The sequence below is a fragment of the Ceratotherium simum genome, chromosome 6 (assembly GCF_057802395.1).
Source record: "Ceratotherium simum simum isolate JZ-2026a chromosome 6, ASM5780239v1, whole genome shotgun sequence".
Taxonomy (NCBI): domain Eukaryota; kingdom Metazoa; phylum Chordata; class Mammalia; order Perissodactyla; family Rhinocerotidae; genus Ceratotherium; species Ceratotherium simum.
The window spans coordinates 76,375,255-76,519,433 of NC_141905.1; the positions used below are offsets into that span (position 1 = coordinate 76,375,255).

General features: G+C 38.5%; 1 protein-coding gene across 5 annotated transcripts; it reads right to left on the reverse strand.

The window, feature by feature from the left end:
- Positions 1-34,278: 34,278 nt before the first annotated feature.
- Positions 34,279-77,480, reverse strand: RAB11FIP2 (RAB11 family interacting protein 2). Of its 5 annotated transcripts, none has more exons than XM_004428118.3 (5): positions 76,797-77,480; positions 71,018-71,460; positions 69,816-70,284; positions 44,929-44,974; positions 34,279-38,822 (listed from the first exon to the last, which is right to left on the reverse strand). In XM_004428118.3, the coding sequence occupies exons 1-5, from the start codon at positions 77,147-77,149 to the stop codon at positions 38,595-38,597; spliced, it is 1,539 nt and encodes a 512-aa protein (XP_004428175.1). In that variant the 5' UTR covers positions 77,150-77,480; the 3' UTR covers positions 34,279-38,594. The 5 variants fall into 5 exon arrangements, with proteins under 5 accessions (XP_004428175.1, XP_087288812.1, XP_087288808.1 ...); XM_087432686.1 differs by lacking the exon at positions 76,797-77,480 and adding an exon at positions 73,833-75,627; XM_087432682.1 differs by lacking the exon at positions 34,279-38,822 and adding an exon at positions 42,109-42,257.
- Between the last annotated feature and the right edge of the window lie 66,699 nt (positions 77,481-144,179).

Consider the following 144,179-nt stretch of genomic DNA (forward strand, 5'->3'; position numbering starts at 1 on the left):
AATTATCCAATCCAGTATAGACCCATTTGGTATTGAGACATTAAATGACATCTTAGGATTATCTTTAAAATAATTATTTAGGCATTTGAACATCATTTTTAATTCCATCATTTATTTGCATATAAAATTTAAGAGAGACATTTTCTTTCAGCAAATGTCTCTTAAAATTTTGAATTTACTTTTGGGAACTTAAATGTATTGCTGGTTAAAACTGTTTAATTGAAAACATCTTTTCCCTTCTATTTTTGGGCTGAATGTAAATCCAGTCTTGTCAATAACATTCCAGCTTTGACTAACAATGAAAATTATTTTCTATCTGAGAAATGAATTCACACCTGTGATGCTCAATAGTTTCCAAATTTAAAGTTTTCATACTTAATCAGTAAATCTCTATTCAGGTGATCCTCTTGTTTATCTGAAAAGAAGAGAAACTCAACAAATAGATTAAATGGAGTCACTCAGGACGATGTTTCCTACGGGTTTTAAGAAACGCTAACCCTGCAGGATGTTAATAGGTATTATGCAAAAAAAAAAGTAAAATTGTTTTGATTTAACCCATTATTATAAACATTTAAAACTATACGGGAAATTTGAAAGAGTAAACAGCTTTAAAAAAATTCTCCAGGTAAACAAAGTTAAGCAGCTTCCTTCACTGAAGGACTTCTCAGGGCCTTTAATGTTCCCATAGGCCCAGTTTCCAAGAGGAGAACAGCAAATGCATCATGTTCCACGTTGATTTGCAGCATCTTGCACATTCAGTGTCCCCTCTGCTGTACTTGAGAAATGCTGGTTTCTGGCAACTTTAGAGCTTCTATGCTTTCCATTTAGAACTCTACCCGAAAAAGCAGGAAACCTGGTGCCAAACAAGTTTATAAGAAGAAGATGCTTCGGAAAATCATGGTTTGAAAAATCCATCAGCATTTGAAAGGTTCACAGGGTCACGTTTACAAAAGAGTTTGGAAGCAGATAATCTAGCAGTTAATTTAAATAAACTACCTTGTTCTAATTTGCTAAACTCTCCTTTCTCAAATGGATTCAGGTTGTTCTAAAAACCAGGGAAGGATCTGAAACTGGCCATAAAACAATCAAATGAATAAAGGCCCTGTTTCTCTTTAATCCTACCATTACCTTATAAAGTCCCTAAAAAAGGTGAAATGTGGCAAGTTAGATTTTTTTTCAATTTAATGTGAACACTGAAAGTAGGATTGCTGGTGGTGAGTCAGCTAGAGGCTTGAGCAAAAATTATTCTGAAATTCTCCTTTGATTCTTGCTCCGGAGTATAGAATCCAATCAATGCAAAATGTCAAGTCCTGTGTTGCATTCCCCTGCTTCCTTTTCATGTTAAGAATTAGATTTCAGAATGCGTGGGTTTTTACATGTTAATGTTGAAATTGAATTCATTTGTGAGCATATTGTAAGACACAATAAGAAAACTAAAGGCAGTAGTAAAGTTTAAAAAAATTTTTTTTGGCATTACTTTGTTTCACTTCTTGCTATAATCCTAACAAGCACAAACTCAACCCCCTTGACCAGCCTTGTAAAGAAATTACTAATATCTAAAAAACCAAATCTTATCTTTCACTCCTATTTCCATACCAAAATAGTTCATTATTTCTTTTTCCAGAGTCTTCTTTTACCACCTAGGGAACAAAATCCCAACTCTGGATTCAAAATGACAGATTTTGTGGGCTTTACTTTTCAGAGATGATGTCATTTGTGGGGAATTGTTGGGTAAACCATACACTCTTTTCAGAAACCTGCAATTACCTCTTTGAATAAAGAGATCAATGTCATGTTTCTAGAAATAATGGCTAATGATATGTCTCCAGAAAGGAAGTGGCGTTATTAATTACCTCACTGTGAACACACAGTTTATAGACAGCTATGAGGGCCACTCGCCCAATTAAGTATAATGACTAAAGCTTCAGTTAGCCCATCTGTACAGCCTTCTAGATTAACAAGCCTACAGCTTTACAAGACTTGCAAGGCTGCTATGCAGTGAAGAGAGCTCAGAGGCTGTACCTGGGCTCTCTGGGAGACTGGGTATTATTGCACAGCAGGAGGGGGAACCCACACTTCTTAGTTTTTAATCACCCAGCTTTGTTTCCATGTGAGCTGCGTTGATATTGATAGCCCCTCCCCTCAATTTCCATGCCAAGGTGCATTATTCATATTATGCATTTAAATATATATTTAAATATGTATAAACACATTTAAAATTTTAATATTATATTTATATACTTATATATAAATTATGTAAATAAAATATATAAAATTTAAAATATATTCATATACTTATATGTAGACTATTAAAGTATATATGGTGTATAGAAACATATAATTATATCATAAATTTATATATAAATTATAATTATATGACTATATATTTATATATTTATATAAAAGTATAGTACCTAAAAATATATTAATACCTATTCACATATCATGTGACAAGAAAAACACTTTATAACCCAAGGCAGCCAAGGTTAGAAGCTGGAATTAACCTCTGTCAAGAATAAAGGCCTGAAAATTTTTAAATAGTAAATTACAAAAAATATATATACACATTTATTTATTATTATTTATATTTATTAATATTATATAATATAATATATATACACATTTATTTATATTATTTATTAAAAGCTCTTGTTCTTTCAAGCAATAATGTAGGCTGATTATGGAGCCCCTGCCATAAATCCATGTTTTAAAATTAGTTTAAGTCTTTTAAAGGACATGCTGTCTCTTTCCACAACAGCATCAGTATAATTTATCACAACGGTCCTAGTTTGTTTGCTTCCTTGTTTTTTCCTAATTAACTGCAGGGGCTGCGTGTTGAGCTCTGAGGAATGACATGTGACCCTTAGGGAAGGGTTTTCAGGTACCCAAAGGGTGAGGACACCTGGGCCTGGAACCCGGGCTTCATTCCCAGGCTTCCAATGACCTAGGCGAGTCCAGAATCACGCTCTGACAAGGGCTGCAGGTGAACCCTGGGCCCACATTTTGGCTCTCAAGTACTGAGGGTTTCTCAGCTGCCCTGGGCTACCCAGCCCTCTGATTTACGACTTCCACAATGAATCAGCCCCTCCCCACTGCAACCTGGAGATAATACCACCTCCCCCCAGGGCTTGGGTGGATTAGGGATTCCTCTTTATAAGTCTCTTTGAAATCCTGCAGTGAAAAACAGGGGGCTGGCCTAATGTCTGGGGGCTTCCTGAGCAAGCACAGAATGGCCAGTGCCATGTCCCTACCGGTGGGGGAACATCTGCCCTGCCAGCTGTTGCTTTACTTTAGGTCATTTTGAAGGTCAGAAAATGTGATGATTCACCCAAGACAGTGATCAGGTGGCCATGCAGAGCCCCGGTCATTACCTGCAGGAAAGACACCTTGGCAGTTGCCAACCTGCTCTTCAGCTCTGCTACAAGGATCAGGTCCGGGGTGCAGGGAACAATCGCAGCTATCAGCTAATTAAAACTAGACACGTGAGCCTGCTAGAGTTTTGATTTTGTTTTGTTTTGTTTTTAAGCACAGTGACCCACTCCATGTCTTTCTTCCTCCATTCATTCACAAATATTTGCAGAGCCAGGCATTATTACCTATGAGAAGAAATGATGAGGCAAGATTGGAATCCCACCTTCACCACCTGCTGACAGTGACCTTGAACAAATTTCTCAACCTCCCTGAGCCTCAATTTGCCCATCTGCAAAATGGGGACAATACTTTCTATGTCAAAGTATAGCTGTAGAGATTAAATGAGATAACAAAATACTATATGTGACGTGCCTGATATTTGCTTAAAACAGTTGAGGAACCCAGTAAATGCGTGTTCCTTTAGTCCTACTCCCACAGGTTGGTGAAAGCATTGTGCCTATTTGTCACTAAGTAAGGACATGTCACACTCCACAGCTCAGGAAATGCTGGACTCTCCATGGCTCCTGTCTGGGCCCAAAGTGACTCTTTGCTCATTGGTGTGTAGGCAGCCGGTGTCACAGAGGAGGAATTAGAGATACTGGATGTCTGTGTGTCAAATGTTTTATTCACTCCAACTTGGATGTCGAGAAACTCCTGAAATTTTCGCTTGGCTACTTGAAAAATGCCTATGCTTTCATTATAGAACACATAGATTAAATTATGTTCTACTGTGTTTGAACATGTATAGCATGAACATGACCCAAATTTCACTCCTAGAGAAACACTTGCATGTGTGCACCAGGAGACATGGACAAAACATTCATGGCAGCATTGTGCAGCAAAAATTAGAATCAACTGAAATTCCAAGAAGAGTAAAATTGATAAATAGTGACATAGTTATTCAATGGAATATTATACAGCAATGAAAAGTAATGGCATGTATTCATATGCATCAATCCTAGAAATATAATATTGAATAAATAAAAGCATGTTATGGAAGAATATATGGGGTCTGGCTACATTTACATACAGGTTAAAACATGCAAAAAATATATACATGTATGTATATTTTAGACAATGCATACATGCATGGTTAAACTATAAGTAAAGTAAAGGGTAGCCAATCACAAAATTCAGGAGAGGGATTATCTCTAGAGGGAGAGACCAGGACAAGATCAGTAGTCAGGGAGGGAGTTCATTTGGGGCTAAGGGAGAGCTTCACGTATGCTGGTAACATCCTAGTTCCTGAGTCAGGTGGTAGATGCACAGGTGTTCATTTCATAATTATTCTTTAATCCATACATATGTGTTATATATATTCGTGTATGCTGTATTTCATAATAAAATATTTAAATGTTTCCTAATATATTTGATTCTTGGGAACCAAGAATTTCCTAGGAGAACAAATATGTATACAAAGACAAACATACAAAGATGTTCATTACAACATAATTTATAGAAGCAAAAGTGGAAGCAACCAGAATATTCCGATATGAAAATAGTTGAATAAATTATGGCACAATAATTTTTTAAGAGTCCTTGACTACCTGTTTATAAGATTGAAAAGCTAGAAAGCTAATAAAGCTGCGACCTTCCAAAATACCACTGGCATGTTGGATAAACTGAGTGAAGCCCAATCGGGTGGAGGGGAGTGAGTGAGGGCCAAAGTGGGTAGGTAGACACGGGACGGACCACCTGGTCTCTCTTCCGTATTGCGCAAGACCTGCTCACCCAGCACATGGGTCTGAGGATCATGTCAGCCTCTTCCTCCTGTTCTTTCCAGGTGACATGGGCCAATGTCAGAGGCCAGTTCTCTGTTCAGACTCAGAGGGGACTCGCTTACCAGTCCTTTCCCGGCTCTGCTGCAGAAGGTGCATGCCCAGGGACTCGCTGACCTCCAATCTGATGGAGACAGCGTCCTCTGGGGCCCTGTCAGCACACTCCCAGGCTGAGGGCACCCTATAACGTTCCAGAAATGTTATTTGGGGAGGTGATGTTCAGGGAATGTGGGTAGATTGGCTAATCCCCATAGTCAACAGTCCCCCAAGCTCCTAATGGCTCCCCATAAATTCCCCCTTACAGGAACTGAGTCATCAGAGAGCATTCAATAATCTCAGGCCATTCATATAGCCTTGCTCTTCATAAAACTCAGAGGAGGCCCAGTCCGACTGTTGATTCATCCGGCCAGTTGAGGATTAGACGATCCTGAGGTTGCAGAGCTGTGAACTCTGGGAAGTGAAGGGGTCTGTCTGGCTCAAAGGGCAGATGGAGAAAGCAATGCTTCTCCAGTTATACACAGACTCTTCTGCTTTCTGGGCCTGCGGCTAAAATCCAACAGTCAACTATGGATGAAGGGCACCCAAAGCTAAAAGTTCTTGGTGAGAAGCTAATAAATGCTTAACGGCAGCTTCGACTTCTCTATCATAATTTTCATTGTGAAAAAATAAATATCATGCCATGAAACCAAATGTAGGAGACGTTTTAAACCACCTGTAATTTCACTACCCCAACATAAATATTTTCTTCTTTATATAGTTACTTCTAGTCTTTGCCCTTAAATTTTTTTACATAGTTGCAGTCATATATGCACATAGTTGTGTTTTTAAATTTTATATTATATCGTAAACACTTTTCCATATTCCTCCCAGCCTTTATAGCTAACATTTTAATAACTGCATTATTATATTAGCAAGTAAATGTACTGTAATTTGTTTATGCAATACCTTTCCTTTAGACATTTATATGATTTTAGGGTTTCACTATTATGGATAACCTGCGATTGTTATTTTCATGTATATAACTTTCTCCTTTCAAATTTTGTTGTAAATTCGCTATTATTAAATTTTTTAATACATTTGTTCATGCATATGTCACCATCTCTCCCTTTCAACTGTCCATTATTTTTCCAAGAGACTTCTAAATGCAAGCAATGCGGTGTGAAGCTGCCTTTTGCTGAAAATTTGTCTCTCGTAATGACTTGTGATGCTAAGGATACAGATGTTGTTGTGGCAGACTTCCCCTTCAGACTCGTCTGGGATGCCCTTTTTTTTTTTTTTTTTTTTGTGGAAGAGATTTTGGGACAGAAGATCTTCTCCATTTTCAGTTCTTGCAATAACTTTTCCTGTCTTAAAATCCACCTTCTGTCTTCATGGAGCTTCACAGAATGAAGAACTTGCCCTCCCTTGGGAGGAGGGAGATTAGGAAGAGGTCTGTCCTTAGACAACAATGGCCTGTCACCTGAGAAGGAGCTCTAACCCAGGGAAGAGTGACGCACCATGAAAGTCGGAAGTTCCTCCAGCCGGCGTGGTGCAGCCTGGGGTTCCGCCTTCCTCGGAGCATCCTACACTCACATCTTCTTTTTTTTTTTTTGGTGAGGAAGATTAGCCCTGAGCTAACATCTGTTGCCAATTCTTCTCTTTCTGCTGAAGAAGATTGGCCCTGGGCTAACATCTGTTCGCATCTTCCTCTACTTTTTATGTGGGACGCCTGCCACAGCATGGCTTGATAAGTGGTGCGTAGGTCCACCTCCAGGATCTGAACCTGTGAACCCCCCACCTAAGCAGAGCGTGTGAACCTAAGCACTACGCCACTGGGCAGGCCTCTACACTCACACCTTCTTAATCTGCTGAGTAGGGGCGTTTACACCTTAGAGGGCTTCATACAATGATGAGCAAACTTCCCAACTTTTAAATCTGTGTTTTACTAATCCTTAGCATTTGCAAATAAGTGCACCAAAACCAGAAGTATTCTGTTAAAGGGGTTGCTTAGAGAGGATTTTTCCTAAAGATTTTTTCTTCTTTTGAAAGAAAGTTTTAAAAAGGAGGTGAGGAGGAGGTTAAGAGGCAAAAATTTTCCCCTTTGACAATTCTGTTAAGATTACCTAATCCTATTTCCAGCTCTCCTCAACGGACAGGGCAAGAAGTTACAGCTGTGGCAACTCTGATAAATCTAAGGAATGACATTTCTGAGAATGACTTTTATCAATCTATCCATAACTATTAATGGAGAATTCATGTTACTATAAAATAAAAAATGCCCAAGAATTCACTCCTTTATTGTCAAATTGAGATTTGATGGAAGAAACAGCCAGGCAATTAATTATATTTAGGAACCATGCATCTTGGCTTTGAAGTTAAATGCATTTCCCTGTGGCTTTATATTGAGAACAGCTTTTATTAAATTCAATTACTTTTCCCTCTGGTCTGCTCCATAAAGGTGCACTCATAGAGAAGGATGGCTCTTAACGGAATTATTTCCACTGGAAAAGATGATGATCGAGTGGGGTTGGTGACTAAGAAGTGTTGGTCCTTTATAAGCAAAATAACAGATGATTGGGTGTGTTTCTGGTGGTCTTCAAGTTTCACCACTTTCCCATCAGCCAGCAAAACAAATAAAGAAGAGGGAAAATGGAAGGGTCTCCTTATTTTCTATATTACCTCCTTCTTGCCTATATCACCACCTAACACCTTACCCTTTCACAGAAAGGATCAACTCAACTCACCTACGAACCCTTGACCATAAGACTCCTCTCAAGATGCTCCCAGCATTAGAGCTTATTGGCACTGGAAAAAGCCCAGAACAAGTGGTCTGGAAAGATGTTTGGAATGAAAGTCATCAATTCTAGACCCACCTCTGTCTCTAGCCATATGAGACCTGATCACTTCTGTCCCATGAACCTTATTTTCTTGTCTGACCAGCAAGCATAATGACTCTTGCCCTCCCCATCCCATATGGCTGTTACGAGGATCAAACAAGGTGGTGAGATAACCAACAAGTGATCATTGTAAAGCATTGACACAATTAACCTATGAACTAGCAAATTTCTGTTTTAATACCATTTAAAATAAACCATGGCTTTGTTGAACAATTTTCTCGTCCATGTGTGCTCAGTTGCATCTTCCTAGATGTGAAGAATGATTTTCTCTCCGGAAGCCACACAAGCAAAGATGTTTTATAAACCTGGGATCTTACTTGGTTAGAAAGTGACTGCAAAAGTTGACTGCATCGTCAGCCAATCAGGTGGCAGCTCCCAATGAGGGCATTTTCTAACCAAGAGTACAATGTATTTCTGTAATAAAATGACCAATTTTACAAGTCCCAAGCATTGCTTAAAGAATGATTGTATTAGGATCAAAAGCTTCAGTGCCACCTGGGACCAATAAATGGTCTGTTTGCTTCAGAAACATCACCTCCTTTAGCCCCATTCCTCTAGTTCTGGTTTAGTGAAATTAAGAAGCATGAAAAACACCAGGCAAGCCCAAAGAGCTCGTAGAAGAATTATGCAGGTAAAATTCAATATTACGGGTAGGTAATTTTCCTCCAAGTGTGTCACAGAAAGGAGCGAAGGTTGCAGCTCCAATCAGCGTGCCTTCCACCAGCAACACACTTCCAAAGCTGGATTCAAAACTCAGCAGCAAAATCTACAAGAAGTGGCCTGCCTCTGTGGCCTGGCTAAATGCCACTGAAGTGGGTTGTTCAGAGTCATGCTGTCCTCTCTCATTTGTCGTCGTTGACACTGTTGGGGACATGAGTTCCAAGCAATGTCAGTTTCATCAGGCATATCACTACCACCACTTAGGGAAAACCTCCTTAACGAAAGAAGATCATTAAATCGTCACATCAGGACCTCAAGTGGATGGAATATATCTTCTGGCACTTTCTTTGGGTACACTGGGCTCAGCTATTCAGTTGGCTTGAAAAGAAATGAAAAACTAGACATCCAGGTGTCTTGACAACACAGCACAGAGATTCAATCCCTGAAAAGTTCTATGTGCAGTTTAGACAATGGGATAAGGTGGGGCATAGGAGATGGTTCTGAGCTTAATGTGCTTGGAACATAGTATGACCAACATGGAAGGACAGCAGCAGCACAAGATGCTATATCATCGTTATCAAACGATTATGTTGATTGCCTGCCGTGTGCAATGAGTTTATCTAGGAGCGTGGAGAAAGACATAAGAAATCTGCGGGCTTGCGAGCTGCATTAGGCAAAGACCATATCTGTCTTGCTAACTTATTTATCCAAATGTGGTGGACAGAGTTGAATGTGGTGACGGATACAGTTGGTCTTTGTTTTCCTGTGTGACCTTTCTACTCTTTGTTCTTTTATTCCTCCATTCCTGGTTTCTTCTAGATTAACAAGGTTTATTTTATTATTATTATTCCATAATCTCTCCTCTACTAGCATTTTATTTTATTATTTATTATGAAAAATTTAAAACATACAGAGAAATTGAAAGAATTATGCAGTGAACACACAAATGCCCAGGACCTAGATTCTACATTAACATTTTATTGTATTTGTTTTCTCATAACTGTCTATCTATCCAGCCCTCTATCAGTTCATCAATTCACCTTATTTTTAAACGGATTTAAAGTTGCAAACATCAATACACTTCACCCTTAATCACTTAAGGATGTACAAAACTATGAGAATTTAACATTTGTTTATAGATTTTTTTAGATAAAATGTATATACCGTGAAATGAGCAAATCTTGAATGTGCCATTCAATGAGTTTTGACAAAGGCATGCAGCTATATAACCCAAACCCCTAATAAGAAAAAAAGCATTATCATCTAGAATATTCCCTCATGACTCTTACCCTTCTCAGCCAATCCTGACTCTAACCTCCCCAGAGACAAACACTATTCTAATTTTGTTTCTACCATAGATTAGTTTTGTCTATTCTAGAATTTAATATAAATGGGATTATGCAATATGTACTCTTTTGTTTCAGTCTTCTTTCACTCATTATAATGATTTCCAGATTCAACTATGTCATTGCTTATATAAGTAGTTTGTTACTTTTCATTGCTTAGTAGTATTTCATTGTATGAATATACCCTGTAATAGCTCTGTAATATATACAATTTATTACATATATAATATAATATTTATATATTACATAATGTATATTTTATATATACCATTAAAATAATAATAGTATATGTATTATACATTATATAACATAATTATTTTAATGGTTACTCTAGACATTTTTAAAAATTAACTTATTTATTTTGAGATAATTATAGATTCACTTGCAGTTTTGAGAAATAATATGGAAAGATATGTCTACCTTTTACCCAGTTTCCCCAGTTATAACATCTTGTAGACCTATGTTTCACTATAGTTAATATTACAACCAGGATATTTCCATTGATACAGTCAAGACACAGCACATTTCCATCATCACGAGGATCCCTCATGTTGCACTTTGGTAGTCACATCCACTTCTCTCCTGCTTCATACCTCCTCCTTAACTTCAAGCAGCCACTAATTTGTTCTCTAATTTCTATAATTCTGTCATTGCAAGAACATTCTATAAATGCACTTATACTGTGTGTAACCTTTTGAGATTGGCTTTTTTCACTCAGCATAATTATCTGGAGATTTGTCCAGGTGGTTGTATCAATAATCTATTCTTTTTTATTGCTGAGTAGTGTTCCATAGTCTGGATATACCACCATTTGTTTAACAATTCACCTGTTAAAGGACATCAGGGTTGTTTCCAGTTTGGGAAATTACAGATAAAGCTGCTATAAACATTTATGTACAAGTTTTTGTGTGAAAATAAATTTTATTTCTCTTATTTATTTATCCCAGAAGCATAAACCAAAGACTTGAGATTAACTCATTGAACCAGCTTGGGTCAATGTCTTCCTCAGAACCAGTCACTGGGGGAAGAGCAGAGTATGAACGTGGATTCTGATTACTTACGTCATTGGCTTAACTTACCACCTTGGGATAGGAGACTGGGTCATCTTCTCTGGAATCACAGAAATCCCCAAACAGAAATATGGACTGTCAGGAAGGCTGGAACCTGGAGAATTTACCAAGGTAATATCACTCAGTGAGAATTCCACGCCGTGAGTAGCTCTCTCTCCTGGTGAAGGTCTGACATCAACTTAAGTCTTTCCTCCAGACTTCTGCACACGAATTTTGAGACCATATGGCAACCAGTCCCTCCTTTTTCTCCCCCATGACTACCTCCCTCAGCACATACTAAATGGTTCTTGATCCTTGGTTCCTGTTCCATGACTTGTGTTCAATGGTCCATTGGGGTGAACCTGCTTCCTGCCCCTGTCTCCTCCTGCTTCCCACCCCAGACATTTTATTCTTTTTTACTCGGCATGACTGCACATTCCATCATCTGCAGGGTCAGATTATTCCAGAGGGCTGACAGCTTTTCCTCATGGATCTCTAGGTAAATTTCACTTTTTGTAATTTTAGAATTTTAGAGAAAGAAGGAGCGGGAAGGAATGGGGAAAACCAGACCACCACCATTCAAAACTCGATCGAATTCCCTGGCACTGGGGAATAGGATCTTCTTGAGGGCAACAGCCCAACCTCACCTTACTTCTTAGTCTCCATTCCTCCTGCCTCCCATCAGCCACGTCTCTTCCATAGTAGTAGCTAACATTCTCAAAGGCTTCCTACATATCATGCACTCTTCTAAGTGTTTCTCATATGTTAACTCATTTAATTCTTGAAACAACCAATTACTCCATTTTAAAGATGAGGGAACTGAAGATCTAACAAATTCAGTGACTGCTCAAGGCCACACAGCTGGTAAGAATCGGGGTCAGGATTCAAATCCAAGGAGTCTGGCTCCAGAGTCCGTGTTCTTAACCACTATGCTCACGTCTCCTTCATTCAGAATTATTATGACTCATCACTTTCACTCAAATTTTGAGGGCTAACCAATTCAATAACTTCCCTCAATAGTGTAATTAATGATAAAAAAGATAACAAAGGCCAACAGTCATGGGACACTAACTCTCTGCTAGGCTCTATGCTAAGCACATTAAATATCAAGTTGCTCATGTCATACAGAAGTACTGTGGGGAAAATGAGGCTTAGAGAGCTTAAGTAATGAGTTCAAGGTCACTCAACCTGTTAGTGGGGAAGCCTGGACTTGAACCTAGGTCTCCTGATGCCAGATCTCGTAACCTTGGCCAATGGCCTGTGGAATGGTTGCATTTTAGTCCCTTGGTCAGGGAAAGGTCAAGGGGGCCTCGGAGTTTCTCTCTCAGGAAGCTTTTCATTATCCGCAAACCCAGGAACTCATGACACCAGGGCAGGGGTGCTGGGAGCTCAACATTTTCCAAAACTGACACATCAAATAGCTGGTTTCTTTGAGGTCCAATGGGCAGATGGTACCACCAGACAGGAGGACTGGCTCGATTCTGATCTATGTAATAGAAAACCATGAGAAACTGGCTTTACAGAAGAAAGAAAACATCCGTGTTATATACAGTTTGAAACCAAGACGTCACGCATCACTCAGCGCACAAATAAGTGGGGACAAAGCAAGATGCCAAGCGAGGAACTTTTTGGGTTCAGGTATAATGTTGCCATCTTAGGGCTATAGGAATTAAATAACACTAGAATTAAGGAACTGCCATGTCAAATAAGATAACGTACGTGTGAGACATTTCTGGACCACAAAGTTCCGTGCGTGTTTCAGGGGTGGTAGACCCTGAATGTCTTGATTGTTAACCCTTCTGATTCTGAACTCTTGGTCATCTCACCCCTTCCCCCTCACCATTCCTCCCTGGTCTTACCCATCTCAGAAATGGCTCTACTGTCTACCCAGGTCCTCCATTTAAAAATCATTCATTCTTGATGTATTCCCCTTCTCCCTCACTGCTTTCTAGATCCAATACGTGAGTAAGTAAGGTCAAGTCTACCTACAAAATGCATCTCAGCTCTACCTACCTCATCTGACCTTCATCCAAACAGCTGTCATCTCTCCCTGGATGACGGTAACATCCATCTCACTTTTCTCCTCACTTCCCCTCTGGTCCCCTCCAATCTTTTCTCCATGCTGCAGCCAGGATAATAATTTTAATACCTGAATTTGATCTATCACTCCCGTTCTTATGTTTAAAATGCCTCAAAGTCTTGGCAAATAAAATTCACCCTCCTTACCAGGGCCTAGAGAGCCCTGTATGATCTGCTCTCTGCCCACATCTCCAACCCGATCAGGGGCCCCCTCCCCAGTCCGCTCCTCAAACCAGCCCAGCTCTCATGCTTGGGGACTTCAACTCGATGTTCTCTTCTTGGATCTCTCTTCATCCTTCAGTTCTCAGTTCAAATATCACCTCTTCAGAGAAGCCTTCCCCGACCACCCAGGTTGCCAGATAAAATACAGGACACCTAGTTAAATTTGAATTTCAGATAAATAACAAATAATATTTTAGTATGTCCGTCCCAAGTATTGCATGGAATGTACTTATACCAAAAATTGATTCATTGTTTACCCGAAATCTAAATTTAATTGGACATCCTGTATTTTTATTTGCTAAATCTGTCAACTCTATGGACCACCCAACTAGTTCCCCAAGTTATTCTCAACCATAGCATTTGTTTCCTTCATTCATTCACCACAATTTTAAAGTATATATTGATATGTTTGCCTGTTAACATCTGCATCCCAACCTAGACTCTAAGCTCCTTAAGGGCAGGACCTATGTTTATTTTATTCATCGGTTTATACTCAATAATTAGCACAGTGCCTAGCATCTAATAGAAGCTCAATAAATATTCAACAAATGAATAAGTGAGTATTATTTTAGCTGAAGAGTTAGCATCCTCTCTTTTTTAACTTCTTCCCAAGTAATGTGGCAAGTTTTCACCTTACTGAAAATACACTTCACAGGCCAAAGCAATAGAGTATGTAATCATAATCCATTTAGCTCAGTAATTAGACCTTAATGTGACTAAATTCAGCTGATGGTGCATTGAAGAGACTAGGTGTTGAGTAATGCTAACACTACTTTGACACCTTTCTGAATAATGAAACCACTGGGAAAAATAAAATAGGAGGAAAGCAAGGATAAAGAGATGCATAAAGGAGAACCCACAAGAGCAGAAAGTTCAGGTCAGAAGTTCAGGAGGAAAGAAAAGTAAGGACCGATGCCAGTAAAATAGAAAATACAGAGTAATCCCGGGCAAGGGGGGATCAGGAAAAAGCTTAAAACTAGGGCCAAAGCAAAGATTTCAGAGAAACTTTGGAAAAGCAAAAGGTCATTAAAAAAAGCAAAAGTCAAATAAATAATAAAACCTGCACTGGGGTCCTGATAAATGTAACTTGTCACATCCACAGGAAAGGTCAGCAAATGAGGATGCTAAGATGGAAAGATAATCTAGGTGAAGAGTTTCGCTTTCAGAATTTGATTTGCTTGCTTATTTTAAAAAGGAAGGTGAGCACAGATGTTCAGTGACATCAATTTCCCAGGAGTGGCTGGTGCTGTTTGCATACCCAAAAATAAAAATAAAGAAAACTCGCTAAATTCCTGGCCTACTTTACTGTGGCTTTTAAGACAGGGAAAAGATATGCTCTCATATAGCAATGACATAGAATTTACCATGAAATACTTTGAGGTTTGTTTTGGAAATGTTCTTAGCATTCGCCAATGGATGTGGGGTTGCTAGGGTTGTTTCTGTCGTCTAGAGATGGATCCCTTGACACCCATGCAGGGGTCTAGCTAAGGCGCGTTTATAACAACTTACCTCTAGGAAGGAATCTACCCCAAGCCCCCTGGAAGGAAGGGGTCATTGTGAAATGTGGTGCAATCTTTCTCCCCCTCCCCTGTGCAGGTGGGCACAATCAAACCTCATATCTTCGCTGCCTTTGAAGAGGCTTTTGGGTTACTTGGCTTCATCGAAAAGCAACCAACAACATTGTTTTGTGGTGCCATCTGGAAAAAGAGTCTGTCATTTTTAGAGTGATTTTTCAAAGTAGGGTGCTCTCTAGGAAGGTGTGGGGCCAAGTCAAACTCCACTCTCAGTTCAAAACACACCTTTCCCCTCTCTCCACTGGGATTACCCTGTGAGATCCAGCTACTAGAAGATCAAGAATGACTTTGAGTAATAAATGCCATTACCAAGGGCAGCCTAGAGAAGAAAGATGGGGATGTGATCTTCTCCTCTCCAAATGGCTGCCTTTATGAGTCTCTACCAAATATTATGACTTTCCCATAACCCCACTCAAAGCATTAGGTGAAGAGATTTGTCTAACTCTTTTCTGCCCTGGAGTCTTTGCACATGCTGTTCCATCTACCCTTCCCCCATCACTGGGCTAAATCTTTTTGTCTTCAGAACTCCATGTAGAGGTCACCACGTTAGGGAGGCCCTTCTTGACTCCTAGTCTCAAGTTGATTCCCTGACTTTACTGACTCAAAGAGGTCCACTCTTTTCCTTCTCAGACTTACTACAACTTGTAATCATGTTGTCTGACTGTGTGTTCAATGTCAGCTGCTGTGTCTCCGGGACTGTAAATCCCACGAGAACAACGACTTTGTTCTCATCGTCACCACTGGATCCTCAGAGTCCAGCAGCATGTCTGGTGCACACAGTGGGCCTAGAGATATTTGCTTCACAAATAACTGCAAAATCCTAGAAATGGCTCTACTCACAGATGTATGGGTGACTCAATAAAGCATTAATAAGGCTGAAAAAGTAAAGTAGCTTTTAATTAAGACAATCTTAAGATTAAAAATATAATAAATTTAATTACAAATTCACTCTAAAGAGCAAATTCATCAAGGACTTACTATCAGGGATCCATGACAGCTCTTAGTTTGCTGAGAATGAAACAAAGATGAAAATTTTATTATGTGTTATATTCATCATGATTCTCCAGAGAAACAGAACCAATAGGATTTACTTAACCTACTTACTTACTTATTTATTTTCGGGAATTGGCTCAAGTGACTATGGAGGCTGACAAGACCCCCGATCTGCTGTCTGCAAGCTGGAGACCCAGCCGAGCTGGCAGTGTCGTTCCAGTCCATGTCTGAAGTCCTGGGAACCGGGAGAGCTAATAGTGTTAAGTTCCAATCTGAGGGCAGGACCAGTGTTCCAGATCCAACAGTCAGGCAAGAGAAGTTCCCTCTTACTCAGCTTTTTTGTTCTATCTAGGCCTTCAATGGATTGGATGATGTCCACCTACATTAGGGAAGGCAATCTGCTTTACTCAGTCTACTGATTCAAGTGTTAATCTCATCCAGAAACACTCTCACCCACACACCCAGAATAACATTTGACCAAAGACCTGGGCTCTCCATGGCCCAGTCAAGTTGGCACATAAAATTAACCATCCCACCTGCTATTAAGAGTTTACATATATTTAATGCACAAATTTCTCTATTCAAACTACTCTAGAGATTTCCAATATTCCCAACTACATCTGAATTTTCACTAAAATTGCTCATTATCATAACTATTGAAAATCTTTTGAAAAAATAATAAAAAGAGAACATTACAAATCGCTGCTGTCCTATTGTTCCCTCCTGAGCCCCATTCCCCTCTGCCCCTCTCAAGAGGCTATGCCTTCAATAATCATGAAAAATACATTGTTTTGTTTTGCATATTCTTTTCAATAATCATAAATATTCTTGTCAATAGTCATAAATGCTACCATACTACACACGCCATTCTGCAGCATGCTTTTTGCACTCAGAGTTGTATTTTTGAGATTTACCCAATCGACTGTTGCTCTAGAAAAAATGCTTCCTGGGAATTCTCGTAAATTTTCATGTTTCATTCACATTCCCCTTCTCAACAGAGATTATTTCACACCTCCTCTTTTTTTAATCCTCCTCTTCTTCTCTACTTCTGCACTTTCCTTGGATGATCTCATCCAGTCCCATAACTTTAAGTACCACGTTTATGTTGATGATGCCCAATTGGCTATCCTTCAACCTTGACCTCTTCCTCAACTCCACACTCACATAACCACTGTTTATTTAACTTCACCACTTGGATGTCTGAAGGGCACCTGGAACATCACATGGTAAAAAGGAAAGGCTCTTGAATTTTCCCCAGGCCTGACCCTGCCCTGGTCTCCTCCATTTCAGCAAAAGGCCCAAACCTGCTCGGGTGTTTTAATCAAAATTTTAGGAGTTATCCCTCTTCCTCCCTTTCCTTCACTTGGTTGTGTTTAACCAAACCCCTGAGAGGATGTGGCAGAGGAGAGGACGGGCAGGGCAGCTGACATCCGTGTCTAGCAGCACCAGATCGAGGCCCAGGTGGGAAATAGAACAAAGCAGTCTGGTTTAGCACATGAAGCCAAGGTAAGTGGGAGCTGATCCCCATCCTCTGTCAGGGATGGAGTGTGGACTGTGGTGTCTGGGAGTCAGCCTGCTTGTTTTAGACGAGGCAGCTGCCAGGCACACCCAAGAATTGACGCCTTCAGCCCAAGCTTGCTAGAAATTCTAAGAGTAGCTGAAGACCTGGATTTTAAAAGTTGGCAACTAATTTAAACCATTTTTATGTCTTGCATGAGACAAACAAAACATATCTGAGGGCCTGATTTGTCCCATACGTCACCACCTTTCAATGCCATGTGTGTGCGCAAGAGTACATATATGTGTGTTATATATTTGGGGAGGGAACAGTATTTGAAATGCAGAGAATTGAGTTAATCACACTCAGTATGATGAACTGGGTTATTCCATACACTATTATTCCATACACTATTGTTCTATGCATGGCCCTCTTTTTTGTATTTTTTAATTACGTTGTTTATTTATTCCTCATTCCTTACTCCCACCACCCACCCCCACCCTACGCAATCACTCCAGTTGACTGGTGTCTTTTGTTTGTATGTGTTCTTGCAAAATGCATACTGTCTTGCAAGTATTGTTAATTTACATAAATGGTGCTGTTATATAGATCTTATTTGGTTTCTTGCTTTTTTGGTCAGGACTATTTTTTTTCCAGTCAATCCATCTTGCTCTGTAAATATCTATTCTGTTACTTCCAATTGCTGCATAGCATCTCTGGTATGCCCCTACCGTGTTTTACCTGCCCACTCTCTTCAGTTGCTTCCAAGTCCCACTATGTAAAGCAATACTGCAATGAACATCTTTGTACCAGTCCTTTAGGAACCTGCATGCGTATCTGCTTGGGATACACCTTGAAGGGCAGAATTGCTGAGTCGTAAGGCACGCATGCTTACTGTGTCCAGAGCACTGCCTTCCAGTCTCACTGGCAGTGCTGGAAGATGCCAATATTCCTACATTCCCAGCAACACTTGGCATCGTCCAACTTTCTTCTTCCCAGCCTAATGGAAAGTGATACTTCATCGCTCTATGAATCCAATGAGTACTTCCAGAATTAACATCATCATTTTTCTTGGATACTTTAACAGACCTTAAAAACTGTTTGTGTTCATCCTCAGACCTGGAAGGTAGGTGATTCTCCTCATTTTATAGTTGACTCACTATACACCAAAAGGCAAAGCCAAAATCTTTGAGACTTCTACCTCTGAAATTCTGACTTCTACCTACTGGCAAGGAGGGAGGAGAGATGGATGAGGACTGCCTTTCTAGCCATTGTATTCCTCCATCTATTCAGCTTGCTATTCCAATCACTGGAATGTACTTCTTGGTTGGGAATAATAAGACATACTTTCTACTATGATGTTTTGTCAATTTACAAAAAAATAAAGAAAGTTACATAAATAGAAGTCCAAAGCATAGTCTATAAAGTGAACCTTTTCAAGTGACTTTTAAAAAAAGAAAATGTCACAGTCCCAATTTGAGATGAAATACACTCTGGACATAGCATATAAAATTACCTACTGTAATAAGAGAATAATATGATGATTTGGTCCAGTCTGGACTGATGTCAACTTGTCATTATAGAAGTTATTTTCTTCCTTTTTAATATGGCATAATGTAATCCCCCAATACTTAGGTACTTAAAAAAATTTTTCCCTACAGCGGCAGGAGTAATTATCATGAATGATAAGTAAATTTGTCAGCATTAGTGCACCAAAGTAACTTCCATCAATCTACATAGAGACTTGCCTGATGGCTGGAAGGGTGTTGCTGACACCCAGGCTGTGGGCCCCAGAGAGGGACTGTTCGGTGTGTGGTGTGTTTTGTTTTCCAGTCTGACATCGCCAGAATATTATGGGTAATTTAACATTTGCTAAAATATTGAAAATCCTTTTAATTGAATAAATTTACTGAAAAGCTTCATAGATTTAAATGGTCTTATGAGTCATTTACTAGAGAAGATTGATTTCTTTAAGAAGTTCCAGCTGTAACTTGCCTTGAGCATTTTACAAATTCTTTAGGGGAACTGATGACTTTTTTCTTGTCAGTCTAGTTGAAAATGATACTCAATAGTTCTATTTATCAGTGGGGAAAACTTGTTTAAACACATTCAGAAGGCCGCTCCTGTTTTTATTGAATCTAATCCTTCTGTTTCCCTTGTTAAGAAGGTTTAAATATAAACACAATCAAATTTGTTCTATGTGAGCTGTTAAAGCTCTACAATAATACAAAGAGGACCAAAATAGCTCTGCCAGCATTCATATTAGAAACGCAACGTTATTCATTTATAGGACAGAATGATAACACCCAAAGAGATCAAAGGGTGAGGGAGAACACTGTCCATAATTAAAACTAATAAAATTAAATTTCATAATCCTAGACTGCAGGTTTCTCAGGATAGGGACCAAGTCTTAACCTTCTTTATTATAAACTCAGTTCCTGGGACTGAGCCTGGCTTCCCATAGCTAGATATTGATTGATTGACTGGAATTGCAGTGGCCACAATAAATAACACCCCTTTCTTCCCAACCCAAGACACACAGGGGAGTCAGGCAACTGGAAATAAAACTATCAGCTTTATTAAAGATAAAGCTAAATTATAGGGCATGGCTACATAATGTATCCAAAGTAGGCTTCTTAATCCTCCATCCTGAGTTAGATGGAGTTGGTCTCTCAGTCAATGGCAGCTCTGGCCAACTAGAGGTCCCCCTTCAGATGTGGGACCTGTCTGTGAGCTCACTGCATGACCGAGATGCCCCAGAATGCGTGCATCCTGTGGACAGGCTGCCTTGAAGCTAAGATGTTCAGCCCCCATCCCAAACCTGCCAATCAACTAAGCCACGCCTCCTCCTGGTTGGGGAGGGGACAGAGAGAAGCTGGAAGTGTTCCAAATGCTTTTCCCTTCTGGAAGCAGAGTGGGAATTGTTGCCTCTCTGTGGAGACAAACAACTATGGAAGTGAATGTCTAGTAAAATGAGGGGAAAATGTGGTTTTAAAATGATATGTTTTATTATTATCCTATATGGGCTTTGCTAGGGCTAGAATTCTCAACTCTATTCTTATTGTGGTAACCAGAGGACAACTGTTGGCAAATACTCCTCCAACTTTAAAATTCATGTCATTGCTTAGATCATGTTTTAAATCTGCCTTCTATTTAGATTAAGTTACTTTATTGTCAAAGGAATTACTTGGTCATACTTTTATTTAAATTTGCATTTTCCTTCTGTTCTCCGTCATGATTTGGTATATTCTTTTTGTAACCGGTTACTGGGGAAACTCAGTAATTCTAAGCTTAAGCAACTATTTGAATCTGGACACTGTTCCTTAATGACCTTAATTGGCTGGAAAGAAAAATCCTTGTTATGGGGCTTTCTATTCTGTTTTGGGTTTTAGAATTTCCGGATATGTGACAAATATTTAACAAACGATCACTTTGATTTGGAGTTTCGGGCTCAGATCAAAGTTACCATCATTAAACACTTAGGGAGAGGTGATGAAACCAGGCCTGGCTGTTTGGTGTAGAGTGCAGACGCACAGGCATGAGCATCCAAGGGTGTTCGCAGAGTGGCTCCTCCGAGTTTCAGATCGGTGAGGAAGATACCTTGGTGTTGATGCCCTGCAGGTGTCTCCCCCACGCTCCGGTCTTTGATTTCCACACAGTTCGTTTTATATCATCCTAGCCCTGGGTTCAGATCAGGTTTGATTCCTCAAACCTGAGCTACTAGAATTACGAAAAACACAAAGGACCCCTCTCAGTGTTTAAAAGGTATTTTCTAAAAAATATAGGGTCAGAATGTAAAACCCCAGACCATTGTATTTTATAGTCATGGAGTTTTAGGCCCGGGGGAGACTTGAGAGATCATCAAATCTATCAGCCCCCTAACCCACTTCCTCATTTCACAAAATGGGGAAACAGAAGGAAACATGTTTAGTAACTTGAACAAAATTACAAAACTCTTCAGGACTAGGTCGGGGCTAGAACTCAGTTTTTCAGATCCTCCATCTATCTTGATTAATCTCTGCTTGTCAAATGTTGGAAACTTTAAGGAGGAATACCCCAACGTCAAGAGAAGAAGGCAGTGTGAGTGCTACCTGGTTGCCTGTGTTCTGTGTATCGCACCCATTGGTTGAAGTATTTACCCAGGGTCAGCAATAAGCCATAGATAGCAGGTTCTAGCCCAAAGCATGACTGCCCCTTGGTTTCCACAATTTTCCAGCTTTCATTTCTCTTCTCAGGACATTTTCTATTATTGTCACTGAACTAATAGTCCAACTCCATTGGACAGATTACAGCTCAAATCTGGGAAATCCAGGTAAGAACTGATCCGTGAGTTTGCTTCCTTGCTTGAGTGGACTCAGAACGTAAATCATTAAGTTGGCCTCAACTGTTTAAGATTTATTTGTTTTGGGTGTTGTTTGGGGGGTCCTGGGGATTCCGGTGGAATGATAGGAAAGGTTTGGCATTAAATTTCAAAGGGTGAAAGTGAAAAGGTCAAAACAAGGGTGAGAGGGGGCAGGAGGGCCCCCAGGAATGGGGAGGCGAAGGCACCCCTCCTGCCACACAGGCCCCTGAGAGGTGATGAGCCCGGACCCGAGGCGCCCCAGCAGAGAAAACAGACGCTACGCGGATGATTGAAGACACCTCCAGGGCACCTGTGTTTGGAACCTGCGTCTGGAAAGGCGTGGAGCAGTCTCAACTGGGCCTTCCTGGTTTCTGAAAAGGCCATCAGCAATTTACATCCCAACTAACAACTGGACACCCGGGAAGCCACAGACCCAGCTCAGGGGAAAGAGGGCAGTAAAGGCCAAGGATGCTGACAAGAAACTCCTGACAGCCCCAGAGGGGAAAAAGAGGGAAAAACCACCCAAAGAGGCCCAGGAAGGAAGACTTTGCCAGGTGGCACCACTTCAGTTTAATTAGACAAAGGCTTGGGGGCTGGGGTGAGCTCTGAAAGCAGAGACACCTGGGAGCGAGGGAGAAGGGGGGCCAGGGCCAAAGGTTGAAAAAGACAAGCCACCTGGGACCCTGATGGAAACACTCCCCGCAGGGGGAAGGTGTAAAGGAGGCTGGCAGAGACCAGAGCGCAGAAACGGAGGCCGCGGAGGGGGCAGGTGCGGGGGGTGGGCGCTGCCCATTGGGTGGCCTGCTGTTAGTCAAAACGGGCCACATGAACCAGGAATGACAGGGACGCTACCAAGAGCGTGTCCTCACCTGGGATAATAAGGGATAAACGTCAAATTAGGAGGGAAGGCAGAAAGTAAAGGAGCCTAAGCTAAAAAGTCCTTTTTCTTCTTTTTTATTTTTTTATTTTTTGCTGTATCTGTTTATTAACAGTATGATTTAGTGTCAAATCAGATTTTTCTTTTTTCTATTTTTTCGTTTGAAATTTCACACTTAAAGAAAAGTTGAAAGAACAATATACTCTACACCCATATATCCTTCACCTAGATTTACAAATTGGTATCATTTTGCTACATTTGCTTTAGTTTTCTATCTAGATGCTTTTTCCTGAGCCATTTTAAAATGAGTTGCAAACACCATAATGCTTCACTCCTAAATACTGGAATATGCACTTCCTAATCATAAGGCCATTCTATTACATAACAATCAACATATCGGAAAATTAACATTAATTTTATTTAATATATAGTTCATATTCAGTTTTCTCAATCGTTCCCCAAATCTTTTGTTTTTTTTGCCTTTTTTCTCCTAGTCCAGAATCCAATATTTGTACCATACATTTGGTTATGTCTCATGAGATTATTTTAATTTGGAGCAATCCTTTTTTGCCTACTGTTTGTTTTTTTACGGTTGACGTTTTTGAAGACAGGTGACTAGAATGTAGCATATTCTGGATTTGTCTGATTGCTTTCTCATGATTAGATTCAAATTAGGTATCTTGGGCAAGAATACTACATCGGAGATACTGTCTTTCTGAAAAGGAAGGCGTACCTTAAAGGTTTATGTCTCACCTACGTTGACAGAAAAGGTTCTTGTCAGAGTGGCATTAAGCCCACTCATTTCTTTACAACTTACTTTGATGTCATAGTTTGTTCCACAAAAGATTTTCAGTAAGTGTCTAGGTCACAACCGGATCATTAAAATAGTTATTAAACACCTACTTATGTACTGAACACTGAATTTGGTGCTAAGATTCCAGGCAAAGAAAGCAATCTGGTAAAGATTCTAGAACTTCACTGTCCAACTTGTATAGAAAATTAGAAAAGAAATTCCTGGACTGAATTCTACCGAAAATTTATCACCAGAAACACGATGGGCAGCACCTTCCACTGCGGTTCTCCAGCAGAGGCAGCATCAATCTTCACGGAGAGCATGGGTCACAGAGACTCTGTGCTCTAAGGGGAAGGGCCCCCCATGTTCTGGATGCCAGATGTGAGAGTGGGAAAGCTGACAGTTTGGAAAATGGAGGGGCCTGACTCCTATTCTTGGCCAGATGGTGAACCCCTCACCTCAGCAGGGCAGTGGTTTACTTGAGGCTCTCTATTATTTTCCAAGTATTTTCCAAGTACAGACCCCAAAATTATCTAAAGAGTGGCTAAAGTCTAAAATCAGATAATAGTCAAGTACTCCTAAAATTGATCAAAAGATGTACCTTATTTAGTTTTGAAATGGCACATGCATATGATGAAAAATTAAAACAGACCAAAAGGGGTTTATGAAAAGTTAATCTGTCTCCTAAGCAAATACCCAGTTGTATTCTTCAGAAATAATCACCATCTACAGGAATGTTCCTGCAAATGCATACATACCCATCTATATTTTAATTTGCAAATTACTAGAGCACTCTATCTATACTTTTCTGTTGCCTTTCCCTCCCCCCTTAACAGTGTATCTTAGATGCTTTGACATATCAGCTTATATACAGATCTTGTGCTTTTTACTTGCTACATAGTATTCCATTAGATACCAAAAATTGTTTTACTAGTGCCAATTTCCAGTTTTTTGTTAGTATCAACAATGCTGCAGTCAATATCCTGGCAAGTGCATGTTTACATACATTCCAGAATATTTCTAAAATAAAATCCTAGAATAAAATTGCTGGATCAAAATGCATATGTATTTAAGATATTAATAGATATTGTGAACTTGCCCTCCAAAGAGCTTGTCTCCAGTTACACTCCAAATGACCTAGGAGAGTCCCTATGTCCCCTTCTTCTGGCAAGCTGAGCACTAACGCCACTGAGCAATGTGATAGATGAAATATGGCATCTTTGTTTTTTCTAATTTGTTGGTATTTGTAAGGCTATTTGGATTTCTTCTTCTGCCTGTTTGTCTTCTGAATATTTCCCTGTTTCATCTTTTTCTATGGGTATAGGAGGGCTCTTTATATAATAGAAAAATTAGCCCTTGTTTGTCGTATGTGTTGCAATCTTTCCCTCATTTCCTTATTTGCCTTTTGACTTTATATTATTTTTTTGTTGTTCAAATGTTTTAAAAGTTTTATGTAGTCAAATGTATCTACCTTTTCCTTTATAGCAGTTAGGTTTTATGACTTGAATAAAGAGGCCTTTTCTACTCTGAGATTATTAAGAAACAGAACAAAATTCCCAAATTTTCTTGGTACTTCTCATATTTTATGTTTAAATAGTCAATCCATGTAGAATTTATTTTGGTATAAAGCGTAAGGTATGGATTTGACTTTGTATTTTTTTCCAGGTGGCATTCAGTTGCCTTAAGTGTACTTATTGATCGACCCATCATTTTCCCATGGCTTTGATGTTTGTTTTTCATTTTTTTTTTTTTATTGTGAGGAAGATCAGCCCTGAGCTAACATCCATGCCAATCCTCCTCTTTTTGTTGAAGAAGACTGGCCCTGAGCTAACATCTATTGCCAATCCTCCTCCTTTTGTTTTTCCCCTTTTTTCTCCCCAAAGCCCCAGTAGATAGTTGAATGTCATAGTTGCACATCCTTCTAGATGCTGTATGTGGGACGCCACCTCAGCATGGCCGGACAAGCAGTGCGTGGGTGCGCGCCCGGGGTTCCGCACCCGGGCCGCTAGTAGCGGAGTGCGTGCACTTAACCGCTAAGCCATGAGGCCGGCCCCTGTTTTTCATCTTTTGAAGGTAATTCTTCTCAATAAAAAGGCTAAATCAGACATCACTAGATCCTGGATATGAAAATTTTCAAGTTAGTTTATTCAATTTAGAAGCTACTGAAAAAAATTATTTTATATACAACTTTTAATCCATTCAGCAGTTTGGTACTTATTTTTCTCCAAACCAAAGAACTCGTGTGTCATAAATGTTGATGAAGCTTTCTTAAATAAAATTTACTTTCATTCTTCTTTCATTTCTAAATGATAAGTTTAGAATTCCAAGTGGAGAATGACAATGAGTTCTCTGCAATGCAGAAAAGGATAAAAACAGTCCATTTGCATTGTTACCTTTAATTATTCAAGAATTGTCCCTATACTAGAGATAACTCAGTGGATTTTTCAACCTTGCTTGCAAACATCTCCCAAGTTTCAATTACTTGTTTTCAAAATTAAACTCATGGGTTAATCAAGAGAGTCATGGAAAAATTGCATATGAGCTTATCATTAGTTCTTTATGCTACCTGATACATCTATCATTAACTCATTGTCTAGAGTCAGTACTGGTCAGAGGATATGAAGTTCTACCCTCACAAGAAGATACCACTCAAGTGCCAGCAGCTGATGCTGCTATGATTGACTCAAGAGGACTTAACTAGTTACTTCAACTTGAGTGGGCCTTAAAGATTCAAAAATGCTCCTTTAAAAATGTCGGGGGGAGGAGGGACTTCACGAGCCCTTGGAAGACATCACTGATTGATCGTGGCACTATTTCCGTTTATCCATCTTGTTCAACTCTGTAATGTTAGTGTTTAGAGCAGTGCTTTGCACACATCAAGTATTCAATTTGTTGAGTGGAAGGAAGGAAGGATGGTTGGATGTTGATTGGATCAATGGATGGATGAGAGAGTCCAAATGAGCCTTCACCAACTTCCTCGTCACAGCAGCAACTGTTGATTGATCAATTAACACTCAAGATGAAATCTATTTACCACGCTGCACTGAGGTTTTATTCTGGACTCATTCTTGCTGATTTTTCAACGAAAGACATTAAATAAAGCACTTCAGTCAGAAAAGCCTATCTTGCTTAGTGTTCTCATCAAAATGATTTATTTTTACATCATGATATAATTAAGAAAACTTGTTCTATGTCTATAGTTTCCACAACTCCTAAACCAAAGTGGATCGATGTACTCCCTGCTTCAATTAGGGACCACTCAAGGTTTCCTTCTTTCTCATTAATTACAAATATAAGTCAAATTAGAATGGGAGCTCCTCCCTTCATCAAGGACAATGGAAAGTGTTTTTATAATAACCATGGTTGCAATATTTTAAAGAGCAGATAATTAAAATCTCAGCATGCTGCCATCCAAATCACGTACAACAAAAAAGTAAAACCTTCTTACACCGTATTTCAAAGAACCAGCCACTAAACTCCTCCCTCCCCTCCTTGCTCTAACATGCGTTTACTGAGGAGCTGGAATGTGACATGTGACCTGTAAGTGGTAGGGAAGCAAAGGGGAGCTGCTAGTTTGTTCTGTTCAGTATGCTACAGATGAACAGGGCAGGTAGACAAGTTACCCAATATCCACAGTGGGGTGTGACAACTCCTCACTAAAATAAAGGAATGAATGAAGACATTGAGTAAGCAAGCTTATTAAATTTTAGTAGACTAACTATAATTTAAGATAAATGTTTATTTCTGCCTGTTCCCACTTTTCCCTGGCAATGTTTTGATAGCAATCATTTCTCCTCTAGATCCAACTCCCACTGCCTGTTAAAAACCCTTCTTTTTATTCATTTCAAAGGGGGCTCCCTTATAAGATAACATCACTGTTTATAATAGATATTCATAACAACCATAGGGATCTTAATATAGTTGATATTCATAACAAGCATATGGATCTTAATAAAAATAATTTGATCACTCATTCAACAAATATGTATTGAGTACCAACCATATACCAAGCACTGTGCTAGGTGTCAATATCAGGGTTACGATGATTAGAGGCTCAAACTCTTTGCCAGGAATTCTCTGTATATTTTTATAAAATAACTATTAGACCCCAAAACAAGGACAAATAAATGTACAAGGTGGGGGTTTCCTGGAGGTCAGCAAAGATCAGTTGGGGCACGTTGCATGGAGTGGAATGAGCAGGATTAGAAGAAATGCCAGATAAAAAAATTGATTCATATGATGCCCCATCCCAATAAAGATTGGAGGTGATTTACAAAGATACATACAATTCAAAGAGATGAAATAAATGAGTCAGGACAGAGAGAAATATGGATATAAAAATAATAAAGGTAGAAGTAAATTTACCATTTAGAAATGCATACTGAAATGCACTTCATTACTAGGGATGCAAACACCTGTGATGGCCAAACGGAACAGTAACTTCGGCAAAGCCTGTTCAACACATCGAGTCACAATGCAAATAGGAAGAACTCAGTGCAGAGACAACTGAAAGGCATTTATAAAATTATTGGCCCATCTGTGTAAATCAACAGAAGGCACAGTCCCAAATTATTGCAGGTGGATAATAATAAATACCTAGGGAGTCTGTAATAATGTTGAAAGAAGGATCAGACAAAAGGTTGAAGTAATACACTAATATTCTCAAATAGTGAGAGAGATGCAATAGCCAATCAGAAGTCAAGATGTAGTACCTTACTGTGGTCTTAGTGTGACTTTTGACAGGAGATGTGCTTTGGGAGTTTGAGGGACACCCAGGAGTGGGGTCCCTCCTGCTACTGTGAGACCAATAAGTAATAGGCACTAAAGAAGTAGGTTTAACTCCAAGGAAGTTTGGTTTAGGCATCAACACAAAAGTTGAAAGCAGTTAGAGAAGGCACCGCTAAAGAGCGAACACCAGGATTAAGACTTACAATCGGCCAGACATTCCCTGGGTCTGGTGGGAACTAAATTTTGTCGCATGAATATGCCATCTGGCACATTCTTAGAGGAGGCATCATGGTAGGTGTCCAGGCTACAGCTCATCAAGTGGTGTGACCCTGAAGTAACAACGCACCTCCCTGGAGTGACGAGCCTCCTTAGAGTCACTCCTGGCTATAAGGTGGGTGGCCTGAGAATCCAGGTGTCTACACGCAGCTGAGTGACTTAGGGAACCTCAGTTTTCAGTCTTTCACAACAAAGTCCTTTTCTCTGGGGGACCCACACATGGTGCCAAGCTGTCCCCATCCTCCACCAGTTCAGAGGAAAGAAAGAAACAAAGGGCGTCAACCTCTTGCAGGATTGAAGTATCCTTCAAGGACTAGGATTCCAGTCGAGTCACTGCACCCAGCTCAGTGTTTCCAAGACTACCACATTAAACCTGATGCTCCAGCCAAACCCTCCTCCAGGGATGACCCAAGACACCCAGCTTGCCCTAGTCAAGCCTGCCTTTTGGCTGCTTCACAAAACAGTACGCTTATCATGGTTTGCATGCAACTGCTGCGGTTACTCTGCAGTAACTTCTCACACTTAATGAAGAGCTCTTATAAGCACAATTCTAATTAGTAATAATTCCAATATTTTTATTTAAAATCTATTCACTTAAAGTCAAAATGACATCTTAATGCCACTCAGCACATCAATTTGCCCAGAATAAGGAGAGTTTCATTTTTGGAAAGATTTACTGCTAGATTTCAGACATTTTTTTAATTAAAATACATGGATTGTCTCCATAAACTCTTCCTGAATATTTCATGTGTTTTGTGCTTTATTTGCTGTACATATCTTCACAGTGTGCATATTATTCAAATATTCCTAACAGATGGTCTCAAGTGCTACACATTATATAGCATTAAGTGAATAGCTTGGTAAACAAGTGAGTCAAGGATTAAAATATTTTACAGCTTATAAATCATGAAAGATGTTCAATAACAGTACATTAATAAAAAAATCTCTAAATGTAAACATGAAAACATTAAGCGCCACTATTGGATCAGTCAACTGTTTATGACGAATGAATTATTCCTTAAAAGAGGTGCTCATCCTGTATGGTCTGATTATAACCTACATTACTCTAAGGTTGACAACTAGTTGACCTGGGAGCCTGGCCTACTGTTGCCTTCTCCACCCAACTCCCGTGGCTTTCTCTGCCATTTTCCCCTTTATTAACGCCTCCTTCGTAACAAGGAAAGGAAATGAAATTCATAAGCCAATTTTGTTACCATCTTTAGCAAAATTTTGCTGAAAGAGGTTGAAAGTACAGGTTCAAGGTGAAGATTCTGAAGCAGGTGTGGTTTTAGTGACCTGTGCTCTCTGGCTCCCTTTCTGCGACAGGGAACATTCTAATCTCATGTTTGACATGGGCTTTTCCCTTGAGGGTTTGAATGATGATTACAACAACCAAAACCAAAAACAAAAAACCCCAAGCCCAACAGCTTTTGCCAGTGTTGAGAGGTCTTTGAACCCACCTGGCACTGTGAACGATGCAGGCACTATTCCAGAGGAACAAAACCCAAGAAAATACCTATTCTATGTTCTCCCTCATACCACCCTTACTTTAAGTTATGTTCTCTGACCTAACGCATACTAGCCTTTTCCTAATCATTTAGTGTTTCCAATATTCGATGCAAGATCTAACAAGATTGCTAAATTTCATTCTAGATTTCCCTAAGAAATGAGAACTTGCTCTGGTTTTGATTGTGAAAATAATGTAAGCTTTTTATGAACTATTTGACAAAACGATTGTTAACTAGCAAAGTTAACAAAGTGCTTGTTAAATAAAACCTCTCACCTAAAGTCACAAGTTGGCTTCATTTGTTATACTGAGGTTCATTACCCAATTTCACACATATATTCAAAACTTTATTCTACCACATTCCATATGTGGCTACATTCTCTCTTTCCTTTTCTACACTAATACCTTTTACCTCAGGTAAAGGCCTCTGTGAGGCTAAGATGCCCTCCTTAATAAAACTTGGCATAGCCACATCAGAACAGTAAAGCCCATGTGCATTTTACAGTAAAGCCCACGTGCATTTTTGCCTTCTCAGTCACAATACCAAATCTTACTGCACAAAGCATATCGTTGTCAATGAACCAACAGTATTTATTATGTATCCACCCTGCTCAACGAATTGTGTGTATTTTATGAACATTCTGCCTACACGAAGTTCCATCATACTTGGAGTTTCTTTAAAATACAAAATATTCATTTTACCAAAAAACTAAAAATAAATAGGTTCATAAATAAATTCAAGATGGCAAGGAAAGTTACATTAAGTCAAAAAAAGGATTCTCTAAACCACATTCAGCTAAGAAAAAAAGCAGGCGGCCTGTATCCCAATGTTTCTCAAATTTGAATGTGCATTTGAAGCACCTGGAAGTCTTGTTAACAGAGCTCTTTGGGTCCACGCCCTGAGTTTCTGATTCAGTAGGTCTGGAACAGGGCCTGAGAATTGGCATTCTATCAAGTTCCCCGGTGATGCTGACGTCGCTGCTCTGGGGACAACACTTTGAGAACCAGTGATCTAAACCAACCACCTTTCCTGATCTGCTGGAGTAAAAACGTAGGGTAGAGTTTTAAATGGCTGATATGCAAAATCAAACAAACTATGAAATCAATGGCCATTATATTTTAATTGAAATATGTATTTTACACCCTAAAAAAATCACATGAAAACACACTGACTTTACGTTCCTGGAAATTGTCATACACCATATGTGATTTGACTTGAACACAGCACAGTATTATGTGCTAAAGTGATCTTTGGGACACTAATAGCTTTTATACAATTTTTACCAAAAAGCAAGACCATCACAGATAAGATTGAAAAATCATAATTATCAAAAAAAGGGTATGTAACAGATCCCAGGATAACATTCTCAAATACTCTAAGCACTAGAGCAACGGCCCTCAGGCTGTAACTTGGGTTACCTGCACCGTGTCCCCTCTTAGAACACCTGCATAGTGAGGCTCAGGGAGAGGCAGGCAGGAGAAAGCTTATTTTATTGAGGTCATATTGGCTTATAACACTGTGTAAATTTCAGGGGTACATTATATTTCACTTTCTGTAGAGACTGCATGGTGTTTACCACCGAGAGTTTAGTTTTTATCCATCACCATACATAGGTGCCCCTTTATCCCTTTTGCCTTCTGCCCACCCCTTCTCCTCTGGTAACCACTAATCTGTTCTTCTTAGCTATGTGTTTACCTTCTACATGAGTGAAATCATACAGTGTTTGTCTTTCTCTGTCTGACTTATTTCGCTTAACATAATACCCTCAAGGTCCATCCGTGTTGTTGCAAATGGCACTATTTTGTCTTTTTTATGGCTTAGTAGTATTCCATTGTGTGTGTGTGTGTGTGTGTGTGTGTGTGTGTGTGTATACACCACATCTTTATTCATTCATCTGTTGATGGGCACTTGGGTTGCCTCCATGTCTAGGCTACTGTGACTAATGCTGCCATGAACGTAGGGATGCACAAATCTCTTTGAATTGTTGATTTCATGTTCTTTGGATAAATACCCAATAGTGGGATAGCTGGATCATATGGAATTTCTATTTTTAATTTTTTGAGAAACTTCCATACTGTTTTCCATAGCGGCTGCATCAGTTTGGAAAAGTCTTTTCTTTATTGTAGTAAGAACATTTAACATGAGATCTACCCTGTTAACAAATTTTTAAGTGTACAAAACAGTATTGTTATCTAGAGGCAAAATGTTGTACAGCAGATCTCCAGAACTTATTCATCTTGAACAAGTGAAACTTGATACCCATTGAATAGTTACTCCCTATCCTTTCTGCCTCCCCAAAAATCTTGAGCTGTGGTTCTGTCTTACATATCATACACAATCCACATGCCCCTTGGCCAACCCATTTTCTGATTCAACACAAAATCATCTGTGGGGGAAGTAAACCACAACCACACTCTGAACTGTTCTCATGACAATGACAATGACTGATGGTACATCAGAAAGCATCTAAGGAAGAGACTGCACACTGGTTGCCCTCAGTTTTTTTGTTTAAAAAACATGAATTAGTTGTTAACACTTGGAAATCATATTTCACATAAAAATCTGTATTTTCAGTTTCTCTAGAAAGATCCGGTTTAGCAACCCCTGCCTCGCATGCATTCATTTCCATATGGCCACAATGAGCTGGAGCTGAACAGCTGTTAGTCGGGGAAACAGGCTCTCCAAGATTGCCACTGTCCCCAGTAATCCCTACTCTTCTACACCTGGCCTGCCTTATTATCCACTGTACCTACCTGGCTCTGTAAACATTTGAGTTCACAATCCCCGCACCTAGGTTGCAGGCATAACCTGCAGTCTCAGCTTCATACACTTTTCTGTCATTCACCAGAGCATAAAAGAATGTAAGTAACGTTATAACAGCGATAATCTTTACTCTGTTCTAATTTATTAAAAAAATAAATCATTTGCAAACTTTGGTACTAATATTAGTAACAAACTGGACCATATCTTACATTTGACCACAACACACAATAATTGAAAACCTCTGACAGAGAAATTTGATTTCGTGCTTCCCAGCATAAATTCTGGCATTTGAGTTTGCCTAATAAATGATGAAACCATTGAAAATTTAAGAATCAAATTTTAGGGTGCAAGGAATTTAAGAATGGAATCAAGCTCTTCTAGTTCATGTAATTACAGGCATATAAAAATGTTACTTATAAGTATTAACTCTGGACAATCATAAAAATGTGAAAGCATGACATTTGTGTTATCATGTAAACTTATTCGGGGAAAAATGTAGACTGCTGGGCATTCAGGTCACAAGCCCATTACTTTGAAAAACTGAACAGAAACGTTTCTGAGACAGGCACTGCATTAAAACAAAACCTATGGCCACTTTAATAACTCTCTACTTCCAAATTACCCCAAAAACCTTTGTCTCAGTAGACTAAGGAAAACTAAACGTGTGTGCTGGAGAGAGGCAGAAAGGGAAACAATCTAGAGATATTCTGGGGGAAGTGAAGGGACACATTAAATGGGCCTTCCAAAACGGAGAGCAATTAGAGGCTAGGAAGGGCTTCTGGCTGGCAGAGAAAGCTCTTGTTCCAAATGCGTATGATTTATGTCCAAGACTACTACATATGCATCATGTCCCCTAATCTAGAATCACACCACTGCCTAACGCCCCGCCATATACATATCTCACCCACCCCATCAGCCCGGGCCCTTAGATTCCAGCTTCCCTCAGAGGCGTCTCGGATGGACAGGTGTATACCTGGACTTGTAGGATGAGAAGGCTGCAAGTGGTGATCAGTTAGTGATTTCTGCTATAAGCTGGATAAGAAGTGGTGAGAAATGCTATGGGTTTACTAAGTTCCACAAATAGATTTTCACTAGTTGTCTTAAATCTCTGAGGCTTGTACAGCCCTGACCTTACAGCGCTGTTGTGAGGAATAAGTGAAATAGCGCATAAATAGAAAGCACCTGGCATAGGCCTTAGCCTCTATAAAAATACTCGAATGTCACTTTCTACCAAACCATAAACGCTCCCCCTACGAGGGGATGTCTTATACATAGTGGGCATTCACGCAGTTGTTGAAGAATGTCCACCCTAAGGCCCTTAGAAACCACTCTCCAAACAACTTTTCAAAACTATTTTCATAGCGAAGTGATTTTGTAGGTCTTAAAGAAGACTTGCTGCAATATATCAAATAAGAGGCATCCTAAGCATTTCTAAAAGACAAGGAGGACTTGGACAAATGCGCGTCATGCTGTTTCATCTGCAATAAGAAACTGTGACAACTGAATTAAGATTAAACACTTTAATCGACTATAATAAATCAATATCATATATAAAAATTCTGATTCATGCATCAGATTACATAAATTATACAACTGTCACATTATGCAATGCTTACACACTTTTGAGTTTGTACCTGCAAAAAAGTATACAAGTTACTAGAACATTTTACTTAACGAGTGTAATACTATTCAGTTATCAATAACGCCTATATCTTTCAAATACCTGCTCAATACATACATTTCTAGATCTGCAGCATTTTTTTGTACCTCAACAGACAAACCACCTGGACGCTTTGAAGATTAATAGGCCCAATGTATCATTTGTTACAGACTTCAATTCCCTTGTAAGAGTGGATTTTTCGACATAGAAAATAAATGAAATAAAACGTCAACTCTAGTTTAATGCTTGAAGAGCTTCTACACTTCTTATTAAATACATCAGAAAACCCTTCATATGCAAATTAATTAGTTAAGGTGCTACTTACTGCATATTAAATACTTCCAATGATTGCATCTGGATTATTGAAGTTATAAATCTGTGGAAATGGGGGCTTTCACTGTGTGCTGACAGACCCTTACATCCACCATCGTGAACCTGCAGCACTGCGATCCTTTACTCTTACTTCAGAGAGATCAAGTGAATGAGCATGCATCACACTTCACTTACACACACATAGGGACCTTCCATATCTACAGGACACATGAGTACACGGACACCAAAAAGTTTCAGCTTGATTTACAAATACAAGGTAGGCTGCTTTTCCTAAAAAGCTACAGAGGAAAATAAAAGCTCTAGTGTAACAATTACTAGATATACTAAAAACAGGGTTTTTTTTCGTTTTTTTAAGATTCTCCTTGCTAAAGAATAAGCACCCTTACGGGGATGATGAGCAGGGGGTCGTGAGGCCGCAGGAGCTGGTGAAGGAAGGATGTGAGGAAAGCAAGTCTGTCACTAATGAGCTGTGTTTTACTTAGGTTTCCATTCATGAAACCCTTTTAAATACAAGGAAACATTTTCACAGCTGGAAAATTACAACTAAATCTTTATTTACTGCCAAAAGCAACAGATGTAGTTATGCATAACCTATGGATAATACTACATTCATGGGAGGATGGCAAAACTGGGCTCAAGGCAGAATATAGCAGCAAAAAGCAATACTTGAACATTTTTCATGAATGAGTGACACGTCATTTTATATACAATTCTAAGATACGACCCTAGTATTCAACAAATGAAACTTGAAGCCTAAGTGGCAGGACAGTATGTTCGATACTTTCAAAGCTGAATTTCAGAACTGGGAGAGGAACTGGCTGTAAAACAACACTGTTTTAAATATCATAGCAGAAACATTTTAATCATGTAACAGAAGTATGTTAGCTTAAGATAGGTTTGACATAAATGTCGATCCTGTGATTTAAAAAAACCTCTTATTAGTGGAAATATTTTTGAGCATGCATTTTTTAAGCATGAAAGCAAAAGTAAAATCTGTTCATAAGTCTACTGTGCTGTGCATTGTTTAATGAGTACATATATTTTATTTCCATTTCTAAGCTACTAACAAAATATACCATTAAAAACACTTAAAAGTTACATTTTCGAAAAATAAACTAAGGTGATCTTTCGGCCTTTTTCTACAATGCTAGAAATTAAAACTACTCTGTTTTCACTTTGCCAATACACAGGCAACACTGATATATTTACTTGGGGCTCATTTTTACTTTTTTGGTTTTAGTTTATTACATTGACCAATACGAAAATATAGACTAAGTTTTACTCTAGGTCATGAGTGGAAGTTCATCAACACTGAAACAGGACATTCTCAGGCAGTGATAAATGCAGATTCAGTTTTCAATACAACTCTTGTCTCAGATTTAAAGATAAAAATATTGATTCCGTTATAACCAAATCACTTAAGTATGCATAAGTCTAATCTTTAAGTTTTTTTTACAGGCAAAGAATCTCTCCTTAAAAATGAATTTTGTCATAAAAAGAATAGCAGTACCTGAACTACACTTTTTAATGAGCTCTATTTACATAAAACACGTGCCCTAATACAAAACTTACATCTTGGTTCATTCTATAAACAGCAAATTTGGCCTAAGCATATTAAAATATCTGCAGCTAGGGCCGGCCCCGTGGCTTGGTGGTTAAGTGAGCGCGCTCCGCTGCTGGCGACCCGGGTTCGGATCCCGGGCTCGCACCGACGCACTGCTTCTCCGGCCATGCTGAGGCCGTCCCCACATACAGCAACAAGAAGGATGTGCAGCTATGACACCCAGCTATCTCCTGGGCCTTTGGGGGGAAAAAATAAATAAATAAAATCTTTAAAAAAAAAAAAAAAAAAAAAAAAAATATCTGCAGCTAATCTGTCATAATACTGAAAACACATGGATTTTAGTATTTTAAAAAGTGTAAGAAGAGCTTAATTATACTAACAGAAAAAACAAATGCTAAGAATTTTGTACTATTTAATAAATGTTAACTAAAAAGGGCACCATATTAAAACACAATAATTACCAAGACCTCAGACGGGAGAATAAAATTCCACACCAGATTTTCAGATTTATTACAGAAATTTATAGATGGAGGAAAAAGTTGGTAAAAGCTACTTTTGCTTCTCCATTTCTTCATTTTAAAAAATTATTTTTTATATTTGGGAAAAATTTCCAGAATTTCAAAACGTATGCTCTCAAAGGAAAACTAAAGAAACTCAGAAAACACAAATAACGAGGAATTTTAGCTTATGAATATAAGCTTAGCCAATGATTATCTGATTGAAAATATTAAAATGAACAAAACTATTACTATATCTGCTTTGCATTTAACTTTCAATGAAGTCTTAGTAGAGATAAATAGACTAAAATGCAGTTCATTAAAAGATTGGGGAATGTATGTCTCCATATACAGGTGAATTTTTCATTTTAAATTCAGAAGACACAGATTCAATGTGTTACAGTATGTATTTTAGATTTATAAGGTAAAACATAAGCAGTAGACGGTTAGTAATATTTTCATATCATTATTTTCACTTTAAATTTCAGACTAATTTTGTACATATAGAGATAATTCATGGAAGTAATCAACATTTTGGAGGAGCAGACAAAAAAAAGCCAACATACAATCTTGTGATAAATCAATTCTTAAAGAGCTGATGTAAATACTGTATAATGTCATGCTAGGAAAGATCTGTTCTAAAAACTCACTCCTTTAGTAATTCTTATTTTGGTTCAAGACCCAAATGCAACCATCTGTTCTATTATTGATGTAACGTGAAACCAAGCCTAATTCTCCACTCCTAGGATTTGCCCACTGCTTTGGGTTGTCAGGCATCAGATCCTCACCTACATTTTTCCCCCCAAATTATCTTCAGACACAACTTCTTAATATTTTCGTTGCTAGTGATTTAAAGGCATTCAGAATCTCAACAAAACAAATTATGTTAGCTTATCTTCTGCTTATAGCTTAAACAGAACTCAAATGTTAAGATAAAAAATTAATTCAAGAAATTCATGCTGTTGTGAAGTTAATGAAGTTTCCTAAAATATGTCATTCTTTGGATCATTACTTTTGGAAAAAGAGCAAAACCTTGATGCTGGAATAATATGTAGCAGCAGCTTGTTTTGAAACCAAGGTTCACATAGTCAAGAGTGATTTGAAGCAGCTTCTCTGTTATACAAACCATAACAGTAGCAACGATGATCTGTTTTGCACCCATAGAGCACACATACATTTTCAAATTAAGAAATTGGTACCCTAATTTTAGAGGCAACCAGTTGCTTTTAAATGTTCTAAAAACACATATATATATGAGGTATACGCATGTATTTTATATACAAAGATACATGAACATATATTCATGTATATATGCATATAAAATATGAACTTTGTTTAGTAGTGCTTATAACGAGCAGTATTCCTGCAGCTAAATATGTCCACAAATTGACTTCTGAGAAACCAACCACAGTATCGATTCTGCTTTATGAGAAATCTATTCCTGAGGAATAAGTCATATACTTTTGAAGATATTTCTAGGCTTCTGGCAGATTAGCAGGCCAGCACCAGCACCTAAGTGAATCCTAAGGAACTGCTTATTCATTGAGAATCTGGCCCATTTTCACTTTAAAAGTTTAAATTATTTAGCTCACTTCAAAGGTCACTCTTGATAGTCCTTGCTAATATTTACAGGTACAACAATTTTTCACAATGAAGAAGAATATGCAATGAAACCTGTTAGTGTAGTCTCCTTCAGTAACAGTTTTCCTTTTTTCTCTCTCTTCCTTTCTTTTTTTCCCCAATTATAAATGCAGCACAGTCGGCTTATTAACTATTGGAGAATTTGCCAGCTTTCCTGGATGGTTCGTAGGGCACTCTGAGAATACTGGGCGTTTCCTCCATGACCCTCACGAGGAGGTTGTCGATGTAGTCCTCCAGTTCCCGGATGTGGGTGTCTTTCCTCCTAAGGAGCTCCTTGTGTTTCACCAGCTCCTGGAGAACCTCCTCGTAGGTCAGACCACGGTACCCTGCAGTGGCATCAAAAGGGTTGCTGTCCTAGGGCAGGATAAAGACATGTGACTCACTTCAGGAGATATAATACCAGGGGCAAATTAAGAATTATTTTCAACTTCAAATTTTGGTTTTTCAAACCCTGATCAAGTTTTTCTCTATCCTTGGCTAGAACCAATGAGACAGCTCACCGAATGGCTAGCCAGTTCTAGGGCAGATGCCCCAAAGCCTTGATTATGATGCTCAATTCTTCTAAAATCCTTTTTTACATTGTGGACAATGTCCTACGATAAGAAACTGACCACATAATTTAAGATTAAATTAAGAGATAAAATGTTCTATAATAAACATAACTAAAATAGATCAAAACTAAAGGTCCCTAAGAATTAACTTGGAGGAACTGTAAGAAGCCACTTAAAACTATGCATTTGGACATTAGTTTAGGCCTCATGAAATTGCTTCCATTGAACTGTGGTTTAATGTCATGCCTTTGGCTTTTTATTGAAGACGGTTACAAGAAGCAGCAAAATCAGATCTGCTTCTCCAATTTGCTATGAAATGTTGAAGGCATTCAGAATTAAATCAATGAGCATCCTTATAAGAAGCCCCATGGCAGTAACTTCTGTTTTAATTTAGAGGCAAACAGAGTTTTTTCTCCCCCGAGTAACTAGTCTATTTCTTCCTCCTAGTACTAATACTTATATATTTTATCTTATTTCCCTTTTTGCCCTGGTTATCAGGAAACTCAAAGTTCAACTACAATCACGTTAATACTTGGGATTAGTATATCTGCATTCTCTCCCATTTCACTATGTACTTATTTTGTTAACTTTATTCTATTGATGAAAATTCTTTTTACACAGAAGTATAAATATAAACAAAGAAGGAAAAAAAGGCATTGATTTAATTCATTTTTATTACAAAGCATTGTAATATTAAAAGAAAAATATTTCTCAGGAATTTAATCAAAAGGCACTGTAACATCATCTTCTATTTATAGTGTATAGTATTTAGATTTTTCATTAAGTAAAATATAATGCCCAAATATAAAGTGCAATCTTTACGCCTTTTTATATATACTTCTATCACAAAACTCAACAACTTAAAATGGTTTTCATCACTTTCTTTCGAAACATTTCCATTTGGCTTTAAGGAAAATAAACTAAAATATTGAGGAAATTGGTCTTGCTCTTACAGACTAATAGTATTTAATCTATTCAGTGGAGAATGGAGAATGGGGACTGGTGAATGGAGAGAGGCCTTTTTTTCTTAGAAATTAAATTTGTCTTGACTCATTTTCAGGATCTACTTTAATTTGCTCTGTGTCTAGGAGTTTTCATCAGTAAAACCAGAGTGTAACTTTGTATCCCGTCCTCCCCCAGGCACCAGGACTCTGTCACAGCAGAGAAACAAGCTCCATTTCAGACAGCAATTTGATGCTTGTGTTAACCGAGGCACACTCCCTTCACCAAGATAAAGGAAAAAACTCAGGACTAGAAACTTCTCCAATCTCATAGAATCTCTCAGGTTTCGTGAAGAAGATATAGCTTGCACTAGGTCTTCAAAGATTTTACGAGGCAGAAGTGTGTAACGGGCATCTCAAGCAGTGGGCTCTGCTTGTTCAGAGGAGGAAACAGGGTTCAAGGCACAGTGTCACTGATAGGTAATCAGCGGGGTTCAGCTGGAAAATAAGGCTCAGGATGGGGAGCAGCGAGGCTGAAACGGCAGTTCCAAATAGACCCTCAGGGATGTTGAATACTATTATTAAGTTGAATATTATTATTTTAGACTTATTGCTAAATAAGGGAAATAGGGAGCCACTGAAGGTTTCTACACAGAGGAAAGATAGGATTAAAGCTCAATTCTAGGAAAATGAAAATGGCCACAGTGGGTCAGATCATTTGGAGGGGCTGAGATTAGTTAGAAAGTTATTGAAATATTAAAGACAAGAGTTAATAAGAGCCTCTACTGGATTAAGAGAATGAATCGAGAGGATGCTAAAGGGAAGTGAGTTTTAATTCTGCGAGATATATTTAAAACAACTTACTTTAGCATTAGAAACTGGAACAAATGCACGTTCATGAGTTGTATTACCTTTGTCCCTAAAAACATTTCAGAGTATTGCTCTGCAAATGTTAAAGGACAATTCTGGAGACAAGCGTTGATTTACTTTTTATTCTCTTCTCTCTCAGACCAATTCATCTTTCTAAGATTAAATCTACACACATACTCTCTCATGTATTTACTAGTTTATTTAACTGGTCATGAGTACTTTAGAGAGAGAAAACATAATTTCCTAACATATTCTTATTAAACAATTATTATATTAAGCAGGTTTCTATAGAAAAGATAAGATATACTATAGAAGTAAGTATATTTTTAAAATTTATTAAAAATAAGCTGAGGGGGCCGGCCCCGTGGCTTAGCGGTTAAGTGCGTGCTCTCCGCTGCCGGCGGCCCGGGTTCGGATCCCGGGTGCGCACCGAGGCACCACTCCTCCAGCCATGCTGAGGCCGCATCCCACATACAGCAACTAGAAGGATGTGCAGCTATGACAGACAACTATGTACTGGGGCTTTGGGGGAAAAATAAATAAATAAAATCTTTAAAAAAAAAAAAAAAAATAAGCTGAAGTTCCTTACTTTAACCTAAGTAATTCTGTACAGATTTGAGACAGAAACCAACCTAGGTCTCACTTTCCTTATCTGATAAATGAGATGCTCTCCAAGGCCCCTTTCAACTCTAAAACGTCCTGGTCCACAAAGTGATTTTTTCTGAACTGAATTTTAAAAAAGTAATAACATCCTACTAAGGTGATTTCACTTTCCTAATAAAATATTTACTGAAAAATAGGAGTTCTTGTGAGAATTGCAGGGATTAATGAAATTAAAACTAAATGGGATTCATTACTGATGAGCTTTTATGTTTTCTTCTTAATTTAACATAAGAATAGCATCAGTTGAGTCTCTCTAACCTTAATCAAATTATACATATATAAACTGACTTCTCCAAACTAATTAAGTGATGATATACAGTTAGAAAAATCACTTATATTGTTATATTTTACACTACACCAGTACTACCAGATAATGCAGTTAAAAAAATTTTTTTAAACATTTCTCTAAAGACAATGAAGATGAAAGACATGTCAAAAAAATCTTATTTTGATCTAAGTAGTATAAATTAATGCCATGATATAAACCAATCTAAAAGTTTAGCCTCAAAATAATTGATTATTATCCTGGAATATTGTTCAACATTTTACAGCCATAATCTAGAATATACAGATCTATTATTTGGCTTATTTTTCTATCACAACCATCTAATACTTATGCAGAGACAGATTTCCTGGAAATACATTTCTGACCTTTTCAATAAATTTTCCATTTGTCCTTTCATGTGAAAATTTTACCCCAAATTTCTGCATCACGTTTCTAGGCAGGAAAACATCTTAGAAACACATGTACTATAAACTGTATTCTGGAAAAGAATATAAAATAATTAAAAACAGTTTTATGCCTAGTTCCAGATTTTATCCCATATTTAAAAATCATGTAAACTTTCTAATTTTAGGCATAAGATTCTTAAATTGACATAATCTCTCTCTATATATATATCCTTCTGTTTGTTGATACACTTCCAAATAAAATAACAAAGGTTAATATTAAGTAATATATACAATAGGAAATTAAAATACTTTCTGGTTGCAAAAATTATTTTGCTTAAAGAGGAAAACTCTCAGGCAAATATAAAAATTAGTTTTTCAAAAAATACTTTTAACACTATTTTTGGAAAAACTTTTAAAATTGAGAAATCTCCAAACTGGTAAAGACTCAAATAACCTACTCAAATAACCTAAGTACTCAATATTTTTTCCTCCAGCACTCCATATAGATAGCACATATGTTTTTAAGATGTCTTCTTATATTGAAATTTAATGTAAATTTTTCTTGTCTCTTTTCTTTTCACAACTAATCCTTTTGCATCCCTACCCAACCTCTCTTAAAAATTTCCATATGCAGATATAAGAAAATAGGCATTGGGTGAGAGAATAACAGAATTATTACATAGAGTTTTCTAATGGGAATTTTAAATAATATGGCTATGCAAAAGACTTTGAGAATTACTAATGATCTATTTTTACTTTACACATAGTCTAGCCTTTTAAACTAGGAAATGTATATTTTTTTTACAATATTTAAATTTAAACAAAAGCAAATTAAGAGGACTCAAAATAACTGAAGATTAAAGAAAGGTTGTCCTGGTAACCAAATATTGGTGGGGTACTAACCGACGTCCAAGGCGACTGGAGGGGAGAGCACGAGATAAGATGACGGCTTGGCACTCTCTGATCATCTCATTATTGTTCTAATGAGGAACTGTGCTCTGGGAATATCATCTCAGCTACTTTCACATCTTTTGTCCTACTCCCTTCATCTCCCTTTCAGTTCTTAATTAGGCCTTAAAGAGCTCACACTGCCCTTTCAACTGGCTACTGCTCCTGTTTAAACACTGCGCTTTCACAGACAGGTGTTGGCACTAGCGTATAAGACATACAAACTTAATTACAAAATACTATGTCCAGAAGGGGAAAAAATAACTTGGTGGATGGCTATTATTGGAGAACTTAATGTAAATTACTTCAAACATCTTATAATCTTCAACATAAAAATTGTTCAAATACTTTTCCTCAATAATGATCAGTATGAGGATGAGCTTTCTCCTCTTAATTGTATCTTGCAGTAAATTAACAACACCTACTAATCCTTTAACTGTCATTTAGAATAGTTAGTATTCCAGAGAAAAACAATCACACATCAAGCATTCTTTTATCACCTTTAAATCCTTTAACTAAAACAATTTTCACATTTTATTTCTTTAAAGAATTCTAAGGATGCTTTTACAGCAATAAATTACAAGATTTGGAAAAGTACATTTACAAGCACATAGAAATTGTAATTAATGTTACTTAATAAACAATAGCTACACATTAAATCAATTTTTTGATGTTGCATTTTGTTTGAGATTAAGTCACTGCCTGATAGAATTCATTTTACTATCTGATCAAAGGCTGACTTCATATATTCTGACATTTCTCGCCAGACAGCCATATTATAAAGACTTGAGTATTTATGAAACATCAAAACTTATACATCATTTACATAAAACAGCAAAAACACAGTACAAAGGCCTCTGCTTCTATGTTTTCTACAATTTTAAAGACAAATAACTGCATTTAGAACGTGTTATACACCACCATGGTTTTTTCGAGGCATATCACATCATAGAAAATTGTGATATGTTATTGCTTTAAAAAATTCTTATTATACATCTGGATCACACACATTAAGGACAGATGGTTCAAACACTAACCACCAGCCCCTTGGAATAATGGCTCTATTTCTGTAATTCAGTGAGAATTTAGTTTTCTACCAAGAACATGTGCCCATATTTTTGTAAAGCAACTTATTCTCCAGATTTAATATATTTAGAATTGACTGAAGATGCAATGGAACTCGAACAGAGATCCAAAACTAGACTTCAAATAACAGTAAAATGAAGTTAAGATATCTAAATAATCCTTACAAAATATGTGAGTTAATTTAGCTGGTCGCTACCAAGCCTGTTACTATATTTGGTTTTGTTCTGACTAGGAAGGTAAGTGTCCTAAAGGTTCCTTCAAATACTTTCCTGGCTAACCGATCTCTTGCCAGGATGCTTTTCCTATTGTTGAATGTTAACAAGCAGTTTTATTCTTTCTTCATTCTTTGTCAAAACAACAAGAAATGTTAGTTTTCTCCGCATGCTCTTCTTTCATAACTATAATGTTGACCTTGACATACAGCTTTTATAGTAATTTTAAAACAGTCTGCAAACAAAATATGTATATTCTAAATTGGCCTCAGTTATAACTATAATGTTCGTTTGAACTTCCACAGATGGTACAGAAGTCACACCATATTGTCTATTAAAGACAAAGTATGAATTTTGCTTTTCTTCTTTCTCCCCACATCACCACACTAAGCTATAATATAATTCGTAGGTAACTGAGGGATTCAAGGAGACGGAGGCTTTTCTAGAAATGTGTGCCAGACAGAAGGCCGGCATGTGGCTGGTTATTTGGTAATTCTCTAACCCCATAGCAACTTACCAGGATTTTCCTGAGGTCTTCATTGCTTGTCGGATTCATATGAAAACTGAGTAATAAAAGACAAACATAAATGTTAAAAAAAAAGTGTATCATAGTCCACGTGGGAGGAAACATAAAAACAGAACATTTTTAACCAACATTTCCACAACAATTTCTAAAGTTCTAAATTACACAGACAAGTGAAATTTAATCCACGATGTAGAAGAAAAACAATATTTGCTCAACATTCTAAAGCATCTACAATTTTAAACTTCGAAGGAAAATCCCTCAGTTATTATCAGAACTGAAGAACTGTACCTTTAAATATGTAGTTACTAAACATCTTTAAACTTAAGCGATTTTACCCAGCGAGATATTTATAAAACTAAATTTTATAATGTATTATTCATTTTATATGTACACATTCACTCACCTTATGCCTTCTGATATAAAACTATGGATAATTAAATTTACTTTAGAAAGTAGAATAAAAGAGTTAAAGCAATCTTTTAAAAAAATTCTACAGGTATTAGAAAAATTAACTTTTAAACACCATCCTGTCAATAAGAACAAATTCACAGTTGTATGAACCATTTCTGTCATTAATGTGATTTCTAAGTAGCCGTTCTTCACAATTTAAATACCCAAATGGACCAAAACAAAATGGATTTCTTCCACGCAGAGTAAGAACACATCCCAGCTGAATGCTATAATCATTTTCTTCTTTGAAACACATCCATTAGGACGGGGACTGCAACCAAAAAGAAGCTCAACTTCAAAGCCATCTGATGAGTAAATATTTCATCGTTGCTATTCAAGTTTAATTTCTACCCAGGCCTTAAGAGTATTAGCCATTAGAACCTCTACAAAGCATTACTGTCCTAGGAACCTTTTTATCCCCCCCAGCCCCCCGTAAAGACAAAATATATTTTTTTCATTATCTGTGCTTTATCAGCTAAATAATTGGAATCCTTTGAAGAAATTCACTTTTAAAACTTTTTATAGTGTGCACAGAAAGTCTGGACACTGGATATAATGTCTGGAAAATATCTATTATTACACGTACCTATCCCAAGCTGTAAATCCACATGCATGTACAACCACCTCAAGAGAATTTCTCACACATGCAAGGTTTCATTTGTTATGACTAAGATCTGTAGTACTAGCTTCCAGAACTGGTTGCTGACCTTTTCAAGCTAGAACTACTGTGGATAAATTTAGTATTTCAGTAGAGCTGGGTGATGTGGTAGAGAAGACTGAAACACATTTTAAATACCCACCATGCACCCTTTACAGGCCCACGCGGTGGATGCATTTTCTCCTTCCCTGTATCTCACTGTCTTTATGGTGTTCTGTATGGTCCCAGACTAGAGTCACTGCACCAGCAAAGCCTCAAGAGACTGACAAAAGAGTGGCTTAAAAGAAAACAACAAAAACAAAATCTGCAAAGACATCATCCTATAGTACACCCAGGTCTAGAGTGCCGTGGTAGCAGATGCCAACACGTGTGGTTCCCACCCTCTCTGACTTTCAATCCGAGGCGGTCAACACGGGGTCCGGCGGGACCACTCTCTCCCTGCCCCATGATCTCACAGCATGCTGTTTTCTAAAAGGTCAACAAACGAATTTTGTGCATCCCTCTCCATCTGACTTCGATCTTCTCAAGGACAAAACGATTTACGTTCAGGTTGACAGTAGTCCACAGTGGTTACAGGAAGAGAAGGGGTTGAGGGCCCTGGAGCCAGGTGGTGTGAATTCAAATCCTGCTTCTGCCCTCTACTTGCCGTCTGACCTTGAGCAAGCTATTTAACTTTGATTGTCTGGGCTCCCTCATCTGTAAAATGGGGATGGCAACAGTATCCACCACATAAGACTACTGTGAAGGTTAAATGAGCTAACAACATGCAAAACGCTTAGCAAAGTGACAAGCAGAAAGAACATGTTCAATAAATTATTTTATTTAATAAACATTTACATAGTCTGTGCCAGACACTGTTCTAAGCACTTTACCAACATTAACTCCTTTAGTCTTCATAACCCTTAAGGTAGGTATGATTTTCATTGTGAAAATAAGGAAACGAGTCACAGAGAGGTTAGGTAACTTGCATGTGGTCATACGTTGCTAAGTGGTGGAGGTGTCTGGCCCTAGAATGTCCTGTGACACACAGCCCGAGCCCCACTCTCTGCACACAGATCCACTTAGTGAGCACTGGTTGCACTACTGAAGCCCTGAAGATACAGGACCCATAATTTAACTAGACAGCAAACACCACCTCCTTTTGAGGAGGCACAGGCTAGAGCAGCACTCGTGGCAGGGAGAAGAGCATTTTGAGAGTTAAATTTTCAGACCACACAGAAGAAAGAAATGCTCTATCACAGCAATTAGTCAAGGAAGGCCTAAGTCAAGGAAAAAGTAGGATTTAAAATCACATGAAGGATAGATCTGCTGGCCAGAGAAAGAGGACCCTGAAGACAGCAGCGCCATTATGAACACGGAAGAGACTGGAACACAAGGCAGCAGCGTGGGAAGGAGCCCTTGAAGGGTTTTGATGCAAAAGATGAGGCTCGTAGACCTGATCCACAGAGCAACAGGCAATTTTTTGACAATTTTCATCTTCTTTCATAACTGTTATTTAAACGTTTCATGTTCGGTAGCATAATCCATTCCATTACATCCTTGAAGAATAAACAATATTGTGACTGTATAAATTTCACTATATGTCTCAGGAAGAAATTACTGAACTAAGAAATAGAAACAATCATATTCTATTTATTGTAATAAGGGTTTTTAAGGAAGAGACATTTAGGACAAAGATTTTATCAAAATCACAAAACTAACAATATGTAATATCCAAAGGCTTTAGCTTACAGAACTAAAGCGAAACTCAGTGACAACCTGAAAAATGTCTGAGAATTCTTAAAAATAATTAAACGGAAAAGGTCACAACCGGAAGAGAAAGGGTGTGGAGCGCAGCAAGCCCCAGCCATTTCCCATGATACCTGAGTGCGATCTGAGAGCCCTGACACCCTCTCCAGCAGTCCCCAGGGCAGATCAAGGGAGAGGGCTCTTGTATGGGGCATTGTCTGAAATCTAAAGGCAGACCCCTCCCTTGTGGTCGGCTTTATATTCACACACTGACGTGTCAAACACATGACAAGCCCAGTCATTCATGGCTGCCTTTTTCGATCTGTCCTTAACAGGGAAAATGAGTTAACTGAACTGGATTGAATTAGCTTGCTGAAAAATAAAATGTCTCTATTTATGGAAGTGTGGCACCAATTTGTGCTATCTTTCTCTTCGGACTGCTGTCCTCACGTCAGACAAGATACTGAATAATACAGTCTGACTGCTCAACTGAGCTGTTGACAGGTTAAGGAAAATGGTGTTTTTAACCAGGTATCGAATAAACTTAGACATGCTCACACTGAAAAAGTCTATACAGATTTAAACTTCAGAATTTAAAAAAATTCACTTTAGAAATCAGAACTGAAGGAGTTTGGGGGGTGGCAGAAGATTTTAAATTAACTTTTAAACTGATAAAAATATTGTAAAGTCATATTTTTAAAAATATTTTAAACTAATAAAATTTTTTACCTTAACATTCTAAAGTTTTTAGGTAAAAGTTTATTTTTTACTTCGTGATATTTCCAAATTTTAGAATTTTTCCAAATAAACGCTAATTTTGAATTTTGAAATTAATAGTACTCAAATATATTTAAAGAATCATTAGCATCTCTTCTATAACATCACTTATTAATTTATTTTGAAGTTAGAATAAATACTGAGTAAAGAAATAAGTAAATTAGTGAGAACTTGAAACTGTCCTTCAATTTCTGCTATGGACTAGTCTTCCATAGATAGCCAGAAAAGCAAACCAATCTTTATAGAGTGATAAAACTGACCACTGCAGAAATCACTAAGGCATTTAGCAGTGATCAGAGTTTTTCCCTTTGTCCTTCCTTTTCTCTTTTTAAAACATAAATACATTCTTTTGGAGCAAGAATATATAAGAAAGGGATGAGATTATTTAGAGTGAAAAGTATAAAGTGCTTGTCAAGACAATCTCCACAGAAGAACAAAGATCTATTAAAACTGATTAACTAGCTGTCTTGTTACTATATCATAACGCACACTGTGTAAACTCCTGGCTCTAGGATTTTAAATCTTTCAATGAGAAGGCATATAACACCACTTGAAACTCTTCTGAAGGCATTTAAAAACAAGTATTATTACATCTTTCATAGTATCTCTTTCCAAGCCCCATTACTGCTGAAATTATAAAGCTAAGTCTATTTTGGCCTATAACTTGACCCATTTTGTATTTAATAAGTGAATTCAAGTTAGCTGCAAAACCTAGGAGGTGTCTCACCTGGCTGGGAGGGGGCAAACAGGGGAAGGGGGGTAGAAGAGGAGCAACTCAAACACCGTTCGGTTCCTTCTCGAGTGTGGGAAATAAGCATAACTTTAAACTATCACAGAAGAACTTGTGACATTATTTTCAAAGGACAGTACCCTATTGATCTTATTTAACTGAGAGAGTGGGCTCCAGAGACCTGAGGCTTCACTTTGGTGACAGATATAGTTAAGGAGGAGGGGTATAAACAGAGAACTGTAACATAACATAAAATCTTTAATGAAAAATAACAAAACGTTGGAGAGGATGTGGAGAAAAGGAAACCCTCATACAGTGCTGGTGGGAACACAAACTGGTGCAGCCACTATAGACGAGTATGGAGATATCTCAAAAAATTAAAAATAGAAATACCATACGATCCAGCTATCCCACTACTGGGTATTTACCCAAAGAACTTGAAATCAACAATTCAAAGAGATTTATGCTCCCCTATGTTCACTGCGGCATTATTCACTATAGCCAAGACGTAGAAGCAACCCAGTGTCCACCAACTGAGGAATGGATAAAGAAGATGTGGTGTATATATATAATGGAACACTACTCAGCCATAAAAACAAAGTCGTCTTATTTGCAACAACATGGATGGACCTTGAGGGTATGATGTTAAGCGAAATAAGCCAGACAGAGAAAGAAAAACACCACATGATTTCATTCATATGTGGAAGATAAACAAACACATGGATAAAGAGAACAGATTAGTGGTTACCAGAGGGAAAGGGGGTGGGGAGTGGGCGAAAGGGGTAAATGGGGACATATGTACGGCGACAGATAAAAATCAGAATACTGGTGGTGAGCATGATGCAGTCTATACAGAAACTGATATACAATAATGTACACCTGAAATTACACAATGTTATAAATCATACGACCTCAATAAAATTAAAAAAAAAATCTTTAACGAGTCCGAAAAGAGGAAAAGAAAAACGCCCCATTTACAGTGAAGTGGGGGCAAAGAAGAACCACCCCCGGCCCAACAAGCCGCTGATGCTTGTTCGACTTGAACCGAGCTACAGGCACCTTTCTGAGCACTTCACATGTTCACTCAGCCTCCCTAACAATCCTATGAGGTGAGCGCTATTTTTATTTCCACTTACAGAAGAGGAAACAGGCACAGAGAAGTTAAGAAGCTTTCCCAAGGTAACACAGTTATTGAGAGGCAGAGTCAGGATACAAAGAAAGGCAGCCGAACTCCACAGTGTAAGATCTTTAGCCATACACTGTACTCCTTCCACACAGTGCTCCAAACTCTTCAGTCCCACTGTGAGCTCAGAGACGGTCGGTGTCAGGGAGTCCAAAACACTCCTGAGAAGTCTTCCAACCAGAAACGACCGAGAAAAGTCTAAGACTTAGACAGTCTTAAAGAGACAGAACAAAGGCTGAAAAGCTGTAGGTTTTGAACCAACTGTGCCCATTATTTTCTGTTTGCCTCCCCTGCTCCATTCTGCCCCTTCCTGCACCCCAGGAGGCTGACCTCTGGAGAGCACACCACCTGGGCCCCCCGCCCACGGGCTTCCAGTTACACTCTGCCACTGGGAGGCACCTGCGTGAGACTGCAGGGCAGAAAGAAGGGGAGGCAGGGGACGGATCCCCGCCCCAGCCCCCTCACAGCACCTCCTCAGTCCCTCCCGCTGCAGGGCAGTTGCGGCAGCAGCAGCTCCTCTACAAACAACCACAGCTGCTCCCTCACACCCGAGCATGGCAGTCCCTCCTAGACACTGCCGGTCCCTGGGGCTGTGCTGTCCCTCCTCGGTGTCCTTAACCCTACAGCCCTCTGTTACCATTCTCTTCACTAAACTTTCTTCAGTTATCCATGTGAGTGTGTCCTTTGTTTCCTGCTAGGACTCTAACTGATAGAAGAATATCCCATAAATGCCTATGGTATTCACTTAGTAACTTAAAATGGTTAGGGACAAAGGTTTGTTCTATTGATCTACTAGAAAGAAAGAGAGAAGAACCAAAGAAAAACAATATATCATGATTATTCACATGCATTATCTACACTTCCCTTTTCCCTTCAATTTCTGGCTTATGCTCCATAATTTATGCTCCATAAATTTAATGCTATTTTTTTCTTCTCAAAATATACATAGTCTCCTACTTTGTAAATAATTCACTGCTAGCCATAAAAAAAAATTCCTGGCCTTTACTTAATAACACTTTTCACATTACCAGAGTGTGAGAGAGCTAGAGTACTTTATGTTCAAAATTAGTTTCAATTTAGGATTACATTATTAAAGATTGATTGCTCCTGCAGTTTTGCAATGGTATAACTGCTTTGAGTTGGATTTGAATAATATCACCTCATATTTATATACTGCCTTATAATTTATAACACATTTTCACAAACAGAATTTCTCTAAACATGTTTCCAAAGGAACAGTAATCCCTAAGGTGGGATACGGTTGCTCAGGGTAAGTAAGATCTTACACAATCAAAATCCCACCTGATCCTCTCACCTTCCGACGGTCTCATGCCCTCCACCTACGGGACCCGCTTTGTGGACCTCCTCTATCACCCTCATCGTCCCCTCATCCATTTGTATCGACTCATCTCTCTCCCCAGAGCACAGCTGCAGCCCACTGCCCCCCAGACATCCCACCATGTTTATCTGGCCAGTCTCTCATCCCTCCCAAGTGACCCCTGCTGACTTGGTTCCTTTACTCACTCACCTTCTGCAATCTGAAACACAGCCCCCACCACCAATACTCATCGCTTCTGTTTTTTTTCGTGAGGAAGATCGGCCCTGAGCTGACATCCATGCCAATCCTCCTCTTTTTGCTGAGGAAGACTGGCTCTGGGCTAACATCTGTGCCCATCTTCCTCCACTTTATATGGGACACCACCACAGCATGGCCTGACAAGCGGTGCGTCGGTGCGTGCCCCGGATCCGAACCCGGGCCGCCAGCAGCGGAGCGCGCGCACTTAACCACTATGCCACGGGGCCAGCCCCGTGATCGCTTCTTTTACAAAGATCACCAACAAACTATTTTTACCTAAGGCAACAGCCTCATTCTCTTTAACCTCTCAGCTCCATTTGGCACCAATGACTGTTCTTGTTTCTTGTCATCTTCCTCTTTTCACTCCTGGATGGGAAACTGGATGTTTCTTAAGGTTCTGTTTTCAGACCTCTTTTTCTTCTCTACCTTGGTGATTTCATATTCTCCCACTACCACCACAAGATTGATGACTGCTAAATCTTTTATCTTCAACCACAATCACTTTATCCTTTGTAATACCACCTTCACAAATGTCTACTTAAAGTCAATGACTGGACATCCTACCTGTACCTCAAATTTAACGTGTCCCAAACCAATCATCATCTTGTCTTTTATATTAGCTCTGTCTGATTTTCCTCCTTCTGGTACAACCAGTCTCCTGGTCACCAAAGGTAAAGCCTCAGAGACACCCTAAACTCTAGCCTTCAGCTTGCACGCCTCATAAAAGCTGCCAGATTCTCCCCATTCAGCTTCCAGACATGGATCTCTCATTGTTTCCTCACTACTCATTTTCACTGCTACCTTTCTGATCACAAGACCACATTACCTCCAGCCTAGACTATTCAACAGCCTCTTAACAGTCTACCAGTCCTCCCTTGTCCAACCCAGCCTAGGCAACATGGCTGGGTAGGGAGTTTCAAAGCTCAAGTCTAACCTCATTACTCATCTGTCAAAAAACTGGCCTCCAACTTCCTCCTGAATAATAACAAAATCCCTTAGCCTGGCTTTCAAAGCCTATTGGATTTGACTCCATTTGTCCTTCCAAACGTATTGCCTACCACCTAGTATACAGGTACAACCTATTGAACTGCTCTAAATTTCATATTTTATTTTTAGTTAAGAAATAGAAATACCACCACCTATTCCAAAGAATTAAGATTAAAAGGTTAAAAGAAATGAATATAAAATTTTTTGTATGACAAAGTGCTATCCAAATATGAACCTAGACACAGACCTCACATCCTTTATAAAAATTAACTCTAAACTGACCACAGACCTAAATGTAAAACACAAAACCATAAAACTCCTAGATGATAACATAGAAGAAAATCTAGATGACCTTGGGTATGGGAATAACTTTTTAGATCCAATACCAAAGGCATGATCCATGAAAGAAAGAATTGATAAGCTGGACTTCATTAAAATTAAACATTTCTGCTCAGTAAAAGACACTGTTAAGAGAATGAAAAGATAAGCCACAGACTGGGAGAAAATACATGCCAAAGATATATCTGATAAAGAACTGTTATCCCAAGTATACAAAGAACGCTCAAAACACAACAAGAAGAAAACAAAAAATACAATTTAAAAATGGGCCAAAGATCTCAATAGACACCTCGCCAAGGAAGATATACAGATGGCAATAAGTATACAAAAAGATGCTCCACATCACATCACCAGGGAAATACAAATTAAAACAACAACAAGATACCACTATGCACCTATTAGAATGGCCAAAATCCAGAACACTGACAACACCAAATGCTGGCAACGACGTGGAGCATCAGGAACTCTCCTTCATTGCTGGTGGGAATGCAAATTGGTACAGCCACTTTGGAAGACAGTTTGGCAGTTTCTTACAAAACTACACATATTCTTACCATATGATCCAGCAACTGCACTCCACGATATTTACCCAAAGGAGTTGAAAATTATGTCCACACAAAAACCTGCAAGCAAATGTTTATAGAAGCTTTATTCATAACTGCCAAAACTTGGAAGTAACCCAGATGTTCTTCAGTAGGTAAACTGATAAAAAAACTGTGATACATCCAGACATTATTCAGCACTAAAAAAGAAATGAGCTGTCAAACCACGAAAACACATGGAGGAAACTTAAATGCATATTACTAAGTAAAGAAGCCAACCTGAAAAGGCTATAGACTGTATGATTCTAGGAGAGGGAGAATACTCTGTATGATACTATAAAGGTGGACACACGTCATGATACATCTAAACCCACAGAATATACAACACCAACAGTGAACTCTAATGTAAATTATGGACTTTGTATAATTGTCATGCGTCAATCAATGTAGGTCCATCAAGTGTAACAATGTATCACCCTGGTCGGGGATGTTGATAATGGGAGAGGCTATGCTTGTGTGGAGGTAGGGACGATATGGGAAATGTCTGTACCTTCCGCTCAATTCTGCTGTGACTGAAAACTGCTCTAAAAAATAAATTATTTTTTTTAAAGTTTGCCTTTTGTTTATCTATCAAATTCCCCACTCCTTTCAACTATAAACTACTTGAAGGGAGGAATGGTATCTCAATTTTTTCAGTCCTAGCACCTGACACAGTCCCTAGGGCACGGCAGATGCTTAACAAATGTATGTTGAATAAATGAATGTGCTTAATAAAAGTGCTGAATAAAAATTTGTAAAAACTGGGTTAACAGTTGACTGAGTAAATCAATGGTAAGTCAATACAAGTTTCAACAACAAGGTATCAAGTCCCCAAAGAGCAGAGGAAATTGTTTTCCTAAATAACAAACATTACTTACATCTAGACCTGACAGTGTATCAATGGAATGTTTTTCAGTTCTTTTTAAGATATGAAGAATTATTCCGACCAACTGCCAACATGAATTGAAATAAGTTTCAAATTGGTGACTTTCAACAAAATCAATTCAACCAGCCAGTTTCTCCAGCTTACCAACCAGGTCTACCAGTTTAGGTATCTGACCACAGTACAGATTAATTTGAGATTTTTCTGGTAAATCCTGAAAACAGTTATTTATTCCATAAAGGTTCAATGTTAAACAAGTTTAAGCAAATGTTCTTTAATGATCCTCTTTACAAAAACCCAAAAAAATGAAGTGTCCAAAGAGAGATTCCACTAGTAAACACAACCTTTAGTGTATTTCAATTATGTTTATTACACACGCAAATAGAACTTAAGAGGCAAGGTGCAACTCAATATTGTTTTCTTTCTTTTTAGAAAAAAAAAAAGAACTCAGTACCAAATCAAATTAATGATACTATAGATTAAAATACTATATTATCTCTCCTGGGACTGGGCATGAACACTAAATACCCGGATGGCAAAACAGAACCGAATACATAAACGTCTATGGGGATTAACGGTAATTTACTTATTACTAGTCTCACAGGACATCTGCTGAGATCTCACAGGCGAGACAATTAAAAACTGTGGTCAGTGACAAAGATCAGGCACAGCAAATTCAGACCTAGTTGCTTTCCTGTCATGACTAGTAATGAAAATGTTGAAGAGGTCTTAAAACTTCAGGATTTAAAGATATCTATGAAATTAAGGCATGTTTCATCAAGAATATAATATTCCATCAAGTTTAACCTACTATTTTCTTCTGTTGAAGACAAGAAATAATTATTTTAAACATAATCAGACAATTAACAAATTTCCAAACATCAGCCCTATGGACTCCAAAAGTTCTCCATTCCTTCAAAGCTACGCTTCTCAAAATTTTTCTCTTTATTTCCCCTAATACATGAGAATAAATCCAGTAACAAGCATAAAATTTCCTTGACATCTCAAATTTAATAAAAATTCAGGTGGATTTTTCTACTTTACTCATACTATAATCATGTTTCTCTTGATACAAAAAGAACCTTTTCTCTCTCAATCTTTAGGAAAACTGTCACTCTGGCTATTGTGCTGTGTTTATCCTGTTGCTCTGAGTAGGCCCTGGTCCACTGCCTGCCATACAGCCACTGGAGTCTACTTAGGGAATGGGGGGAGGATCAAGTTCTGTTTATTTTAGAAGCAAAACAGTGCAAGTGGGAAGGAGTGACGAGAACAGGGCACCAGGCCCCTCTACAGGGCCAGATCCAGCACAGGCTCTGTCTGCCTGTGTGATCAAGGCCGACCCAGCACCCTCGATCACCTTTTTCCTGTGAGGAGAGGCTGAGGACCACCTGGGCAGAAGTAACTCTTCCACAAGGGTGGGGACGAGACAAGCTGGCCCTGGGTCCCCCTGGACTAGGCAAAAAGGCCAGAGGGCCAACAACACCCTTGGCCAAGAGTACCCCAGCTGGCTCTGTCTGTGCCTAGGACAAAGCCACGTTCTGGAGAGGAGGCCATGGTGCCCTCTGGTCACCAGGAAGGCCTCAGGTATTTAAGAACACCATGTAATAAGGCCCCTGGCCAGAAAGCACCTGATTCTCCAACCTAAGTCATCACTGAAGAGGCTTCAAGGAGGGGCACATAAGGCAGCCAGACTTCCCGGGGCCCTTCCATTGGGTGACACAAGCCCCAGACTTCCGCACATGCTCTTTGGAAGCAGAGGTGTTGGGGCGACTGGGGGATTTCTGGCCACTCCACACCCCAGGGTAGGAAGCCTTAAAACTTCCTTGGCTATCAAGAACTTGTTTCACAGGGCTACGAAATTACAAAATTTTGCTGGAAAAGAATATACTCTTTTGTATAAAAATAAACTCTCCAGCGCTCCCCCAAAAATTGACGAATATAATGATCTTATTGGAAATTGTGTATTATACTATCTCTCAGCCAGCCTTTTCTAAACAGTTCTGCGTTAAAAAAAAAATTATTCAAGAACATTTAAAACACGGGTATCCGTTGATTTAAAAAGTGTACCTTATAATATTTGCAAATTTCTGATGCCACAATAATTTCCCCATTGTCCTGTTCTTATAAGCTATACATATAATTAAAATGACTTTTCACTGTAAAATGTTTTTCTTCTGAATCTAAAATCACACTTAGAAATGTGGTCTCACTGGCATCTTTCTTTGATTTCATGCGTGTGTATTCCCCTTCAGGTCCATATCATATATGCAAGAGCAAGTCACTGTGCTCTGAGTTTTCCTAAAGTTGTATTTCCATCACATCACTCATATGCTGAAAAACCTTTATACTTACTATAGAATTAGGTGCATATTCTTCATTTTGGTATGCTAAGTTCCTAGTAATAAGGTCCCATCTCCACTACTACCTCCAACCTTAACAGTTCTAGGTAGGCTGGGTCCATGAGAGCCACTTAAAACACTCATTTTTACCTCATTGCCTTTTCTCATTTTAATCTCCATTTATAAAAGCCCCTTCCTCTTTCTTTTCATAGATCCATCCTTTAAAGACTCTTAATTCTACTCTTTCCATGATGCCTGGACTGCCTACCCTTACCCATATAATCTCCTGTAATTTTATCAGCACTTACTAACTATACCACCAATTAGGACAACTAATTACATATTTTGTACTTACCTGCCTATGATCTTAAAGACAAAGATGTTGCCTTATGTATCCTTTGTATCAAAATACTAACAGAATACTTGCATAAGAAAGGCAAGCAATATATAACCAAGTAAGGGCAAAAACATCCATCCCTTATTATCGAGTTCTAACACAAACATCTTTATTTTAGAACGTCACCCTAATATATACTGCCTAGTACTCTAAAGATGGAAAGCACAAGGGGAAGACACTATAAGACCGTACCCATCCCTGTAAGTGCAAGAGATATTATGCCATAAAATAAATTGATGACAATCTAAAAATATCTTACATTCAAATTTTGGTTATTTTTTTCTATTAAATGAGGAATATTTATTTTTTAAAATTAGAATGAGAGAACATTAAAATTACAACTAATATTATTTCCAGCATATTAAAGAACCTTGAGTCCAGAGACTACTTGAGTAGAATCTTATACTCTTGGTGAAAAACAAAGAGAAAAGTGGGCAGTTTCACCGACAAAGAAATGAAAGAGCCAGCCGCCAGATCTTGGTTAGAAGGGATACACTAGTGCCTGTGTGAGTTTTCTAAGGCAGGGACTCTTCTCCCAAAGAGGACTCTGAACTCTTCTGGAGGTTTCCGTAAGCAGCATTTAGCCTTCCTACTATACTAGTTTGAACTGCCTTCTTTAACAATTCAATCTGAGCTCAGCCATTTGAGTTTAGGAAATATTTATCGTGGTTTAAGGCAAAGCCAAAGCTTACATGTCTACCCTGCACTGTCATTACTAGTGCTATGCAAGAATTTCTGAACATTGGATTTTATAGCAATATTAATACTTTTGCCTTGTAATAAAATAAATTTTCTACCTAATACTTGGAATATAGTTTTACTTAATTTCAATGTGGTTTAGTTTATTTCATCAAAGATTATTATTGAACATACGGCTTAAAAGAAACTTGAAAAACTATCAAGTTTATTGTCTTCTGCCACATGTATGTTCTTTTTTGGTCAGTGAGCTCCTAAATTGTACTTTTATTTAAGATTTTTTAAGTCGAGAATATATTATAACTTGGAACAATTTCATTTAACTTACTTAAAGCAATTGTTATATATTCTGTAGATGCTGTGTAATAAGAGCACAGCAAGAGCTCTCATTTCCAGGTCCACTACGTGGCAAATGCTCCCCTCAGCACTTTATGTGCATTACATTATTTAACGTCTTCCACAACACCAAAGTTGTTATCCCCATTTCACAGCTAGAAAAAATGAGGCTTAGAAAGGTTAAATAAGGTCACACGGCTATTCAACAGACTCAAATCCAGATCTGAGTCCTAAACCTGAACTCTTAATACGTATCCTATACTCCCTTCAGAATATTCTATTACTATATTTATATTTTCATGTTACATTGTAAAAGCTTTGGTTGGAAGAAGCTAATCAAATATACCTTCTGAATCAAATATTAAATTATGTCCAGTATGATTTTCATTTTTAACTAATTTGGGGCATTTAATTTCTTTGAGAACAAAAAAATCTATATGAAACAAATACATTGTACACCTCAAGTAAGCAAAATATGTGATTAACCTGAACACCCCATTCCCACACCAGGCTCCATAACAAAGAGGTCACATTAACACAGAGCTGCTGCAGGCGCTCACTAATTGGCTCCCTGGTAGCCTAACGTAGCAAATGCACTTCCTCAGGAAACTACCCGGCAGGGAATGACAGACATAGAGTATAGCTCCATGACTCCAACTAGAAAAGAAACAGTAAAATTACTAGGTAGTTAGTAAAGAGCTAATGACATAATAGTATACAGTCACTATTTATAAAATATTCCTTCAAAAAGCACTTCACAAATTTTTTAATGAGCTTTCTTGCTATTTACTAAAACAACTGTCTATCTGCTCATTCCCCACCTTATGAAATCATGTTCAATAGTCAAGAACAAGCTCAAAGGCCTCTTCCATGAAGAAGCATTTCCCAACTTCCAGCTGACTATTCCTCTAGCTTTCCACAGCAAACTCCGTGTTCAACACAGCTCACTCTGCTTGGATGACAGGTCATCGATTACACATCCCTCTCCCCAGCTCTTGTGGCAGCTAGGACTTGAGTCCTCTGTGAATCAACCCCCACCCCTAGCTCTAAGAGAGCTTTACATACATGTTTGTTAAAACAATTTTAAAAATTGGCAATTTGAATTAAGTTTTACTCTAAGAAGTCCAAGCTGATTCATGTATTCGCTGTTTTAAGTGGTAACAGCACTTTTGTCAGAAAGATTTCTAAGCTTAAAATAAATATATAAAATACATAAAAAAATTTTATTTGATGTATAATATTACATTTAATAAATATTTATATATTTTAATATTTATTTCTATATTTATATTATAATTATATGTTATAAAATATAACACTATATTCTATTTAATGCATTAAATCAAAGAGCAATAGTTTATCCTTAAAAATATAAGTTCAAGGAGATATTTTACATGTCTGGATCCTAACATTCTTAGAAACTAAATGCATATAAGGAAAATAATTTCATAATCAAATTAACTGCCTTATTTTCTATTGTCAGCAGCTATAAAACACCCTGGCCACGGGTAATGCTATCACCATATATTAAATACATAGAAATAGCACCCATATTTCAAAAGTTAAAGCTTTATTGTTATGAAAAAAGTAACCACAGGTGATGCGGTCATAGTGGCCCAACTGGAAATGTTCTCAACACAGAATCAGGAGGCCTGGAAGAAATGTGTACACAGAAGTGAAGGCCAAGTATACAAGACACAGAAGTTATTCTCTCAGTGAAAAACTAACAAAAGGGGTCTAACAGGGACAAGATTTAGTAAAGCCAAAACCACCGGAGAGAAATACATGTAGTAATTACAATGCTAAAGCGAACACACTTTAAATGCATAAACCCATAAGCAGTTACAGAAATTTGGCCTCTTGTGTTCAAAGAAGTTTCAGTGTTCAAAAACAAACTCTCAAGAACTGTTACTGTTTTGATACTAACTTGCTGGTCTCCAACAACTTAACACCTAATTCCTATTTTCTAAAACAAAAATCTAAAATAAACAAGATACCACTTCATTGCAAACAGAAACAAAAAACTCAAAAACTCTCCATCAAGACTAAAATGCCAAGATTCAAAAACTACAGATGACACTGTTGTAATACGTAGTTTTTACAATGCTGTGTTTCATCAAATTTAAGATACCCATTAAAGACACAGCATTGGAATAACCCTCATTGTTTCTTCTCTGTTACCAATCGCCCAACATACCCCCTCCACATACACACAAGCAGAATGCCACTCTTGTCCCCAGCAGATCCCCAATGCCACACAGCTGTCTAAGACATTACTTTGATCATATCACAGACCAACTTAAAAATCTTTCTTGTTTCCCCAATGCCTACACAATGTCCAGTCTTCAGCATGGAATTCAGACCTAATATTTATATGTCTGTTTCTATGAGCTCTAAGAGCAGGATTTATATCTTAATAATCTCGGATTTCATTGTACATAGTAAATATTCCAAAAATAATGAAAATACCATTTGATTATCAGATCTGAAATTTGGAAAAAATCAATTGATGGACTGGAGTAGCCAGGAGACAATGGAATGAATCAGCAGACTGGGAAGGGCCTTCCTTATACTCTTAATCTTTAGAGTATAACATGTTTATGACAAAGATTTGCTAACTGTGAGAGTTTTCAGAACCAAAACTTGATTCATACCTCAACAATTTCAAATTTACATAAGAAATAGCTGGACCAAATATTTGAAGGTGGGAACGTCAAGTCTCAGACTTGAAGGTAGCATAGGAGCATGACCGGAGGGACCCGTGGATATTATGTAAAGTTCAAACTGGTGAAGGAGAGTCTCCTCTCCGGCCTAGATCCTGACCATTTTAAAGTGGATCAGGAGAGTAAGGTCAACCAGGAATAGACAATTTTAGCCAACAGTCCACAGGCGAAAAATAAACAGAACAATAAATCTCTAAAACATTTTAGAAACAAATAAATTATGTGTTTCCAATGTATTTTTCTCAAAATATACATGTTCGTTAATGGCAATTAACAAAGATTATTAATCTACATGTAACAAGCTTCGCTGCTTCTTGGTTTTACAGAGAAATAATCCTCTCAAATTCTATCTTAAAAGTTAAACCAGGGGCTGGCCCGGTGGTGCAAGCGGTTGGGTGCGTGCGCTCCGCTGCGGCGGCCCGGGGGTTCGCTGGTTCGGATCCCGGGCGCGCACCGACGCACTGCTTGTCAGGCCATGCTGTGGCGGCGTCCCATATAAAGTGGAGGAGGATGGGCACGGATGTTAGCCCAGGGCCGTCTTCCTCGGCAAAAAAAGAGGAGGATTGGCGGATGTTAGCACAGGGCTGATCTCCTCACAAAAAAAAAAAAAAAGTTAAACCAAAAAATTTACATATTGATTTACAAAAATGAGTGCACTGGGGTCAATGGAATATAATCTTAATACTTTTCTATCAGAAACCTCAAGAGGACTTACCTACTATATCTTGTATTTGATCATATCATAACAACCTGTTCTCTTTAACTACTGGACTCGTTATGTGTTACCCCATGTCCAGTGCCTAAGAGCTCGTTAATTACCTAAACTATATCTCCATAGGTCTGTTAATTACCCGTCTCCTGTCTCTGAGGACCTTGTTAATAACTTGTACAGTCTCTCTAAAGAGGTCCTAACAACACATTAAAATTAAAGATGCTTTTCTTTTAGCACCTGTCAAGCGCTGTAAATTGAGAAATTTTCACATCAGTTTATTAGCCTACAGTAGTTTTTGTGGATTTTTTTGACTTGTTTTCTTCTCTCTCACAGAATCTCTCTCTACCTCAATCTCTCACCTTAAAATTAATAATAATAATAACTTAGCAAAGTTTGTCTTTTTTTGTTACAGAGCCTTTTTTATTTTCAATATTGAAGTCTATAAATATCAATTCACATTAGTGAGTTAGCAAAAGGATGGCATGGTTGGTATCTGCAAATTAACCCACTGGGAGACGTACCAATTAATGAAAGCTATTATAATGAGTATTAGGATGACAAAGGGTAAAAAAGTTTCAACTAGTATCTGGGGAGTTAAGCATAAAAGTTCTAGTTAGTGTTAAGGGAACTAATCACATCACATATTTCATGTTCCCAGTCATTGTTTCATTGGATACATTCTGTAATTCCCTGGGCACTAATGGATTATGGCTCTAAAAATCATCTCCAAAGTTTTTTGTTTTCTGTGTCATAAATGAGGCTACATATTTTCAGCTGTGTAAAAGATTTAGAGTCTGCCAAAATAAGAGGCAAATTATCTTTAATATTAGACAAATATGAACAAAAAATAAATGTTGCTTTTAAAATAAACCTTATGCATGTTAAGATTTATTAAGCCAAAGAGTGAGCTTTAAACTTAAACAGGAAAAATGTCCATAAGGAGTATTATAAAATAATGGTTTTAAAACTACGAATATGATCTTTTCTTCAGGATCATTTGTTTACTATAACTTTATAAAATCAAAACATAAGCCTACTGTAAGCAGTCTATCATTTTTTATGATATGTTATATAACTTCATAATAATGGTTACATGTTTAATAGCCTGCGGTGATTTTTGATTTGTGAAAATTAGAAACATGTTTAATAGACATTCTAGGTAACCAATTTTTTGTAGCTTCTAAGAAAGGCGATACAAACATAGACAGGAATTGACTAGTTAAGGAAGAAAAGAAAAGAGGGAGAGACGGAGGGAAGGAAAGAGGAAAGTAGGTCAACCTGATTCCAAAAGTAAAAGGCGTACAGTCATGCAAAATTATAAAATATTAGTCATAAATACGAGGTCTTGACCTTAGACACTATTTCCATACTGCCCTAAAAAATAACTATTTGGCCTAAGTTCATCAGCTAAGAACTAGACAGGTTCTTCCACAGTAAATACTGCAAAGGGCAATATACGCATATATGTGCCAATAAAATCAGTAATGCTAGGCATAACATTATAAAACATACCATTAACTTATCACAGCAACTAAGAGTTTGCTAAAGGGTATTCACAACTACAGGAAAGCAGAAAGTAAAAAAAGGAAAAGCAATTTCTTTGTACAACTCACAAATAGAAGATGTTCCCAAAGCAAACTTCTCCGGTAAAGACATCTCCCATGAGTTCTTGCTCTCCCATGAGTTGCCTGCCCCGCTAACATCAAACACCTTGAGCTCATCATACAGAGTATGCTTATATTATCGACTACATTTTTTTAAATTTCAGAATAAGACATACACAACCAATTTCCTCCTTATATTAATGAATTCCCTTAAGCAGGTGGAGTTCTTCAGTCCTGAATTTTTTCATGGAGCCTTAGAAGAACATACATTACGAACACAGTTTCTCTTCAATTTACTATAGGTAGTATACAAATATAAGTATATTTTAAAAGTGTCATTCATCAGTACCGATGCCTAGATTTCACCTGAATCCTGAGAAACAATTCATCCACAGAGGCCATAAATATGTACTAGGCAGACAATTCTGCCTGCTCTTCAACACCCACTATGCTTCACGTGTTCCTCACCTATTCTGCCAAATCTCACTCTCCTCTCCACATCCCTGGGTTAGTCAAGCCGATCTCCTTACTGTGCCCTCCACCTTAGTCGGGGCCCTGCAAGCAAAGCTAATGTGACTAAGTTGTCTCTTCAACTATGGGTTTACCTAGTAAGCCTTGCCATCTCCATTCCTTGGCTCCATCATGGAATGCACAGTTAATTCATCTCTGAGGGTCCTAAGCCTAGCTATCCTTGATGCTAAAAACTCTTTAATTCTTTTTTTTAAAAGAATTAAACACACATAACTCCTGATTCCTATTCATAAACAAGTACTCACCGAACTCTTATGAAATAGATGATATAATTTAGATCAACGATTTTTAAACCTGACTGAGAATCAGCGGGAAGTTTTAAGAATGTTGATTTTTATTTCAGGGCCCACTCACTAAAGATTCTAATTCAGTCTGAGATAGGACCTAACAAACTGCAGTTAAAAAAAAAATCCCCAGGAACCCTTGATGATCAGCACTGAGGACACGCACTGATCTAGGTGCTGTGGGGCACCACGAAAGAAGATTCAGCACAACTGTGAAGAAGCCTAAACAGCTTAGTTGGAAGACTAAAACCTAGAAGAACCTTATGTTCTTCTAGATCAGCAGAAATCCAAAGAAGGGAACACCACATTATCAACCAAAAAAGAATTAAAGAGTTTTTAGCATCAAGGATAACTAGGCTTAGGACCCTCAGAGATGAATTAACTGCGCATTCCACGATGGAGCCAAGGAATGGAGATGGCAAGGCTTACGAAGACCGCAGGGTGGAGAAGTGCAGAAAGGAAATTAACTTACCCGGAAGAGAGAGGTGAGGAATAGCAAGAGAAAAATTGCAAAGTTAAAAAAAAAAAAAAAGCCTAAAATGATATCATTTGGTTTTTTCAATCGGTTATTCTTGGTTAGGTGGCCTTCCACATGCATTCAGGAACTCAAAATGCATGAGCTTCTATCTTATGGCTCTGCCCTTCTCAAAGATCTCCATTCAGCTAGTGCAAGGCTTAGCAAACTATTTCTGTAAAAGGCCAAATAATAAATATTTTTGGCTTTGTAGGCCATATAGTCTCTGTCATAACTACTCAACTCTACCATTGTAGCACAAAAGCAGCCATAAACAAATGGGCAGGCTGTGTTCCAATAACACGTTATTTACAAAAACAGGCAATAGCCAGATATGGCCCACAAGCCCAGTTTGCCAACCCTTGGTGTACGGTATGGACAAAGAGAGGTAATACGGGGGATGCCTAGGTGGTTTTCACGGACCAGACCTGAAAGTGGTATACATCTCTTCCACTAACTCTTCAGTAAGCCAGAACTTGGTCACATGCCCCACCTAAGTGAATGGTCTAGCTGCATCTCTGTAAAAAAAGGAAATCTGGTATGAGGAATATACCCCACCTATTTCCACTTTCTAGTGGAAAAAGGGCCCAGTGTTAAAGATGAACTGGTTGTGAACACATTATTGAAAACGATATAACAAACATCTAGGTATATTTGTTTTTGGAAAATTATATACTGCTGATGCAAAAAAGAATTACTTCACAAATTGTGGGGTTAAGCACACAACAAATTACTAGATACTGATGATGCTAACCTACCTGTGATTTATAATTAAAAAGCAAGAGTAACAGCAACATTAAAACACAAACAACTCAAAACCAATAATAAAGTGATCAAATATTTTCCTGAAAATTACAAGAATTCCAACTACACTTTCATGTACATGTGTAGGAGTTTTGCAGCATGCCAAGTGTTAGACAGCATCCAAACGTCTCAGAACTGGCATGGACAGCACACACAGCACTGTGTATTCACCACACCCAATTCAGTTTCCTCTGGGTCCACAGCTAAACCATATTTCTCAACTGGCTGCACTGAGGTTGGGACATGACTGAACTCCGGCCTACCGCACATATGTGGATGTAACACACACCACTGCCAGGTCCGGCACATGTGATCCCTCCACTCTCTTTCCCTGCTGCATGACCCTGGATGCCATGTTAAATGGTGGATCACAAAAAGGAAGGAGCCTGGTTCCTGAGTGACTGTGTGGAGCTGAATGACAGCTTGGAGCAAAGCACCCCCTTCTCCCATCCCCATCTCAGTGAACTACGTTGTGACAAGAACGAGCAATCACCTTTTACTGCGACAAGCCACTGAGATCTGGGGTGTTTACTACAGTTGATAACCTATCCAAACGAATACAGATTCTTTAATAAACTCCAGAAATGTGTTATTTAGGGTATGAATATCAAATTTTACTAGTCCTTTAAAACTCACTTAGATTTCTAATGTTTAGTTGTACATAAAAATGCATATATTTGCCTTCATGGATCTGTTTTCAGTCTATGAGAAAGACTTTCACAGCCTACACTGGGCTGGAAGCATGCGACTAAGGGAATGAAAATAGCATTTTAGGAAACCGATCTGCTATACTGTGTCGATTTATTCAAAAAATGCTTTTCTAACACCTACTACCTACCAAGCAGATTAAGGGCTGAAAAATGAATGAAATGCAGGCTCTGCCCTCAAGTTGTTCATGGTGGTGGGAGGGGAAAAAAGTTACTGGTCTATTAGTGAACAATGTGATACCCATATAAATAAGACTTAGGTAAGAAAACGCTGCAGCACAGGAACAACTACCTCTCCCTACAGGAGTAGGAAAGGCTTCAGAGAAGAGGGGGCATGGAAGAGGAAAGAGACGGAGATTTAGTAACTGCGGGGAAAAGTGTTTCAAAGAGCTCTGCTCTTTGTTGAAATAACCCAACAAAAAGCCTAACTCATTTCCTCTATCAGTTTTATGTAAGACTATGGGATCTATGCCAAGAACAGAAGCAAAATGCACTATTTTTTGTGATTTACAAGGTGATTTCTTCAGGTGGGCTGACTTACAGTAAGAAATAAAAACTCGAACTTCTAAGAAAGCGTTCCTTAGTACTTTAAAATTTTTGGCATAAAGAAAATTCTCCAGTTTTAATCATCCACATTATTCACCTGGAGGGTAATAATACGGTTCCCACGCACCTGCAACCACGGTGAGCCAGTTCACTCACAAAGAACAAAATCCAGTTCCACAGTTACATATTTTACCCTTAACTTCATTCAGCATTTTCACAAACATTGGTCAAGAGTCCAGGAGACTCAGGGCCGGGCCCGTGGCTTAGCGGTTAAGTGCGCGTGCTCCGCTGCTGGTGGCCCGGGTTCGGATCCCGGGCGCGCACCGACGCACCGCTTCTCCAGCCATGCTGAGGCCGCATCCCACATACAGCAACTAGAAGGATGTGCAGCTATGACACACAACTACCTACTGGGGCTTTGGGGGAAAAAATAAATAAATAAAATTAAAAAAAATTAAAAAAAAAAACAAAAAAGAGTCCAGGAGACTCTGCAAATAGATTTAGCACGACTTGAAAAAAAATAATTCATAGCATGTGTCTTAGTGGATGTGAGTCTACAGCTTCAAAAGTGCACTTGGTTTAGATGTTAACGTGAGAAATCTAAAATGTCCCATACAACGGAGGGATGATATTGGGAGGATAAATAGGAATATATGGTTACGTCAAGACAAAACCACCTCGACTACATCCTCCCAAATCCCACTCAAGACAAAGCTGCTTTCCAAAAATTTAAACTGCACTCTTTTCCTAGATCTATTTATAGTCAATCCTTTTTTATGTTATTAATTAAAGAGCTACTCCGTTATTACAAATATTTTACATTTACCACAAAGATGGTTTGTGACACCAAAAGGAAGAGTAACTGCGGCGTTTCTGTCCTCACATCTGGCACCTCAGAGAATATCAAGATGAAAGAACATGAAGAAGAGAAAGTCTTAACATGTAAAAATCTATTGTTTTTAACGTTTGCACTCATTTTATACGTATATCATGAAACAGCACTAATTTTGATAGAAGCAGCATTAATACTGAAGTAACCCAAAACAAAGCCTAAACCTGGCAAAATGCCACAGTCACTTCGGAAACTCCTGGCCGTCCACGTAAATAGCCCAAGCACAGGGCAATCAAAGATTTGATGGCATTTATTTTTCCATATGCTCCCAAAATTTAAAACATTATTTCTTACCATTTCCCATGTTGCTTGCTTTTCTTTTACTCTAAAATTACATAAATGATCCAACCTCTAAGTTACCTCAGACAGTCGTTTTCAACAATCTTCTTCAAAAAAAGTTCAGCACCAGGGGAAAAAAGCAAATATATTTATATTTACCCCTGTAATTTAGGACTTAATGCAATATGTGGAGTACATTATGTAAAATAACAAAATAAAATATGTGAGAATAGCATATCAAAACTGTGGACTCTTCAATAAAATATTAATACCATATGATAAAAATGCATTTCTTTGGAGTATAGTCTATAAAGAAAACTGAACAATACTTTCTAAAGCCACAGCAAATACCCATCTATTGCTAAAAGAAAACAAAAGAAATACACACTTCCCTTTGAGAATTTTAGATGCGTGTTGTAACAGTCATTAGAAGATTAGAGAGGCGGAAGAGCACAGCCTAAAAGGCTGACTGTTAATACCAGATTTTCTGTGCATAGTGGGACAAAACAAAGCATTGTTTTTGAATAAAATATAACATGACAATATATAAAATATAATAGCAGCTACCATTTACGAATTCCTTATTTGGGGCCTGGCATTGTACCATGTACTTTATCATTATTGTCACCCAATCCTACCAAGTAGGTATAATTTTCCTTGTTTCAAAGATGGAGATGCTGAGGTTTATAGAGGTCACAGAGATTCTAAGCCAGGATCCCCACTCAGGTCTCTATATTATACACCATTGCCCTGAGGAAAAACTTCTACGTCACATGGCAAACATTCTACCATGCTCTGCTGTGATAACTGTTTAATATTCCAATAAATTCATCTTATTCTTTGCTTGAGGTTTCCTTAATCAGCTATTCCACCATTCACTTCTGCAAAATCCATAATCTTATTTAAATGCATATATTTCCAACTTGTATTAAGGAATAAGAAAAGTACCACTAATACACAATTGAGATCTCAGACTTTGAAAAATCTAATCTTTATCATGATAGTGATTATTTCTACGACTATGAATCATCATATAGATACTCTTTGATATATCTACAGTACCCACAAGGGTCACTGAATTCCAATAAACATTCACAAATAAAAACTACCTCTAATTAGCCATTTAACGAGGATAGTTAACACCTATGAAAACCAATAATACTTAACTTAAGCCAGTATTACTTAAAGAATAGCCCATGGGCTGCTATTGGTCCACTAATCCTCTCCAGATAACCCATGAACTAATCCCTCGAAAACAATATGTAGAAACATGACACATCACCTAAATTTCTGGCTTGAATTAACACTCACTGGTGATTCACGCTCACCATGTCTCATCAAAAGCTATGCCACTCTCTCCATAAATTTCGGTGAGTTTCTGGCTTACACAAGTAGAAATCCACTAGGGTATGGATTAAGAATCTTTTATCCTTCTAAGATAAAAAGTTTAATCCCAAAGATATATGTGATGTTGCCTGGCTCCATAATTAATTATAAAAATAAGAATTTTTTTCAAGTAAAAGAAAAGGAATTTAAAATATTCAAGTATTTAAAAGGGATATTTCATACTTTCAAGTACAATATTTTTCAAAATAGCACAACTTCCCCCATGTTAAGCTTACCTTGTAGATGGCATTATATTTGAAGCCCTGAATTTTGTTGTAAACGGATTAGTTGACTCATAATCAAAATAGTCCTGACGATTTTCACTAAATGCATTAGGTGATTTCAAGTCACAAGGGCTATCGGATCCCCCATTGTTAAGTTTATCAGATCTTCTGCTATCCTTTTTTCCAGTCACTCTTTCAAATAGGCTAACTTTCTCCCTTTTCTCTCTTTTATTTTCTTTTCTTACTTCAACTGATTTTGAAAATAAATTCATGCTGCTGTCCCATGACTCATTGCTTTCTTCAAATGGATTTTTCTTCCTTGGCAGTGTTGCAAATTTTTGGGGTAATGAAGCAGTCACATTTGTAAATGGGTCATTTTGTCTTCCGAAAGACGATTCACCTTCATCCACACTGCTGTCAGGTTGGTTCATTTTAGAAGTATCAAAGCTTAATGTTCTTCTGTGTGGAGATTTGAGACTTCCTGCAAACAATTTCGTAGTTAGAACATAATCAGTGACACATTACATCACACTATTTGACACATTCTCTGTGCACACTGCTGCTTTTAGAATGAGAGCAATTAGCTATTTCAAGATATTAACCTTTAAAATAATCAAGGAAAACAATCTTAAAACGCTAAGGTATGGCAGTTTAAAGTATGTGGGGTAATAACAATTAGTATATGACTAGATGATCAGGAATTTACTCAGCTCAGAAAGGAACAACCACATACACAAACTATAATGTCAAAACCAGAGGTTCTACTTGGCATGATAGTGCTATAAATTCTCAAAGACTTTTATTCATCACTAGCATTAAATTTACTTTCTTACTTCTGAACATAAAAGGTTTTTTTCTAGGAACTTTCTGATTAAATGGAATATTCATTTATGCTTTAGGCTTTCAAGACAGGAAGATACAGCAGTAAAAACAGAAATCAGGCCAGGAAAAGCAACTGGGACTCGTTTTTATTATCATCTAATAATATAAATACAATACGGAATACAGATAAGTTCTCTCTTTAATAAAACTATCAATTTTGAGTATAGTATCAATTTTGAATATAGTATCATCAATAAATATTTGATGACTAAATTTAGAAATACTACTAAGAAACTGCAATTTTTATTTTCTAATTTTAGAAGTTAAACTTTAAAACTTAAAAGGGTAGTTCAGACCGCTGAGCATACAATCAGAAAGAATGTGTCACTTACCACTTTCCGGAACTGCTCCAAAGGACTCTATCTGGCGTCCGAGAAGATGTGTTTGACCAACAGTGCCAGACTTCAGTTTCTCAGAAGACATGTGGGCCCCAGTTAAATCAGACATTGAGTGTGCTGAAGAGAGTCGCTGAGGACCCAAAAGGAAAGGCTTTTTTGGTTTGGATTTCATCTGTGTTTCACCACTTGAAAATTCAGTATTGGCATCAGGCATGTGAGAACTTGGAATGATTGCAGAAGACGTATCAGAAAATGTCCCATCACTTTTTCTACCTTTCATCTTATCTTTTAATTTTGCAAAAGGAGATCTTGTTTTGTCCTTCATTGATAAGTCAAACATACTTGCTGTCATATTGTTCCTCATGAATTGAATATTGACCTTTATCTCACCCCTCTTTTTGGCTCTTTTTCCTTGTTTGGATTCTAATCTAAACCACCTTAAAGAGAAGGAAAAACTGGGTTGTAACACGTAATGAAGAGAGGAAACGGAGCTTTGTTACATACAAATAGTTTTTCAGGTAAAGTTGCTACCCATCAAGGCACTCCAAGCACTGGACGAGAATCTGTCAGCCAGAGTGCTTCTGGTTTTACTCGTCGCTCAATTTTAAAAAAACTGATCCCTGGCTCTGTGATGTGACATGTACTGAAGGAACAGGTCTTCAGTAAGTTTGAAAAGGTTTTTAGATAACATTTTCTTTCATGATTCAAAAACATTCATCATCAAAAATTCTTACCAACATTAGCTATTATGTTTCCATCTGGGCTAAGTGTTGCTAACGGCCTAAGAACATTTCTTAACTTTAAAAGTCACTGAGGTAGACTGAAAGAGACTGAAAGAATTCATCAATACAAACTATTTTTGAGCACTATAAAATGATAAATAATGACCACATTTTTAATAAAATATTTAGTTCCTATACCAAAATATTTCTTCTGTAAAAACTACTAAACGAATTTTGTTAATATTGGAGACTATTACACATAGTGGGCTAATCATGAAAATTGCATATGATGTAATTTAGATTCATATAAAATGGGTCAAAGCCTTTTCATGAGTAAAATATGCAAAATGAGTAAAATACAGGAAGTGACAAACAGTAATAAATCTTGTAAAGAGTTTTTGAAGAAAACAGAAAGCTTAAATGCTTCCTGTTAGAATCTATTTGCTTCATTTACTATTTCTACTGTGATCATACCGAATAAAAATTATTTTAACTGTAGCCAAATCTTATGCTTTTAGTCACTACAATGAATTACAATGCCCGTTTTTAAATGATATATAAGAAGCAAAGTTTATTTTGGTTTTGTTTATAGTATTTTTATCCATGAGAAATTCTCCAGTTGTAGGAGTCACAAAAGTGGTCATTCTACAGGGCAAACAGCCAAAAAACTAACCTAGAAGAGAGTTTCTACAATGTTTTCACATTACTTAACAATGAAGCATAATATCCATTCCTGTGGACAGGTTATTACTTAAATACAGCTCTAATCAAGTGTAACAAATATTCTTAGCTACAAAAGAACTCTGATCTAATTTTACATTAGTTCTTTCTCTCATTGTTACCAACAGAGTAACGCTGGAAGAGCTTACATTCACTATATACATCAAGTGGAAAACTGGTTCACAGGTCTTTCCAGGCAGGAGAGAAAACTAGCACATAATATATCTACCAGCTACATCTTAGCAAGTAATACACAAGAGAAATATTTTCTTGACTAATTTGGAGCAATTCAATCAATTAAGATCTAATTGCATCAAAATAAGCAATTTTTAAAAAATAAAATATTTTATAATAGAAAGCATTAACCTGAGACCCTAAATGAGAAAAGTTCTTATCTGAGGCAAATGGTGAAAGCTGAAGACAGAGGCACTAGCAATAAGATGATGACAGCAATAAACTCTGTGCAAGAGAGAAGCTTGAACAAAAAATTAAGCATTCAAACAGCCTGGAAATAAAACAAGGTTATATACCCAGTTATTAACAGTTTTGGAAAAGAGAATCACTTTCAATGGGGGAGAAATACTTCTGATGGATGGTACGTGAGAAACTCGGCAACATCTCAGGCTTACAGAACACAGGTGAATACACTTTCCAAGAAATGTGCCAAAAACGAAACAAAAAACCCAAGCATGTAGGATTTCCAGGTATACAATAAATCAAAGCAAATCTGATAAAAAAATAAACCAATAACCCAATAAATGGACGGGGGTAAGGGTAATCAAAACTCACAGAATTTTACAAATAAGACCAAATAAATCATCTATTTTAACATCCTTATTTCATAGATGAGGAAACCGAGGCACAGAGAATAAGTAACTTCCCAATGTCAGATTAAAGTCAATAAGGAAAATATCCAAAGTTAATGAATAATATCTGCAAGAAAACAGAAGTTCTTTCGTATTTGATGAACCACATGTTAATAAGGTTAACCGTACAGCTGGTCCTACATTACAGGACACTGTATTTCATTGAGACATGACAGTAAAAGAGGAAGGCAATGTAGGCTTTCCCCTGCTGGAGTGTAAGCTCCTTGAAGGTTTGCCTTGCACTAAATAAACGTTTATTGAATTTTTATTTCTAAAACTATATTCTTAAAACCACCAAGCTACAACTCTGGGTGTGCTGCGTTGTTTTGGTTTTTGGTAGGGAATGCTAAGGACTTAGGTAAGCTTTAAAGAATAAAGCAAGTCAGTGTTTAAATGCAAACTGTAAATACAGTATATTTTCCATCCTCCCCCCTCCAAAAAAAAAAAACTGCAAAGAACTTTAACAAATATACTAATTTAAAATTTGGACATGACAAATACCTTAGCTGCTTTAACAGAAAGCGATATAATAGGGAAGTCTTAACGAGACCTTCAAGAATCATTCCAGAGATAGAACTTGTTTTCCCAGGCTTCGAAAAGATAAAATGAAGACATAGCATTTAGGGCTTAGTGGATTAATGCCTACTTTTTTCACCTCTTGAGTGCTGGATTTAAACTGTATATGGCCTCTGTTCAACTTTTCGTGGGCACAGGTCCATGTTCAAAACCACCACACATGTGGGAACTATTCCCAAGCAATTGGTGCTGTGTGGTCAGAAATGGGACAAGATTGGCAGCGAGGGTGCCAGAGGCCAGGACGCAGGTGTACTGCAGAGACGCACACAAAAGTCCTAAAACCTGCATGTGTGTGAGTCATACCTAACTCTAGGGACTCTGGTATTACTTTTCATGAGCATTAAAAAAAAAATCAACATCACCCACTTCTGTTGTAAAAAAAATCAATAGATATTACCTAACAGCATGAACGATTTTACCATTCTATTATTAAACATTGTATTATTTCCTTAAATCTCCTGCCAGAACCAACCCAGACACCCATTCAAGAGAGATACAGAAGTTCTCTTTCTGGCCCCACTCAAAGCGTTCTGGCTCAGGCCCTTTTTCCTCTCTCCTTAAAAGGAAAAAAAAAAAAGGGAATTAATTTCAACATATAAAAATAAGTAAAATAATAGCTTTAGCCGTCACACGTCTTTGCCTATCATGACACAGCTGGAAGACAAGCCGTAAATACTTGTCTTCAGTGTCAAGAGTAAAAAGTGTCACTCCCAGCAGTTTCATGGGACTTCTCAATCAGCTGGTAGCCTTCATCACTCATACCAGTTTCTAAAAAGCACTTGGGAATATGCTGACAAGGTTCAGCTATGTGGAGAATATTAAATATCTTTCTTGCAATACACCGGCGGCTCAAGTCTGTCTCTTACTGTGCCACATGTACAGCTGTGCTGGAAAAGGAAGCTATTAAATATATTAAAAAACTAGGAATATTACCAATAAAGATATCTCATCAAATACGTGGTCCCCATTTATCCACAAAGAAAGAAAATGTTAGGGATTTAATAACATATGAAAACCACTTTGAATGCAATAAAAGCTCTGTTGATAACATTTAAAAGCATTTTCCCCCCAAAAGTTCTAACCAATTTTATATAGGAGCCCATAGAGAATTTCTGTAGGGAGACTACGATATTAGAGCATTGCTTACAGCCAAATTTATTGTAATTGTGATGCTACCAAAGATAAGGAGTAAAACAAGAAGAAACATTAAAAACTTATTTATTTCATCAGAATCTTTGGGTTCGCAGTTGGGCCTACTTTCACTTGGAAAATTTATATTTCAGAGAAGTCTTGTAATACATCATTCATTAACATGAAAAGTACTGTGAATGCAGTGTGAAATCTGAAGTTACAATATAAAGTTTACATTCAAAACACTTTATTATATAGGAAGTGTCATCTAACATTGGCAATTTGAAACAAATTATTTGGTAATTATCCATTTTTCATTTTAAAGTTGATGAAGAACTCCTCAGAGGAAACTGAATGCCACTTTGTAGGTACCAGTTTTATTAAAATCATCGATACATAGTTGACTTTATGTTTTTAAAAACTTTTCCTCTCCTTTTTTAAAAAATATTTTCATCTGCTCAATTACCTTAAATATTTATCATTTTTCCTCTTGCATTCCTACTATTTCTTATTTTTCTACCCAACTATCGTATATATATTAAGCCTTAGGTAAAGATCTGATTTAAAAAAATTTTTTAATAAAAATAAAAACTCCAATCAAGAGAAGCTTGCTGGAAGCTATGTGGAGAAAAGAACAAGAGATGGTTGTTTTAAAATAAAAGACATTAAGATGAACTTCAAGAAAGTTATCATTATGAACAAGTTTTTAAAAGGTTACATAAATTTTAGTTATGACTGAAATACCAAAGCTATTTTGGAAATTTCAAGTCCTCTTATAAATTCAACCCGTATTTTTCTCTCTCATTAATTCCATCAATCTTAATGATCTCTCAGACTAGAAAAATTATAAGTTTAAGGAAGTTGCAAGTATACCCATCTCTGAAAACACACTATTTTTCAATTTAAGATATAATATTCTAGTGTTCATTTATATTATAGTTTTTTAAAATTAGCATATATCTATCCTAAGCTTAAAGTCATATTTAAAAAGCCATGTTTTCATTGAAGATGTTATTAAATCATTTCATCACAAATTAACCAGTCTCCAATCTGACAGCATTTAATATGGTCTAAACACACTAGAACTAATTCTGAAGTCACATAGTAGCTCCAATATATTGTAAATTCAAAGGAAAATGTTAGTGTGTTCAAGGCTAAGGATGTTTGTACATACTTTTAAAACTTACTTTCTTTTAACAGCTTTGGACTCCATCAAGAGGTACTGCCCCTGAAAAATGGCTGAGCTAAAATAAAACCCAAGTGTGTTTACAAGGATGAAATGGAACACAGAGTTCCAAATTTGGTAATTTATCTTTCGACAGCTTCAGAGTTCCACATATATATATGATGTTATATTGGCAGATTTAATTTTCTGATGTTCCATTTCCCGGAAAACTGTATGTTTAAAGATGATAATTTACATGTATGTTGTTTTCGTTGGTCAACACTGTGATCCAGTCCCCTTATAAGTAGTGAAACGATGTTAATTTACTTAAAATCCAGTGCAAAAAATTCAATTATTTAATATGTTTACTCAAACAAATAGAGTAATGGAGCATTAATGACTCCATTTATAAAATGTTTCTTCACAAGGGCTATTTTTACTTCGGATTCATGCAAATATGGTGCTTAAAACTGGGTCATATTTCAGTCCAAAAACCAACGCCCCAGGTATACAAATAATTTCCAAGAACAGAAAATCCATAAATAAGACAGAGTTAAGCTCCCCCAAAATTCAAAATAAATTACATAACTTACTCTGTTTTCCTTCTTTGTTTGTCCTCAAAGATGTCATTGAGATTGATTGCCACCTGCCCTAAAAACTTATCCAGACCCACCAGGGACCTGTGCATAACTATGAGGAAAAGAATGTATTTCTCTGGATTCCCCTGCATTAGCAAGCCAGGTAGCTCAAAAGAGGCCTCCTCCTTCCAGACCGGCTCGAGGGTTTTCTCAGCTACTGAGGTGGAGTACTTTTCCTTGCCCAGCTGAATTATAGTGTATGTGTCATTGGTGCCACTTTTGCCTTTTGGCTTAAGATCTTTGGCTTGGAGCACTGTGACCTGCACGTGGGTTGGAAACCACTTCTGGGCTTGCTCGGACAGCATCATGCTCTGCTGCTTCTCCGCAGCGAGTTCACAAGCGCAGGCAGTGCCCCTCCCGGGGGGGGGAGCCTAATTCCTTAAACCCTGCATCCTAAGGGCACTTAACAGAGACCGGCAAACTCACAGCTGCCCAGCTTCCCGAGGGCCGATGTCAAATGGCCTCACCGGGGCAGCCCGGGGGCACGGCTGCTCTGGGGGTCCCCTTTCCTCTGGAGAAGCACAGGGGCCCAGCATCACCTGGCCGCGCCGTCCCGGCCTCCGCGCGGACGCCCGCGCCTCGCGTCTGCACCTTCAGGCTCCGCGGCCCCGGGGACGGGCCCTCGGCGGCGGCGGGCGGCTCCCCGGCCTGCGGGCAGGTGAGGCCTGGCCTCCAGGGCCGGGCGGAGGGCGGCGGAGGGCGGCGGAGGAGGGAGGGTGCCCCCCGCCCTGCAGACTAGGGCCCGCCCGCCCAGATCCGCAGCCCCCGGCCTCGCGCCCGCCTCCTCGCGGCCGGGCCGCTCCCGCCCCCGCCCCCGCCGCGCCTCCCGCCCGCCCCGCGCGGGTCCGCGGGCCCGGCCCGGCTCCTCCTCCCGACCCCGGTAATACGAACCGCCGGCGGCTCGCGCGGCCTCGCTCCCTCTCGCAAACCTCTCCCTCCTCCTCCTCCCCTTCGCCTCGGCTCCTCCTCTCGGGCGGGGCGGGTCGCCTGGGCGTGGAGTGGGACGAGGGGCGGGGGACGCGGCCGCCCCGGCGCCGGCGGGCCGCGGGCCGGGCCGCGGACTGCAGGGCGGCGGGCACGGGCCCGGCCTCGCCGGGCCGGCGGTTCCTAGCACCGGGCGGGCGGCGGCAGCGGCACTTCCGGGTTGGCTTTCTCCATCTTGCTCTCGGGAACGCGACGGGGCGGGGCCCGCGGGGTCAGGGGTCAGCACCTCCCTGGTTGCCCTGGCGACCGAGGGCGCGCGGCGGGAGCTCCCCGCCCAGTGCTTGGTGCTCCTCGGGTGGCTTCGCGCCCGCTGCTCCGGCCTGGGGCAGCGCTGGGCCCTGGGGACGTGGGGGTCTGCACGGGCCGGCAGGGGGCTCTGGGGAGATCGGGGGACCGCTCCCGAGAGGAGGCAATGAAGGCCCGGGGCCTGCCCCGTCTAGGGAGAGACCCAGTTTCAATCTTCGGAAGCTGTCTGCCGTACTCTGGATGCCCAGTGCCTGGCACGGAGCGGGCGTTGGACGAATGGCGGTGGAATGAATCAGTCCCCTTCGTTAACTGAAAACACACTTTCCCCAACCCCTTATCCACTCTTCTCTTTTTGAAAAGAGAGAAGGCTGTTAATAGGCTGGAAGGACATCCTCCACTCAAGCCAAGGGAGAGAGGGAAGCTGATAAAAGATTCCAAAACGAACACGGGGATTAATAAAGATCGCAGGTGGCACTGGACTGGAGTCTGAAGACCTGGTTCCGACCCCAGGTCTGCCACCATGTCTGTGTGACCTTGGTCAAGTCATTTCCCCTCCCTGAGCCTCAGATTCTTCACGGGTAAAACAGGTCTCCGTCGTGTCTAAGACCCCATCGTAGATTGATGGGCTCAGCATCAAAAGGACCCCGCTGGGCACTCACAGTCTAGTAGACTATCCAACTTCGGAAGCCAGCCCCAGAGATGACTCTGGTCATATTCTGTCAGCTAAGAAAAACAAACAGCCTCCTTCACCAAGGGCAACAGACGTTTGTCCTACCTGTGCCTGAGGTCAAGGTCTGATGGACGGCAGCGCTGTTGGAATGGGAGAGGCTTTGTTAACAGAAGAAAATGGGGATATGTTAATACTCTGCTTTTTCTGGAGATAGCCTGATTTTGTGGGAAAAATATGGGTAATGGCTGGTGAGTCAGGAACCTTGCTTGATGTCCTAGCTCTGCCAGAGATTCAGTACAAAGCTCCTGATGGGCACTTACCTTCATGAGGCAAGAAACTTCCATTCTGGGAGCCTTGATTTCCTTGTCCATAAATTATAGATAAAATATCTGTTATGGAGTTGGGAGGAGTATTGTGAGGTAATACACGTACACTTCCTAACGTAGTATTGCACAAAATTCTAAGTCTCTTTCTGCCCCTCTATTTCTCATTCTCCTCTATTTATATACTCCTCTATTGTGTTTATTTCTGTTCATGTCTTATCTTCCCAAGGAAATTCTAAGCTCTTTGGACTGCCTGTGTGTCATGAATCATCCCTTCACAGTGCCTAGCATGCAGTAGGCACTCAATTTACTGAATGACTTAATACCTTCTCTCCCTTTACAAGACTAATTTTGAGAATAAAACAATATGATAGATGTGCATACACTTTTCCAACATAAAATGGCCATAAAAGGGTAAGGTATTGTGTTTATTATTTTCAAGCAAAATTTGAAACTCTTTCATTTGAGGAAGACATTATGTTCTCCGTGTTTTCTCAGTGTGCCCATGTTCACAGGATACAAGCTGCAGCACTGAGAACTCTAAAAAACAAGGATCTTTTCCCATTACATTGAGAGCCCAATATATTTGAGTCAGAAGAACAACCATAGAGTTGAAAAACCTTAGTAGGGGGAAGAGAACATTATACATTATTTTAATCTTGTGGAAGGAAGATGCTTCCCTGACCCTAAAGGACAACACCACAAACCTCGAAGACCACCCAGATTCCAGCACATTTTTTCAGGGACCCACTGACACTTGGTAGAGTCCATAGATTTCCTTTCGTTTGTTAGACACTCTAGTTTTTTAGTGCTGCTTACACACAATGGCTGGTGTGAATTCTGCATGAAGTAGGCATTCCAAAAAGAGACATCGGATTAATTTACCACCAAGATCTTCAGGGAACCAAACTACAGACGAATCTTGAATAGTCTTGAGCTAGATACCATCTAAAATGAGAAGACCTGGTCTTAGGTCATTCTAATGAAAGTTTGCTATAAAATATAAAAGAAAGAGGCAGAATTTTCATCTCTGAGAGACAGTGTATGAAAAGCCATGTGTGTAAAACAGAACAAAATCATCATACTGTGAATATAGCACCTGGACCCCAGAGTGGGCAGTTGTCAACTGTAAAGAAAAATATTCTTAGGGATTTTTAAAGAGTACCTTGACATAGTCAGTGGTGGAATTTCACCAGGATCTACGGGGAGAAATAATTTAACACCTGAAACTTACAAAAAGAAAATAAGCATCATGAGAACAAATTTAATTAAGTTTAGAATTTTTATAAATTACATTTTTTAAAGTCTCTATTAAAGATTGTAATTAAATAAACAATAGGCAGTTAATTATAGTAGTGGATGTGTGTTTCTAAAGAGCTTAAATAGTTTGGTAAGCTTTGTTAATGATTATAAACTTGTTTACAAATGTCATTTCACTCATCTCTGAAATATAGCCATCTCTAGGGTGGAAATTGGCAGCAATAGTTCACAGCAACGCAATAACATACTCCAACACAATTCAGGGAGTACTCTAAAGGCAAGAGCTGAAAGACTGAAATTACTAACATCTCTTCCTGTAGCACCTAAATTTCTTTTGAGTTTTCCCAGAACCTGGCTAGAGCCAAAATTGTTTAGTTTTACTATCTGGCAAGATCAGAAGTTATGACTTAGTGTTTGTAAGCCAGAGTAAGAAAATAGCATATTTTTGCCCTAAGGAAGAAAATAAACAAACAAATTTTAAAAATGAGCTAAATAGAATCTGGATTTGCATTGTAAAAGCGAAGTGATTACCTATAAGAGAGTGTTTTTCTCTTTTTTGATCTTTGTATCAAGAGAGTAAAAACATGTCAGTTGGGTCAAATAAGTGGTTGGCTCATGGTGAAAAATAATGGCATTTACATAAGATCTGGGATCAAAGTGGTTCTGCAAAAATGTTTATTGTCTTGAAGTTTTAAATATTCTCTTTACTTATTTTAAGATATACATGGACAGTAATTTAAAAAGGGAAGAAGAATTGCATGCATAAGGACAACATACCAGAATCAGAGAGTCATTTTTTTTATTATCCCATGAGTAATGATTTTTTCAGAAATGTTTGATATAATTCCAAAATCAAGGGCTTGGAAAAATAATACATCCTAAGGAGGAAAACACTGAAATCTCTAATTTTAAACTGTTACAAGCCTGCCGCAATGAATAATTTAACGATTTGATCAGAATGAACCATTTGGCCAAAAAGCAAACATAGTCAATATTTATTATCCAATAGTGGAAGATTTCACAGATGAAAATATTTACTAAGTGCTACATCTTTAAGTAAAGTCCCATAAGCAGACTTATTCAAGCATTGTGAAAGATTTTTTCCCTTTAGGCATCAGTATCTCTAAGATCACAACTTGCAAATCTATTGTAGGACGATTATAATGCTCTTAGCGTTTAAATGGCCTGCTGGGTCAAGAGTGTTAACGTTCTCATATAAATGTGTAACAGGTATTAATTAGTTATCTGATGGAGGTTCAGAGACCTGAGGGCAACAAGAAGCCTTCCCAAAGTATCATTACAATCTTTGGACTTCAGATACACACACATACACACCCCCACACCCACACACACACACACACATATACATATACTTGAAATATATAGACAGCTGAAATGTATATAAAATTTATACGTGTATACATGTGGCAAAACTCCAGAGTTATGTTGGAGATACTTACATAGATTAATCTCCACATAATCAGTCAAAAAGTAAGAAAGTATTTGGCAAGTTGATTTGAAATTATAATAGCAATAAACTAGTGATTGGGGGTTTTTGATAATTGTTTTGTTTTCATCACTGAGCTGATTCATTTGTCTTCTGGGATGGGGCAGCGTGTGGACACGGTTGTGATGCAGGAAGCAGTGTGGTGTGTAGTGTAAAGAGCTCTAGTCAGCAGCCTGGGTCTTAATCCCAGGTCTGCCTATTACAGCTATGTATCTTTAGGGAAGTAATTTTCCTTCTTTGGTCCTCTGTCTCTTCATCTGTAAAATAAGAGTCTATAATAGGAACGACTAAAGCATTCTCTAACATTTAATAATTCTAAGTAGTACATCCACTGTACAAAGAAGCAAATTGCAGTACAATTATCTAATTGAATTTGGTCAATATATTAAGGAGATTCCCTTTTTTTGTAATTTATTAATGCAGGATCCTCTAATTCAGGAGAAAAAAAATCTTCAAGACATCCTGAGAGCTCTCTCTCCCAAATGAAAATGATTATCACAGAAAGGAAGTAAATATAATTTTGATTAATAGGCCCTGCATGAGGACAATGACACTAACAGCTCAATATTAGGAAGAAATTACATAGAAGTGCAAGTGGTTTTGAAAAGCCTTAAACTTTTCACTTGTAGTAATTAATACATATGACTTCTATTCATATTATTTGTAGCTCTTTCAGACTATGAAGACATGCTGAGGAGCGTAAGAATTTATGGAGCAGAATACACATTTGCACGTAAGAATGTTTTGTGTAGCTGTCTTTCTATTTCCTCTTCATGGTTTCGTGGTATTATGTTGTGCAATTTTTGTTCCCTACAAAATCAATGCATGTTGATGCATAGAATGTGAACTGATTTACTTTAACTGTTCTATGGTGTTGGGTCAGATGAATAAGCCCCATTTGATCTTTTGTCCTTCCAAAGGACGTTTAAATTGTTTCCAGTTTTTCACTATAATAAGCAGTGCTGCAGAGATATCTATATATGTGTCCTATGCATGTTTGCAGGGAATTTTTTTTTTTTTTTGGTAATCATGTCTCTTTTTGACAACTAACAGTGAAATTATTGGGAGTTTGTGATGATAGTGTGAAAACACATGGGCCTAAGCATCAGAAGACCTAAGTGATAATCCTGGCTCTGCAACTAAGGAGTTGTAGACCTGACAAGTCATAATATTTCTGTGCCTCTGAGGCCCCTTCCACCTCCAGAATTCTCAAAGTCCTTCAGATATATATACGTATAATATTGTGTATAATATATATTATATATTACATATGTAATAAACATAATATACAATATAATCATACATATAAATAATACATATATGTATATTATAATATATAATATATTAATTTATATAGATATATATTTCTATATATATACAATAAAATAAACTTATAAAATTACTGAAAAACACAGATTATTGTTCTTGGAGAAAGGTTTTGCGAATACTTAGGTATTTATCTTCAAGTTTTAATTGTCTCATCATCATGAGTCTTTCTGAAACCTTCTAGAACATTGAAGAATAACAAGGACTGGAAATTTTTGATTTCTGCTGAAAGAAATGTTTATAAGAGTTACATAAACTTATCATCCTTGTACTTTATAAGTATCTGTTAGTATTTTTTCATATTCAGTTAAAATCCAAGATGGAAGATTTTTTTAACAAATAATAAGGGATTAGAATTATATTTCTGGAACTAATATATATGTTCATTTGGAGAGCATTAAACTAGTGAGCAGCTGGCAAAAACATTTGGTAGTGGTATTTCTTCCCCCTGCATGAGATCTAGTGCTCTCTCTCTTTTTACTTACTTAATCTATGCTAAACAAAGTAAAGGACTTTAACAGTATTTGTTATATTTTATGTATTTGATATAAAGCCAGTGGGGAAAAATGGCGTGTTGAGGGATAGATCCAACTCTTCTTGTTCCAGGGTCAGATTTTAAACCATTTCTGCTAAGCAGTTATCAACTAGCCTGAACAATGTTTTAGTCCATCTGAACATCTGATAATAAAAATATTTTTAGCTTAGAGCTGGGTGCTTATCTTTTACACAGTCTGGACTAGGTCACCTTCAGAGCACTTACAGGTTACGATATAGGGAAGATGTTGCAAATCTGTATTATAATCATTTTCTAGTTATTGGAGTAATTGCTGATGATCTACATAGCCACTATTAAGCATAGGATTTAAAGATTTTATTTTTTTATTTATTTATTTTTCCCCCCAAAGCCCCAGTAGATAGTTGTATGTCATAGCTGCACATCCTTCTAGTTGATGTATGTGGGACGCGGCCTCAGCATGGCCAGAGAAGCGGTGCGTCGGTGCGCGCCCGGGATCCGAACCCGGGCCGCCAGCAGCGGAGCGCACGCACTTAACCGCTAAGCCACGGGGCCGGCCCTAAGCATAGGATTTAGCTTGGTAATGTAGACCTAAAAGAAATACCTGCTTCTGGGAAGTTAAGTAGTATAGTGGACGGAGCATTGAACTGAGAAAAGTCATCTGACTCAACCAACTGATGTCGTGTATGACCTTGAGCAACTTAAGTTCTTCCTTGGCAAAACAGCGACTTTTAAATTCTTCTGTCTCCAAACTTGGATCTCAGATTACCCAGGATGACTTCTCAGTAGACTCACATCAATGAGCAGCTGTGTTGTACTGTGGTTGTTTATCAGGCTCATGCAGGAGGATAAGGTGTAAATTGTGTAACTTGTGCCTGTAACTGTGCTCTTGTAACCTGAGGTCTTAAAAAAAATTAAGGAAGTTTTTTGAAAACTCCTGTCCAAAGTGTGAAGTGCATTGTATGAACTTCTGAGTTAGAGTTTTGCCTAAATCACCTTTGTAATTTCCAGAGTTTTTGTTTTCCTTTTCTACATACACCTGGACTTTGGAAAGGAATCGAGCAAACCAGCTGTGTAAAAGTGAAATCTGGTGCATTAGGCGCCTCAGGAATCAAGGGCTTGCAACATTTTCTAAAACAAGATTTTCGCCACAGTTCCTTGGATAGAGACACTCACTGGACTGTCGTTGAGTGCCCATCCCAGGATAGGTTTTGTCCCTTGTGCACTAACTAGCAGTGTGACCTTGGGCAAATTATGTAAACTCTCTAAATTTAGGTTTGCTCATCTGCAAAATGGGTTGTTGAAAGGATTAAATGAAGGGTCAGGTAAAGCTCAGGGAGGGCCAGCACGTAGGAAATGCTCGAAAGATGTTTGTTGCTCTTGGGTTGATGGTGCAATTCCACTTCTCTTTGCAACTGCTTTCTTCATATCTGAAGGCAAAGGCTGAACAGCTCAGTTGTTCTGGGCTGTTCTTTGCCAAGTAACTAAGGATCTGGGGCTGCAGTAGATGCCTCTCTAGCCCAGTGGGTGAGAGCCAGCAAATTGAGACCCTGAGTTATTTTTGTTTCAAGCCAAACCCAAGATTATTAGACACTTTTTTTTTTTTTGCCAGAAAGATCAGCCCTGAGATAACATCCATGCCAATCCCCCTCTTTTTGCTGAGGAAGACTGGCTCTGAGCTAACATCTGTGCCGATCTTCCTCCACTTTATGTGGGACGCCGCCACAGCATGGCCTGACAAGAGGTGCGTTGCTTCGCGCCCGGGATCCGAACCTGGGCCGCCAGCAGCAGAACGCGTGCACTTAACCCGCTACGCCACGGGGCCGGCCCCTTATTAGACGGTTTTTCTGAACAAAAATTAAAATTAAAATAACCCCTTAATAATATTTCAAATCTTCCTTTAAAATTTAATAATGACTTTTTAAAATATTATTTTAACAACTCCATAAGAATTAATCAGATTCTTGAGTTGCAGAAAAATTATGAATACTCCCTAAATTATATACCTTCTATCTCTACAAGTAACTGAAGGAGAAACTTAAGTAATAGATCATATACCAGATAATATTTTAATATACTAGATGTTCACTTAGGAGAGAACTGTGATGAATTTAAAAACAAAAGTATGACATCTTTTGGTATATCTAGTAACATAAACATTCGGTGACTAATCAATGTTTTCTAACTCCCATGTATCACTCTAATTTTAAGCATGTTATCTCTATTTTAATAATAATAATAGCTAACACTTGCTGATTGCTTACCTTATGCTAAATTCTTTAACATCATAATTTCATTTGATTTAAAAGAATTAAAGCTACAGCCAACAGCACAAACATTACTGTTGTTTTTTTCCTATCACATCAGAAAGAATGAAGGAAGGCCATGTGGTGGACTCTCCTCTTCAAGCATTGCTCACATCAGGATGAGGCAGGAAACTTGGAAACCAAATCCTTCATATCCTTTGAACAACTCTTGTACTTCAATTGGCTTTAAGCATTATCATCACATCCTTGACACAAGCCCAGAGCCTAACACTGCTTTAGTGAAAGTGCAGAGACAAGCAAAAGACAATTGATCTACTTTGCAACTCAGGGCATATTCAGTGAAGTAGCAGCCTGTACTGTGGCATTTGGCATCCATAAACTTTAGAAGGATTGACATGTATTAGTGAACCCTATCTAGTGCAAAAAGTCACCTTTGACAGCACCGAATTCTTCTGCTTTCATAAGCAAAGGACAAAATACTTATCGTCTGTCTCCTGTGGAAAAATGTTAGGTTTCCATTCAGGAGAGCAAGGCTCACATACCACCTCAACTTACATTAGACATTTGCTGAAGAGGAAAACACAATAATGTATGTAAAAGCATTTTGTAAACTGTAGAGGATTTTACAGTATGAAATTTTATCATAGTTTTTAGGCTTGTGTCTATTAAATGCATACCTATTAGCATTCATGCTTTTTCTTCTAGCATCAATGTTTGCTTAAAATGATGAGTTGAACAGATTTAAAAGCAAGAAAATTCTAGTTTACTATCATTCAAACTATGTTAAATCCAATTCAACTTTATAAGATAATGAATATGTAAAGGATAAACAAGAACTTGGTAGCTAAGTACATAAATATATACGATAGGTCAAAACTGATTGACTATTGCAGAACAGACAGGGTATACTCTATTAAGACAGACTAAATTTAAATTTATTGCGGAATGAAAAACGCAGTGCCTTCTTGGAAAAACACGCCTTAACAAGCTCGTGTGGTTGTAAGGTTGATAATAATTTACGTTTCTCATTCCTAGTAATCTCTGGTCCCCTTGTGACTTTCCTCTTAGTTTCAGGCAGCAGCTAGGAGAGCCAGACTTACTGCTCCAGGGTCCATTCTCAGCTTTGCCATTTTGAAGTGGACAGTAGGGGAAGAAGTGACAAAAGCCAAAGTTTATGCAGTAAACAAAGAATTTTGGAAGATGGCAACTGATGAAAGAGCTAGACTTGACCAAGATTTCACTGATCAGGGAGAAGACAAAAAAAAAAGGAGACTGGTAGAGAAGACCAAGCTTGCTGGATATTTTTGAATGTCTCTAAGACCTTTCTACTCCCTTCCCCCCTTGTTGAGCATGGGAATTGGGCAAATTGTTAATAGAAGCTCCAGACCAATTTGGGCATCCAAAAGTGGTTATCACGTGTATCTTGTCTCCCAGGAGGGTCCTGGAAAGTGAGCAAGGTCCTAGAGCTGCCCCATCCCTTGCACCATGCTGACTTGGAGCAGCAACAGTAACTGTAAAAGAGCAGGACAGGGGAACTATAAGCAGAGAAGGTCTGAGGCACCCTCCTGAGCCTCCTGTCATCAGAGGCACCAGAAAAACTCTGAGAATTTCATCTTCCCTGGATAGGTGTGAAAATGACTAAGAAAGCTCAGGTAGACCTAAATGATCCTCCAGGATGGGATAGGGAAGATTTGGAGTCCATGGGACTGACCATGATGGACCTACACATATTTCTGTACAAAAGGAGAGGCTAGTGGGAATAGATGCTGACAGCCATGGACTTGCCCTGGCTTTTCCCTGGAGCCTCAACTTCAGTTCAGCCCTTAGAACTTCAGTTCTGCCCCAGGAGAAGGAGAGGGGGGCAGAAACTCTTACCTAACTGAGTTAAATGCCTGAAATGACTGAATTTATTCAGTTATGATGTTTTCTGGATGAATTTTGACAGAGTAGAAGTGGGGGAATCAAAATAAAGTTGAATAATAGGAAAAGAGTTACATTTCTTGCAAATCACCTGAGTATGTGGCCTGATATACTATACTTTGTACAAGGATAATCCATTGTAAACAGAGTGGGATGATTTCCAGAGGCCATGGATTTGAGGGGCCCCTCCACGATGTTATGAGATGGTGTTAGATCCCCTATTTTATCAGTTTATGGTGGTACGTGAGGACTGAATTTTAAAATGTACTAACATATGTAACATATATTATAAATCTGTTAACCTGAAGTGATGTCTCTAGTGAACTTGGTCCTAAAAATCACCTGTGTGTGGATTGGATGACCTACCAACAGTTTACAGGGAAAAGACATAGGGTCTTGGTTAATTCTGACTGCAGTGGAAATTGATATTGTGGTGTGGCTTCTTGCAAAGTTAATGCAAATTTGGGATGCATTAATAGAAATATAGTTCATGAAGGTGCTCCAATACTCTGCTTCCCTCGCCTCTCCTATTACAGTGGCTTGCCTATCTGTGATCCCATCTGAGGACAGTTCCTCTGCACAGGCAGTGGGTCTCATCCCTTCTTGTCTTCTTAAGATTTTGCTTCTGCCATTATCCCTTCTCCTTCCTGCATCCTCAGTTGTTTTCTTCTCTACTGGATTGAATCTCATCAACATATAAGTATTCTCTAATATTTCTCATATTAAAACAACAAGAACAACTCTTGACCCTAGATCCCCTCCAGCTACCACCCTACTTCTTTATCTTTTTGGAGAAAAACTTCTTGAAACATTTGCCCACACTTGCTCTCTCTTTCTCCCATTTTCTCTTGAACATGCTCCAGTCAGATTTTTGTCTTTGCCACTCTGCACCTACATATTGCCAGGGTCAGTTTTCAGTCCTCATCTTATTTGGCCAATTAGTAGCATTAGATACATTAATCCCTTATATCTTTCATCTGTTAGGTAAAGTTGATGTTCAAGTTTGTAAAGCAAAGACATCTTAAAAGAACCCCAAGGTTCAGAGTGATGGCCCACTCCATTGTGGTATTTGGTGTATTATGGTTTAGTGTCATTGTGATGATAAGTAATGAAAACATAAACCAAGAACCAGTTTACTGTACTCATTTAGAGTATTTTTTCAATTATACTTAAAATATATTTTATATTCATCCACTGCTCCCACCATAAAATTTATTAAATAAGTTGAACTAGTTCCTTCTCTAAAAAGCATGATCACTAAAGAGAACTCTAATTTGATAGCTTTAACAAGGGACTTGGAGCTTGGACTTCAGGCATAAATATTTGGGACCTGAGACCTTTCTCTGGGTTGGTGATATATATAAGCACCTACAATTTTATATATGTAATATATAATATAATATATGTGATTACTATATGTTTAGTATTATATAATATACACATTATTATAAATATATAAATATACTAGATTATATTATAAAATATGTAATAATATAATATTATATACAAATTATTATATATAAGCTATATATAATTAATAAGTATAATTTTAGACATATGTATATAATTTATAGGTTCTTTTGGCTACTGGAACCTGAGACTCATACCAGTTAATATGTTTAGGTTGGTTTATGATATTGATATATGTGGAGCAAAATTAGAGATATGGAATTTCATGGATACTTAAGCCTAGGATCAACTCTGGGCTGGTGTCCTGGAGACCGGAGCTGGAGTTTGGGGGACTGGGATCTTCAGCTGCAGGAGTTCGTGGATTGCACTGGTGATCCACTGCGGACGTGCCTCCCTGCTCAGGCTCTTTCTGCCTCTCCCTGTGTCACTATTTACTCACCCTTACCTTGAACTTGTATCTTGTCTCTGCCCCCACAGCTCATGTTCTGCTTCCTCATCTTAATGCTCCCTCTCCCCGTCAGGACTTAACGTCCATGGCTGAGAGGGGGTCTCGTTGGCCCAGCCCAACTTTTCTTGAGGCAGGCTGGCCGTATCACAGTAGCTCTGGCTCCATCACCTGTGGCTGTGGCTGGGTGGAGGGAGAGAGCTGTGGCCCTGTGGTCTCTATAGGATTTCCTCTTTATTAGGGATGTGGGTGAGGCCAGTTCACTTGGACTTGGCTGTTGGTAAGCAGATAACGATTGACGTACAAAACATATTAAAACACAGACGCTGAAGACTGTTGGTGTGGTTCAAATTTCAGGGGCAAGCTTCATTTAGGAACAAAAATGCATTCGACTCAGCTTAAATGAAATAAAGTGTTCAAAATCACTAAACGTAAGCTCTTGTAACAAAGATGTGTGTGACAGAAGCACGTATTACTCCAAGTATTTCTTTCTATATTCTCTTAATGTTTGTGAATTTTTTCCTTTCGATTGTTGGACTAATAATGACTACAAATTATAATTGCTCATATTCTCTAGAGTAGCAGTCTTTTCAAACCACCTTTCAGCATTAATACCTATTTAAAAAAAACTGACTTGCATTTGGAATTTCTTGGATTCCGCTGTTTGTCATGCAAATATTCAGTTCTGCTCTTCTTATGATAATATGAAATAAAGTAGATTCTCATAGTAACATTGTAAATCATTTGCTTTCTATTACATGCAGCTGGTTTTGTTACTCTAATGATTTTCTGTGAGTGCATATTGCAGAACACATAAGATGCAAAGTGATATTCCTTTATTCAGAATTTATATGCAATTATTGTTTCCCCAGAAATAATGAGACAATTTGGAAATAGAGTAATTTATTGTAATACATTTCTTTTAAATATGTGTCTATATTGAGGGGAAAAATCTAAATTTCTATGAATGACATGCCATCTCTTTCTGTTATATAGACTAGAGTTTTCATCTCACTGAAAATTCAGAATCAAAATCAAAAACAGCTGAGGTAGTTACTCGGGTGCCTTCCTTCAGCTTATTCAAAAGAATATAGGATGAACGGTAAGAATTAAGTAAACCACAAATTATTTTGGAGTGTCTGGTTTGTATTATAGATAAATTTTTCACTGCTGGTTGTTTTTTCAAAAATACTGCCTGTATTTTTGATATTCATTCCTGTGATCTAATGTAAACTATGTCCTACCAGTTTAATGTATTGTTTGTTCATGATTACATTTTTTATTATGCTCATATGCTATAAATATTTCTCACTCTGCTCTTTTGGCTCTCTCCCAAATAGCAATAGTCTTTAAGACATGTCATGGAAAACGTTATTAAGAGAACTATCCCCATAGCGTGTTGGCACATACTAATTTCACACCTTGAGTAGAGTCTAACCATATCAACAATGAAGTATCTACTTTCAAGACACCGAATTAAAGATTATTTATCAAGAGGCTACAACAAAAAAGGTCAAAACAGAATGTCATTCTGGCATCAAAGTTTTCTTCCTTATTGGTCTGGACTAGAATTTAAAAATACTTGATGACAAATTTGCATTAGTTTGTAGTTTGATGAAATCACAGTAGTTTAGTTTGTGGTTTAAATGTTTGTGTACTTTTTCTTATACACTTAAAAATGGTAAATTTAGTCAATATTCTCATATTCCACTCTTTTTTGTTTTTCTGCTTGAGGAAGACTAACCCTGAACTATGTGCCAATCTTAGTGCCAATCTTCCTCTATTTTGCATGTGGGTCACCACCTCAGCATGGCTGGGGAGTGGTAGCTCTGCTTCTGGGATCCGAACTCGAGAACCCAGGCCGCCAATGCAGAGCACGCTGAACTTAACCACCACACCATGGAGCTGGCCCCGTCATATTCCATTCTTAATCACAAAGGTGGTATCACCAACACAATGACTTGCATATAATAGAGAAGAAAGAAGATTACTAGATATTGTCTATGGGCCAGTTATTTTAGAAGTGTGCCCAATTCTCACTACAACGTTCTATTTTATTCTCATTTTCTGAGTGGTTCCTGTGGCTTCATATGAAGGAGCACAAAATTTATAAGAGGGGGCAGAATAGAGCAACACTGCACCAAGAAAGGTTTTTGGGGGCAGGAACTGATAGAGAACATGATCCTCTTTGAGTGGGACATCAGTCATGGAGGGGCCAATGTGAGGCCCACTATGCCCAGAGAAAGCCATGCATACCATCTACACGGGGGCCACCACATTGGTGGACCTAGGGACATATGGAACCAGCCAGAGCAGCAAAATGAGAAAGAACCTCTCCACATCTCTGACTAGTGACCTGTTACCCAAAAGATCCTTCCTCCTCCCAAAGGTGTTCGGTCTTTAAGGCAGGTAGGGTCATCTCAAACTACAAATCCCCTCCCTCTCCTCCCTCACCCCTATTTAAAGAGAAGGCTGAGCTGCCTCCCCATCCCAAGTCCCTCCAGCCACACATCTGGGGTGAGGTAAGGCTGGGTCAGTGCTTTGAAGAGAATATAAATTGAACTTTGTAAGCCAGACCAGAAAGGTATGTGTTTTAATTCCAGAGTGACCAGAATATTATGAAACCTGCTGTGTAGGGATGTGTCGACCATTAATGTCTTTTAAAACCACCGGAAAATCCAACTGGTCAAGCCAGGAGAAGTTTATTAGTCTATTGCAATAAGGCTGACCACTGCCTTGACACAATCTCAGTGGTGCCTCAAAGTGGGGAAATTGGGAAACAGTATTAGGGTCGGGGCTGTTGCAAAGCAGGAATAGGGGTCACTGGGCGAGGCTGGGCAGTTTGTGACATACTAGCTTTGGATGAGTGCAAAGCAAGGCTAGGGTCTTGAAGTGAATCTTGTTAAGCAAGTTGCTGGGCTTAATCAGTAAGCTATTTAGTTTACAGTCTTATCTTCCAGAACGGGTTCGTAGTATTATCTTCCAGAACAACTGCTTTCTGGATCAAGCAGCCAAGTTATTTTTCTTGATCTCAGTTTTGTTTAACACAGAGACAGGAAATTGTTCCTGATCTCAATATTGTTTATCACAGGAATAAGAAATTATAAGGGTTTCTGTTTTTTCAGATGAGAAAGGTAGACTTTTCCAAAACAATCTTAAAAGCAGTGACTGGACAAAAATCAAACCATTTCATGTTTATACCCCACTTCATTGAGACTTTGAAATAAATAAATTACACTACATTGTTATCCTCATTTGGAACTGGAAGCTCAAAGAAGTTAAAAGCGTGTCCAAGATCATAAGGCTAATAAGTGGGGGAGTCCGGAGTCACCCCAGGTCTGTAGGGACCATCTGGCTGAGATACTAGGCACCCTATTGACCATCTGGATTGGTACTGACTTTAAAATCTTTGTTTTTTTCCCACTGTACCATACTGCCTCCAAAGAAGGCAGGGTTTAGCCATTTTTCTTAGCAGAACTTCAGTTTGATTTACTTTTTCCTTTAGTGCCTGGGACAAGAATATGTCCTTGGCATGACACATGTTGGTACTTAATTACACGCTATCTTGCACAGTTCATTATTTCTGTCTTTTCTTTTCAATACCATCGAAAAAATCTGGGAACTGCTTCTTACCCTTGTCTTGCATCTTCTACCACTTAGAGGGAGATAAGCATAGAGCAGGAACTCAATACTACATTGAATTGAATTCAAGTGTTTACCACTCCTCGGGGTAATAATTTCTCCACTACAGAGTTTTAGCTACTGTTTAAGACACAGTTGCTCTGCCAAATATTTGTTGTGAAGAACAAGCAAATATTTCCCAAAATGTTCCAGCAAGCACATTGCTGTTGCAAACAGATTTTTCACTGGGAAGCTTTTCTCTTATGTTCAAAATCTTTGGGGGAAAAAAAAAGAAAAGAAAATGGCGTCTCAGCTGCATGAGAAATAAAGATAAAACTCTAGAAACATTTGTAAAACAAAGACTAACTGGCATTTCAGCTCCGTATCACAGGGTGGGTTTGTTCTCCATATGTTAATCAAAGATGGTTGTTTCAGCCCCCTACCCTGTGGGACTAAGACAGAAACTCATGGGACGGTGGAGGTGGTTCCTCTGTATTTGCTAAAAAAAAAAAAAAAAATCCATCTCATATCACAGGGATCTGAGTGAGGGTGGAAAAGGAAGGGGGTGGGGTCATTTGTTTTCATTTATTTTGGATGTTTCCTGAGAACATTCTTTGTATGCTACGGCCTTTCAGTATTCCTTACCTGCCCCTCCTCACCTCCACAGACCACCTTCACGCTGACCGCCCTTTATTCTTTAACATTGCCACGAAGACTCATGTGACTTCATTTTTCACCTGGATTAAAATGTTAGCAATTGGAGACCTTATGCTGTGTTATTTCCTGAGGGGCCGCACACTCATCTAGGGATGGCCAGGGCTACAACCATTTTCATGAAAATTACTTGCTTTCCATATGATTTTGAATTGTTAAAAGATGGAAGAAACAAGCACAGGGTGGCCAATAGCCCTTGAGTGTTTTTAGTGGTTTATTTTGAAGCTTAGTGAAACAGACAGATTCTATTGTCAGTATTTTGATGGTGATCATGGACTGCTTTTTCTTTGAGGAGGCAGCGAGGGAGTTAGAGGTGGCTATGCCCATGAGTAATAGATGGGTACATTGCCCATCCAGTTAAAAACTTCAATTCAAATGGGGTCTGTGCATTTCAGACTCTAAGAAACCATCCTTTTCCAGTGAAGATCAACTAGCAGAGCGGAATGGAAAACTAGGTAACTGTTTTAGATACAAATGCTTTCATTTCAAGTTACCTAGATAACATACGTGTTACATTTCTGCTGTGTTGTTGAAACTGAAGCAAGTCTTTGAATTATGTAGCAAACAGCTTTAATTATCCATTTTACCGAGTGAATGGACTCAATGTCAAACGTCTAGGGAATTCAGAAAATATCCAGTCTTACATGAGGATAATTTTCAAACCTTTGGAGTTGCCGCACGGATGGGCTCTTTTCATCTGACAGTGAAACACATGCTTCCTTGCTTCTGAGAGGAAACACCTTAACCTACCCTCTGGCTACCTCATTTCTTCTCTCTTCTTTGGTCTTTACTTTCTCCACTTACCCTCTACTTCTTATACAAACTCATTGTTTTACTGTTTGAGTTCAGAATGCTTTGAAATGTGTAGACAAAACATTTCATTGTTTGATAAAGAAATTTCCATTTTTATACAAGGTCACGTTGAAGTTACCGCCTCCAGTGTTATTGTAGTATCTTCCTCGTCAATTTACCTCCTTTGGAGCTTCTCTTTCTAAACTTTACCCTTTTACCAAAAAATAAACTAAAATTACTTGTTCTAGGTGGGCTTTGAGTAACGGATTTTTATTGCAAGACCTTCCACAAGGCCACATGAATGTCACAACCCCTTTCAGGTGAGTTGGCTGAGATTGTCTAAATACAGAAGCTCTGCAGAGAAATATTTCTCTAAGCATTTGATGGCTAAGAAGGAACGCATACCTTGATTCTGAAGAATGTCGCCTATTTCTCAGCTTTTATCTCTGTTTGGTTTTCAGGGAGTTGGCCTCCAGCTTGATAACAGATCTCGCCCTTGCCTTGTGACCTAACTTTCTGGTACCAGGTCCTTGTTTTTGCCTTCTCAGCGCCCACTCTGTTCTTTTGTCTTCTTGTTTTGACCTTGGTTGATTAACCTCATTAACTCAGGCTACACAAACCTCCAGCGGAGGCCAGCTGTACCCCTCAGGCACGCGGCTGCCCCCTCCTGATACCCGCCGCCGCTAGCCCAGGCCCAGCTAACCGAGAACAGACACTTCCCTTGGTTAGCATCTTCCCTCGGGGAGCCAGAGTTGAGTTCAAGTAGGTTAAAGCACTACATTTGTAAATTTGTAAAGGATCAAGTCGTGAAAAGAAGGGCAATCTTGTTCTTTGAGACTTTATTAGCCAGTAAATGCAATATGATACATTTATAGGGGCGAAGACTCAGATTTTCTGAACTTCACTGAGCCAGAAAGATGTGTTTTATTTCATAGAGTTTATGGAATGACTACAGCATAGGTACATTTTTACAAGGCACTACGTTGACTTGAGGTAATCATAAAGTAAAAATAGGCACTGAGTACCTTCAGGTCTAAGGATAATTTATATACATATTTACCCAATCAAATGCAAAGACCCAAAGCCATATGTTTTTAATTTTTGGTTTAATTTTAAGCTTTTTAGTTGCTTTTTTTGATGTAAAAGAAGTTGGATTAACTTTCTAAAAAAAATGTTGCTTGCAAGCTGGTATTGTAATAGAATGCACCAACTATGGCAGCAAACACTCATATCAGCAAAAAGTGACACGAGGTCACAGTAAAAAGTTCTTCGCTATGACAAAATAAATCAGAATTGTATGGCAAACCCCTTACAGCTTGTTACCATTTTGCTAAGAAAACAGAGCTACTGAACGTTTTATATATGGAAGCTGAACATAGGCAAGAAGGGTTTTCCAGATGATTCCAAAATTCTAAAGCAGTATTGTGACACAGGTCTTCTATTAATCTTGTTATTTTGTATAATTTTTTTTATAATTTTATTTATTTATTTTTTCCCCCAAAGCCCCAGTAGATAGTTGTATGTCATAGCTGCACATCCTTCTAGTTGCTGTATGTGGGATGCGGCCTCAGCATGGCTGGAGAAACGGTGCGTCGGCGCGTGCCCAGGATCGAACCGGGGCCGCCAGCATCGGAGTGCACGCACTTAACCACTAAGCCACAGGGCCGGCCCCTAATCTTGTTATTTTGGTTATATGTTCTTATTATTCTTCCATTCTCTTCTTGTAATTTCATGGCTTTTGAAAAATAAACCTTCTGAGGGGGAAAAGGTATAAATTTTAGGATTGGCATGAAGAGCAGTATAAACAATTTAGGAAAGGCAGGGAATATAAATAGTGGGGATAGAAAATTGTTAGATAGGTAGACATATGGACGATAGATAGACAGATGGATGGATGGATGGATAGCTAGACAGATGTTAGAACTTTCCCTCTAATTTTGAATCTCTTGTTTACATTTATCGTAGGCCAGAAAATTCGCTGACTCAGCAAAAAGTTTGCAAGGAAGGATACAAATAAATTTAGGCGATTGGTTTTAAAAATATTTATTATTTTTTCATTATTGAAGTGTTTTTTTCTATTTAGAATGGCAAAGAAAACACCATGATGCTCCTTTACTTATTTCTATTCTTATTGTGCATTCTCAATGCGCATGAGCCAAACAAATCAAGTTACACAAACAAAGCATGAGATCTGATTGATCACCTTCCTACTCCTGCATTCCACTCACAGGTGTGGATGGTCAAGAGTTGGATGTATGTTCTCTCAGTCCCCTTTCTGTATATTTCACCCTTGTTTTTACATGTCTATACATATCTTGTTGTTTACATACGTGAGGTCATACTTTATATATTGTTCTTCAGTTTTTTTCATCCAATATGTCATGGAGATCTTTTTAGGCAAGTATACATAAGTCAACTTCTTTCTTTTTTTGGCTACATAGAATTTCATAGCATGAATCCATCATAATTCAATTCTCTATTGTAGTACATTTCAGTTATTTCTAGTGTTTCACTGTTATAAAATTGTACAATGAATATCCTTGTGTATTACTTTTTTAAAAGTGAGAATATTTCTTTAAGATAGTTTCCCAGAGGTGAAATTGCCAGGTCAAATGGTAAGCCTTTAAAAAATTTTATAGCTTTTGCTAAATTGCCTTCCAAAAAGCTTATCTTTTCATTAAATGTGTGAGTAATTATTTTCTCATATCCTTGAAAACCTTTGAGATTAGAAATCTTTTTTGTTTTATCTTTTCAATTGTGTGAGTGAACATTTATATTTTATTATTGTTTTGATCAATTATTTACTTAATTATAAGGGCAACTGAGCATTTATCTCTTTAGTTACTATATCTGTTCTTTGTGAATTGCCTATTCATACTTTGTCTACTTTTCTTTGGGATTGTGTGTTTTTTCTTTAGTGATTTGTTGAAGCTTTTTATGTATTTTGAATATTAATCCTCTCTCTGTTAAATATGTTGCAAATATTTCCTCCCAGTCTATTGCTTTTTTTTAAGCTTTATTTCTGAATCCTGTTTGAGCATGTAAAATTCTTGCTAACACTAAAACATTTCAAGAAGTCAGTTAGCTAACATATCTCTTCAGTTCCATGTTAATTATTATTTAAAGAATTTTTAAAGTGTAAACTTGAATTTTATTTATTATATTCTGAAAGAGTTTACTAAAAGTGCCTTTTAAAGTTTTTTTCTGTTTACTTTAACTGTTTCCCTCTCTATTAAAACACCACCTCACATTATCACTTTCATCTTTTAAGTTATGTCTATTTTTGACCTGTAAAAAAATACCCAAAATATGAAAAGTTTATTTTAGCACCGGTACAGACCGACACTAAGGTGACCCTCAGTGAGTCCTGCCTTCTGGTATTCATATCCCTGTTAATCCCCTCCTTTTGAATGTGGGCAGAACTGTGACGTGCTTCTAACCATTAGAATATGACGAAGATGATGGGATGTCACTTCCATGATTACAGCACATTGTATAAGACTCTGTGTTTCTAGCTCTCACTCTCACGCTGCTCTGGAAGGAATAAGCTGCCATGCTATGATCTGCCTGTGGAGAAGTCCATGTGGCAGGGAGCTATGGGTGGCCTCTAGGAACTGAGAGACTCAGTCATACAGGGCAAGAAAATGGATTTTCCAATAACCTGAATGAGTGAGGAAGCAGATTATTCCTTGGTCAGGTCTCCAGATGAGAACGCAGCCCAGCCAATACTTTAATTGTAGCCTTGTTAGACTCTTAGCAGAGGACCCAGGTAAGCTATGCCCAGACTGCTGAACCACAGAAACTTTAAAATAAAAAGCGTGTATTGTTTTAAGCTGCTACGTTTGTAGCGGTTTGTTACATAACAATAGGTAATTAATATAGCACCCACATTTGAAATATACCTAGACATCTTTAGGGAGAAGAAGGAGTAAGGACTGGAGAATTGAATTATCAGTTCTTTAGCACTATAAATAATCATATTAGAAAGATGTGCTGTATAGAAAGTATAGTGCTTAATGATATAGGAAATGGTTATGTTTTTCTAGCCCTTATAATGTAGTTTCAAGATTGTACTATTATATTATTAATGTAATAGAATAGGCCTGGGGGAAACTGATAGACTAAGCTTTGAAACTCCTGGAAATATATTGGATAAAATGCCTAGCATAATTAATGATGAGTCTGATTATTGGTATTTCACCTGTGTAGACATTAAAACAAATACAGCCACCACACTGGGGCTTTCCAACTCACAGCTAAACTGTAAGTGACAGTAAGAAGTGGGAAAACAAAACCTTCTGTTCAATGGAGGAATGTCTGACTCTCTCTCCTCACCAGCCCTTTCTCTGCTTTTCCGCCTAGTTCTTGTAGTGGTAACTTCTGTGATTGGTCTTTCCTTTCACATTCTCCTTCCCTTTCTTGCTTTTCTTTTTCCTTTTGCTTTTCATTTATATAAATCCACATATTGAGTTACTGCTTAAAAACAATTACTGGCTTTAAGGATTAAGCTTTTAAAAATCTAATATCAAATAATTCTGTGGTGAGACTCCTTATTTTTTCAGATTCAGCATGTAAAAAAGTGTCATTGCTTCATTGCTAAACTGTGTAAGGGTACATAAATGACTCCACTTCCTTTGTGCTATGGGGGTTCCCCTGAGACACGTGTTCTAGTTCTGTCTGAGCCCCTTTACACTTGCTCGAGTATAGAGCATGTTTATTTCAAGCTTAATGGTCTTTGCCTTTCTCCAGCCTTCACTCTTGTCAGTCTCGATATGAGGCTCCCTTTCTATCGAAAGGTCTAGCCAATGAATTTCATGGCACTTGACATCTTGGTTCTCACATTTTCCAGCTTCTCCTGTGTTTATAGGTGTCAGAATAAATTTCCAGCTCATTTTCCAAACTTTGCACAGCACTTTTCACTTTCTGCCTTGCATTTATTACTATTTCTGCACCTGTCTTATCTTTAGTTTTTCGCAGGCAGAACCCCGAACGTCCAGGACTGTGCTTTGCAAGTAAAAGGCCCTGAATAAATGACTAAGTGAATGAACACTTATTAGAATTTAAAGATGTTTTCAAGACATTTAATACAGTAGCTCTTGGATGTGGGAGTTCACAGATTGGTGAAATCAGAAATAAAAAGGAGTGCAAGGTAACTTAGAATTGCCAGTTTTTAATTTTGCCAAGAAATTTAAACAAACAATTATCTACTATCATCATTACTTCATAAAACACAGCATAAAACCAAAATATGTTTATAAATAAGTTCAACGTGCACAAAGGACGTAATGTTGGGATAACAGTTTGATTCTTTCCCAAAATGGATACATCAACTTTAAAGTGACTTATGTGCTTTATTCTCCTTGCTTTTCGCAGTTAGCAGCAGGCAGCTGAAATCTTCGTATTGTACCAGCACAGGCATGCATTTTAGAAATCACTGAGCTAGTCTAACCTTCCACTCAGTGAGAGCATCCTCTTTAAACCACCTTGGATAAGATCTGCTTGGTGCACATCCAGGCTTCAGAAAGCTTCCTGACTTTTGCACGTGGTTAATAATAGGTGGGAAAGAGGATCACAGCAGGAGGTCCCCCCAAAATCTGCCGTTTACCTTTCTGACACTTAGAGAAAGGCAGATGTGTAAAAGAAAGCAGGACGTTTTATTCTGCATTGGAATACATATTAAAACAAGGTGCTATTGGAAACTGAAACTTTTCTACATTCTTTGTTGTTTCATTTTTCCATTTTTGGAAGAAAGTAGAGTGAGCCAGGGTCTTAAAGTGGTTTCCACCAGTATTGCCAACTAAGCCCCAAACTGGAAAAAGTAATTCAGATAAATTTAGAAATAATCTATTATATATTTTCAACTTTTTATTTTGAAATAATTTAAGAATCACAAGAAGTTGTAAAAATAGTACAGAGAGTTCCACCTAGCTTTTCCCAATGATAACATCTTTTATAACCATAGTACCCTATGAAACTGACACTGGTACAATGCTATTAAGTAAACAACAGGCCCTATTCAGATTTTATCAGTTTTTACATGCATTCTTTTTTTGGTGTATAGTATTATTAAATTTAACATATATATAGATTCATGTAACCATCGTCACCATCCGATACAGCACTGTTCTATGGCCACAAAGAAATGCCCTGGGCTACCCCTTTATGTTATACATTTTTAATAATTTGTTTTGTTAGCAGAGTGATCATAAACATATTCCTTTAAACTCAGAGGTGAAGGGTGGAATCTTCTGGGCGTTGGAGTTGGAAGGTACACTTTGAGCCACAGAGAGCTGGTATAATGTTTAGAGTTTCTGGTGATAACCCTTACTGCCCGGCCTACCCTGAGATTCACCCACGGCCTGTATGGTGAATCAGAGATCATGGGAAGTGGTTGGGAAGGAAATGAGCCAACCCAGAGGCAAAGGCATAAACAGAGAAGAATTGTGCTAGAACCTTTTTGATATGTTGTTTAGGGGTTATTCCAAGTTTTGTGAGGCTTACACCATAAATGACTTGGGTAAATATTCCTTTAGAAAGAGGAATCAAGCAAATGAAGGACCCTAAAGGTTAAGTTTCATTAATTCACAGTAAATCTGCCCTGGATTAGTCTTACACTAAGAATTCTTGACTAAATAGATTCATTAATTTGTATCCTTCTTTTTTTTTTTTTTGTGAGGAAGATCGGCCCTGAGCTAACATCTGCCAATCCTCCTCTTTTTGCTGAGGAAGACTGGCCCTGGGCTAACATCCATGCCCATCTTCCTCCACTTTATATGGGACACCGCCACAGCATGGCCCGACAAGCGGTGTGTTGGTGTGCACCCAGGATCCCAACTGTCGAACCCCGGGCTGCTGCAGCGGAGCGCGGGCACTTAACCGCTTGCACCACCAGGCCGGCCCCAATTTGTATCCTTCTTTAAAATTATGAATAGCCATCCAGAAAGACTTAAGTGGATGCTTACAGTTTACCATGGGGTGAATTACTAGTTTTAGCAGCAGCTTTGGATCATTTCCTAGGTTGGGGGGAGGATAAGAGGTCATTTTCGAGCACCAGATATGAAGTCCTTGTGCAGGTCACCGGATGGTGAGACACAAATGCTACAGTCTTTTCAATGGGGACAGGAGAGAGAGACCAAAATGACAGAAATCTTCGCCTCTGTGACAGTTTTAACTATATCTGGCCTTGTTTTTAAGGAAGCACGTGGTTAAAATGCTGAACATTAGCCACTTGCACACAGTAGAAACATCTGTGGGATGTTTTTGACTAAAAAAGACATCCAGTAAGCATGTGTCTTGGCTAAGAATCTGATATCACAAAGCCTGAAGAAGTCAAACTACTCACGACTGTTTGGAAAAGAGTACCAATGTCTATGTGATAAATAGGATGGTTACAAATACATTGTATACTTTTAGAAACTAAATTAAAGATAATGTTTATAAAGCACAAAGCCTATCATTTAGTAGGTCTTCAATAAATGACGGTATTATTATTATCATTTCATTTGTATTATCCCCTTTAATCCACACGAAAACACTGGGAATTGTCCATTATTATCCCCATTTTCACAGAAGTGGAAACAAGGTAAGAAAAAATAAATGCTTTCCATTAGATCACAGAGTGAGATGAGATTCCACTTCAGTCTTCTGATTCTGGTTTCATTTCCCCCGCAATACAGCAGTCTCCCAGATTTAGGAATCTCACCTCTTATTTTCCTTATTATTATAGTTATGATTTCCTTATTAATTTTCCCATGCATAAATATCTTTCAATCTCAGATAATGTATATTCTTTTCTATGCTATTATTAAGTAGCCTTTTAAGGAAATGGTGAAACCTATGAAGAGGCTAACTTGGTTTCTACCCAGGACTTCGCCTTAGCTCTGGACCTATGAGGAAGAAAGGTTTACTGACCCGTGTCTCAGACTCATTCTCCATCTCCCATTACCTCTCCCTCCTTCAATTCACTTTCCCCAGCTTTTTTATTCAATAAACCTTTATTGAGCATTATTCTATCCCTATAGACTTATATGCTAGGAAGGAAAAGATGCAAGATGAGGTCCCTGCCTTCCACAATTTTCAATTTAGTAACAAGGCAATCACCCACACAATTCACCATAATGCAAGGAAAGGGATACAATGACATGGAAGCATTGAGAAAGCAATGGATTCTGACAGGACAATTGTAACATTTGTGACAGGACACATGAAGTGGCGTTTGAGCTGGTCTTTGAAAGAAAAAGAAGAATGAGGAGAAAGAGTGTTCAGGCAGCAGAAAGAAAGGGTGCACACACTGAGAGCCATGAGCAAGCCATGCAGGCATGGCCAGTGGTCCAACACACCAGAGCAGAGGGTTCCAGGAGGGAAGGAGCCTGGAAAGATGGATGGGACCAGATCACAAAGGGTGTCTGCCTTGCTTAGGAGTTGGGCTAAGCAGTTGGAGCCCGTCAAAGGATTTTAAGTAGAGATGTGATATAATCACATTTTTCCCCTAAAAATAAAGACCATTCTGGTGTTAGTGTGGAGAATGGATTAAAAGGGTGAGAGATTGGAAACTGGAAGGTCACTTTAGAGGCCGACTTTTACAATAGCCTCTTCGCTCTAGGAAATAAACTCATCTACCTCCTGGTGAGGTTCAAATTAGGAATAAAAGAGTGAGTTCTTTTTTCTTATGAAAAACTAAAGATGGAAGTGGAGATGCCTCACCACAATGAGGGCTTTAATTGAAATTTCTCCTGGAAAAGACACTTCTAAAACCTGCAAGTAGCTTAAATTTGATTTTTTAGTCAGATAACTTTTTCTGGGACCTCTTGTATTCAAACATCTTCGTGGGTACTTAGGGGGAAAATGGCCAATAAATGCCATGAAAGAATCTATTGAAATTAGTCACTTTTTCTCAGTATAAATAGTGCTTCACTAAAGTGCCAAAAGAATGATTATTTTTAAGCAGAAGAAAAAATTTTAGAAGTAATTCTTTAATTTCAGCTCGGAAGCCTGACTGTTGCTTTTCTGCTACTTGATGGCTCTGCGTTTTCTTGTATTTATATGGATCTGCCTCTTTGGTTGAGCCACATAAAAGCACCCACCTCAGATACCTAGCACTAACGGCTTAATTTGACAATTTGTATATGGTATTCTTATATTACCCTTTAGGACCTTAATAATTAGTTTTTCTTTAGTGCAGTATTAAAGCATTAAAGGTCATAAATTCCACAGTCACCTGTATCCATTTATTGCTAATTTATTATGGAACATATCATAAAACTTTCCTTGACATATAGGCCTCTTCATAACTATAAATCTTTTTTCAACTGTTTAGATAACTTATGCGTAAGTTCAAGAAGAGACCTCTAGGAGCAAATATTTAAAACATCTATTTATTACACATTAACGGTGCAGGGTGGATAACCATGTGAAGTCACTGTGAAGTATTCATTTACATTCAGTATATTTATCACTTCAAACCCTTATAAAGATAAATTTGTTTTCAAGAGAGAAGAATGTTAAATGTCAAATAGCTGTTTTACTAAGTGCTTTAAAATATCCAGCTGAATAAAGCTATCTTGCTAGTTAGTGCTATAGAACACAAAAAAATGTTTCCATTGAGATTAAATTTGTCACTAGGAACCTCAGTTAAGCTTAAAACTTTTCCACCTTGAAGGTCTCTTCAGATGGCAAATATATCGTGTTATTTGACCAAGAAGTTCTTTCCTTCTGTTTCAACTATGGGGATGATATGCAGTAAAAAACACAGTTACTGAATGTATTTACCTTACAGCTTAAACTTCCATATGGATGCATAATTGTAGCACACACATTCAGAAAGAGAGAGGAGAAAATCAACTTGCTGGAAAACCAATTTGTCGAATGAGCAATTTGCTGAAAATCAAATAGTTTCCATCAACTTTGTCTAATGCTATTAGTAACCATGATGCGTGAGACGGTTGCAACACTCACAGATTTTGTTTTTTCTTTCAAAGCTTTCATTTAGCTTTAGTTTTCCTGCAGCTGCAGTGGTTAGCCAAACCAGAATATCATAGGTTTTACCATACTCTGACTTTCGGCAATAAAAATATCTTGTATATTTCAAATTACAAATGTAATTGTATGAACTGTTTTATGATTTATAAACAATGGGATGGGTTTTTCTTTTAACATATCTTTAATTCAGCCTTCTGTACTTTTCTTAATTTGTTGTTTAGTTAACCAGCCCAATACAATATGAACATTTTGCATGTGTTTAAGCTTTTGAGAAGTGTTCAATGTCTCGAATATTAAACACAGGTGAACTTGACATGTAACTGAACTGCACTGACAAGTCCACTGCAATGACAAGGGCAAAAGGAATGCAGAAAAACTAAAAGCAAAACTTTGATAAACTGTTGAACACTTCAACCACACAATTTGCTGAAATCTTGCTTTCTAACAGGAACCACGGGTTATGTCCTCTGGATAGTATGTCTGTGCGTGGAAGTGAAGTGAAAATGCTGAGGGGGGTTACTATGCTTACTGTGAGTAGAACCCCTAATTCGAAATACATTAGCCATGAATAAAGAATTATGCAAGAAAGAGCAAAATGGTAACAAATCCTTAAAGAATGCTAAAAGATGTAAAAAGTAAGACAAAAATAAATATAAAAATAACTAAGGAGATACAGGGGCCACCACACTGCATTATTAAATTTTGGCCTATAGTTCATAAACATAACAAGTTGAAGTTGCTATGTGACTTGGGAAATTGGTGAAATAATCCTAAAAGAGGCTAAAAATGTCTGTCAAAATAGAACAAGACATAAAAATAAAATTGGTGTTATATTAGTCTGCTTGGACTGCCATAACAAAATACCATAGACTGGGTGGCTTAAACAACAGAAATTATTTTCTCATAGTTCTAGTGGCTGAGAGTCTAAGATAAAGGTGCTGGTAGGGCTGGTTTCTGGGGAGGCCTTTCTTCCTGGCTTGGAGGCGGCTGCCTTCTCACTGTGTCCTCACATGGCCTTTCCTCTGTGTGTGAACATTCCTGGTGTCTCTTCCTCTGCTTATAAGGACACCAGTCCTATTAGATTAGGGCCCCTTCCTTATGACCTTATTCAACCTTAATTACCTCCTTAGAGGCCCCATCTCCAAATAGTCACAATGGGGGTTAGGGCTTCACCCTATGAATTTGGTGGGGATACAGGTCAGCCCATAACAGTATGAACTACAAAATCTCTATATGAATTAAAAGTCGCAAATCCCACAGTCACCTATATCCTTTTATTGCTTTACTATGAGTTACTGAAAATTTTGGTTCCTTTTCTGAGTATTAAGTATATTTGTAAGACTAAATCACCCTATGATCTCTAGCTTTGGACACATTTAACATTCCTGTCAAAGCTATAGAAATCATACGCGCTGTTACTAATTTCTGTATTCTTTATAATAGACAAAATATCAAATTTCAAATAATTTTGGTATATTTTATGAATTTGGCAATTTGGTGATTCAGAGAATTACTGTTACTTGTAAATTATCCTTCGTCCACAGAAAAGCATGTTAGGAATAGTCATAGTCTCACCACTTTCACAGTTGGCAGTAGAATGGTCTTGTGTGTAGTGGTAGCAAACTAGGTGAGGTCTCCAGAATTCTTTGGATATCACTTTAAATACTCCTAAGAGTTCTATGGTCCTAGGAATAGGAAAGAATACAAAATTCCATCAGGTTAGATAGACAATGCGTTTGTATATCTAAGGCTCTTGTTGGATCCAAAGGTCTGTAGTATTTTAGGACATGTGTATAAATCTTGAATCAAAGAAATGCAAAAATCTAATCAAAGGCTCAACTTGGACAGGAGTTTCAGATGTCTGTGAGTAGACAAAAAACTAGGCAATATGAGTTTTGAGACCAACCACTTTCACATTTTAAAAAATATTTTTCACAGCCTTATTGATATATAATTCTCTTATGGTACGATTCATCCATTTAAAATGTACAATTCAGTGGCTTTTAGTATATTTGCAGATGTATGCAACTATCACCACAGTCAATTTTAGAACATTTTTCATCACCTCGAAAAGACCTCACATCATTTAGCTATCAGCCCCCTATCTTCCTATCACTCTATCCCCAGCCCTAAGCAACCACTAATGTACTTTCTGTCTCTATAAATTTTTCCTGTTCTGGACTTTGATATGAATAGAATCATATGATATGAGGTTTTTTGTGACTGACTTCTTTGACTTAGCATGATGTTTTCAAAGTTCATCCATGTTGTTGCATGCATCGGTACTTCACACACTTTTCTTCTGGCTTCTTTCAAGATTTCTTTTTTCTTTATCCTTGATTTTCTGCAGTTAGAATATGATATGCCTAGATGTAGTATTTTTGGCATTTATCCTGCTTTGTATCCTACGAGCTTCCTGGATCTGTGGTTTGGTGTCTGGCATTAATTTGGGGAGATTCACAGTCATTATTGCTTCAAAAATTTCTTCTGTTCCTTTCTCTCTTCTCCTTCTGATATTCCCATTATGCATATATTACATCTTTTGTAGTTGTCCTACAGTCCTTGAATATTCTATTCCATCTTTTTCAGTTTTTTTGCTCTTTGCTTTTCAGTTTTGGAAGTTTCTATTGACATATCCTCATATGATAACTCTATGTGTAATCATTTGAGGAACTGCCAGACTGTTTTCCAAAGTGGCTGCACCATTTTCCCTTCCCACCAGCAGTGTATGAGGGTTCTTATTTCTATCTTACACATCCTCATGAATGCTTGTCATTATAGAAATTTCGATTCTTAATACAATTTAAAACAAATTTTAATTGTGGTTAAATACATACAACATAAAACTTAGCATAGTAACCAATTTTAAGTGTACAACTCAGTAATCTTAAGTACATTCACACTGTTAGACAACCAGTCTCCAGAACTTTTCATCTTGCAAAACTAAAACTCTCTTTGCGTTAAATGACAACTCCACATTTGCCTATACTATCAGCCCCTGGAAACTACGGTTCTACTTTCCGTTTGTATGAATTTGACTACTCTAGGTACCTCATGTAAGAATCATATGGTATTTGTCTTTTTGTGACTGGCTTATTCACCTAGCATAATGTCCTCACGGTTTATCCATGTTGAGGCTTATGTCAGAATTCTCTTCCTTTTTAAAGCTGAATAATATTTCATTGTCTGTATATACCACATTTTGTTTATCCGTTCATCCATTGAGAGACACATGGGTTCCTTCCACCTTTTGATTATTATGAATAATGTTGCCATGGATATGGATGCTCAAATATCTCTTAGAAACCCTGCTTTCAGTTCTTTTGGGTATATACCAAGAAGTGAAGTTGCTGGATCACACAGTAATTCTATTTTTAATTTTTTGAGGAACTGCCGTACTGTTTTCCACAGTGGCTGCACCATTTCACATTCCCACAAACAGTGCACAAAGGTTCTAGTTTCTTCACATCCTTGCCAACACTTGTTATTTTCTGTTTAATTGTTTGTTTGTTTTTGATAGAAGCCATTGTAATGGGTGTGAAGTAATATCTCATTGTGGTTTTTATCTGCCTTTCCCTGATGACTAGTGATGTTGAGTTCACCTTTATGGTTTGAAGCCTGTGACATTTCAACCATAAAACAAGAATCAGTGAGCCTTATCAGCGTCTTTAACAAAAGTCCAGTCCCCATCCAGGCCATAATCTCTGTTCACAAGTGACCTAAAATTACCAGGGCTGGTAACAGGCTTCCTTTAGTGGGTATGAATCTTTTAACCCTGGGAAGATTTAGAATTAAGTAGAGAAAAGATTATGATGATTAAAATTTAAGTATTAATATTTAGGGGTTAAGAAGCAAGCTGTTCATATTTGTTATTTTATATATTTGGCCTATTTGGAATGACAGTCTTGAAACTTCAATTGAAAATTTGTAATTGTGTGATTTTTTACTCACGTTAACCAACTTGTCCTGATTTGCTCAGGACTGTGTTTTAAAACGGAACGGCCCACATCCTGGACACTCTTCAGTTTAGGATGATTGGTCATTTTATTTAGCCTTGAGTTTTTAAAATGAAATCTTACAAAACTCATATATAATATTGAGTCATTTAAGAGAACGTTAGTGTCACTGTGTTTTCTTTTTGTGAGGAAGATCAGCCTTGAGTTAACATCCAATGCCAATCCTCCTCTCTTTTTGCTGAGGAAGATTGCCCTGAGCTAACATCCGTGCCCATCTTCCTCTATATTATATGGGACGCCGCCACAGCATGGCTTGACAAGTGGTGCGTCGGTGCGCACCTGGGATCTGAACCTGCGAACCCCAGGCCGCTGAAGTGGACCACGCGCACCTAACCACTTGCGCCACTGGACCGGCCCCAGTGTCATGGTGTTTTTAAGTTTAATGAATTAGATATATAAGAGCTATATAAGTATATACTGATATTTCTATAATTCAGATAATTGAAGTACTTACAATAGAAATATAATATATTAAATTTATACACAAACTTTAAAATGTTTGAAGGTGTTTAATGAAACCAAATCTTATTCAAACCCCTTTAAAAAACTTGTTAACATTTGCTACACTTACACATAGACTAAATAGGTTTGTGAGCTGAACTTAAGGTCTATGGCCACAGAAGAGACTAATTGATGATCTGGAAGACAAAAAATCCCATTTCATTCTGTGTTGCCACAACCCAACCTTAGGTTTTAGGTTTTCCTTAGGTAAATTGAATACCAATTGTTTAAAACAAAAATAAATTGAGAAACAGTCTTTTGGATAAACTAATGCTGTTCTGAAGGACAACAAAAACTGACATCAACTATAACCCAAGATGTTTGAAAATATCTCCATTTAGGGAGTTTCAAAATGGGTCAGATTATCCTGGTAACATGGGGCGCATTAACAGTTGTCAAGTAAATCAACAGAAGATGTCAATCACCATAAGTATATGCATATTTGGAATGAAAACACATCCTTTCTGAGATTGAGGAGATTAATCCAAACTGCCTTTGTTGTTGTTGTTTTGAGGAGACAGCTTATTTTAGCCATTACGAAACCAACATTTACTAACATTTTCAGCTAAAAAATGGATTCAGCTCTCACCTTCTCTTAGTTGACTGCTGCCTCTGCAATGGGGCTGAAGACCTAACAGGCTCGAAGCCCATTTTGATAGTTTGTAAACATCCCTACAGTTTCATATTTAAGAATTGCATATACTTTAACTAGGCTGAAAAGGAAATATCCTCTTAAGACCCATGATGACTTTTTTCTTTTTTGCTTTATATCTCTGATAAAAGTTATCTTCAGAAATGTGGTTCATACTGCAAGCTTTCCCAAAGTGGTAATTTCAGCAGGAAGTCTAAGAAAACGTGATGTTGAAAGAACCACTGAGCTGTAGTGAGCAATATTTATAGGCACTTGGATCCATGCAAGCTCTTTTCAGGCTGTGGCAGGCTTCAAACCAAGTCTCCAGCCTGTTATCCTATCTGGGGAAAGCTAGTAGTGAATACTTGCTTGAGATATCACGACCAGATGACCAGTGACAATTGCTTCCTAGCTACTTCTCTTTGTTATGTACCGATTTCTGGAGTATGCTCCATCCCAAGCGTAATTCGCGGCTATTGGCCTATTTAGATTGAAAAGCAAGAGAAAGACAGCATTGTGTGGTCCTCTGCGATCTGTGGCACCACATGAGTTTTCCTGTTGCAATGTTACAGAGCAGCTCGCAACAAACTGCCACTCTGTCACCCCAGAGACTAACTGACAGTCTGGAAGACAAAAATCTCATTTTATTTTATGCTGCCAAAACCTAACCTTAAGTATTAAATACTTTTAGGAAAAATTATAACACTTTAAAAGGTGGCTTATTTTATTATAAGGGATATGCTATTGCATTAAAAACAACTGAAGACTTCTAGTTCATTCATAGACAGTTTAAATGTGTCACGGCTAAGGAAAAAGGCTAGATTAATAATATGAAGACATTTTTATCAACATCAGTCTGAAATGTCTTTGAAAACTCTGCTATATAGTTTATGACAAAGGACAGATTTTTCTGAAAGGTTAATATTTATTTTTACAAAGAATGATTTCTTAAATTATAGTTTTAAAACATTCATAATTGCAAGTGGATTCAAACAGACTCTCTTTTATCGAGGAGCTGGAATCTTTTGCTTCGCTAGACCTCCTTGATCTTAGTCTGTATGAATTGTTTAGTTTTATTTGGTGCCACAGGGACTCCTCCAAACTTATCAGAAGCCTCAGTTTAATACAGAAAAAGAAAGGTTCAGAACATGTCAATATAATACTGTTAATGTTTTCCACGTTTGTGATTCCAAGGTCAACGTCAAACCTCTTATTGTATTAATAATAGCAAAGCAAAAATAGGCTTTGTAGTTGTGAATTCATGGTTTTAAAGAATAATTTCCCTATGTTTTTATTAATTCAAGCCATCCATTGAACCACTCAAGGATTCCATTATGTATTGCAATGATATATCTCATATTGTACCTTTCACTATGGAAGATTATGAAAATGGATATGCGTGTGATTCTTTACAGTCATCAACATAAGACATTTTCTTTGTTCAAAAGTTATGTCAACTTACAGCTTTAAAAGTGGTATATGTAAAATGAACTTTAGAGCTTAGTAGGGAAATAATTAAAAACCAGTTTTCCTCTACTCATTATTTAAAATAGCATGGTTTGCAGTATAGTTCACATGCTGTGCATTACAAAGCATGGCCAAATATTCTGGATTCTGATGCTATCTGATTCGTAGACCAACAATAATCAGAATTTTAATGAGAAAGCTCCAATGAAAACTCAGACAGCCTCATCTTACCAAGCCCTTTCCTTTTGAGAGCATATTGAATTCACGTCCCATTCAGGAATAAGTAGTGGGGAAACTAAACCAAAGCTGTTGCTGTGTTGCAAGAGGCCTCTGTTTGACCAAGGCTTCCATTTAGGACAAAGCTGGCATTGATGTCCATTTCGGGTGACTGGGAGTGAAGATGGAGTGACTTGGAAGCTTCTTTTTCTATCCGTGGGCCTTGCTCTTTCATCATTCCCACCTGCCAGCCTTCCCCACCTTCAACTTGATCTTGGTGGATGGGAGTAGGAATTCAAAATACAGCTGAAGATGCTCAAAGCTCCCTGTTCCATGTGGCAGACCTGGACTGTGTGCCTCTCAGAGCGGCAAGATCATCTTCCCTACTCTCCTAAGAAATACATCCTTACCTAGCCAAACCTACTTCCCCTAGTTAAGGTCATATGTAGGCGTGTGCAACCAAGTAGAGTTCTACACTAGACTTTGCTCTGGGGTCCACTTAGGTCCTTCTGGGGCTACAAGAAGGTCTCTGGCCGCTGGAATGGCTCGTGAGTGCATGGTAAAGCCCAGATTTCAGTTACTTTGGAGAACAAAACGTTTCTTAGCATTCTTTCCTCATGAACGTCATAGTATCATTTGTCGTGTTGTTTTGCCAGTGATGCATTTTCTGGATAGTTCTGTTTGGTTTATATCTCACAAATATCAATCAAAGAAGTTAAGTTTCATTTTTAAGAAATGCCAAAGGATATCTTGCCTCCTTCTCTTGTTTGGCATGGGGAGGATAAGAATTCAAATTCAATCCATGTTAACTTTCTCCTGAAATTAGGAGAACATTTCTGATTGTAACTCATTTTCCTCTTACGACATTTTGACTTGTAAGTAACAAAAGAAATATTCTGCTTCAGTATTTGCTAATTGTGTTCTAGACATATTGTTTGGTATGTTGTGGTCAAATAAGTTTGGGAACGCTGGGTTAAAGAGAGCTAAACATGCTTCTTTGCAGAGTCTCAGAGGCAGTGGACCAGAGTGGTTAAAGTGTGGACTCTAGAGCTCCTGCTTGGCTTAACTCCTGACTCTACCACTGACTGAGTGTCAACGCACTTAGTCTCTCTGTACCTCAGTTTCCTCATCTGCAAAATAGACCTGGAGGTAGGGCATGTCTCTCAGGGTAGTTGTGAGAATTACTTGAGTTGATAGATATGAAGCCCTTAGAACAGAGCCTGGCATAAATTAAGCACCTTGTACATATTAGCTATTATTATTGTAATTATTAAATTTCCAAAGGGGAGAGAAAATAGTCAGCCTTCCCCAACCTCATTCATTCATTCATTCATTTTTGTTTGCCCAGTACAAACAGCCTTGAGTGAGAGAGAGTTTGAGAATTTCTGGACAAGTCAAGAAAAAAAATTGCATCCTTGGGGCTGGCCCCGTGGCGTAGTGGTTAGGTGCGCGTGCTCTGCTGCTGGCAGCACTGCTTGTCAGGCCATGCTGTGGCAGCGTCCTATATAAAGTGGAGGAAGATGGGCACAGATGTTAGCCCACAGCTAGTCTTCCTCAGCAAAAAGAGGAGGATTGGCATGGATGTTAACTCAGGGCTGATCTTCCACACACACACACACAAAATTGTATCCTCATTTTTTTAGGCTATTTACTACTGCTGCCTAGCTTTCCTGGGTATTTGCTAATTCACTTCTTGCTGGTTTTAAAGATAATATCAGAACACAATTTGAGGGCTATCCCGTAGAAAGACTAAACAGACCGCATTGTTTATCAGTTAAGCCCTGCAGGTTTTTCCAAAGTCCAAGGTTGAGAGAAAGAGAGATTGAGAATATGGACATTTTGAGAACACAGATTCACAAATATGCTCATTCCTTTTATTCATTGACTTATTCACCAAATTTTGATGGAGGGTCTACTGTGTGCCACGGACTGTTCTAGGCACTGGGGATAGACCAGTGAGTAAAATAGACAAACCTTCCAGCACTCATGGAGCTTGGATTCTAGTGGTCACCCATATGGGAACATCCAGAAACCAATAATACAACCACAATCAAGTCACTTGCATTTCTCCAAGCTTCTGAATACACACAAAAAATGAAGAAATGGCAAAATCAGTTTTCCTAAATTTTAGTGAATTTTAAATAATTACCTTTATCAGATTAGTACTTATAACACAAAATAAATAGAATAACATTATGTTTAATCTCTTTTAGAAATAACCTCCGAAGTGAAAATTCAAGGTCCCAGCTTGGGCTTTAAGGGGCTTCTACAGGCCTCGCCCCTCTGCCCACCTCTTTCCACCCCAAACTTGTGCTAGTTCTCAGCCTTAAATAGAGCTCAATCAACTCATCTGCCTCTTTTCAGTCCAAGTAATGATACTTCTTTCCCTCTCAGCCTTTGTTCAGGGTACACAGCTTAGACTTAGAGTTTGTATTGTTATCTAGGCTAAATTTTTTAGTTTAAGGAGCATATAAAATAGTATACTAACATTAAAGCCTTAAATCAAATCAGAAAGAGACACAGTTGCAATTTTGTTTTTTTAGTTTCAAGATATGCAGCCATATGTATATCCATCTCAGACTAGAGTGAAGCCCTGAAATAAGACATATGAGACGGCTACAATTTAACTCACTAATTTTTTGTTCACAAAATGCAATTTTGGTACATGACAACATGGAATACTTGTTGTATTTTTAATTACAGATTTAAAAATGACACTTAACTGGGCTGGTCACTGGACTTTGAGACCATTTTAAGGTCAGAAATTGTGAATATACAAATATTTAGTGTAGGGTTCACAATTTATTAATAAACTAAGATGTACACAATTTTTCTAATATTTTAACTTGTGCTTGCTTCTTTAGTTACCTGATCAACATTAAAATATAATATTTGATATCTTTGAAAAATATAGGATCTAAAAATTATAAACTTTTAGAGCCGGAAGGGGCTTGGAGACCCCTTCATTGGGCTCATTTCTTTTACAAATGGGGAAACCAAGGACCAGAGTGTTGCCTGGTAAGTCATCTTTTGACTGAATCAGAATTTTTTTTTAATGAGTAGAATTTTATTCTTAGGGTTTATGTAATGCAGGATCTTGTATCCTACTACAACCTCCTGTATTATGCATCAAATCATCAAAGTGTCAGTAAGCTTGCTAAATGGAAAATAAATGTTAAGTTTAAAACTGCTTATTTTTGACATACATTTTAGGTCTAATCTTCATTTTAAAAACAAATCAAAACAAAAAATTCCTCATTTTTATTGTGCAGCCATTTTCTAGATAAGTTAAGAAAGCTAAAGGGAATAAATGATAGTCATTTTTTTTCTATATTGGTATCTGAGAAGTGCCATATTTCTAAATCCAGTCATAGCTTTCTGTGTACTCAAATGAAGTGAGATGGAGGGCTGAGCATTTACCCAGTGATAAAATTAGCTTTCATTTTTTTTCGTTAACAGGATGTATTTCCTATAATTGTCTAAGAAAAAATTTGCCTTAATTTATGATTTTAGTTACGGTATTAAAAAGAGTCTTAACTATAATTTAAAAATATGACTTGATGCCTCCAATCTTTTGATGACCACGTATAATTAACACACATATCATGAAGGACTAGGAAGTTGAGTAGGATTTGAGGATCCTTTTCCCAATGGTGAAACAAGGTTTTTGTACAGTAATCTCCCCTTATCCACAGTTTACTTTCTGCGGTTTCAGTTACTTGTGGTCAACAGCAGTCCAAAAATATTAAATGGAAAATTTCAAAAGTAAACAATTCCTATGTTTTAAATTGCATGCCATTCTAAGTAGCCTCATGAAATCTCCCATGGTCCAGCTCGGTCCAGCCCAGCAAGTGAATCATCCCTCTATCCAGCATATCCACGCGGTATATATACCTGCCCTTTAGTCCCTTAGTAACTGTCTCGGTACCAGATCGACTGTGGAGGGATCGCAGTGCTTGTGTTCAAATAACCCTTATTTTACTTGATAATGCCCCAAAGCACAAGAGTAGTGATGCTGACAGTTCAGATATGCCAAAGAGAAGCTGTAAAATGCTTCCTTTAAGTGAAAAGGTGAAAGTTCTCGACTTAAGGAAAGAAAAAACATCATATGCTGGGGTTGCTAAGATCTATGGTAACTTTTATTATACTATATTGTTATAATTGTTCTATTTTATTGTTAATCTTTTACTGTGCCTAATTTATAAATTTAACTTTATCATAGGTCTGTATGGATAGGAAAAAACATAGAATATAGGTACTCTCCATAGTTTCAGACATCCACTGGGGGCTTTGCAGGTATCCCCCGCGGATAAGAGGGGTCTACTGTATAACCAACTGCTTCCTCTCCCTTGGGTATGTGAATGCGTCGTGCCTTTTTTGGGGGAAAACAAAGGTTATGTGAAATCTCTGTGAGGTATGTAAGGTAAGGGATGGAAGGAGGGGAAAATGTGGCTGTTGAGAGGGACGCTGGAAAAAGTCACGGCAGAGAGAACAGAAAAAGAGAGGGCAGTCATTAAGCAAAGAGAGCGCGGCAATCGACTAGCGGTTCCGCCCGCGCTTGGGACTGTGGGGGCTTCCACGCCTGAACCGCTTGCCTTTCTTTTTAAAATCTTTCTACTTTCAGATACTTCAAAACAATGTTTCCCAAAGTGGTGTGCTTTCAGGTGGCAAACTTTTTTCTGAATATTTATATACTTAATATGCAATGTTTCAGAAAAATATATGACATGTAAATATAATATATAAATATTAATATTATATTATATATTCTAATATATAATATATAAAATATATAAATATAAAATATATATATATGTAAGCAGCACATCTACGTTGGGTAATGAAAGAAATTTCCCCTTAACAAAATAAATTTATTTGTTTCTTTTTTAAAAAAAACAAGAGTCAAATTTGCTAATAAGGATTAAGTAACTAAGGGGATAGTGATACTTGAATATGTCAAAAATTCTGAACGTCGTATGTGAATGACAAGTTTAGGAAATACAGCTTTAAAAAGAGCTTCTGTCTGTGTTTATGTTTCAACCTTTTAAAGCTAAACGGTGCAGGGGCATGATTCTGAAGAGACAGGGGGTGTACTCTTAGCAGAACAGACTTTTTCAAAGTGCACGCGCTCCACCCCACCCCCCATCTCTCCCTCCCAAACATCCTGACAGGTCCCGGTTCCCTCCCCTAGACCTTCTGTGAATGATGTGGAGGTAGAGGAATGAATGAATGAATCCTATTTCATCCGGGTCCGGAGAAGGGGGAAAAATACCAACCACAACAAAGCACCCCCCCAATACACACACACACGCACACACACACACACACACACACACACAAATTTTCCTTATCCATTATATTGCAGGTCATTCAATATAACGTAGGAAAAAAATATCTTGAGACAAAACTGTCCACTTGGAAACACATTTTTGATCAATTGATTAATTCTGTAGTTTTACATTTTTTGAAGAAGGGAGTTCAAGATATAGTTCATAATACATTTCAGTCAAGTAACATTTCAGTCAAGTAACATTTCAAGAAAGTAACAATCTTTTAGGAAGTGTTTTCAGAGGGAAGCAGGTTCATTTTTCAGAGGAATAAAACCCTCTTGGGTATTGGAATGTTCCATACAGACTGTGATGAATCCAAGAGGAGCTTGACAGATGTGACTGTCATAGTCTACTGGGACCAAATTCCTCTGAGTACTGAGAACTGAATGTTAAAATAAAATTGGAAAGTCCTTTCATTCTGCGTTGTACCCTTCTCCAAATCTCCAAAGCATTTGTTTTGTAAAATCCTAAGTAGAAACACATTTTGGTGCCATAATTTCAAACAAACCATCTCTTTTTGAACTCTGCAGCCTTGATGCATTAACACAATAGCATATCAAGTTCACAAAATTTCAGATAAACCACGTTCAAGCTATAAAAACGACCAAAAAAAAATGTCTTAATTTTTCCCACATCCCATTTCCTTTTCCCACACTACTTTAAGAAAGCCCAGCTTTGGCATTTCTTTGGTCAGAAGGGTTGCTGTAGATACATACATTGTTGAGTGCTGGCTGAATCTATTCACAATGTAATGTGAATTACTTTTCCCAGGCACCCTGACAGGCCAAGGCGAGGTCATCTTGACCACATTTACCATTTCATGAGGCACAAAGTAGGCAGTAGTGAGTAACTGAACACTCCAAGAAATAAATGATTGGATTAAAATTGGGGTGCATTAATTACCATCCGTATAAGAACTCCGTCCGACCAACCTGTTTTTGCCACTCTCTTCTGAGATAGAAAGAAAAAAATAAAGATGTAAAAATATTGTTCTGAGCCCTGAATTTTGCTTAAACTAGTGTGCTTAAAGCACTTAAACACCACCACATTGCTTTTTAAGGTCAACTTAAAATATTTGAATTCAATAAAGTTTATCTATTGAAAATTCAAGATGGTGATAATAGTGATTTGGATAAATATGACTGTCTTTGTGTTGTTTAATTTACTTGTTTAAAATAGCATCAGAATAAAATAACCTGAAGAAATGACCTGAATAAATAAAATGACCTGAAAACAGCCCAGAATGATTGCAAAGTGGAGTGAGAGAACCCAGGATAATTCCACTTCAATAAGGTACCAAAATGTTTTATTATTGTACAAATGTTTTATAAATATATTACAGGAGCTTAAAATTTAAGAAAATATGGACATTTTTTTAGGGCAAAAAGGTGCAAATCTCTAAGAGGTAGAGAAGAAAAAATGATTTATTCTGTTTTTCTAGCATTGCTAGTTTCCAGGTGTTCACCTTTTGATCCAGCTACAGGCAATGATTTTCTGAAGTGGTTTCTGATGGTGTCTGACATCATTTATAGTACTCTTGAACAATCTTGTAATGTGCTAAACTACGCCAAATTAAGTGAGTTAGTGGCCAAAAAAAAATCCAGTAGGCCCATGAGTATCCTAAGTGTTTTGCTACTTGTTGCCTCTTATATTCACTGCTCAGAAGGAAGAAATGAAGTTTTCTGATTCTCTAGTACCTCAAGTGTGGATTTAGTGGAGAGCTGTAGCAGATCAGGGACAAGTATGACAGGATTCAAGAGTCTTAAGCATGTGGAAGTTTACAAGTTGCCGGATTGTGTCCTTTTTGGTCATTCATTTATCCATTCATTCATTCAGTCACCAAATATCTATTGAAATCCCACTCTCTGTAATGTGTGATAAAATATGTTATGTGGGAAGTGAAGATGAGAGAGATCCTGATTTTGAACTTGAGGAGTTTATAGTCAGTATGAGAGATGTCATATATAAATGAACTGACTCAAAAATGAATAATGTGTTGACATATAAAGTAATGTCATGTATGAGTTGAGAGGAAGGAGAGATTTATACCAGCTGGGGTAATCAAGAAAATATTCATTCATTTGTACATCCATTGATTTAACACATATACTTAGAGACTATTTTGAGCAAGATATAAGTAAAGAGGCAGTTAAAATTCATTTATCTGATCATTCAACAAATATATAGTGAGGGTCTAGGGTATGCTAAGTATTGTTCTAGACTCTGGGGGTTGTTTGATGAACAAGCAAAGCCCTTTCCCTCACAAAGCTTACATTATAGTAGGAGATTACCCAATAAATGTGTAAGTATATAATAATGTAATTTTAGATAATTAGTACTATGAAGAAAGTAAATCAGTTTAGCAGAGTAGATGTCAAAAATACATGGATGGTAATTTTAGACAGGATGTCCAGGGAAGGCTCTGGAGGAGAGAAGCCTAAATGATGAGAGAAGCAGGCCATGGAAGAACCTTCCATGAGAAGGAGAACAGCATTCCAAGCAGAGGAAGTGGGAAGTACAAGCCCTTATGAGAGGGAGGAGCTTGGTGATTTCAAGGAACAGACAGGTGGCCAGAGTGGCTGCAGCAGGGTGACCAAGAGGGAGAGTAGTGGAGGATGAAGTCAGGCAGCAGCAAGGGCCAGATCATTTGGGCCCGTGAGCCCATTTTGGTACCATGGTTAGTCTAAGGACTTGAGAACCCCCTGGAAGGTTTCAATCAAGGATAAGATGAGATCTGAGTCTGAGTGCCCTGCTGTGGTTCAAGAATGGAAGAAATGGGGAAACTATTTAGGAGGTTAAGGAAAGATGACAATAGCTTGAACTGATGTAGTAACAGTTAATTTGATGAGAAGTGATTAGGGTTAGGGTCATTTTTTAAAATAGAGAGGATAAAGCTTATGTATGTGAGGTGGGAGAGAAAGAGAGGAACCAAGGATAACACCAAGGGTTTTAGATCTGAGGAATGGGTGGATTCTAGCAGACTTGACTGATATGAGGAAGACTGGGGAAAAAAAGGGTTGGGAGAGGAAATCAAGAATTCTGTTTGGGGATTATATTAGTTTCCTAGGGCTGCTGTAACTAACTACCATAAACTTGGTAGCTAAAATGACAGAAATGTATTCTCTTACAGTCTGGAGGTCAGAAGTCAAAAATCAAGATGTTGGCAGGGCCATGCTCCCTCTGGAGGCTCTAGGGGAGAATCCTTTCCTTGCCTCTTCTGGCTTCCTAAGCTAATGTCTTCTCTTCTTCTATCTCTTCTAAGGACATTTGTCATTGGATTTAGGGCCCACTCTGATAATGCAGGATGATCACATCTTGAGATCCATAGCTTATTTACATCTTTAAAGACCCCTTTTTTCCAAATAAATTCATGTCTACAGCTTCTGAGGATTAAAATGTGGACATATCTTTTTGGTGACCACGATTCAACCCACTACAGATATGTTAAGTCAAAGATGCCTATATGACATCTAAATGGAAATGTCAAATAGCAGTTGGATAGACTGTTTAGGGCTCAGGGTAGAAGTCAGGTCTAGAGATATACATTTGGGAGTCATCAGCATATAAATGTGTTTAAAGCCATGGGGCTGGATGACATTGCCTAAGGGGAGGTGAACATAGAGAACAGAATAAAGCTGAGGACTCCAACATTTATAGGTCTGGTAGAGGAGCTAAAGAGGTTGAGAAGGAGCTGACAGTGAGGTAGGGAGAAAATCGAGACAGTGTACTGTCCTGGAAGGCAAGTGATCAGAGTGCTTCAAGGTGGAAGTTGTGGCCAGAAGTGTGAGATGTTGCTGAGAAGTCCAGGAATATGAGGATAGCAGATTCATCACTGGGTTTGGCAAGATGGTGACTTCGACACGTGTGGTTTCAGTAGAGCAGTGGGGATGAAAGGCTTAGCAGCATGGATTACAGAAAGAATGTGAGATGAAGAAGGGGAGAGTGTTGGCCAACATGTTCTCAATCAAGGAAGTATAGTATATTATGAGAGAAGATGGGGAGGGTGGGCAACCAAGACTTGATAGGTGGTCAAAGAAGGATTTCGGGGGAACTTACATTTAAGCTGAGACCTGACGGCCGAGTATGAGTTAGCCAGTTGAAAAAAAAGGAAGAGAGTTTTCTAGGCATAAAGAACGTAAGAAGCCACCTAAGCGTTTTGAGTAGGACAGTGATATAAACAAATTTGCATTTTAGAAACATCACTCTGGCCAATGAGTAGTGAAGGAATCAAAGACTGAAGGCAGGAAGAGCAGGGAGCGTTGCTCCAATCCAGGCAATACCTGGTGTGAGCCTGTACTGGGAATGAGGTGGTAGACAGGGTGGATGTTAATAATACTTAACAATCTGTGCTGTAGGGTCACCGGCCAATCCAACGGACTCAGGATCACTGTAGCTATACTGGCACATACCAGCTGAATATTATCTGTTTGTGTACACGTGAGGACCTGGATAGATCCTAGAGCAGTTTAGAGTTGACAGTATATGTTCAGTGATTGGATGAAAGAAATGAAAGAGATAAAGGGGCCATAGATGATACTAGTGGACAGATGGTGAGACTATTTAACAAGGTAAGGACCTCAGCAGGAAGAGTAGGTTTGGTGAGTGGGTAAAGTTTTGAGTTGCAGTTTGGGTCAAGCTGAATTTAAGGTGCATTTAAGACATACAAGTGCAAATGTCCTCTAAGCCATGGAGAGGACTGGGCCGGTGATATGGATTTGGGATTTATTAGCAAACAGAAATGGCAATGGAAGCCAGGAGAGTGAATGAGATCACCAGAGGGAAACCAAAGAGTCCAGAGTGAAGAAGACCAGGGATAGAAACACCTTGCAGTTTAGATAAAGAAAGAAGAGACTTCAGAGAAGTCGGGGGAGAGGGGAGGAAGGGGCAGACAGGTAGGACAAACACCAGGAGAAAGCAGTGTTATAGAAGCAAATGGAAGAAAGTGTGTCAGGAAGGAGGAAATGGTCAAAGAAATCATGTGCTGCAAAGAGGTTCAGAAAGAGAAGGAGGAAAACATTCTTTGAGTTGAGCAACAATGAGGTCATTGGTAAGCTTGGCAAGAGCAGTTTCAGTGTAGTGGGAGTAGAAACCAGATTGAAAGAAGATGCCAAGTGAGAGGTGAGAACACAGAGATAGTGAAGGTGGAAGCTCTTTCAAGGTAAGATGGGGAAGGAAAAGAAAGTTGTAGATAGAAGGGAATGTGAGCTGGGGAAGACCTGATCCTGGTTAAATGCTCCTGCTCTTGTGCATTTCACACTTTTTATTTTATTCATAAATTGGGAAAACATTGTGCCAGGTTCTATAGTGGCTTCAGGATGGGAAAAACTGAACAGAGAAAGAGATGTTGAATATCTAGAAGGAAAAGTGAATATTGAAAAGGCTGAAGACCCTGAGAAGCTGGGAGAGGACAGGATAACCCTTAGAGAGGAAGAGGACTGCCTCCTCCTTTGCATCTAAAGGGAAGAAGCCAAGGATGATTGCCAAGGTAGATTTGAAGGTTACATGGTAGAAGTTGAGAGGATTATTATCTTGTAGCTTATATTTTCATAGTCAAATTGAAGAGGAGCTGAGTCTAGGTGGATGAATCAGCTTTCGGTCCCCATCACTCCATTAGAACTGCTCTTGTCAAGGTCACCATGACCTCCAATATTGCTGAAGGTCATTTCTCAGCCCTCATGTTACTTATTGGTAGCATTTGACACAACTGATCACTTCCTGTGTCCCTAAAAACCCTATCTTCTCTAGCTGTATCACATATATTTTGTGTATTACTTCAGACTACTTGGGCCCCGCTTCTTGCTCTAGCCACTGCTCTGGGGAGCAGTTACATGAAGGCTTCAACCAGCTTTGTGCATGTGCAAGCTGACCATGTCTTGCCTCTCTTGCTCCCTGCCCTTGGTCTTCTCTGGCACCATGAGTGGGACGTCCTACAGAAACCGGTTGGAACTAACTCATGCATGATCCAGAAGTGCAGGGGAGTTAACATTCCTTGGAGCAATCTTTGACTAATCAGGAATAGGAGCCAATGGTTAAATGCTTTTTCCATTCTTCCCAGAGTGTACAGTTTGGAGACACATTTCATAAGGCTTTTATGAAGGTCCTGTCAGATGAGTCATCCAGAGTGATTTTTACCTACTCCTCTATTTCACTATCCTTGTCCCTTACTTCTGTTTCGAGGGATTCACGTTCTAAAATAAACCACCTATAATAGACCTTTGTTTGAGTCTCTTCTTTAAGGAAGCCCTGACGAAGATTCTTGGTATGAGGCAGAGTTACGAATGAACCTAAATGCACAGCCTAAACAGATTCCTTTAGAGCTCTGTCCTTTCACAAGTAGATCCTGGGTCTAATTTTCAGCAGTCTCTTCTGTGGCTGTAGAAGATGTAGGGCTTCTTAATGTGCCATAGAATCCTTTAGGATTTCACTGCGTGCCTTAAGTTGATAGTTGGTGACCTGAGTTTATTGTTTCTCCTCCTTCTCCCCTAGATTTCTAAAAGCACTTAACAAAGGCCAGGATGCTCCACAATCCATATAATTATTATTGTCCCCGTAACATTCAAGTGCCACAGACACTTTTTTCACCTGTGTCTACATGCCAGGAGTTATTACCATCCACTTACCACTAGCAATGGGATTCTTATTGTCATATGGTTGGTGAATGAGCCAGCTTCGAAATCCTACTCTGAGGGTTGGCTACCTAGAGTCACTCGTGATACCAAGAGTCTTAGCCTGGGCTCCTGGAAAGAAGAGCTTACAGCAAAGGCTGTAACTAGGTAGTTTATTTTGAAATATGATCCCCAGAAATCGGGAGTAAGGGACAAGGCTGGTAAAACAGGGGAGGAGGAAAAAACCACTACGAATGACTCAATGCTCTAGGACCATCACAAAAGCCTTATGAAATGTGTCTCATCATAAAAGCCTTATGAAATGTATCCCTGTTCACTCAGGGAAGAATGGAAAAGTGTTTAACCATTACAGGCTGGAAGGATGATGGGAGATATTTCATGTAACGTGGCTCCCTGGCAATCACGGGAATTTGGACTGGCAGAGGCCCGGGGGCAGCACTTGGTCATCAGATGCAAAGCGGATGTGATTACTAACGTGGGCTGCAAGGCTGGAGTAGCAATCGGATGCCAAGAACTTGTGGTGATGACCAATAGAGCATGAGATATGAGGATGGCCCACTCGCCAGTTACCCAGCTGGTGTAATAATAATAATTTTAAAATGTGAGCTGGCAAGCAGAAAGCTGATATTAGCCACTGCACTGGAAAACTGTGGTCCCTCACCGAATTTCCAGATCTAAGTCAATTCCTAGACCCAGAGCCCATTGATTGAAAAGAGGCTGGGTTCTCTAGAGCAGTGGTTCTCAACTGGGGACATTTTTAACCCCAAGGGATATTTTGCAATGTCTGAAGACATTTTTGGTTGTCACAACTTGGGGGTGGGGGTGGGAAGCAGGATGCCACTGGCATCTAGTGGCTAGAGGCCAGGGAAACTGCTAAACATCCTACAATGCACAGGACAGCCCCTCACAACAAAGAATTATCCAACCCCAAATGTCAATAAGGCTACAGTTGAGAAACTCAGTTCTAGAGGAAGGTTCCTATAATGTCACTACAGTATATATGATAAATGATAAATACTCCTCAAATCCTTTCCAGAGGGACCGGCAGCCAGGGAACCTGGGGAAAGGGGAATTCCCAGACTTTTCAGAGACTGTTGGATAGAAGGTCTTATCTGAGACTAATGTCTGGGAACCAGAAATGCCATCATGATCCTCCACTTAGAGTAGGAGCTAATGCAGGTCATGTGATAAATGGAGTTTAGGATCCAGTTCCCTTCATGGTCCAATGGCTCTAGTCATTTCTCCTGTTCCTGAGTGTGTAATTAAAATTAGTATACCTAGTTGGTGGCAGAAGCCTGACCCTGGTTCCCTGACCTGTGGAGTAAGAGCTATATGGCAGGAAGGGCTGCTTCCTTGGGCCAAGGCAGTAAATCAGAAGCAGCACTACATCCCAGGGGGAGTTGTTAGGATCACCCTCAAAGACTTAAGGTTGCAGGGGAAGTGGTCTCCATTGTGTCCCTGTGCATTTCACCTGTCTGGCAAGATATGATGGACCATGGTGGATACAGAAGATGTGGTGAATAATGTTGGTGTTCCACTCAGTTCCCTTCAGTCGTCTTTCTCCCTCTTTTGTGCACTCACTCTTGCATTTTGAAGTGTTTTTTCTTCTAACACACAGAGTCTGAAGCTCTTCTTTGGAGGATAGTCCTTGGGTTACAGAAGACTGCTTTGCCTGCAGGTGATGAGAGCTCCATCATCTGGTAAGAGGCAAATTCTATGTATTGCTGGGTTGGATGGTGTTCCTTGAGTTTGAGAGCTTATTGGAGGAGGACGTAATTACTGGCCTACCATGGTGATGCCTCTGACGGAGGCTGTGCTTCCCAACTGCTCTCCTTCACCTCTGGTCCCCTTTCCCTACCTGCCACTTTCCTATTTGACTCAGTAGGTCAGTTAATCCCCAAGGCTCCTGGGAAGATTTACCACATCTCCTCTTCCACTTGCCTTCTTGCAAGGCAGGAAGTACAAGTGAATGTTCACTAGAGTTTATTTATCATAGTGTTAATTCTTGACGTGACTCTGGCACCTTCCAATAGAAAAAATCTAAGTGGAAGTTACTGAGGCCTTTAGCAGCCTAGTTGAGTCAGAAGTTATGGAAAAATAGGAAAGACCAAGAATGATGAGTAAACTTTTAACATTTCTCCAATAGTAAGAAGTACATCTCATCATTTTTAGGGCATTGAATAGAAATCCATGCAGCAGTAGCATATCTGTGCATACCACACAAGTTGTTTTTTTTTTATTGAGATCACATTGGTTTATAACATTATATAAATTTCAAGTATACATCATAATATTTAGACTTCTGTATAGACTGCATCGTGTTCATCACGAAAAGTCTAGTTGCCATCCATCACCATACACATGTGCCCCTTTACCCCTTTTGCCCTCCTCCTACCCCCTTATCCTCTGGTAACCACCAATCGGTTCTCCGTATCTATGTGTTTGTCTATCTTCCACATAAGAGTGAAATCATACGGTAATTGTCATTTTCTGTCTGACTTAGTTCACTTAGCATGATACCCTCAAGGTCCATCCATGTTGTCACAAATGGCAAGATTTTGTCTTTTTTTATAGCTGACTAGTATTCCATTGTGGTATGTGTATATATATATATATATATATATATACACCACATCTTCTCTATCCATCTGTCTGTTGATGGGCACTTAAGCTGCTTCCAAGTCTTGGCTATACCACACAAGTTCTTAGGTACACTTACTTCAAAAGGAAAATTCATTGCACTTTAATGTGCTTATTGGCTGCTGTGCTTCTCTACTTTCTCTAAGGCCCTAGAGAGCAAAGGGCCTTTTTTGTGTGTGTGTGAGGAAGATCAGCCCTCAGCTAACATCCAATGCCAATCCTCCTCTTTTTTTTTTTTGCTGAGGATGATTGGCCCTGAGCTAACATCCGTGCCCATCTTCCTCTACTTTATATGGGACACCGCCACAGCATAGGTTGACAAACGGTGTGTTGGTGCACGCATGGGATCTAAATCTGCGAACCCCGGGCCGCCGAGGCAGAGTGCACGCACTTAACTGCTTGCGCCACCAGGCCAGCCCCCAAAGGGTCTTCCTTTTGCAGTGAAGAATTGAGTCAGTGGGTCATTTGATATGGAATACCAATCTGTGTAACTCAGGCATCCAACATTTCTGTTCTTCTTGACCCTGTGTCTGGGAAAGTACCCCAATTACCCATGTAATTTCTTTCCGTAGCTAGAGCACCTCTGTATATTTTCACTTGGTTATATAAACTACTTTGGAAGAGTAAAAGTAATCTTTCAAAGCAAACTGTCCACTGTTGTTGCAAAGGACCCCCTGGGGCAAGCACACAAGCTCCTGCGTCTTCCTGCTGGAGCTTTCTGAACAGGTAGCTCCAGGAAGATCTCTATCATTCATGTCAAACTAATTTTGTTTATGGGTTTGGTTTGACTGAGAGATGGATACTAAACTTTTTTTCTGCTATTCCATTCCTATAACTCACAGATTCGAGACATTTCTCCAAAATAATAAATATCTACACAGGGTTTTATCATTCAGTTGGACGAATTGAAAAATGTTATTGGTTTCTTGTCTCTTTATTGTTAGTTGGCTTTATTGTTAGTCATGGAGAAAAGGTCTTTATCTGGAATTTTTGTAAGGAAGGAAACGAGGAAGAGTCTTAATCATATATATACACGTATATGCGGATATATATGTGTATATATATATAAAGAGAAACTCTCATGTCCATTTTAAAGCCTTAACATTAGAGGTGAATTTGGAGATTATTTAGTCTCATCGGTTTATCTTGAAAATGGGAAGACTGAATCCAACAGAATTTAAATTATTTGCCCAATGCTATAGAACTCATTGGTCATGAAGTCATAATTAGGACCCAGGCTCCTGACTCTGTTATAGTAATGTTTTTCTCCTTGCTATACAGTCTATGGGCAATGGAAATGGAAATCACGACCTCAGATGATTAATTCTTTGATTAGCCTTCTTATATCACAAGGTTGTCAGATCAATACAGATATAGACATTAGTTCCCAGAATTGCCCCTCTCCATTCATCTCTACTTTTGGATATGTCTAAGTAAATGTCCCCTACATTCATCAGATTGTGGATCTCATTTCTTAGGTAATAGTGATAATATGGTGCAAGATTTAAAATTTAAGACATATGAGATCAGGAAAGACCTCTTCTAAGAGCCTTTTATAAGAAAACAAGAATGATTTTTGATAGTTATAACAACAGTTAACATGGCTCAGTTATCAAACATGATGACAAACATATAATTTCTATTTAACCATATCATCCAAGTGCTCAATTTTCTTTGTAGAAATAGGGTGCATTTATATCCATTTTGGCCATATCAAAAACACATCAATAATTCTGAATGTAACCATGCTCGATTTCCCTCAGTCAGACAGAGAGTTGACAAGTGTTTGCAGGCTGGGGAATAACAGAGGAAGGAATGGGAGGGAGGCCATCCTCAAAGCTCAGATGTAAACTAGATGGAGAGACAGAAGGAAGATTAGGATAGGTGTCAAAAAGCTAACGGAGAGTGCCTGGGTGCACAGATATTATTGTCTGTGGGGAATCATCAGACTGGATTTACTTATCAAAAGTAGACGAGAAGGGCCATTTTAATTCAAAGAACACTCTACTCTTCAGAAACTTCACTTCAAGTAACAGAATATGTGGTGATGACGAATTTTAAGATCCTGGTAGCTATGTTCTCTGATGGTGCTAGTTTTGTTCATACTCGGCTATGTTTATGATTGCTGGGAATGCTCCAGAAAATGTAGTATTCAGGAATTTTAGTAGGTCTTATCTGTATTCTCATGAAAGAGCAGATTATGGTTATTTCTTTAGGCATGTATGTTACATCCTTCTAAAAATAAATTAGAGGATTTCCTGTTATGTAAAACATATATTAAAAAGGGAGGAAAATCCTGTCTCCAGCTAACATTTTTCCACTCACTTCTTGTATTTTTTCTAGTCATTCATTCCTTTACTTATGTACTAATTAATTTTTTAAAAAGCAGTGCTATGCTTCTCTTTACAAAGAAATTAAATCTATATGTTATGAAAAACAGAGCTTGTATAATCAAACAAAAATTTATAACAAACAGAAAAGACTGATGTGGAGTTAGGTCTTGGAACTAATCTTGGAAATAGTTCTATCAGAAAATCTACAACACATTTCAGCACAAGATTTCTTTTCTAATCTTGTGAACAAAGAGGCACTCCACATATCATTAATTTTTCTGAAAGACATTTCTTACCCTAATCTGTTTTTATGTACTTCTCCACTTTTTCCCACAGGTCAGAAATGCTGATTCATTCATAGTGTGGGGCCCAGAAATCTGCATTTTTAAACGAGCACCCTGAACATTTCTGATGCAGACTGCAGTTACAGAGGTAGTATCCAAGGGAAATATTCCCCTAACTCTTGTTCTCAAAAGAAAAATAAAATAAAAATTTGCAATGCCACTGAGTTTTAAATGATTTTTCTCCTAAAAGAAGAGAAGGCCTATATTTAAGCACAAGAAAAGTGTCTAAATAGTAAGGAATTCTGTGTGTTCTGGGACAAAACAACTAGTTGAAAATCAACACTTCAGAACTTTTGTCCCCAGAGAGCCAAAATGCTAGTTTGTTTTGCTGATGTCTTCAATGATTTGACTTTTTCCTACAAAGTTTACTGAATTAGTAAAGTAGACACAGATTCTTCATAATATGGTGTGAAGACCCTCTACTGGATTGGCCACTGTTGGATTAGACAATATGGTCCTCTGGTGGACCAGAAGGTGAACCTTATCTGGAGAGGCTGCTTAAATTGGACTTCCAGATCCTGGTATATCATTTACACCTACAAAGAGCATTATTTATCTGAACACCAAATTCAGACTTCCTTGCCATTTTAGAGAATTGCTTTAAAACATTTTCGATATTTACTATTCTGTAATGTTTTTCCAGGGCATGCTTTAAAGTCCTTCAGAAGGAGGTAAAGTGATGGGATATGTCTGCTCCTGGTACCTTGCCCTTCGGTCCTCAGGGCACCCCCCTGACTGCAGCCTCAGGACCCAGACCCAAAGCAGTGGTGGCCCATGGTGGTGGGAGAGGAAGCGTCCTCAGACAGGGCTTCTCATACACTTCCCCGCACTTCTTCGACTCAGATCGTGGCTCTTCACGTCCTGTCCCTTCAGAACTTGGTAACCTAGTCTCATTCATTGCACCTCCGACTTGGAAATCCAGAGAATGCGAGCCCTGGGATTTGCTCTCACACATCCTTGTCAGTAACCTTGACCACTTAGGTTACTGCAGCCTGGCCCCAGAGAGGCCAGCTAGACAGAATGGAATAATAACACAAATGACAACAACAATGATAACAATGACAGCAGCAACGGCAACAATAGTAGAGGTAAAAATAACTTACAGCACACTTACTACGTGTCAGACACTAAGCACTTACATGTATTAACTCATGTAATTCTTACAACAGTCAGATGAGGCAGATCCTCTTATTATTCCCTTTTTATAGATGATGAAAATGAAGCACAGCAGATTAAGAAACTTGCCCAAGATTAAACAAGCAGTGAGAAGCAGAGCTGGGGTCTGAACCCAGAGAGTATTGCTCCGGACCCATGCTGTTGCCCAGTTCTCTGTGCTGCCATAATCTAATATCAACTTAAGTAACAGTAAATAGACCTTATATTTGTGCAGCTATAAACATTAATTTATATTAGATCTTCACAAGAGCTATGGAATGGCTATGATTATTCCCATGTTTCGAATGATACTATAATGCCACAAAATGCTGTAATTATATATTTTATGCAACTCTGTGGTGAGCAACCGTAGAAATATTTAATTGCTTTTATTGATATTCTTTCTACATCTGAGGAAATTTTCATTTCCAGCCCTGGGATGTTAATAGAGACAAAGATTTTTCAATTTGTCTCCTTGATTTTGTTTGAATATAGCTTTAAAATTATTTTTAAAAAGCCCTCTAAGGTAACCCGGTAGAAAGAGTAAGCCTATTCGCTCAGGAAAACTGAATGCCATTCAGTTCTTTCAAAGAAATTTGGGACAGATGTGGTTTTTTTCCTTCTTCTTCAACGAATCCAGAAGACAAAAAATGTATTTTATTTCTTGTGAAATGCATTTTCCTGTTCATCTCAGTATGTGGGACTGTCAAATTTTATAAGTTTGGCAGTGTTCTAACATGGCCATTCTGTTCTCCTTTAGAAACTTATTAAATCTATATTTTTTATGAAAAACAGAATGTGGTAGTTTTTTTCATCTTTTGACATTTACTTGTTGGTTAGTGTTTTTAAGTCATGCTAGATCTCAAACCAGAACGACAAAGCATTCAAGACTTAAGTGTTTCCAAAGCTTATTTGAAAAAGGGGGGGAGGGGGCATTGTGAATGACGATGCCCAGCCCTTCTGTACCATGTTTTATCTCAGAATCAACGATGATTTCAGAGCCGTTAACTAACTCCTTTAGGTTGATGTAGGTTTTTTACAAGTGAAAACGAATGGATTACCTTTTCTTCAAGGTTTCTTCTGACACAACAATGCTTCCAAATTGCAATGTGTAAGCTCTATGGGATTTTTAAAAGTTTTGATGTGGTCTAGCTTGGAGGCAAGTGGGTAGACTGGATGGCATTTCCAGTTTCCTCCTGGACCTAGGATCCTAAGGGTTTTTTCTCGGGACATTTCCTGGAACTCACGAGGCTCTACTGGCCTGCCAATAGCACTGCCACTGAAACCACAAGGGCTCATCACCAGCATTCTAATCTCCTTTGATTTATCAGGCCCATTATAATTTTAATATCCCAGCTTTGCCTAATACACTAGATATTTTAAAGAGCTTCAGTGTTGACATTAGTTGTGTCCTAGTGCATTGGAGAAGTTATTCTATTATCTCCAAATTATTATACTGGATGATTGGGTTTAACCACCTCTAAGAGGGTTTGTTGAGGTTTTAGTTTCATTCCCTGTGATCATTGATGGTATTTTTTTCATTTGTTAAGCAGCTTTCTGCCTTAGAGGAAATGGCTAAACATGTCATTTCTATCTTTAGCTCATTTTAACTTCCTTCTGTTAAATGCCCACCTTTAAACATTATGAGTTAGGTATCGTAATTATTTATATAATATGTGTTAACCAAATCAAAGCATGAGCAGTAGATGAGATTTCATGTGTATTGCACATCATCACATGAAATTCAGCATTAGATATGGTTTTCATCTTGTAGTTCACCTCCAAACCCACTAGGCTGACAGGGCATAATCTTGGGGGAAGCATGGAAAGAGAGGAGAGAAAGAATTCTCCATAGACATGCATGAACATTCATATGATGAAAAAAAAGGTGTTCTATAAGCACTTTTCTATACTCCCTACTCTTTAACAGGCTGAATTTTCTCATGCCCCATTATTTTCTTGTTGAGTGCAGGAGAAAATAACTATTCTGCAGATAGCTCACAAAAGAGTGGCCAACAACCACAGTTACACAGAATGCTTTTACACAGATTTTTCCAGAACCCATAACTTGAATGAAAAGCTCTCTTTTTTCTTTGCTCCACTGTGATGAGAACAGTTTGTTTGACTCATACCAAACCAAATCAAGCATTTCTGTGGGCACAAAGAGGAATGTGGAGCAAAGAAAGATTTTCTTCCTAAAAAAGAATATGTGCATGGAAAACAAAATTGCTTCAAATTTCATAACATCCTTACCATTACACTTTGAAGGCAGATTTGGGTCAGTCCAATTTTCTTTGCAGATATTTGACTTTAAAAATCACATATTCAACTTTTAAAAATGGATTTGTGTGAAATGATATATAAAAAAATCCCATGGTATATAAGTCATGATGAGTTTCAGCTTATGTTTAACCTCTGCCTCTTCATCTTCAAGAGATACAAATTGTCTTCAGGCAGTAGTGGAAATGTCTTGTCCTAGTTCCTCAGAATCAGCCCCTAAAGACGTCTACATTAGAAACTCAGAGTGATGCTGAAATAAATGTGTTCCTTCAAAAGGCTGGCTGCCCTCTATCTAGGAAATTAAAAGTCATTGGGGAGAATTTATTTTTTTTAAAAAAAGCAATAACAGATAAGTACACAGTTCTTGGTCTCTCAGCCTAACCCTATTAGTATGTTTTAAAGATTTTATTTATTTATTTTTTCCCCAAAGCCCCAGTAGATAGTTGTGTGTCATAGCTGCACATCCTTCTAGTTGCTGTACGTGGGACGCGGCCTCAGCATGGCCGGAGAAGCAGCGCGTTGGTGCGCGCCCGGGATCCGAACCCGGGTCGCCAGCAGTGGAGCGCGCTCACCCAACCACCAAGCCACGGGGCCGGCCCTATTAGTATGTTTTAGAATCTCAAGGGACTGATCTTGTTAACTATGTGTCTAATTTTGAGAGGGAGAGCAAAACTTTTTCTAAAGGATCTCTTTAGAAAAGAGATCATACTCTTTCCGTTGTTCCAAGATCTCAGATTTGTGACTGTACTTATTCAAAGAATGCCATGTATTTACTTTTCTCTTCAAGAATGTAACATTACAAATGTATTTTAGATGTGTTTTGATCTGAAGCTACAATAATTGTTTGCATGCATTTGAGAACTACAGATTCTGGCATTAGAGTCAAAAGAGATTCTGTTTTCCCTTATCTTTACAACAAGGAAAACATCATCTTATCTACCTTCACACAAGGCTGCTGTGAACACTAAAATTGTGAAAAATCAGATAACCAAGATGTCGATTGAGTCTTTGATGGTTGTTTGGGGCTCATTGCCATGCTCAACCTTGCAACAACCCTTGTGATGTTGGGAGGGTAGGTATCGCCATTATTATTCCTATTTTACAGATAAGGAAACCAACACTTAGCAAGGAGAATGACTTGTCCATCATCACAGAGTTAGTAAGTACAATAACCAAGATGCAAGTTCAATGCTTTTGTCTCTAACCCCCGTGCTCCTCCAATAAGGTGCCATGAAATTCCTTTATAAACCGTAAAGTGCCTTACAAATGTGAGGTGTTACATTGTCAGACCCCTTAAAACTTACTCCTGACCTTCTGTGGCCAAAGCCAGGAAAAGTAGGGGAAATATTGGAAAGCTAAACCACTGGAATTTTCTTAGAACAGTTCGGGAGAGAGGCCAAGCAGAAATAGTAGCGATATACCAGATATTTGGAGCAGAAAACTCAGCCGTGGGACCAAGACTGGTTATTAGTTGGCAAAAGAAGCGATGAGTTGACAGCCAGAGGAACAAGGTCGCAAGAAGGAAAGGTGGCTGAAGAAGGGGAAGAAGGAAAACGGGGGCACAGAAGAGGCCAAGCTGGATATAGGCTGGTGCTGAAGAGTGACAGACAGGGTTTCATCACTGAGTTCCTTTTATATGATGGTTAGAATCTTTAAAGTGATAGAATCTCAGTGGCTGTATTTGAACCCAGGTGTCCTGTGGGAGCCTGCACATGTCCCTTGCAGTCTTACCATTGCCTGCACACTCTTTGTCTCCTAACTGCCAACCCTGGCACCTCTCTATCCAATGGCCTTCTCTGGTGAGCAGAACCCACTCTGCTAAGCATAGGTGGGCAGGAAGTGCCTGAGAGTTAAGACCCTCCTTTCAAGTGAATGATAATGGTAATTGGTATATAAATACCCCAGCTCTCTCACCCCTCAGGAGCGTAACTCAGAGCACATACTCCACATTGTTTTCCAGAGTCCCCTATGAGGATTAAGGTCCAGTTATTTACCATGGTAACTTGCTTGATAATGTTCCTCTTTTGGTTGAATTGCCTCCTTGTCTCTTTTCCCCACTTCCTTTCCCATGTTTCCTTCACCTCCCAAATAAACTATTTGCATTTGAATCTTCATTGCAGAGTTAGCTTCTGGAGGAACCCAAAAACACACATCTTGCTGAGAGAGATCATTGCAACCTTGGGGAATAGCAACAGCCTGTAGAAACTGGACCAGGGACCAAGGAAGCGAAGGAGAGGACTAGGAAGATAAAGAGATTAGACCCATGAAGTCTCACCATAGCTAAGAAATTCACTGGAAACAGTACGTCGGAGCCTGTTCATTGACAGCAGACTGGGCCCAGAAGACATTGATAACAGAAGGCAGTTGAAGATCCATCACTCACGCAGAGTCAGGCAAGATAAGGTGGCAGAAGAGGCATTAGCCCTCTAACCAGAAGGAACTGAAGCTCTGAGGTGAAGGAGTAGGGTACTCAGGGACTGTTTATACTTTTCTTTAGAGGAAGAGTCTGTTCCCAAGGACAGGTGGCTCAGGATCTACAGGGAAATGTTGCTGGCCTCAGTGGCTGATGCCAGGAGTATTGGGGCAGAGAGAAATTGAGTGCTTATTAGAGCTAAACACGATCTTGGGCAGGATTTACTCCAACCTCTTGTTCTGCAGGTGAGGAACTGAGGATCAGAGAGGATGAATGTCTTCCGCTAGGTCAATCACACCACACTTAGTTAAAGAACCAGGACTAGACTCGGCCACAGGTGCTTTTCCACCACTCCACGCTACAGTGGCAGATGATCGCGTCAGAATTTTGATTGCCAGACTTACCAGTTATTTTGAAAAGAGTACCTAGTCCTCTAGAAATGGAAAAATTAGAATTAAGTCTCAATTTCCTCCTGAGTGCTGACACCCATATGGAAGGGCAGACTACATAGTCCAAAGTCTATTTTAGAAAGTGTGTATAATAACCCTCTGTCACCTAATGGGAATGCTGCTGTGAGATTTAATTACTATTCATTAAGGGCATGGATGTGGTCTGTTAGATGAAATGCTCTAAATGAATTTCATGATGGTTTTACCAGGTTGTAAAGAACTGACGAACTCTCAAGAACCCAACTATTTTGGTCAATGTTGATGCTGTATTAACATTATTGTTAAGAACATTATATTACATATATTACCACATATTATATATAACATATAATATACTATATCACATATTATATATAACATATATTATATATATCATATGCTGTGATATTAATATATAGTATTAATAAATAATAATAAAGGTTGTATTTTACTGTCTGGTCTCTCTTTAAATTCCAGTCAAAAAATACTCACTGTTGAAGAAAAAAAAAATGTATCTTCCTGCTGAGTTCTAAGGCTTTCAAACGTGAAGGCTGCACAAAATTACTTCCTTGGAGAACTCCAGAGGTAAAGATGCATTGCTCTTGTCGATTTCCTTCCTTCTCATAAATGGCATCAAATATTTAGGGAAACATTGTACCTCTGAGGCACTTTACTCCGATAAGTCCAGAGTCCCTCTTGTATGGTCTTTTAAAATATCTTATGAAGGTTAGCTCTAGAGAAACAATGATGGTCTTGGCAGAGCTAGCTTAGAGTGAATAAGTAGGGATGAATATATTCATACACACGTGTGCACATACACACACAAACACACACACACAGCCTGATACAATTCTTTGGAATATTTGATATACTCTTTAATAATAGTTTATGTGCTTCTCTCCCTAGACTACCTAGTCATAAAGGATAAGCAAGCAAAATCTGGATTCCCAGAAACAGAAGACTGATTTATTTCAAAACATTAAATGTTGAAGATGGAAAGGACTGTGGGAATAATTTGGTTCAACATTCTATGACTGAGAAGACTCAGGCCAGAAGGAAAGGACTTGCCCAAGGCCGCCCAGATCATTGGCGGGAAGACAGGTCTTCTGAATCCTAATCCAGGGCCCATCCCCCAAGACCAGCAGGATGGCTCCCTTGTCCTGAGGAGAGGTGTGCACTGGCTCCTTCATGGCCACTCTTCCTTGGTCCACAGCACCTCTCCTAGACTAAACAAAACGACACATACATGAAAGTCCTTTTCAAAAAAATCCTGTGTTTTGAGAAGCGATGCAAGTTCCTCCATCCTTGTTGACACTACTCCATGGAGATATTCAGGAGCAAAAAGAAACTTTGCCATACGGAATGATGAAACATCTGTAAAACGGAGTGATGAAATGCAAATGAAAGCATTTTTCAAACTGTCCTTTACCCTTGTCATGAGCTCCTCCAAGTAGCATCTGAAGGTCAAGTTGCAGCGTTTCCACCAAGCGAAGGATGCTGCTGACTCCATGCCCAGCAAGCAGTTCACCAATTTCATCTCCTCATTCTCAGAGGATTTTCTAGATGCAGACAGGCAGATCAAAAAGCGCTATGGGCTGGGCAGGGCTGTTCAGCAAAATAACGTGATGAATGAACATCTTTCTCTTTGTACAACGAGTGTCTGATGTACAGGGTGACCTTCAACACGTAGACAGAGGAGGCAGCCCCCAAGAACAGCATGATTTCAGGGCCCTAGGAAGACTCCTACATCTACAAACCTCTTGGCTGGCATCTGAAGGAACACCATTCATATCTCCTTTATGCTAGTTTTAGCTCCCTATTAATGCCCCCTGGTAAGAATAACCTATCAGTCATTTTCTTCTTTGAGCTAAAGAAAGTCTTAGAGCATGAGTTTTGGTAGAGAAGGAAAAAGCACATAGCAGAGGACTCTGGGTGCTTCCAGCAGATAAGGGGAAGGGAGTACCATTCAGGGAGGTGAGATGATCAGGGAGATGCAGTGCTGAGGTTGACTAATGAAAGCTGTACCTTTGGAGTCTTTATATCATGCCACGACCTGCTCTCAATGTTCTCCAGGCTTAATTCTTGTAATCCTCCATCTTATGAGGCAGAGACTATTATAACCATCCCCACTGGAGATGAGGACATAGAGACTGAGAGATTAGGTGACTCGCTCAGGGTTATAGAGCTGACAAATAGCAGATTTCAAATCCAGACAGTCTGTCTCCTGAATCTGAACCCTGAACCACTATAGGGACCATTCATGTACATTACAATTTTGTCATTGTAATGAGCTGGTCGATTCATCTTGTTTTAGCACCACGGAAATGGCTCTAATAAGACTCTTCCCTGCCCCCCATCAGGCTGACCTGATGAGGTTGGTACTTAAAGCCTATGAGCTGCGCTGTCTCGATGACCCCTTCAGTATACTGTTTGCCCCGGATGGCTCCTTTGGGAACCTTCATAAGAGAAGCACCGAGGTTTTGGCAGCTTCTTTGCAAGTGAATTCCTCAATAAAGAGCTGATAAGGAGGTGAAAGATAGGCAGGGTGCTGGGCAGAAATGGAGGGCTACTTCTTTATAATAGATGCTGGGGAAGGCTGGACCATTTCTGCTGATATGTACTCAGTTCCCAAATCATAACAAGGTTTTCGTCTCTGTGGATGAATAAGCACCACCCTGGTTCTGAGGCTGGAAGGGGGCTGGGGAATGAGGTAATGGACTTTAAGTTCAAAGCACATTAATAATACAGTCTCTAGGATGGGCAGTGCCACCACCCTGGCAGCCTCTCCACATACAAATAGAAGACTAGAGTTTCTGGGCCATCCAAGGTAGCATTTTTCATAAATATCAAACATAAATAATTTAAGAGGCAATGTTTAAAAACGTGAAAGACAAAATCCCAGGTGAGTTTGCTGCTTAGCTCTCTGTGTGCCTCTGTCCCTCCTGCAGGTACATTGCAGGCAATGTGAGGCCTTTGAAACACTGTCATTCTGACACCTCACTTAAATTCATATAGATACTTGTGTTTTTGTCACTGTTTTGAAGAGGGTCAAATAATAGAGTAATGGATTTCAAGCTAAATTACCTACTTTAACAAAAAGATGAAAACCAAAATGTCCATGATTTCAGGAACAAAAATTACCACTTTATCTTGTATAGAATTTACTTACAGCTCTGTTGGAGCCCCACCAAAGTGGAGGAAAGTCTAGTATAATATAGAGCAGAATTAGTTAACTGTCACATGTATCATTTATTTTAATAGTGATGATATTTATTAAAACCTCTTGAATACAGCCTCACACTCTTTTCACATTTAGATGTAATATATAAAATTGAGAGACCTTTGAATTTCTCTAACAATCTCAAGTTTGAAATTAGTAATAACCTTCCTAAGCCCCAGTCATAGCTGAGACATCCAGTTAGTTAATAAAATTAGAAGTATGAGTCTGCCTTCACATTTGTCAGTTCATTAAGTTAGATATGCCTGGTAGCTGTGATGGCTAGGCTGTGTCAAGATAACATGGTGAACCGTTTAAACCCAACACATTATACACGTGTTTATACAATTAATCGGTTACTCAATGTTGAAAGTAAGGCTGAAGATGTATAAATTATGCCACTCCTGCTAAATTACCTTGTGTAACAGAGGCTTTCCTGCATGAAATATTATGCCCAACAAAATCATGTTTCATTAGTACAAATGTAGCAAGAAAATATACAATATTAGTGAGACCAAAATAGTGTGTCAGATTAAATTTACCAAAATGAACAGGGGGGAAAATCTCTGGTCATCTTACATCCAGTGTGATTGAGAAACAGGATCTACCCAAAGCCTGAAATGATGAGATGATAACTGAAATATGGTCCTCATGAAATTTATCAGATGCATCCCTTTGCCAAGTAAATAAAAACACAAAAAGGGCAGCAACACCCAACAGCATGGGAAGAAGGGGAAGACGAGATGGCACAGATTTATTTTAACTCCACAATGTCAAGGGAAAACAAACTGGGGACTGTCAAAGCAAAATCTAACGCAGCTGAGCGCCGTGCTTGGCAGGCATGGCGGCCGCGTTGCGCTGTTTTGTTGGGGCCCACCATGGGTTATATTAGACCTTTGAAGAGCAACCAGGCTCACGGTGGGTCATGGAGCGGTCAGCTGCTCATCTCTACTGTTGTTCCAAGTGGCCTACCCCGGCCACTGTGGGAAGAAGGGAATGATTTCTTTAAGGAATTAGGCTATTTATAAAATAAATATAAAGTCTAATATCTATCATGCCCAAATGATAGTGCAGGAGAGCTCCAGTGGCCGTCTATTTGCTGAACATCAGCCTCCTGTGTGTATAAATTGCCCCGTACTGAGGAGAAACACAATACAGTTCGCCAGAGACTTGGCTGCAAGGTAGAGCCGCTTGTCTGTGGGCAAGTAATGACTTGCGTTTTCAGCTGCTTCTTGGTAAGAGCTTTAGTAATTGGAATCAGTTATTCAAAACATCGCTAAATGTGATTTAAATGGCAAGGATTTAATAACAGAGAAAGAAGCCATTAAAGGGGTTCAAGCAGGGGAGAAGGGAATTCCGTTTTTTAGAGCAGAGGGAGAAAAATAAAGCAATTACTTGATGTAAAGGCCAGAAACAGGACTCCTGCTGTCAGGGAGAAATCAAATCTGTCAGCAATTAGTGGGATCTTAGGAGGTAAAGAACTCTCCAGTGTTGAGCAGTGAATAAGGGGTTAGCAATTATATGAACTGATAAAAGTGTTCTGGTTTCCAAACAGCAGGTTAACAAGCCGTACTTTTTCATAACTTGATGCAGATGTGACGTGTCACCCTGTATGATATTTTTCAGTGGTCCTCCAGGAAAGTTCCTTAATAAGTGCATTGTGCGGCCTCCTTCCATCTCAAACTGAGTTTGTGCTACCTGGCTCACAATGACGTGCCGGAGAGCATTTTGATAGCCAGGTCCTTCTTCAATTAAAAAATAGAATAATAATTTCCATGAATACGCAATTATTAACAATCAAGTGGGAAATCCACATCCCTGTGTCCACTCTTCCCTTGGGGTTGGTATTTTCAGCTTGGAAAGAACAACATTACATGGTATAAAGTAGGAAAACTTTTCATCCAAGTTAACTTTATTATGATATGCTCCTTATTACTTTTTAGTCTTAGGAATAAAAAAACTATTATATATATCTATGCACATATGTGGCCCACAAATGCCTCTGATCTGAGCTCTTTAAAAATCACTTTGTAACGATGGATGTGGGTTGTGAAACTCGGTATGATACGTGAAGTCATATCAGAAAGAAAAATCAATTGTTCCGTCACAAAAACAGTTACAGCCTTTCAATTCAAGGAGCTGCTCTCTGTGCTGAAAAAACACTCAGATGTCAATAAAAGATCATATTTGAAGGAAGGTCATTTGAAAAGACTCCCCTAGAATCCTCCTTGGCTAGCTATGATGGTGACTTATTTCTGTTTTCACTGAATGTATTTACTGAGAGTATTTCACTGACATGTATTCTGTTTCAAAGATATAAGCAATTATACCTGAGCAACTATACTGCAAAGAGAAATGTATCATCCAGCACCTGCTACTGATTTGTCAATTGACAAGCGACAAATAAAAATGAGAAATTTTTTTCTTCCTTTTTTTTCCCCAAAGAAATTCAGTCTTAATATATTTGGGCGTTGAGGACCTTCCTGATTCCACTGTAAGCGCTGTATAAGCTAATGGTTAAATAATTGTTAAATATCCAATCAATGTATCTCAAGGGATTTTCCATTTTGAGCAAAACTCCCCTGACCAGAAAAATCTTACCCTTCCTTTCTGGCAAATCATCGTTGTAGGTCTGCAGGGCTCCCAATGCTGTAAGAATGAAGTGCCCTTAAAGGCTGATGATCATGAAACAGCTGTGAACCCAAAGAGATTCGGAAATGTAGGCTCACCAGAGCGTAGCTTTAAGGGTGACTTTTAATCTGGCTATAAAGTCAATACAAGTTTTGTTATTTTTCTCTTTTGCAACACAGCTTTCAGTTTTATATTATCATTATAATATGTTCTATATAATATTGCATATTAATATACATTATTGCTCAGTTTTCTTAAATATTATATTTGTTTTAGGTAAATTTACAAACAGCATCTAGGAGACTTTGTCGGGTGGGTTGAGAGTAGGACATGGTATGAAACTGGGAGTGAGGGGACATCAGCTCGAGCAGCTATAGTTCTATGCAGAGAACTAGAGCCGTGCTCTTTATTGCTGCAAAATACCCCAAACACACCATATAGGCTTACAAAGATCCCATACCCCAAATGCACCTAAATTTGCCAACCTGTGCTAAGTGTATTCATTTGTGCTCATGTTTCAATTGCTAATAAGCTATGAAGACTTTTTAAAAAGACAAACCAGTGACTCTCCCGTTATTGACTTAATTGTTAATTCATCTACGTATATACACATATACATATACACACACACATATATTTTTTTAATTTAGAGGACTGCAACTTTTGGACTTCCTTAGTTTATTCCTGATTTTTTTTATTGAGATATAATTGACATATTGTGTCAGTTTTAGGTGTACAACGTAATGATTTGATATATGTGTATATTGCAAAATGATTACCACAGTAAGTCTAGTTAACATCCATCATCACCCATAGTCACACATTTTTTTCATGATGAGAATTTTTAAGATCTGCTCTTCCTGATTTTTTTTATCTCCCATTGTCTAATTACAAAAGTCACTTAACTGCAAAAGACACTGAAAGCAACGGAGTTAAGAAAGCAAAAAAAGATGAAAAACACCAGATTAAAAAAAATCCAGCACAGGAAAGTGTTCCCGTGGAACAGTTTGCCTTGTACAACCGGTTTTTCTCAGACGACTCTACTGAGATTCTTATCAGCCAATCAGATACTCTCTTTTGGGCCAGGTTGATGGGGTGTTGGGCTCTGGTCTCATCACAGTGAGGAGGGACTCACATGCAGCTGGGTTTTAGTAAGCGGCCCAGTGGATTTTCACATGACCTTACCCCAGCCCTGCCACTGTGCTTCCTTTAACAAAAAGGTCCTCAGTTTCCTCCTCTGGAAGCAGTAATAACAACATTTCACAGAACGCCCTGGGAGTTTTCTACATTCCCTAGACATTATAAAATGATGATATAATCTTGCCTAAGAAAAAAATCGGAGTAAATGACCTCTTAAGGTAGGTAAAACAAATATAGTGCTCTTTACTGGGTGCAAGTTCATTCAGTGATACTTCGCTGGCTTTACTTAGCTAAGGTTTAGCATCAACTCTGGTTTCTCATTCAAAACACCTGCAAAAGGACAGAAGCAAACAAGCGTCTGGCTTGTCCCAATAGAATGTAGTTGTGACATGCAAACATTTTTTAAAAACATGCTTCACGTGACATCACTGAGAAAGCTAAACATATTTAAGTGACACATATGAGGGACTCAATATTGCTCAGAGCAGGGTGTAAAAAGCTCAAGTAAATATCCTACATGACTCATGAAGTCAAGTTCAGAGTTGTTGCGATAACATCTCTACTAATAGTCATGAAAGCATCTTCATTAGCCGGAGATAAACGCATGCCGAGGAAGGTTCAGAATTCAGCTCCCATCCTTTGAAAGCTGCCTGGGAGCAGAGCAGTTGCCTAAATTGCTTCACTGTTTTCTGGTCTGAGGATGAAGCTTCCAGAGCGTGAGGCAGAGAGACCTCTGCCAGAGCGGTGGCCACCACGTGGGTGCCAACGACACACTGCAGCTAAGGCCTCGGACTGGATGGAGTGTGCCTTGGTTCCAGGATCAGGCATCGGAGCCATCTTGGTGTGTGGCTCTCATGAAACTCAGGACAGCCCGATGGGAGACTGTGTGAATGTTGTAACTCAATGCACAGAACTGGGTACCGTTTGCAGGAGCAGTCTTGCTTTCAGGAACCAGCCATCGGTGAGTGTCTAGCAGGATCTGAGACTGTTGCCAAATTATAAATCTGCTTGTGTCCACTGGGATGTGGTGTGAGAATTCTGATGTGTCTGTCTGACAATTCTCAGGAAAGGAAATCCTAGCAGTTTGACGGCACAGCAGCTTTACCTGGCAGCAAGAGGGAAAATTTGGTGAACTGCAATTTTTTGGAGGATTGGGGTAGGGAGCCTTTCGGGCTTCGATATAAAAGGACTTGCTTAAATCACTTCCACCAGGTGACGGGGGCGGGAGGAGGGGGTGGCCCTCTCAGCCTTTCACACTCGCTTCATATCCTGTGTTGGGCACCATAGCAATTAGGACATTCCTTCTGTTAGAGGATCTGATTGAACTCTGTCTTTTAATTTTGTGATTTTGATCTACTTGAATTACTGATTAATCAGCCTTCCAAGTAGGCACTCACCCACCTGCTTGGGGGCAAACGGTAAAGAATGCTGGTGTTGTCAGGCTGGCTCCCACCATTCCTGTTCTTCTGGTTGGTACTGCAGGCTAGGAAAGCAAAATGGAACAATGTGGGTCACTTCCCTGCCACATGAATTATTTCTTACGTTCTCAGTAGCCATGTTGTGTCGAGGACTTTGCTTCCTTGATGCAATCCCAACCTTCATGGGCTCGGGTAGAACGACAGCCTCGTAAGATGTGTTGAAGGTGCCTACACTTTCTGTGAGGGGCGCTCATCTTTCTACTGTCAAACTCTCAATGATAACTTAGAGATGAGTATTTAAAAGCCATCTAGACCGTGAACTTTCCCCTAGTTTAAGAAAAACAGGCCGTCTTCAGCATAAGAATTTGTTTTATAGTACTATTTACTGATCTTATGAAAAAAACATCTTTCCTTGGAACAAACCTCACTACAGTGTTGGGTAGCCATGTGTAATTTTGCTGTTTTTGCTTATTTTCACCTAAAACAAATGTTGATATGCATATGCAGAAATGGCAAAATCTGGGAGGTTAAACAAAGAGAGAATTAAATATCGTTGGTTTCTTTTAACGTGAAAC

Bases quoted from the DNA above. Each gene is read 5' to 3' on its own strand.
- RAB11FIP2 (XM_004428118.3), bottom strand. From the start codon at position 77,149: ATGATGCTGTCCGAGCAAGCCCAGAAGTGGTTTCCAACCCACGTGCAG. The intron at 44,975-69,815 runs GTAAGCTTAACA...TTTATTACTCAG, and splicing joins AATATAATGCCATCTACAAG to TTTTCATATGAATCCGACAA. The intron at 38,823-44,928 runs GTAAGTTGCTAT...ATCCTGCCCTAG, and splicing joins AAGACCTCAGGAAAATCCTG to GACAGCAACCCTTTTGATGC.